Source organism: Leptosomus discolor, chromosome 3 (genome assembly GCF_034619465.1).
Source record: "Leptosomus discolor isolate bLepDis1 chromosome 3, bLepDis1.hap2, whole genome shotgun sequence".
Classification (NCBI taxonomy): Eukaryota; Metazoa; Chordata; class Aves; order Leptosomiformes; family Leptosomidae; genus Leptosomus; species Leptosomus discolor.
In genome coordinates, this window is record NC_141393.1 from 65,574,172 (window position 1) to 65,710,561 (window position 136,390).

General features: G+C 39.4%; 3 protein-coding genes across 5 annotated transcripts; 2 read left to right on the top strand and 1 right to left on the bottom strand.

The window, feature by feature from the left end:
• Positions 1-24,066: 24,066 nt before the first annotated feature.
• On the top strand, positions 24,067-27,264 carry PDC (phosducin). Its single transcript, XM_009951108.2, has 3 exons — positions 24,067-24,127; positions 25,883-26,043; positions 26,737-27,264. Exons 1-3 carry the CDS (start codon positions 24,067-24,069, stop codon positions 27,262-27,264), a joined length of 750 nt encoding a protein of 249 aa, XP_009949410.1.
• Positions 27,265-32,206: 4,942 nt separating this feature from the next.
• On the bottom strand, positions 32,207-49,726 carry ODR4 (odr-4 GPCR localization factor homolog). 2 transcript variants are annotated; one of them, XM_086463398.1, is made up of 14 exons: positions 49,375-49,726; positions 48,794-48,928; positions 48,226-48,357; positions 47,745-47,840; positions 46,494-46,600; positions 44,999-45,035; positions 44,732-44,872; positions 43,688-43,783; positions 43,101-43,166; positions 41,588-41,716; positions 40,835-40,925; positions 39,440-39,625; positions 34,090-34,182; positions 32,207-32,896 (listed from the first exon to the last, which is right to left on the bottom strand). In XM_086463398.1, the coding sequence occupies exons 1-14, from the start codon at positions 49,390-49,392 to the stop codon at positions 32,829-32,831; spliced, it is 1,395 nt and encodes a 464-aa protein (XP_086319524.1). In that variant the 5' UTR covers positions 49,393-49,726; the 3' UTR covers positions 32,207-32,828. The 2 variants fall into 2 exon arrangements, with proteins under 2 accessions (XP_086319524.1, XP_009960497.1); XM_009962195.2 differs by having other exon boundaries at positions 49,692-49,720.
• Positions 49,727-50,335: 609 nt separating this feature from the next.
• TPR (translocated promoter region, nuclear basket protein) lies at positions 50,336-92,207 on the top strand. Of its 2 annotated transcripts, none has more exons than XM_086463400.1 (51): positions 50,336-50,486; positions 52,186-52,290; positions 52,760-52,833; positions 54,203-54,299; positions 54,659-54,762; positions 55,308-55,472; positions 56,207-56,299; positions 56,418-56,498; positions 58,010-58,097; positions 58,603-58,743; positions 59,723-59,814; positions 60,663-60,860; positions 61,403-61,510; positions 62,029-62,255; positions 62,965-63,128; positions 63,558-63,697; positions 63,782-63,930; positions 64,226-64,388; positions 64,817-64,951; positions 65,738-65,878; positions 66,048-66,216; positions 66,701-66,867; positions 67,845-67,997; positions 68,637-68,753; positions 69,781-69,984; positions 70,075-70,259; positions 70,555-70,702; positions 71,095-71,232; positions 71,962-72,093; positions 72,361-72,491; positions 72,830-73,040; positions 73,419-73,565; positions 73,967-74,165; positions 74,824-75,029; positions 75,751-75,812; positions 76,845-77,053; positions 77,367-77,639; positions 78,459-78,607; positions 79,447-79,530; positions 81,570-81,770; positions 83,137-83,268; positions 83,799-83,889; positions 84,366-84,550; positions 85,364-85,432; positions 86,561-86,667; positions 87,351-87,457; positions 88,202-88,297; positions 88,482-88,638; positions 90,221-90,339; positions 90,892-90,990; positions 91,993-92,207. In XM_086463400.1, exons 1-51 carry the CDS (start codon positions 50,336-50,338, stop codon positions 92,046-92,048), a joined length of 7,119 nt encoding a protein of 2,372 aa, XP_086319526.1. In that variant the 3' UTR covers positions 92,049-92,207. The 2 variants fall into 2 exon arrangements, with proteins under 2 accessions (XP_086319526.1, XP_009960495.1); XM_009962193.2 differs by having other exon boundaries at positions 86,573-86,667.
• Positions 92,208-136,390: the final 44,183 nt, after the last annotated feature.

The window sequence follows — 136,390 nt, forward strand, 5'->3', positions numbered from 1 at the left end:
CAAGGTGTAATGGTTCTAAGCTGAAAGAGGGTAGATTTAGTTTAGATACTAGGAAGAAAATCTCAGCTGTGAGGGTGGTCAGACATTGGAACAGGTCACCCACAGAAGTTGTGGATGTCGCATCCCTGGAAGTGTTCAAGCTCACATTGGATGGAGCTTTGAGCAACCTGATCTAGTAAAAGATGTCCCTGCCCATGGCAGGAAGGGTGGAGCTAGATGATCTTTAAGGTCCCTTGCAACCCAAACCACACTATGATCATATTGAGGAGTGACAATTTGAGGGACATATATCACTGTTTTGGAAAAACATACACGGCATATCCCTGTGAGAAGACAATAGGAGAATTGCTTCATCTTGCTCTGGAGTGGCATTCAATTTTAGCAAGCAAAGGCTACCAGCAATAATGAAAGAGACAGAAAAATCTTATTATGTGGCAACAAATTAGTATAGAAACTGCAAGTGCATCGTTGAGCAGTTCCCAGCCTCACCCTTTACCCATTGTTCTGTTAAGAACAATGATCTGGAAAGAAATTTGCTGCCTATGTACGCCACACCAGCAGAAATTAAGGGGTGAGTGGAACATTACTATGCCTTAGGTAAGAGTGCTCCCTTCTGGCTGGCTACAGATCTAAAAAAAGAAAATCTGAAAAGAAGCAGTCCTTATTTGCCTAGATATAAATTGAGAGTGTCATGCATCATATTGCCCTATGCACTTAATTAAAAAAAAAAAGTTAGGACACACACCTGGGTGCAAACAGAGTATTTCAACACTATCAGAACCCCTCACCCCACTGCCAAAGACACTGAAGGAGGGAAAAAGAATATCAGAACAGATGTATAAGCACTTTCAGCTGAAAATTTCCACTAATATATTTCCAAAAGCACTAGTTGCAACATGTTTTCCACAAAAATTTCATTAATAACCTATCATTCCTATAAAATTCACAATGAATGGAATGCTAAGTACTATTGAATGAAATAAATTATTCTGATTTTTGTAGAAAAATTGTCACTCTTCAAAGAGGGATTAGGCCAATTTAATTAAAGGAACACACAGAACTATTAATGGTAGCTTTTCTTTTATCAACAGGTGTGAAACAAGAATTCGGACTATTTTGCAGCCAGGCATCCTGCTCAAAATCACTTCTAACTGTCACACCCAATGAAGCTAAGGAATGCTTATTTTAGTAAACAAAGTTTCTATGTCTTGATATGATGACCTAAGATTCTTATCCAACCAGTAAATTCATCTGACAGTTCTGCTTACAAAGCATTTAGACATTTAAGTAAACTGCAACGCATACAATCTAGTGGTAGTTTACAAATACAGTTGAGATGATAACCAAGAGTGTTGCAATCCACATGATTCTTACAGAATCACAGAATGGTAGGGGTTGGAAGGGACCTCTGGAGAACATCTAGTCCAAGCCCCCTGCTAAAGCAGGTTCTCCTAGAGCAGGTTGCACAGAACTGCATCCAAAAGGGTTTTGAATACCTCCAGGGAAGGAGACTCCAGAACCTCTCTGGGCCGCCTGTTCCAAGGCTCTGCCACCCTCAATGTAAAGAAGTTTTTCCTCGTGTTGAGGCGGAACTTCCAGTGCTCCAATTTGTGCATGCTGTCCCTTGTTCTGTCACTGGGCACCACTGAAAAAAGCCTGGCCCCATCCTCTTGACACCCACCCTTCAGTTATTTATAAGCATTGATAAGGTCCCCTCTCAGTCTTCTCTGCTCCAGGCTAAAGAGCCCCAGGTCTCTCAGCCTTTCCTCATACAAGAGATGCTCCAGTCCCCTAATCATCGTCACAGCCCTCTGCTGGACTCTTTAGCAGTTCCCTGTCCATTACCTCACTTTCCATGTGAAAGCATACAGAAACTAATTCAAAGTAATATTTTCTAAATATGTTTATGTAAAGAACATTTGAGAAGACAGTCCTTACAAAATACAACCTGCAGTCATTGTTTTTTGAGTGTCTGCTTTTATACTTTCCTCACCTAGCTCTCATAACCACTCTACAGACTTTATTTTCCAAAGTATCTTCTATCTCAAGCAACTAGTTCATATAATTACTCTCATACACCCACAACTGTTACTACCATTGACAAATACCAGTAGACAGGTCTCAGGATAAAGAGGGAGGGTTTCATTCTACAAGTACATCACTGAAAACATTTAATGTATTCAGCCAGTAAATGACTGCATAAAATACATGTATGATAATTACAGATATGGTCCTCACCCTGAATCATTCTCTATTCCTCTTTTAGATATGCAAATATTTTATGAAATATCAAATTGTCAGGGTTTTTTTAAACAACATGATCTTTTAAAATATGTTAAAGATAGCAAAACATAATGATGTACCAAAAAACATACTAGTATTTTCCTTCTCAGTCACATCTTTAGAACCTCAAGAGAGATCAGTGTAACGTTATTAACCCAGGGAAATGAGTGGAAGCAGATATGAAAGCCAGCCTCGTCATGTGACAGATACTACAGTACTTCACGTTTACAGCTCCCCTTTTCAAAGGCAAACATCGACCTCTATGGGTAACAGATAATGGTGCAAAACAGAGTGCTAAAGAAAGGACAAGCATGCATGTAGAAAATTTCAAAAATCTTTGTGCACCTTTCTGTAAGACAAAGTCACCAAACTGAGGTAGGGTATGGATGAGGATAAAGATAAGGATAAGGACCCTGTCTCTGAATGCAATGATGAACTTCAGAAGCAGTTACATCCTTCACCTAAATGGTTTTCATCAGCTATGTGTGTCCTTCAGTGGAACAGATTTTGCCTGTAAACAGACTTAAATCAACGTACAAATCACTACTAATACCAAGGGAATAACTCACAAAAGCATGCCCCCAATGCTTGAACCACTCTGAACCGAAATCTCAAGCACTGCAGGTGGTCTTGAGTACCCAGGCCAGAGTATCACGGACATCTGGACTGCATGCCCACTTTTGATATCCTCCTTGCCAAGGCTGAGACGGTGGCCCAGCCCCGGCCCCAGGGTTGCATATAGTATGTAAGGATGGGCAACCAGCATGAAGGAGCAGATGTCAAGGTGAGGGAGGATGGCCAGTTGGGAACAGGGCTTCTCCTTGTCCCTCTTCAAAGACAGGTGCAGAACCATCGCTCTCTGTGTGACAGAGATTCAGGCCACACCAGAAGAAAAAACAAGGCACAAACTATGACACAAAATGCAAAGACATGGAACAGTAGTGCATGGCTGGGCCGTGGGAAGACGGGACAAGTCTCACTCTGACAGTGTGAGGACAGACAGGCCTGGGCTATCCCCCAGCATCTTCAGCACTGTCATCCAGTTACAGGAGGCTGTTCTGACATCTTCAGTGAAAAAATAACTAAACAAACCAAAATTTTAAGGTCTGCTATGCCTCAGAACTGCAACAGGGCAAGACAGCGCAGCTTCGTGACAAACAGGACACGGGAAACACATTGCTCTTCTTCCTGCTCTTTATTTTAATCTTCCTTAAGTTAATGACAAGGATGCAAACAAACGGAGTTTTCCTAATTGGTTTAGGATCAGTTTCCACGACAAGATTTAATCCACCTTTTTGCAACAACGGGCTTTTTAAGCCAATGATGAACAACTGCAATTTTGTAAATATTCCTGCAAGTACAAATTCTTCATCATTAGATATAAAACTATAATGAAATAATACTAGTAATCAATTTCTTAAATGGATATTTTTCTGAAATCGTGGCACGTACACTACAGCTTGCTAGCAGAGAAAATGTAATTCTAAATTAAAGACATTAAGGACATGTTTTAACCTAAAACTGCAGAAGTGATTTCTTATCAAAAGTAAGGAGGACAGAAAAGAAAAGGAAAAAAACCAGAAAAAACCCTAAAAATTTAGGAAAGCTTACCAGTTGCAGAAGACTGTAAATTTTTTCAAAATGGTATTTTCAGGCCTCACAAATCTTTTTGGCCAAGCTAATTTAAAAGGCTACCTCTACAAGGCATATTGGGATTTTTGGGGTTTTTTTTGAGTTCCTGTGACTTGCAGAAGGGAAAAGCTAGAGGGTGATGGAATTAAGACCGAGTGATGGAGTTGTCACATCCAGGCCTTACACTAAAATAACACTGTCACAGAGAAGGAAATTAATGCCCACAGTCTGAAGTTTCGAAAATGGATGAAAGCGATAAAAGTAGAAGGTGGAACATTTAGAAACAACCATATTCAGTATCATACTCACATACAAAGCAGTCTTAAATCTAATGTGACCCTCTGTCTTCAAAGAACTGGAAGTTGACAAGTTTATATTTAGAAATCCACTGCTTGCCCTCTTTTCTATGCATATGTCCTCCTCCTGTTGGGTGCTGTAAAAGCTCCATCAGCTACTTCATTGCTAAATTGAATTCTGCCTACTGAATGATGCTGTCTGAAAACTGTGATATTATATGTTTTCATAGGGTGTGAAATTTCTTGTTTTGCCCTTTGGAACAGAGCTAAGTGAGCTTCCCAATTTGATGGTATCTTCCATTAAAAATTAACAACTATCTCATAAAAGACATTTAAATATTACATAAGGAAGTGAAAGAAATTAAGCACCTGAAATCTCTGAAGCTAGTCCACATCAGGTGGGAAATAGCTCAGGGCAGCCAGAGCAAATAGAGACATAATCAAGCAGGAAACAAAAATAGGCAAACAAAGAAAGAACAAATGTATATAAACTTCTACATAAATGCTAGAAGTTGGGGCGGAAAGAAAGTGTCACTGGACTGGAACGTTTGATTTTACAAAGAAATACTGTCTTTTCTCAAAATCAGGAATTTCTTAAAATCGGGGCACAGTACTTGAGAGCTGTGCCCCCTACTTCCAGCACTGCTGTTACCAGGATAATATCGCAACAAACCTAGATTAGGAGTCCCAGCATGAGGGCATCTCCTTGGGCAACATTCCTGCATTCTCCACTTGGCACCTACACCAGATACACAGCCACTGTGTCAGCTGTCTGCAACTTGAATTTTGAGACATAGAAAAACATACAATAATGCATAGCTTTGTCTTCCGTGGCAATAATCTCAGTGAAGAATTTTGGCAGGTCCCCAACACATCCACAATGCTATTTCTAAGGATGAACCAGCCTTTAATAGGAAATTGAATTTATTGATACAGAGGAAAACTTATTTCTGTTGCTCTTCTCTACAGTCATTTATAAGGAAACAGTGACACTGCTTTTCAATAATTTGCAACTGATCCTTAAACAGCTGTTACACTGTTATATAATTAATCCCAGAATAGCTGAGGTCGGAGGCACCTCTGGAGACGGTCCAAGTCCAAAGCCCCTGCTCAAGCAAGGTCAGCTAGAGCATGGTGCCCAGGTTTAAGTATCTCCAAGTATGGGGCTCCATATTTTCTCCTTTGCCAGTGTTCAACCACCTTCACACTGAAAAGCATTTTCTTACATTCATAGGATTTTCCTGTGTTTCAGTTTGCGTCCATTGCCTCTTGTCCTGTCACCAGGCACCACTGCCCAGAGTCTGTCTCTTCTTTATACCTACCCATCAGATATTCATAAATATTTATAAGATCCCCCTTGAGCCTTCTCCCTCCAAACTAAGCACACACAGCTCTTCTGGCCTCTCCATACAACAGATGCTCAAATCCCTTAATCTTCTTTATGCCCTCCACTGGACTCAGTCCAGTAAGCCCACATCTCTCCTGTATTGGGAAACTGGACACAGCACTCCAGTTGTGCCTCTCCAGTGCTAAGACAAGCAGCAGTGGCCTCACAATGACATGGGCCAGCTCCCTCTGCACTTCTGGGTGCGTCCCATGGACTTGATTACATTCAATTTGTTTAAATGTTCTCTAACCCAGTCCTCCACCATGAGTCTTCCTTTGGCAGACTTTCTGGGATCAGGAGGATGGGGCTTAATGAAGGCTGGTCTTATTCACAGAATCACAGAGTGTCAGGGGCTGGAAGAGACCTCAAAAGATCATCTAGTCCAACCCTTCTGCCAGAGCAGGACCACCCAGAGTAGGTCACACAGGAACACATCCAGGCAGCTTTTGAATGTCTCCACAGAAGGAGACTCCACAGCCTTTCTGGGCAGCCTGTTCCAGTGCTCTGTCACCCTCACAGTGAAAAAGTTTTTCCTTATGTTAATGTGGAACCTCCTACGCTCCAGCTTGCACCCGTTGCCCCTTGTCCTGTCATCTGCCATCACCGAGAAGAGCCTGGCTCCATCCTCCTGACACTCGCCCTTTACATATTTATAAACATTAATGAGGTCACCCCTCAGTCTCCTCTTCTCCAAGCTAAAGAGACCCAGCTCCCTCAGCCTTTCAGCATAAGGGAGATGTTCCACCCCCTTCATCATCTCTGTGGCTCTGCGCTGGACTCTTTCAAGCAGTTCCCTGTCCTTCTTGAACTGAGGGGCCCAGAACTGCACACAATATTCCAGATGCGGTCTCATCAGGGCAGAGGAGAGGGGAAGGAGAACTACTCTCGACCTACTCACCACAGCCCTTCTAATACATCCCAGGATGCCATTGGCCTTCTTGGCCACGAGGGCACATTGCTGGCTCATGGTCATCCTGCTGTCCACCAGGATCCCCAGGTCCCTTTCCTCTATGCTACTCTCTAACAGCTCAGTCCCCAACCGAGGCTGGTACATGGGGTTGTTCTTTCCCAGATGCAAGACTCTACACTTGCCCTTGTATTTCATTAAATTTCTCCCTGCCCAGCTCTCCAGCCTGTCCAGGTCTCGCTGAATGGCAGCACAGCCTTCTGGTGTGTCAGCCACTCCTCCCAGTTTTGTGTCATCAGCAAACTTGCTGACAGAGCACTCTGTTCCCTCATCCAGGTCACTGATGAATATATTGAATAGTACTGGTCCCAGTACCGACCCCTGAGGGACCCCACTAGATACAGGCCTCCAACTAGACTCTGTCCCATTCACCACAACTCTCTGACTTCTTTCCTTCAACCAATTCACAATCCACCTCACTACCCAATCATCCAGACCACACTTCCTCAGTTTAGCTGTGAGGATGCTGTGGGAGATGGCGTCAAATGCTTTACTGAAATCAAGATAAACCACATCCACTGCAGTACCATCATCTATCCACCTGGTTATGGCTTCATGAAAGGCTATCAGGTTGGTCAAAGACGACTTCCCCTTGGTGAAGCCATGTTGACTGCTCCTAATGACCCTTTTGTCCTTAATATGCTTAGACAGAGCACCGAGGATAAGTTGTTCCATTACTTTTCCAGCAATGGAGGTGAGACTGACTGGTCTGTAGTTACTCGGATCCTCCTTCTTGCCCTTTTTGAAAACTGGAGTGACATTTGCTTTCCTCCAGTCCTCAGGCACCTCTCCTGTTCCCTACGACTTACCAAAGCTGATGGAGAGTGGTCTAGCAATGACTTCCACCAGCTCCCTCAGCACCTGTGGGTGCATCCCATCAGGGCCCATTGATTTATGTATGTCCAGATTGCTTAACTGATCCCTAACCCAGTCCTCATCAACCAAGGCAAACTCCTTCTTTGTCCTGACTTCCTCTAGGGCCTCAGGGGTCTGGGGCTCCTGAGGACAGTCTCCAGCAGTACAGACAGAGACAAAGAAGGCATTCACTAACTCCGCCTTCTTTGTATCCTCTGTCACCAGGGCACCCGCCTCATTCAACAGTGGGCCTACGTTGCCTCTAGTGTTAGTTTGGTCTGCAATGTATTTGAAGAAGCCCTTTTTGTGGCCCTTGACCTCTCTTGCAAGGTTTACCTCCAAGGAGGCCTTAGCTTTCCCTACATCCTCTGACAGAAGTCTTATATTCCTCCCAAGTGGCCATCCCCTCCTTCCAAGATCTAATGAGGACTCAGACCTTTGGTGAGCTTTCAGTTTTATCAAGGGTCACTGCTGGGAGGATAAAAGTAATACTGATAGTTGACTGAAAGCTCATTATTACTGTCTCATCAATATTAGTCACAAATTACACAAAACCTCAGTTAACCTAAGCTACCAGACAGCCACTCCAGCAACCCCTTCAGAGCCAGGTTTCCAAAAGCTCTTGGTACCCTGCAAGTCTTGCTCGCTATACGCACAGGCCAGTAACCCTGTTGCACCTATGTAGCATGTTGTCTCTCTATGTAAGTTTGTTTTTTTTTTTTTGAACAGGATGACTCTGCACAGGGACAGCTCTATACGGGCACAACTCTATGCAGGTCAGCAGATTCTGCCAGTCCTCCCTGCCACACAGCAAGCTCTGCAAAGCCCTTGAACATCAGCAGGGACCCTGCACAGTGCCACAGGGAACCCTGAATGCCTGGCAGCAAGTGGTGTCTCATGGGAGGTGGAAATGGGACCACCTGTGAACTCGTTCCTGTAATGGCTGCAGTATGCATTACATTAGTGGGAGGACAAGGAGGTTGAGGTACCTCACTGCACTCAGGTCATTTCCACGCTGCCTCACCAGGAGATGAATGAGCATCAACACCAAAGCCAGAGTCCCTGTTCCTTACCCACCTCTGTTAGCCTTCATTACTTGTCAGCATTTCCACAGAGCCACCCTCCTTAAGCGTGTCTGAGCAACAGTGTGGGTGAGAGATGGGACCTTCATAGTTGCAAAGCATCCAACTAAGCGTAAAAGCCACAGCGGCAGATGTTTAAATACGAGTCTTCCATTTAAAGCTGCTCTGAATCTAATGTTTCTTAATGCCACATAAGACATTTATAGTTTTCCATAGAATAAAATTCTTTTTTCATTTACCCTCTGTAAGTACTTCATTTTTAAAATTAATGAGTATCTAGGTATTGCTGGGTGATTTATTTTAATATTAGCATAATTTCCACAAATAGCTTTATCTTTTCATAAACAAGAGTCCTATCACAATTCAGAAATACTTAAAAGGCCATCAGGGTTGAAGGGTAGCTTTCTTGCATACAGTAATGGGTTCTTACACTGTGCTTATAATCCACCTGTGTATCTTCAGCATTTTTAATACACCTTGCTCTGCAACACCAAGGTGCCACCTGTATCTCTTCTTCAGGCCCAGTTGTTTTTCTCCATTCCCAATTATATCTATGCACTAAATCCTTTAAACCTCTATCCAGTCTGCAACTTCATTGGCTCAAACTAATGAACAGAATTTTCTAATTCCCTTATCATAATCCTATTAACTGTCCAAAGCTATTTCTGCAACGGTCATCATTACACAGAGATGTAAATCTCAGACCAGGTCTATCTGTGGTCACTTGTAATCCAGCTCCTTTCCTGGAAACCACCAAGGACATTTGTCGGCACTTGGAAAAAGCGAAGTTGAGCAACTGAGCCTCTCAGGTAGAGTGATCTGTATGTCAATTGCCTTTCACATTTTATCTTAGTAGGGGAATAAAACACGGTGTTTCAAGATGGACACAGCTGGTAAAATTTATTAGCGGTGTATTAAATGTTTTAATAGATAAACTTAACTGATATGGTCTCTCAGAAGAACCTCAGCTTTGGCATCAGGCAGAAATGTAGCTGTTGAGATAAAAACTAATGCCAGATTCATTCATTAATTCCAGTTATGAATTTGGCAGGCTGTTTTGATTAAGCTGAGAATAACAAGCTACAAAAGCTGTTGTTATTCGTGCTTTATATAAATACAGGTTTTCTCTCTGTCTCAGCATGGACAGTAAGTGGTGCTTCACTTCAGATGGAGTCATTTTGGGGAAGAGGAAATATGTTAGAAATCTGACCCCTGAGCTGCTGACAGTGTGGGCCCAGACTATTGGAAGTGACACCTGTGTCTAATTTAACAGAGCTTTTATATACCTTGCATGGAAACCTCTCTCTCTTTATTTGATTTTGTCATTGATTTAATTCAAAATAGGATCTCTGCTCTTTTGTAACCTATCTTTGAATACTAATCTGTATATAAGAATCTGCAAGAGAATGTAAACAAGCCATTTCTTCTGCCTGTACTGCAATGGAGTTCCATGCTCTGGTGAAGGGTAAGTGAAGGTCTCAAATGTCTGGGATAACCCCCAGAAAATTTTCATATCTGGGCCCCTCATTTTCAGAGCCTCCAAGAAACTATAAATCCTATCTTTATAATATATCCTTCTTACCCAGATATCTAATTTCAGGCTCAGAAGTGTTTTCTTGCAAAAGAATGTTTTGGTAAGTACAAATACTGGTGTGAAAGAACAATAAAACATTTTGCTATGTAGGTAGTGTGACAGCATTAATTTTAGGCAGGCTACGAGTATGTAACTAAAGGTGTAAATGATGTGTTATGTGAAAAGATAAAGAAAATGTCCCTCTCTAGGTAGTGAGCCTGCCTACTTTGAGAGCAATCTGCCATTGACAGCAATGTAAAAAATTGTCAGGTCCAAAGTTCAGTGGAGATGCAGAGACTGCTTGACTTTCCTATTAGTATTTTGCTGTTGTCAGTGGCAGGTCTTCATCATTTGTACTCAGATTTGGATTTAACAGTGGGTATAAGAACAATCATATTTAAATATATATATGTCAATCCTTAGACAGTAACCATAACATGAGCAAACAAAGAAAATATATGTAACAGTCCACTAAACCCACGTTTTTTGATACTAAGAGATTACTTTCTACAGCTGAGATACCCAGAAGATGAGCATTTTGTGAATTGTACAGGTCTAAGTGGTCAAGAAACCTCAGGGCAAAAATCACATTTTGGATTCTTGCTTCCAACTTGCTCACACAAACACTATGATCTTCACAATCAATAGCTTTACAAGTTTTCTGCAAGTACTTCAAATTTTTTTTGCAGGAGGGAACAGCTTGAACATAAAGGCACTCTTCTGCAGCTGATATATACCAGATTGCTAGAATTATATGTGAATACTTTATCCTATTTCAGAATGGGATTTTAAGCTAATCTCCATTATAAATATTAATGTCTAATCCTAGCAATTTTAATTACAGAACAGCTAAAATCATGGGGAAATGCATTAGGGAATGAAAGATAATAATCAGAATAATACAACTTGAGAGCAAATTGCACAGCTAAAGATGATTGCTATACGCCAGTATATACAACTACTGGTTTCCAGTAATAAAGGGAATTCATCACTAACAGCAATGAATCTTGAAGGCATCACAGGGTTCCCTTATTCCTAACTTACAAAGTGCAAAAACCATACAGGTATTTTACATCTTCAAAATACTCACAATGCCATCTGGTCATATCCTCATCTCAACTGCAGTGTTTTTTCCTGGCTGAATTACATTATTAAGAGACAGCCCTGCCCCTTTAAAACACCAAAAACACACAGAGCAAAGAGAGCACCAATTCAGAAAAAAAAAAAAAAAAAGGGCCTGACTGATACAATCAGTAGCCCCATCTCAGTGGGGAAATAATTTCCAATAAATATAGCACGAGACTGGATTACAGGGATTAGTCAGCTCAGCTGTGAAACAAATTGCAGTCCCAAGAGGCTGCGATTGTCACTACATGCAAAAGCTGTGCAACTTCAGCATAATCTTAAATGCAGATGACGCAAGAACTTATGAAAAATCTATTCCACCCTTAAATTTCCACCCAGACTTTTAGACCTATTGCCTTCCTAGACCACTTTCAGATAGCCAGTGTTATAAAACCAGAATAACAAACCTGTATTCCACAAGCCACCTGTGGATGGAAAACCCTCTGGAGACAGTACAGCAGTCTGCTTAGACACTGGTGAGCAAGGAGAGGAAAGAAAAATCCAGCTGCCTCCATGATTTGATATGTTTAGCAGGGCAAAAGATGCAGTGAACTCAGCTGGAGGGTTCAGTAACTAGCTTTCAGTGCTAACCTATCTTAAACTACATAACAGGCTTCATTTTAAGGCATATGGCTAACCACAGTTAGGTTGAATATAACCTTCATTCTGAATTCCTTGAACAAGCACAAAGATTTAGTCCAAATGCAGTGAAATGTTTCTCACTGATTTAAGTGTAAGCTGGAACATGCTATAAATAAACACAAAGAACTCCATTATATCGCAACAAGCATACACCACAGTTTTTGTCTTTAATGTTCAATGCCTATAGAGTTCAACTGAAAGCTGTAGAGCAATTTTCACAATCAGTATCCAAGTACAGAGAAATTCCTACTCTGCTGCTTAAAGGAAGGAAGATAGCAAAGAACGATGAGTAGAAGAATATAAAATCAAAGACAGAAAGGGGGTCTATCCAATACCACATATGAGCAGACTTGGCCAAAATTAGGGGAACAGCACTTTCTTGGTAAAAGAACAAAAATCAAAACAAAACAAAAAAATACCTTCCAACGATTTCAAGTAAAAGACTGAATTCATGTCACCTCTTGTATTAATTCCTTTTTTTTAAGCTGAAGTGAAACATTTTAATTATTCATTGGCATTTTCATTTCAGACACAGATGCAAAATGAGGGCAACAAGTAGAGGAAGTATAAGACTGAAAAATAGTTTTGCATATTTGCCTGCCAAAACAAGAAACTGTATTGATGACCCAGAACCCTTTCCACTCTAGCAGACAGATAATAGAAGAGAAAGAAGGAAAATGCAAGAAATGCACTGAGCAAATGCCATATAGTTTTTCCCACTGCATTCAATCAGAAGAAGGGAGGCAGGAACGGTGATTCCTGCAGGGAGCACTAAGCTAGGATTCAATGATCTATCTCAGTTGCTCTGAGCAAAGTATGTGCTGCCTTACTTTTTGCCACATGGTCAAAGCCCTCCAAGAAACGTCCAAATTGTTGTTACCTAAGCCAGCCATTCGAATAAAGGCTCTGAAATGTAACAGCAGCAGTGACTTTAGCCTAAACTCAACCACACTGGCTGGCAGATTCAGTTCTTGGTCTTTCTCACCCTCATAGAAAACTGCTGGCTAACAGATCTTGCACAACAGCAAGTGAAAATGTGTTATCAAAGGTGTTCTTAAAAACTATTTCACTGGGTTTTTTTTGGTTTGGTTTTTTGGTTTTTTTTTTTGTTGTTGTTTTTTTGTGGGGTTGTTTTTTTTTTTAAGTTGTTTTAGTGTTGATGAGAACTTCCACAAAAGCAGTATCTTTGTTTTGAAACAGTAGAGGAATAAATTCAAATGTCAGCTTGAAATTAAACTTGTTTCTATTTGCATATCCTTGGCATTTCAGTAGTATAACAGTCATTCATAATATGACACCATAATTAAAATATTCTTAAATTATTCCATTTATGCAATATCTTAAGGAGTGTTGCTTTGCATGGTATTAAATATTTTATCTTACCTTGAGATGAAAGCCTGTTATAATAAAGTCTTGTCATTTTGACACAAAGGATCAAATAAAATAATTGCAGTGCTGAGTCCTATCTTTCATTATTGCTCCAATCCTATTAAAATAGCTGCCTCCAACAGTACCCAAAGATAACCACACATTTCCATTTCTCTTTATAGCAGGGATACAGTCTGGGCTTAAAGCAGTAAAGATACTAGCTATTCCTTTTCTCAGAGATCCCTTAAGGAAGGTCTTCAAAATTTTTAAATAAAGCAAACTTAGACTGTTTTGAAAAAAATTATGAGATAAAGGCCTTGGATCACACCTCTTTGAAAGCATACAATGATGAAATGTCCTCACTGACAATTTAAGTTAAATTCAAGCATATCAACACTGTTGACCATTATGTTCAGTGGTGTTGTCCTGTGAACCCTCAATGACATGCAAAGTTGGTCATCGGGAGACCTCAATTCTTTCTTGAGAAGAGATCTCAGAAGGCAGCATTTGGCAACTGCTCATCTTCCTTCTCTTGTATGTTGGATGCTGTCCAGGTTTATTTTGTTATATATTGCATTTGGTCACAGGCAAGAGGCACATTTGAAAATACAGCCTAGTTAAAAATAACCTTGCTAAGCCTTAAGCCAAACAGGATGAAGTAAAACCCTCAGAAAGAGTTAGGAGAAGTCAGGCTCTATCAGCTGAGGAAACATGCCAGCTGTTGACTATCTGAGATCTAAATATAGTGCCTTTAGACTTCGGGGACTTCCTCAGTGCCCACAATACAGCCACCAGCAGGCACTCTGTTTTTCAGGAGACCGTCTCTCCCAGTGAATGCAAATTTTTGTTCCCATTATCCATGCCTGAATCCTCTCAAGATTAGTTAAGTTCTGTAGTTTGTCCAAAAAGGGTTTCAGGCCACTGAACCAAGTTGTCTCAGAGACGTTAGTAACTCACATCCTATGGTAAACAACACACTAGAAGGCATTTATTCAGATCTTACTTAGATAACAAATTTTAGAAACTGGCTATTTATTTAAAATACAGGAGCAATCATTTTAGGACTTCAGAATTTTATTATACTTTTCTGTTTAGTATGAATATTGATGCATCATCCAAGACTCTCCTACAATATTTGAAATACAGGAAATACTATAGACTTGCTGTCATACAGACCAACCTAGTGTTTATCGACTGTTAAATAGTTAAATGAATTATCATTTGATTATTTTTTTTTTTAAATAGCTTGTTGGAACACATCAATAAATGAGGCTCTTACAAACTGACTCACATTTGAACTGTTCTATTGGGACAGTTAATGCTGTAACAGTCATTTATCATGTAAATCCAAATAACTGGCAGCATGGTAATCTGAAATAACATCTTTTTTCTCTGATTTATGATACTCTCTGGTTTTGTATCTGAGTCTAATTCACCCAAAGGGAAACTCAGTGCTCTCACATCTTATTCTTTAACAGTAGAGAATTAACAAATAGACCCCCTTTAAATGCTGAAGCCACAGCAAAAAGCTTTTAGACACCAAAATCATTAGAAAAAAATCCTAGAAAAAATTAGATTTCATTACTTCTAATCACAGAATGTTAGGGGTTGGAAGGGACCTTGAAAGATCATCTAGTCCAACCCCCCTGCCAGAGCAGGACCACCCAGAGTAGATCACACAGGAACGCGTCCAGGCGGGTACAGAACTCCTCTCCTTTCCTAAATACAGCGCACTGCATATGGCTGCTATGCCGTCCACCTCCCATGTCTGCTGCAGCTAATTCCACAGCTGCAGTCAGGTTTCTACAGCAGCTCAGGTTTGACCAAATACACCTCTGCTCTGCTGCATAAACAAATTCATAAGGAGGAGAAAAACCACCATTAGAACACCTTCTCTTGTTCTTACTACTTTTGATCCTATGGCCAGCTGCTGCAAACGGAAGAGGTCAGGACCTGGCTTATCTTATCACGTCAGCCATAATAGCAATGAGACAGTGCAGGTCTGGCAGAAGGTACCGAAATACTGCAACAACTTCCTACAGCACAAGGAACATCGTGTTCAGACACTTACCACTCATTTCCTATTTTATTCACTAGAAACTCATGTTGTTGAGTATATTTTCCATCTACCCTTAAGATTAGCACTGAGGAACCAAAGTAATTCAGGCTTCTTTGCCCATACACAGGACTGCAGTATCTGAGATACTGTTATTTCTTGGGTTTTGCATAAGCATTTTCACATCACACAGGTGATAGTAATGCTTCACCTGGGCTTTGCTCCAAATTTTGTCACTAGGAGGTAAATTGTCATTCACTGTATTGGTGTGCACATGGTGCTGGTGTGCACATACAAAGTGGATGATATGAATCAGAAGCATTTACATCTTTTCTGGTAAGATCATTTTGTTCCCTTCATTTTCCTTTTTCCCTTTCCATTCTTTTCCCCCACTCTCCCCTATGCAAACAAGCTTCCTGGTACGTCCTGCTGCTTATTACAAGAAGCCCTTTTCTGCTGATGCTCTTTTCTTGTGCTCAGATGAATGTTAGAAGCCTTCAAGAAAAGATTACTGGTAGATGGCTGCAACAAGGCTGGCTTCTTATGAGGTAATGCAACCATAGCCTGACCATGGGAAAGGCTAAAATACTTGGAATTAGTTTCAGGATAGGGCCATATCAGTCCCTATGAGGAAGTCTTAGAAACAACTAGCTGCACACAGGAAAAACTGGCCCAGAATTTGTGTTCCAGTTTCTACATAAATAAAAGCAAGTCCCATGGAAAGGATTTACTATGCTGTCTATCTGGGCTATGTTTTGGAGCTGGATAGGAAAAGCATGTTTTAAGCCATTGGCCTTTTCTCTAAATTGTGACATTTATTTATACATTCAGAGAAACTTGTGTAAATGCCTTAGTTGCTGCATAACTGCAACCCCAGTTTGCTTAGTTTTGGTCTGCAAAGGAAGCGAAAATGTTAATTCTAATTTTATGCAGTTTTATAAGCCACATGTAAAGCTGTTTACAGTTTAACTGGTGAAAGTTCACCGTTTATAATGAACAGTCAATCTTAGGATCCAAACAAAAACACAAAGCCTCTGGAATGACACCAATGGTATAAAACATCTGTGCGGGAAAGGGATAAACCAGGAAGCCATGGACCTGACATAACCACTGCAGGAGTTACAGCTCTCCGGGGCTCTCTGTGGTCACACAATATTGCCAGCTTCGGCTTTCATCTTCTGATTAACACCGGTAACATGAGGAATATATTCCTACTATTGCTTTCACTTCATGTAATTGTAGTTGCCACAGGGATAACAGAATCATATAGTGGAGATGATGTTATTTCTGATATTGCATGCAAGGGGGCCAGGCAACCCTGTAGCACACACTGTGAAGTTGCAGCTGCTTGGAACAGGACTTGGATGCCCATCATTTAATCAATTACTTTATAAATGGTTACTGCAATTTTTGGTAAATGGTCAAGCAAAAAAAAAAAAAAAATCTGTTTTAACACATCCAGCTAGCAACAGCTTTACAGTTCAACTGATCAAATTTTTTATGTTCTAATTTGCCTGCGCCCTCCTCAAAGTGTCTTTGCTGCCCTTTGACAAATACAGATATACCATTTTTATGGGTGGATCTTCCCATTTAAGATAAATAGGGGAATTAATCCTCCAAACTAGCAAGTTTTGCTTTCTGCTCTGTAAAGGGAAAACACTTTTGCATCCAATAGCTGCACATGTAGCTATTGTGTTAGTGTGTCAGGAAAGAAGAAAAATATTTTTTTATTCATATTTCTCCATGCGTAAGAAACATTCATGGATGGTTCAGAGGAGAGATCACTGAACCGTAGAACCATCCCACCTTTAGGTAGTGGCTCCTTCCATATTAATAGAATGTCTGAAAGCTATTAGTATGGAGTGAATATCCACTTGATAATGTAATGGCCAGGAGGCTGGGAGATTCACACCAGTCTAACCCAATCTCCTATGCTACACAGCTAGTCTCTCCAGCTGAAAAAGACATTACGGACTCATTTTCTGCAAAGCCACCTAGAGGGTTTATCCCCACACATGGACCAGGTAAAGTTAAGAAAAAGCAGATTCCAGATGTTGGTGCCTTAAATTAAATGCCTGTAACAAGATGATGTGAACAACTGACTGTCAACTCTTGTAAAACACGGAGATGTGCTTGGTGGAGTCTAATTCAGTGTTAGTGTCTCAGAATTGGAAGATAATATAACATTTCAAATGACGGGAAAGCAGCAAACAAAAATCTTCATGCATCTCAGAGGATGCATTTCAATGCTCAAAGAAATCCAGGAATGAAGAATACATGAATTTGAAAGCTGTCAGGAACAACTTTTTAAAATCGCTTAATTCTCTCAAACTTCAGAGGAAGGGTAGACCCCGCATTTTTTATGAAGCCTGTTGGCTAGGTCAAGCCTATCTTCCGCAGATAGTGATAACAAAGTGTAGATATTAATAAAGCAAAAGCAAGAATTCCTACTGATTTACAGTTACAAATACACATTTGAAAAAAACCTTTATCCAAGCTAAAAAAAAAAAAAAAAAAAAAAAAAAAAGGCAAAACACAAACCAAACAACCCACACCAGAATTAAATATTATCATTCCTGAGCCAAACATATTTTGCTGTTTTCTGTAGGCAGGTTTTGGCATATCCAGAACCTTAGGAGGCATTCTTGGTCAAGTCCCACCCCAAAACAGACAGTGGATCTTCTCCCAACTTTGATTCCTCCCAACCCTGCCCTGCAGGCACCCTTTTTTTTTTTTTTTTTTTTTCTTTTTTTGATGGAAAGGAGCAGTAGGATTCTGTTCAAAGTCCCTACAGGGTACTACTACTTCTAGATCTTTAATTAACCTCAAAATAAATTTAAGTTCCTTCCCTTTTCCATAAAATGCTGTCCACCAACCCCTCTAAACGCCTGTCTTCAATCACTGCTAGAGTTACAGCTCTGACATAAGTGATTTTTGACAAATTATAGGGATTATACACACTGCCATACATCTGCTGAGCTTGGGGGGGGGAAAAAAAAAATCTCTTCCCTAGGCTTCTGCCATTCATCATGCCTTTGCTAATTACAGCAATAAACTCCAAACAAAACTCTGAAGGATATGTCAATTCTAGCAGGCATACAGATGTTCATTTAGAGTTCAGAAATTAAATATGTACTTAAACATCAACTGAAAACTCTTTCCTGACTTTCAGAGTACCATGGTGAAATGCTCAATCCATCTGACAAATTAGGCCAGGTATTGAGGTTAAACATGGATTGAGGCTTGTGCCCTTAAATACCTACATTTGAAAATGTTGGCTGTTCTGCTTTCACTTTAGGTAGAAATTTTCTTAGCATCCTGCCATCCTCCTCTTCCACCCCACTTGATATATTCAAGTTTTTTTAAAAAATGATAAATTAACAACAGGTTTGAAAAAAAAAAAAAAAGATAAATTCATCACAATAGTAATAAATATGTAACCACTTCAACAAATACGTAACATGCTCCAAAAATTCAAATCCTGAGTTTCAAAAGACATTCGCAATTTAATATAGAAAATTAAGCTGTTTCAAATAAAAAACTTTGGTTAATGATAATTGAAATTTGATATTATTAATGTCAATTAATATTTTTCTGAAATAATAAAACAAGTCCTGTTTTAAAATATCTGCATTCTGCCTTTCCATACAAAACATAGTAGTACTGTGGTAGAAGTGAGGCTGATTGATGTGAAAGACATTGAGCTAGCTTTTTTTTTTTGTTCTCCAGAAATAAATGTGCAATCCACAAAATATTAATAATTTCTGATGCATAACTATAGACCAAATTTTTAAAGACTAAAAAAAAAAAATTAAAAAAAAAAGGAGGGAAAGAAAGGGATGCTATTTTTCATCCTATGATTTTTAAACTAACACGATGCTGAAGCCAGGAACAGTCACAGAGGGAATTTCCTAATTGGCAAAGTCTTAAGGGTAAACGAAACATTGGACTGCATCTATTTAAAAAGCTTCCATCTCACAAATAAAGAACAGCATAACTCTCCTAAAGCGGATAGAGCGAATAATCCAATCCCCTAACCCCCTCATCAGTCATAGTGATCTGCAGCAAAGCTGACAGCTTTCTACGTCAACCCATCCTGGTTTATATTTTCTTCCTAAAGTATGATCTCTTCTTTAAGCAAATAAAGTACCATTCTAGTGCTTCGAAATTGTGTTTTTTCCCCAAACACAGTGGTCTAATCACTACATGATACACCATATTTTTCCTTTAGGTAAGCCCAGGAAATTTCCATTTATCCATATAATAAGCCTGTCTTTGCACATCTGGGTAACACAGAGCCAGTGCAAGTGGTCAAAGCAGGCGACTGCGGCTCTGAAGGCTGGCTCTTAAATCTGTATTTACTGACCTCAATGTAAGAGATCTGATTGTCTCTGAATGCAACGGGAGCTGCAGGTACTCTGTGTTTTCGACTAGCAGCTATCTGGCTTGGTGCCTGACAGCCATCATCAGGAGCAGATCACTAAAGGTGCTTACGACTTTCAGCTCCCTGCTCAATGCTCTGGCAACAGGTGACCTCCAACCTTGACATTGATTTTGCTTACGTAATGATGCTAATGCCTCTTGCAAATCTAAATGCATACATGACCAAAGATGGATGGATAGCGCTCTTGCTTCCTGCCCCCCCCTTTTTCTTTTTTTTTGTTTTAAAAAGGGACCTGCTGAAAAGCACTTGGTTTATATGATACTGATATTCTCCAACCTCCTGCCCAGTTCCTTAGTCTGAAAACATGCATTTTGTCTAAGAGCAAGAACTACACAATATACAGAACATGGCATGAGAAAAGAATAGTCGGTTGGAAATGTAGCACTTTGTATAACAGCTACGAAACAGATAGTGGCCATGGCTGAAGAACCCAAGTCCTAATAGTCGTTTCTACCCTATAGCAAGGCTGGCCCATCTGGTCTATTGACAACAAGAGGATGAGCATCAGTATTAGGAGTTACAACAGAATCAAAGCTCAGAAATTAAATGGTAGCTTCAGACATATACTCAGGGTTTGGGCTTTTTTCTTGCTGAAAAACTGACGTTTGGGATACAGAAAGGTCTCAAATCTCCTCTATGATTGTAAATTTTGCTTTTTTTCCACTCAGAAAGGCTGACATAAAGACTGGAAAATACTGAAGTTATAGAATGATAATTCTCTTATAATACATATGTGAAGTCACCACTTGCATTACAAAATACGGTCAAATACATTAATGATCTGCAGACCTGATAAGAAAAATTTTGCTCCTCATTAGCACTTTCGAAATCCAAATGTCAGGAGCCACTTTCAGTTGTCAAAACCAATGATAAAAGCTAATGAAAATGCAACATACTTTCTAAATCAGCATATCCCCTCCCTCAAATGTTGCTGTGTATCTGGCATGTCACATGCTGTTAAAATGGTGCAAAGGTAAAACTTGAGATCAGCAGTGATGCAGCTGGTGTCCTGAAAGGTCTGTTGGTACTTCCTTAAAACTAACAGACACAAATAGCTTCAGTGATGACATTTATTATCACTTCACCACCACTGCACATCATCCTGCATTGCTGTTTGATTACCCTCTCAGGATATTCTGCTCTCATTGTGTGCTCTTACCCTAAACAAGTATTTAGCAGGATTGTGAGACTACGCATTTACATGAAAAAAAAAAAAAAAAATCAGATTTAAAGCAGCAAGGATTCTGTAAGAGATGGTTGCAATGGCCAGCAATGTACATTCTTCAACACACAAGCCCATCTATTGAATGCAACCATCCCCACACAGCCAAGTGCTGCCTCTGACCTCTGCACTCCACAACGCTCTCAGGCTGACTCAGGTTTAAGGGGGCTGTATTAACAGCTGACCTTAATGAATTTCTAAAAGACAGCACTGTCAGTCAGCTGATCAGGGCCCACTTGTAGCTGGGTGCATGAACATAAGTGCTGTGGTTTGTTCGTGGGGTTGCAAAGTACAGCTGCTCTCTGGCACAGAGGACAGCTTTAGCTGTCCCCACTGCGGGGCACACCGGATTTCAGTGCACCTGTAAAGCCAGGAAGGTGGCAACTTTAGATCTAAGATGCCTTGTGACGGTTAATTACAGACTACTCTGTGACACTATCTGCTTTGCTGTCTCAGCATTATGCATTGACATTTCCTCATGGAGGCACTTGCATAACATGCTCCAGAGCTGGTAACACTGACATTTCTCCAAATACTAGGAACCTAATTTTTCCTTTGGAAAATGCTGCTTGCCCAGCATATAAAAGAACTCTACTTCACCACCCAAAAAACCTCACAACCAGCCACAAAACAACTCCATCTAAACCCTTCACAAAGATGTGGGAGAATTTCCTACCCTGGTGATTGCCCATTTTTGCCCACACATTAAATGCAATAAATTACACCTTTTTCCACTGTGCTTTCTTGAAAGGAAGAGTATGTACTACAGTAGACTCAGCTCATCCCACAACTGAAGTTCCCACAGATCACCTTGCAGTTACATGTTCATATGCTTTTGTCCTCAGGTGTCTAATTGGGAAACACCTGGCTAGGATGGCCTAATTCTCACAGTGCCAAGATAAGAATGATAAATATCTATAACTCCACTGAGTGGAAAAGAGAACGTTTTGCATGACTTGCTCCAGGCTCACAGCCTGACTCAGTCTCAGGGCCAGGATCAAGTTTTAGGAGTTCCCCACTCCCAGGTCCAGGGTCAGCTTACCAGCCTGTGCATCGTCAGGATTGTCGCCTCCTGCCGCGAAACACTGCTTTCTGTGCTGTTATGATTCACCTAATCTTTTCAGATTTATTAGGTACAACAGATCAGTAACATAAACTTTATGGAGAGGTTTCATTTTTTAAGCAATCAGTTCCCATTTCTAATGTTTCATCAAAAGCATGGTTGGATTTTTGGTTTGAGGCTGCAACAGACTGCTTAAGTTTCATATCCTGTATTTTTAGTGCCTTTCACAGCTAAAAGCTATGAAACAGCAAAGCATAGAAAGAATCAAACCCTCTCCTTCCTCACAGACAGAAGAGCTTTTTGTAGCTGTCCTTGTAAGTCATGGGAATGACTCACAAGGCTTTGACCCAGCATATCCACAATGGCAAAGATTTTTAGTTTTGCCTATGTGAGAAGGGATTAGCTTCATATTTCTATTTCAGAATTCATTGAATAGCAATTGATCCAGTAATCTGAATCTATATGCTGACCACAATCTATCTACAGAAAGAATTTGTACGAATAAAGTATAATTCTACTTGCTTTTCTTCCAAACTTACCTGCAATGCTTCCCACAAGTTTTGATTCATTGCCGCAAGTACATGTATGGGACACCTCATCTGCACATTTATGAATCAGCACTAGACCCAATACACACAAGAATCTGATTCCTTCTGTCTTGGTCAGCTGTTATTCCACTTTATCCCTTGATACTGGTATGTAAAAATGAAGGTGCACTTCCTCCTGTGCACATATGCTACAACACTAACATCACTCTAGTCTAACACACCAGCAGCTTTTAAACACGGCATTCATGGCATGATAACTTCTTAGCGTTTGCTTCAAGACAGGATTAACATCTGAACAGCTAAACCTAGTCTAGACTAAATGGGAGCACTCAAATCATCTGCCTTAAGACTCCTGTAGACAGTAACACTTTCTCACTAGAATTACAGGTTTTGACTAAAAAGGAAACTTGACTGATGTGCAACACGACAAAAAACTCAATATTATGTGTGGCAGAGCTCGTGCAGAGGTCTAGGTAGACGTCTATCAGCTGTGTAGTAAAAATGCATATGAAGAATTGGTACTTTTCTCCTCTAGTATATCCTCCTGAAACAGACAATTGATCTTCTCTAGAAAGCTGCAGGACCCCAAGAATACTTACTGTGACTTTTGGCAACCAGCAGAACATCAGCCTGACCTTGAAAGCTCAATGCTTTGGCCAAACCCTGCTGCTCTGTAATGCTCTGGCACCACCCAACTGGGCTTATCTTGTCAGTGGGAATACAGGAAGGGAAACTTCTCCTCTTCCCTCAAAGAACAGTGGTTCTACTTCACCCCTCAAAAACTCCATTATAAAAGATAAAAAGGGTGTTGCTTGAATACCGCTGTATCGCAGTGCCCTGTGATTGCCATCTGGCTCCTTGGGTTGCCTTATTTATAGAACGGGTGGAACAAGAAAGTGATTTTGATTTATAACCCACATAATTTTTTCTGTTCTGTAACAAACACGGCCCAACCAGTATAAACAGTCTAGCTCCAGGATGTTCAGAGGTCTCTTGCCCAACAGGTTCAAATACTTGTCTCCATCTTCTGTATGACAAATGAGCAGTTCAGGCAACCCTCAAAAATAAATACTTACAGCACTTGGAAAAGTAATAGGTTCCCAATTCCAAGGGGGATTAAAAAAAAAAAAAAAAAAAAAAAAAAAAGAAAAAAAGGAAAAAAAGAAAATACTCACTACACATTCCCATTGGAGAAAGTTTTACAAGCAGTGTTTCACACTGTGTTCCCGATATTCTCCGATGACTGAAAAGGAGCAGTATAATGAAGAAACCCTTGCCTAGCCACTTTAAGTAAGAATCTGGCCAAACATCTTTTTAAGTAGACTGACACATATCCTAATTGCTGTCCTAATTGACGATGAGAAGCTCTACAATTATTATGTGTATTTTGATCTTCACTGATACCTGACAGCTGCAGGACATCACACACTGCACTGAACCTGCTGTACACTTATCCCTTTTGTATCCTGTTATTAACTGGTCTCCTTTTTGAACTTGCAGCATCTCCTACTCCAGCCACCAAAATGGAAGAAAATGCCAACACCAGCTTTGAAGAAGATTTTGAAGGGCAGGCAACACACACAGGCAAGGAAACTAATTGCACTTTTTTTTTCCCTAAAAATAAGCTAAACTGACCCTGTTCACTGGGGAAGCCCAGAATTCAAGTAGATCCAATTGGTTTGCCAAACCCCTTGCACAGAAACATAGGCTCCAATGCCAATGAGAATGTAGTTTGGAGTAAGCGACATCCCTCATGGAAGGGCAGCTAACACCAAACTGATATTTGTGCCAGTCCTCACATCTGAAGCAAATGGCAAATGCAGAATACACCTGAAGAAACCACCAACAGCAATGGCCCTATGCAGCTCTTGTTGGTTTACTGCTTCAGTCATTAACAACGGCTTTCTTCTTCTGGGGAAAAGAGAAGAAACCAAAATAGCAACAAAACCCACACTCACGTGCTAGAACTAGGTTATAAGGTTTCACTATAAAGGCTGAATTAGTTTTTCCTTCTTATAGAAGGAACTTTCAGAAAGATCTATATGTTTATAGATCCTTTTGGCAAACAGCATAGCATTTAAAAGTTTTAAAAGCATCCTTGCTCAGAATCACAATTCTTTTTAATCCAGCACTCAATCATGATTTTTATGAGTCCTGATGTTGTATTCAGCTCTACAGACAGGTATCGCTTCATCCCACCCCACCAACAGGTAACTATGTGACAATCGCTCCCTCCCTGTGCTCAGAAGACTTCTCTTTCTTTCTGCTATAATAAATTTAGTTCTTGTAATAACTCTTTCTGGAGTTCTTTCACAACCAGCCTCGCTGCTGTTGGCTGAGATTATTATACATATTTTTTTAAGGACCCAAGTGTAGAGCTCTACATCCACACCCACACTTCAAAATAGTTTTGGAAATCAGGTTATCGTACCACTACGTCAAGAGGTCCAGGCTAATTACCGCTTTTGGAATCTTGTCTGCAAAAGATCAGACCACCTTCCCTTTCCACTGAGGGGTGTAGTGCCTTTAGCCACCACTTCAGGATGTTGAAATTTAATCCAAAACAGAGTATTCGCACCTGGCAACACCACATCTCTCTCCTGAGAGGGAGAGCTGCTTACACAGCCTGTTCTAAATTTTCCATAGAAATCAACTTCACCTCTGAAAACAGTAAACTATTCCTTGGTTTTGCTTTAGAATAAGACACAGATAAAAATGTTTCGTTTTGAAAAACACCACTCCAATTTAAATTTTTTTTTTTTCCACCATTTCAAAATTTAACTGCTTTAATCAACCAGCCCCAACGGCTAAGATCTGCATTACAATCAGAATTATCATAGCATTTGCCTTACAATTTACTCTTCCAGTGGAACATGTATGGGTTTAAAATAAATTACAAAAAATCTCAAGTGTCCTGTATTCTTAGTTTCACTGTAAGTCCTTACGCATGTTATGTATTCAAAGACACTGTCTGTAGAGAAATGCAAATATACTTCTAAGAAACACTAGCTTTGGCCAACAAACCAGTTTTAACAGGTTTTGACATCCTCATCCTTGTTAACTACTTATGCAGTTCACCAAAATCATTTCAGGGAATCCTGATAGGAACCAGACCACTAAAGTGATCCAGGTTAAAAAAAACCCACCTCTTTCTTTCTTTTGGAGGCTAACAGAACACACTGGACCAAAGCTCTGGTTTTCAGTGCTCCTGGAGAGAGCTCTGGAAGGAAGAGGAGTGAACAGATAAACTGTGGCACAAGACAAACCAGCAAAGAGCAGAAACTTCTTAAGACAGCTTCTTGTTGCAGCCAGTTTCTCATCTAAGTTTATCTCTCTTAGGGCCCAAAGGTGTGATCAATGACTGGAGGAAGTTTAAATTAGAAAGTGAAGACAGAGACTCCTTATCCTTGAGCAAGAAAGAAATTCTCAGACAAATGTCTTCACCACATAGATGTTTCAGTAAAGACGACAAAGACACCAGAGAGAGGTTCTGCCGTAAGGTAAGAACAGCAAAATAAATTAATTTTTATTTTGTATAAAACATAGCAGTTATAAGCTAGGAAATCCTTAATTTGCCAGACTTAATTCCCTTGCAACTTAGCAGAACTCACACAATATAGACCAAACAAATGCACATACAACCCTCTATCTAGTCCTCTCTCAAGCAAAGTCTAACTTCAGTAAAATAAGCAGTATGCTTCACAACAACCTATCACAGAACACAGTTAGACCCTTCTTCCTCCCTTCCCTGCCTCAATGATCTATCCCTGGTTAAGGCAATGGAAAATTTGTAACATGTTTAAAAACCTACTAGTCAGGACAGGGCTCTGAGCCTGAACACTGCTCATCACCATTTACCAGTTCTGGAAGGGGGGGACCCAAGCCCCAAAAAAGCAAAGGAATTAAACTTTGTCCCCACTACAGTCACTGGCAAAATTCCCACCAACTCTGGAAGATACAGAAGTTTTTGCTAAATATGGCAACTGTCTTCAATACCATCAAGTTGACATGCAAGTGTTGAGACAGGATCTTCACCTGTCTCTTGAAGAGACCTTCCAGAGTCACTGTAGGAAGCGACTGCTTTTCTGGCTAAGCTTTTGATGCAATGTTCTTTAGACAACAACTTAGTCTCTTCCTGTTTCACTGCCAACAGATGACCGCTTATTAATATAACATTCTCTCAATATTCACAGATGAGCATGCAGGAATATGAATTAATTCATGATGAGCAAGAAGATGAAAGTTGCCTACAAAAATACCGCAAACGCTGTATGCAAGATATGCACCAGAGGCTGAGTTTTGGGCCGAAATATGGTTATCTGTGTGAGCTGCAGAATGGGGAACAGTTCCTGGAAGCCATCGAGAAAGAACGTAAAACTACCACCATCATTGTCCACATTTATGAAGACGGCATCAAGGGCTGCGATGCTCTCAACAATAGCTTGACCTGCCTGGCAGCCGAGTACACCACCGTGAAGTTCTGCAAGATCAAGGCCTCCAACACGGGGGCTGGAGACCGCTTCTCAAACGAAGTGCTTCCCACTCTACTTGTCTATAAGGGTGGGGAGCTTCTGAGCAATTTCATTAGCATTTCTGAACAATTCAATGAGGAGTTTTTTGCTGTGGATGTGGAGTCTTTCCTAAATGAGTACGGGCTGCTACCTGAAAGGGAGCTTCCAGCACTGGGAAATGGCAACACGGATGAGCAAGATGTTGAATAATTAGAAAGCCATAGTCCTCACTGCCTCCCTCTCCTCTTCAGTATGTTGTAAATCAATCTCAGTAACACCCACCTCATTTAGAGAAGGCTGTCGTTGCTAACTTATTTGTAAGACACCTACATAAAAATTGCTTAATTGTTAGTATGTGAATTTTACTTAAAAACACATACAACTGGCAGTCCTGTACATAATTATTTCTACACCAGCCACAAGTAATAGGAAGAACAGGAGGCGATACTGGTGACCTTTAAGACATTAAGGGAGAAAAAAAAAATAAAATATTTGAGGGCCCACACCTGTCTTCATGAAGCACAAGAAGAACTTCAATTTAATAGGAACAGGACTGATCCATCCATCTGTATACACAAAAAGCCATCTCCATGCTCTGGAATGATGGTGAGTCCTGGCTCATTAGATTCACTTCTACTGACTTCAGCAGGAAAAAGATCTCATCCAGAAATTTTAAGGACAAACAAACAGCCCAAAGTCCTAGCATTCCTAAATGGCTTAGGTGTCTAGGACATTATTTTACACACAGCATTTAACTTCAACATTCATGAAAACACAAAGTTATCTCAGCACTTCTGTAAGTTTGTCATCCAAACAGCTAACACAGATACATTATCAGCTAATTTCAGTTCATTGTTGCTCCATATTTTGAATAGTAATACTCAAAATGTCTGTGAGTTACTGAAAAAGTATATTGTTCTTATGTAATAACTCTGAATAAAGCTTAACAGCTTTCAAAACCTGCCACTGGAAGCATGCAATATATTGGTAGTATGCTACCTTACCCTTAAAAACACATGAAATATTAGTAAGCACACATTAGACATTTACGAAACTCAAAGTTTTAAGTTTTGCTAAAGGGATGCTGCTGAGAACTATAATTTAACAACCCGTTTGAGAGGAAGACACAGGGTAAACTCAGTATAAACCTTCCCCTCTCTCTCTCTGTAAGTCTAAAAAATCTACCTCCTCCAGCTCTGATACAAGACAACAAAACATTAGAAACATTTCAATGACTTCTTTTGCACACTGGCAAAGCCAAAGGCTGAATTTTACTCTAAGGATAGAAATATCTCTAATCTTACTCTGAGGACAGAAATATCTATATCTTAACCACACACAGTTTTGCTAATAACATATGAGATTATCAAAATGTTAGAAGATTATTTTTAGCACCCATATGACTCACCAGTTTTTATTTGATTTGATAGTTTCACGTTTTGCTCACTTTGAAGTGGGAGCTTTCATGTTTGCTTCAGGTCAGGACCCCATCATGGAAATGTCACCCTGTGAAATTCTGCTTACGGATCAGTAAGAATTCAGAACTGGGCAGCCAGGACCAAGGAACCGTTGCTGCAGTGATATAACCCACACATTAAAAGCAAGTTCTTATCACTCTTTTAAACACTTTTTTTTCTCCACTTTTCATTCACATGGAAAATTCACAGGAGTAGCTGAAAATTACACTACTTTCCAACAGGTCTGCACAACAAAATTCTACTCAAAAAGATTTGGGAAATAGAATTCTGCAAAACATTACTGAAAAAATTGTAAGACAGTCTTTCAAACAAAACAATTTAAATGCAACTTACACCTTATTTTAAATAATGGCCAAAAAAAGAGAAAATCTTTCTTTTTTGTTTGTCCAATTTTAGGGACCATCAAAATGCTACTGAATTTCTACTTTTAATATTGTTTTGCCGTGGATTAATATTTAAATGGAGCACTAAAAACCTCACCTCGTGTACACTAAGCAACATGAATGAAGCTCCTTATAATCTCTTAACAATGTACAATCTTCTTTAACCTGTAAAACAACTTGTGATTTTATTCCACCCAAACTGTTATGATTTTTGTGCTGTAAATTTCTCAATGCAAGACTGTCAAAACTTTTTCTGATGGAACTCCAGGTGGAATAAAGCTTTTCCCTTAGAGTAGCCTTTTTCCCCTTATTCAAGCATGATGTCTAACCCTCAGCTAAAATCACGTTCATCACAACATTTCATTTGTATCAGTAGGCTGGCTCCTCAGAAAGCTACCATTTGCAGATATACCTAACATTATGGAAATCTGATCATCTTATAACAGGTTATGTAGAAAACAATGAATTATCTTCTGTCTGTCACAAAAATAACCAGTTACCGGAGTAGCAGGACAATATTTACTTTAAGGAATAGGTATGAAAAATTTCTGTCCTCCACACACCAGAAAATCTCCACGTAACTGGTGGGAACTTAACATTCTTGAGAACTTTCCCTCTTTATCAAACTTGGTTCAAAAGTTATTAGGCTGCACATCAGCAGCCTGATCATGTAAGCTTCATTTCGTTGAGAAACCAGGCTGAAAGTAAAAAACCCCTAACAAACAATAACCACCACAGAAACTACATTTATAGCTAGTTATAAGAAATAAGAGACAGATTAAGCATGCTTAAGCAGGATTTCCTTCAACCTGTAATTTAAAAGAAAAAAAAACCACGAAACACATGTGCCGCCAAGCCTCAACAGAAGCTCATGACTAACGAAGTTGCAAATAAAGCTCCGATCACAGCAGTCACCCACATTTCTGCAGAAAAATCACCCACCCTTAAAAACAAAAAGCAAGACTTGACTCAAACATTGTACTACTTTACAAAGATTCTTGAATAACAAAAAGTAAATGCTTCAATAAGTCCATAGGAGCAGCCTTCCTGCTACCCTTGGCTATGGTTACTCCTACCCTTTTGACTCACAGAAACCCAGTGTCCTCAAATATTATGATGCAGACAAAAATGGAGGAGAGGGGGGAACTACTTATCAGTGGTGTCACTGCTGATCAGACTAAGAACAGAAACTCTAGCAGATGCATGTCTGTTATTGGCATGCCGAACGCTACCCCTCAGAAGCGAGGAATTATAAACCTCATTGTACAAGATCACTGAGGCTTTTTAAAACTACCTACCACAGAAAATAAGGTTTCTATAAAATTATTCTGTAACATCAATTCTAGAACTACACTTAGAAGAGCCAGATTTTCAGATGTGGAAGTCCCGACCATTCCTCTAGACTCTTACATATTAAAATAAAAATATATCTGCAGTCACAGATATGAGTTAACAAAGCTCAATTTCAATCACAGTGGAGTTTTTGCAAACTGAAAGTTTCAGAAGATTATATAGGCAGTAGCAGGAAAAGGATAAACACGTACAAAACCTGAGCAAAAGTGAAGCAGTAGTCAAGAAACAGACTGGCTTTCTTTTTTTCTTACACACACCTTTTTGTTTTTCTTAAAGAACAGCTTTTCTTATGTACTCAATGGCCAACAGTACAAAAAGGATGGGAAGCAAGGTGACAATGAAATCCCCTCTTGGTTAGTTCTATCATTCGTAGACAAGCAAGAACCTGCTCTCTTCTACATCCACTATTTCCTGGTGATGACTGGAAAGCTCAGTCTGTAGATACAAGTCAAATTACTCATTTTTAATTTGACATGGTTAAATTATTTTCTTATTGCACAGATGGTAGTTAAATAGTCTCCTGTATTAAAGCAGAAATCTCATCCAAAGCAACTTCTTTTTCTTCTTCCAATCTCAAATTGGAAAATTAGACTTCCGCAGATCCTTGATATCTACTTATTTATAATCTGAAGAATTAATTTGATGGTCTGTAATAACACCATAAAGAAAAGGATCATTTATTAAACACTGAATCAGCTTGGGGTGGGGGGAGGGGGGGTGGGGGGAGAGGTGTGGAGAAAAACAGAAAAACAGGATTCTTTGCTAGGGGATCCATGGAATAATACCTCCAAACAAGCTCTACTTTTGACACCACAGGTGCTAAACAAGAACTACTGGAAGAGAATTTCATGACAATTTTCTCCTGTTTTAAGATACTTAGTAACTCAAATGTTGTACTTCACTTCTACGTCTGAGTTTTGAGTAACAGGCAACTGCAGAATAATTGTTTTGCATTTTACCTCCAAAAGTATAACCCCCCCACCCCCCAAAATATAAAGAAAAAAGAAAAAGAGACAAAGAGAGACAAAAGACAAACTTCTGTCTTCTCATTACTCCCGTGCACCTCCTTCTACCAGACTTTAGCAGAGCAATTTTTAAACCAACCATATTTTGAAGCACGTTACAAAATTCACCTTATTTCCTAGATAGCACTCAATCTCCCCCGGAATTAACTGCTTCTGCATAGTGCCATCTGGCCTGTTGATTCCACCCATTTGCACAGAATAACATGCATCTATAAAACATGCAGCAGCTGAAAACACTGCCTCCGTTACAACATTCACTCTCCTCCGAGAAGCCCTACTTGAGCAGTACTGAGCACAAGAGATCAACGCTGCGTTCCAGAACATAGTTACAATACTAAAAGCACTCCTTTTCCAAACATGTGAAAACAGAGTACACAGATGAAGCAATAGTACTTAAAACACTTTCTCATAGTTGCCTTTTAACAAAAGCATTCCAGTATATCCTTGATCATGCTTTAGAACCAGTGTTCATATTTTTCTGTAGTGTTCCAGTCCCTTTATACAAAAAAAGAAATCTGCAGTGGTATTTAAAATGCCCTAAAATCTGGAATTCTTTTCTATTGTAGTTCAGATCCAAGTAAACACCACATTTCATATACAAATTATCTTTATTAACCTTAGTAGAGTTCTTCCCTCCTTCCGCTCTCCTCATGGCAAGTAAACCATAATGTTACTGCCTAATATATACAGGAGAATATCTCATAATGGAAAGCCATCTGTTTATAGCCTAAAAATTCCGAGTAGCAAACAATTTTGACAACTTGCATGTATCTACAAGACAATCCACAAGGGGTGCCTAGATGTAGCTGTTGTGGAAAAAGTTAAAATTTCGAGAGAATAATAACTGAATCACAGCTGGACAGGGCAATCTTCATCGAGAGTCACTGAGTAAAGGTGGCACACACACACCTCAAAAGCTTTATGCATTTTATTGATTTTTGAGTCGTCCAGGTCTTGAACTAATGTATTTACAGGCTGAATTAGTCTAGTCTTGAAACCACTCGAAGCTATTTGTATACCTATTATGCTAGTTAATAAATATTATCTAAAACAACGCACATGGTGAAATGCTGCCTTCATTAAATCTAATTTTTACCCAATTAACTTTAATGAGATGAGATTTCTCTTAGCAAAGGAACCCTTAAAGCAAGAATTGTTATACCAGGTAACTATGCTAGTCTGACCCATAGCCTGAAAAACATCAGTAGTAGCATTTTGCTTTAAAACAGCAAGTAAGAAGAAAATTATGCGTTTGCATTTGTTTAATGGATCTTTCTAGAAAATAATACTATCATTCATTTATACAGAGCAACAGGATTAGTTGATTCACCTTCTACTTGATACTGTAACTGCATGATTCTACTTGATACAGTAAGTGCATGCTGGAACAAGGTAACTGAACCTATCATTATGATTTATATTGCACATTTAACTGGTGATATTTAGGCAACAATTCTTAATTACTAATACATTAAACCCAGATGTTTCCATCTTGTAACTGGCCAATACTTCCATGAAGCTCCAGTTGCTCAAGTTTAATCACTGAAGTAATTGAAAGAGAAGATCGATGCAAAGACTGCAACAGCAGCTGCTATTACCACACCTAAAATAAGAAAGGAAATGCATTCAGTGAGTGGCAAGGGCAGCACAGTCATTAGCAGATAGGGTGTGGAGGGCAGGGTCAAGGTGAATGGCAAGCAAGAGAAGAAACAATAAGAGCCACCCCAAAAACTATCTACCACTGCTAAGCCTAAATCTAAAGCTACAATGTCAGGTAACTAAATCATAAAAGGTCCACATGACATTTCTGATCAGAGGAGGATCCTTCCACAAATCCAGTTAACTGCATACTTCTGTAGTACCTTGGGCATGTCCTGGCCCACAAAATAATGCACCTATTCTACACTATTGTTTAATTCTAGGAATCAGAGTAGGAAAAATATCAAAAATTTTAAGCTTTAAGAAACAAAAGCTATTAAGTTTTTTTCTTTTCTGTGTGGCACTACATCTACTCTAAGTCTCTTTCTACGGACATTTTCCTACATGCTTGTTACTGATGCAGTTGAGAAGACAACACACAAAAAGCCCAAAACACCTGAGTGATGATTCAAGAGAAAATATTTTTACATCCAAAGCAAACACATATTTACTGCTACTATTCTTTAATCTTCCAGTTACCAAGTTCTACTTCTAAGAATTAACAGAAAACTGAAGTTATTGTTCTGTTGACTAAAGTGTAATTGTATTTTAATATGAAAAGACAATCAAAACTCACAGCTAAGAGAACTGTACTAAGTGCAGATATATAAGAGCTGGACGAAGGAGTATCATGGAGAGTTTGTCTTTGAAAGAAGAGTTGTGTGGCTGGTGTCCCTGCATTATTGAGGCTCACAATTAGCACCCAAGCCCATCTATATTTGTCAGCTTCAGAAGATTAGTGAGACACTAGCCGATTTATGGATGCCTACTTCACAAAGCCATTCAATTGTGTGTGTTTGTTTTAAAGTATGGAATTATAGAAATGTTGGCTCTTCAAAAAAGAAATAAAGCTACATGAGACTTTAGTATTGACTTGTAGGCTGAATGAATGCAAACACTGGTTCTGTTCCTATAGTGGGCTGTGGCTCTTTCTTCCCCAGCAACACCCTGCACCTACAATACTGAAATGGGGACTCATTTCAGAAAAGTATTGTATTAATCTCACCAGTTTATTAATAATGCTCTGGAAGCCAAGAGTACTGAAAGCCCCATTACAGTTTCTGGATGGCCATAGCAAAAATCAGGGAAGGAACGTACCCATATTTTGTTGAAGTTTCAATAGCAACGTTGTTTTTGTCAGTTGTTTCTGTTGTGTGTCATTCATGTTGTTAGTAACTGGACAAATATTAACTGCATGGAAATCAAACAAAGAAGTAAATACCAGGTCGAAAGCTAACAGTTGCATTTTACAGCTGAATTAATGCAAAAGGCCCAGAACTTCATATCAACTTTATAAAGTAAATGTACTTTACATTTACTTCTACATTTATGGTAGAAAAAACAGTGTATTGCAGTAGAAATTGTACAGTAGCAACAGCATAGTACTAAAGTATTCTTTATGGCTGGAAGAGTAGAAATAAAGAAAAAAAAAAAAACAACAAACCAACACAACACATTTGGGAATAAGTTCCTCTTCCAAAACTCATTTTCCACACCCGGCTTTCACAGCAACATCTCCAACCCCTTTTACATAACCTGGGGAGAATTTGACTACTCCGAGAGGGAACCACCAAAACAAACCATTAACCACCTTCCAAGACCAAAGTTTCCATTTCAAAGCCTTCTGTCCTGAGTTCAGGCCACATGCAAAACCCACTGCCACTGAAAGAGTGAGCCCAACATCACTTCCCTACCGAACAGACATAAATGTGTTTGGGTTTTTTGGTGTGTTTTTTTTTTTTCTTTTTTGTTGTTGGTTTTTTTTGTTTGTTTTTTTGTTTGTTTTTTTCCCCAAAGCACAGAAATTCCTTTTTGAAGATCCCCTAAAAATACACTTCCAGAGCAGGCACAGAGGACACATTGCCCTTTGGTACAATTACTAAATCCTTAGACTGCTCAGCCAGGATGTGAGAGAGCTTGACTATTTCCAGACCCACGGGATCCAAACCTGTATCTTTTTCCTTTCCAAAGATTTCCTTGGATAATCACTTGGCTATATCCAGCTTGTTAGAGAGGGGGAGGAGAGAAAGAAGGGGATTAATCTTGAGTCCTCTAGCTGAACTTGTTCATTTGTCCCACACAGAGCAAGCATGCTTTGAACTACGCAGTTCAGTGACAAGGCTACTTGATGGGGGAGGGGGCAACGGTCTTCAGTTTGCATTCCTATCCCCTAGACAGTTTGCTAAGGCATCACTAGTTGAAAGTTCTCATTACAATCCAGTAGCTACTATTGCAGACACCTTCTGGACAAGCAAACAGTAAGAGAAAATGTTTGTGCTACTGCAGTGAGATCCGGATGTCTGCGGAAAGAACAGAATGGGCAAACTGAACTAAGAAAAAAAGCCTAACAGATTGTTCTTGTTCAGAAGATGAACAAGAAAACGTACAGCAGTACCAGATATCAAGTTTTAGTCATTCATGGAATACTGATCTAAATAAAAACAGATGTCCCATTTCCACAGTAGGGTTGTCAATCAGCTATAAATTACAGATTATATAGTTGAGTAATGAGGCACATCCCTTGTATGATTCATATGAAAATGATTCACGGAAAAGTACTTTTCCTATCATATCATTAGCTATGGGGGAAACGTGTAATCTAGAAAGGTTGTTTCTGTCATCCGAGTCATCTGCATGACTGTTCAAAATCTTCTGAAGTCAAATTTGCATAAGATTTGTTGTTACACAAAAGCACTCAAATTAGACATTTAGGACCTGTCTTTAGCCATTTTTATCCCCAAATCCACTGACTTTGCACAGGATGTACTACAGCAGAGCAATTAATAGCTGTCTGATACAAAACCTAAAAGGACAGCAAGATATATATGCACACATTAAGCATAAACACTGCTTTGAGACTTCTCTGCAAGGTGCATGTATACGTAAAATAAAAATAAGGACACACTATTTCAATGCAAGGGGCGCTCTTTTGAAGAGAAATTATCAAATGTCTCTGAAGTTCCTTGGTCCACAATGAGGCTGTAGTTTCATCATTCTCTTTTCTATGCAAAGGAAAACACAAGTTCATCTGCCTAACATATGAGCAGAAATCATCAACTAGAGTAAATGAATTATTACTTGTTGCAAGATAGCTTTTTATGTACTTTAATTAGCACAGCAGGAGCACCACATTCTCTCCAAACTACAATAAAGTTTTCAATTCCCTAAAATAACACATCACTTTTACAGAAGCAGACCACATTTCTGAGGTCACCTTTGAAGTCTAGATCCAGCAGGTTTCTTTCTGCTTCAGTTTTAATATGTAAGTAGGATATAATTTTTGCCCTCTAACTTTAGGTTTCTTTGCACCTTCACAAGAACTGTTGCACTTTTCTGAAGGTAATTTTTAAAGCTGCACATCAAGACAGCAATGCTTGCTTGCTCAGGAGGAAAAAAAAAGGAAAGCGGAAAAAAAAGAAAAAAAAGAAACAAACACCTTTGAGCTATTTAGTTACCAAAAGCATTTATGCCATTAAGTTACGGAAGGCTTGCATGTGAAGCAGCTGTAGTATAAATCACACAAAGAGTTTTCAAAAGCAGATGCTTTTTAGTACCGATTATATGAATCCTTAATTCATTATTAATTCTTAAATTTACAAACAAAGATGGGGAAGTTATTACCACTACTGAAGTCTTATTTATCCACTCAGGGTATTTAACTCACCACCCCCACCCCCTACACCAAGGAGGGGCAGGGATTTAGTAAAGCCAATAATAAATGCAGAGCTTTCAATTGCTTGTACTAAAGCACTAAATACTTGAAACTCAGTGTTAGAGCTACTTATATCTTTCAATTATGTCAGGTCAGGTTTTACTTTCTATCTTCCATGTAACAATTTTAAAGTATGACCCAGTAGTGACCTCACTGAAGAGCTGTACAAGGAGTCTAGAGAATAAAACTATAGGAAACAGCAACAGAGGCCTTACTAAGCAAGCACATAAAACTGATCTTCTCAAAATACCTTTATTTCATATGTTTTGACTAAAAGCTACTTATATAATAAATCTTTTGGTTATACTGATTAGATCTGCTTTTCAAGTGCATATTTTAAAGAGCAACAAAAAAAGTTATTTCAAAAGCCTGTTCTTGAATTTTAAACAAGTCTTATTATCAGCAAACTTTCCCCAGAACTTCACTATGGACAGCATTTCCAGTTAATTCAAGGTTGGTGCCTAAGACCACAGGAATCTTGACACAAACAGAAAGGCTGATGTCAAAATTCACTACAAACTAATTTTTACACCATTACTGAATATTGACCGTTATTAATAAGCGCTAAGCTTTGAGAAACAACAAATGCTACCCACATTGGAACAATGCATTGAAAAAGCCTTTACACAAGGGAAACCACAAACTCTCATTACATCACACAAACAAGTTTACAGTAATACTTAGACACTTTACACCAAAGTACCAATAAAAATCAAATTTCAAAATTAAAGCTTTTCTTTACAATGCAGAACACTTTTCTTACACAGTTAACAAGTCTAATTTCTGAAATAGCCTTCCCAGCATTAATAAAAGTGTGTAAATAAATCACAAGTTAATAATGCCGTAACAATAATTACCAGAATCGAACAGCGTTGTGCTGCTAGCATCATTACTATCACTGCTATTAACAGAGCCTATTCTACAGACAAACTTTATAGTGCTCACTGGGACAAGGCCACTCTCTCAGTTTTTTCCAAAATCCTCTTTGTATGTTTTATTCCTTTCCTCTGCTATTCACTTACTTCAATTCACTTTTTTCTATTAAAAAAAAAAAAGAAATCCCACTGACCTAACTCTACAACCAGCAAGATACAACAACACACAAACTCATTTTTGTGAGCTACCTGGACATCATTTTACACATATTAATGGCATCAAATCTTTATGAAGCACTGCTGTTAGTCTAATCATGTTTTCTTCCTACCTTCAGATCATACATCCTTACATATGCAATAAAGCTAAACTGAATCATCTTCTCTCTCCCTTCCACACCTATCTCCACTGCTACAACAACATTAATTTGCTTCCCTAAGTTATACTAATTCCTTAAAGCTCAGTAGCAACTAAGCTTTAAGATTATTAAAGTTACTCTTAAAATGCAAGAAAGATTTTTATTGGCTTTCCTGTTTTTCTTGAGGTTCTTGAGCTGTGTACATCTTTTACTTCTCGAGATAATGAATCAAATTCACTGCTAACAGGTTTAGTTAAAACCTGGGAAAACTGATTAATTTAGAAAGACATCGGAATTTATGGTCAGCTCTGAAATTAAGATGCAAGAATCTCTCCAAATAAACAAGTAGGTCAAGTAGAATACCAGTAATCACAGCTACCCTACACAGCAAGCTCGTAGCTACATTTTCCGTTTTTTGTCGCTAAATACCAACATCAGTAAGTGCCCTAAGTTCTTATCTGAGAACTAGTGTTGTGGGGTGTTTTTTTTTCTAAGTTTATATTATAAACTGTAACCTGCAGCTCACATTCACACTGATGGGGCAAAAAGGAAAGAAATCTCTTCCCTAAGATCGCAGGAAGTATTCTTAGATACATTTCAAATACAGATTTGTCTCCTACACTGAAATCAAAGTTGTGTATGAAAAAAAAACATGAACAGGAAACAATATAAACCAGAAATACTCAGGAAAAGAAAGTCAGTTACTATATTACAGCAAAGTATCTATATTAAAAGGAATATAACAGTCACATAACCAGATGTGACTCCCTACTTATAAGATATTCAGTAGAAAATTAAAAGCTCCCTCAATTTTCTTTCCATTTTGGGTAAATCACAAAATTTAAGTTTTAGGCACTGCATTTGATACATAAATTAGAACACTCAGAACAAATAAACGTGCTTTGTATTTTTAGAAGAGTCGGGTTTTAGCATAAGATCTTCCTGAAAGACACATTGGACTATACATGTATTTTTTAACATTCAGTGAAAAAACAGCATATTTGACTAAAGCTCTCAACTTCTCATTCTAACCTATTCTAAGTAGTATCAGAACTACTCAGCTCTTAAACCAGCAAAGTTGAGCTACTAAAAAAGTAACCAGAACAAAGTTTTACAGGTTTTTCCTCACAGCTTATTTGCCAGTACAGGATCAGCCTTAATTCATGTGCAGAGTAATGTATGCAAACCTTGCTCAACCATATATTTATGTATCTACCATAGTTCATGAGCTGCACCCACAGCTGCACAGATAATGCAGTGAAAGAAAAAAAATATTTGAGAGAAGAGAGGTGTGTTACAAGTCAAATACAAAAACTGCAAGAACCATTACCACTTTTCACAAATATATTTAAAATGTAATTAGATTGATACAAACCCTTAGCGCTTGATATGAAGTATGTCAACTTTAAGCATATCTATATCTGGACAAAACTGGCCTTTGGCATTAGTCAACATTTTCATAATCTGGGATGCAGTCTATCCTGGTTCTCAGATACTGTATTTACCTGTGCTAATTTCCTCTGCTATATGGATATCTTCAGCTTGCACAGATTGATCCAACATCTCAACAAAACGCTCCTGAATTTCTCCAGCAGCTTCATCACCAAACTTATAATCACTGAGCATCACACTGGATCCAGCAACAGGGACAAACAGTCTTTGAGGTAAGACATGATATTCCCTCTCAAAATCTAAAAGAAAAGGGGGGAAAAAATAACCATCCAAATAAAAGCCTTGCCAGTTTTGATAAGATTCCTCATTAATCCCTGACCATAAGATAAAGCTATTGCAAAAGAACTGCTCAAGGTTTCCATGTAAAAATCCTGTTTTCAGGCATGCTTGTTTAGTTGTCACTGCTTTATGAAAGTTTTGGCTGCTGTTATACTGATTTGTGTTTTTACATTAGTCTCTCCAGAAATACCCGAGATACCTCCAAAACAGACCATAAAATGTTTAACAGACCCTTTTTCATGTTTAGAATGACTAGCAAAAGAACTCTGGGAAAGACTGAAGATAAGAGCGTGCACAGAACAGCACACGATTTCAACACCACAAAGGATTGCAAACACTTGGCTGCTTTGTGCCCTAAAGCCACAAAGTAAGGATGCCACCTAAAGAGGAAACTTAAAACTGCATCGTGCTCCGTTAAATTCAAGCTAATGTAATCCAGCAATTACGCATGGTGCTCAAATAAGATCTACATCTTTAAAAGACACAAAGCCTGTAAAATAGTACTTGATGAAGAGAACGAAGTTCAGGAGGCAGAGACAACACAAATTACGTATTCGTATAGTTAGTTAAAAAAAAATAAAAAAATCAGGATGCTCTTCACATAGTAATCACCACATACAATGCCATTTTTAATTTAATGAACTACTGAACTTTAGAGATCTTGTCCAGTAGCATTTGTAACATAGGTGATAAGAACATGGAAGGCCATGTCCAGCTGGTTCTTTTAATTCTACCAAATTTTAGCATACTTCAATTTTACTAGGAACACCATGCACTGATTTAAAAAAAAAAAAGTGCCAGTTACAGTCAGAACTTCAATGGCAGGAATTTCAACTACAAAATTTTTTTAAAATTACAAAATTCCCTATCAATGAGAAAGAAGCTGAAATTGAATTTTGTGGATGAGAACCACGTACAAGCTTGGTGTGAAATCTGTGATGCCAAAAAACATAGCTGAAATTGAAAAAAATTCTCTGGATTTAAGAAAAACTCAAGGTTGCTAGACAGAAACTGTGCCATTTGCTTTTTATTCTGCTCTAACCATACTGGAACTTCAGTACACCAGCAGAATTTTCTACAACCACCAAAATTCACTGCAAATGTTTTGGTTTAGGTTGGTGGGGATTTTTGTTTGGTTTGGGTTTTGTTTTTGTTTTTTTAATTCCTACTTTTTTTGTGAGGTCCTTCATTTATAATCAGATCTTCAAATAGTATTTCACACCGATCACTCAATGTGTTTATTATGTCTCTCTTCAAAGCCTGCAAGGACAAAGCAAAAACATCAGTAATATAAAAGCCGTTTGCAAAGCTTTTGACTAGTAAGAAAGAACAAAAAAAAGTTCCTCATAGGTTTAATCCATCTTGAAAGAACAGTTTTTCCCAGAAAATAAAAACTCTAGAGAGAATTTTAAGAAGTCCATAAAGAGATGCTAACATCAAAAAGAGAAAGCAACAAAACGAAAGGAAAAGCTGAGGAAAATTTTAGTATTCTTAGAATAAGAACTGACAACTATACATTACCATTAAAAACAAACAAAAATAATCACAAGGCACTGACTCAATAAGGGGGGGGGGGGAAGAATCACTGAACAAATAAATCTGTATTTTCCCTCTACACATACAAAAATACAGTCTGTAACCTTTTCTTAACTATAAGAAAATTCTTCAAAGCCTAATCACTTGGACAAATTGTGCAAAGATTCACCAGAGAATAGCCTTAGCAACAGGAGACATACCTGCTACAAGTGAAAAAGGAACTGAATCCACCAAATATACACACAGATAGTTTCTAAAACAATCCCGATGTTCAAGGGGATGAACATTGTGAGCCCCGTTTAGACCATGTCATTTTGGCAAAGAAAAAAACAAGTCTCATGTATTTCAGAAAAATGTTTTTGATAAACTAACAACCTTTTTACTACCTTAACAGCTTCTTTAACTTTTGGCTTGTTGTTATGTATGTAGGCTCTGCATTTCACAGCACCTTTGAGATTTATGGAACCACTGCAGACCTGGACTGTAGCTGTTGATCTATGACTTGAACCCTGGGACTGAAAAATAAACATGTTTCAGTTTTATCTTGTTACCAAGGCACTTGCAGCATGAATAACAAAACACAGAGCTAGGAAATAAATGGCATACCTTAAGATATTTACATATAACCTGTTTTCCCTCAAAATTTAGAGCTCTAATTTTAGAGGGTTTTAGTATTGTTAGCTAAGACTGAAAATCTCTCTCCTTTTCCATTATGGAAAATGTATTTACTTCTCCAGACATTCCATTTCTTGCTATTTAAATACTTGTGTCTATAAGACTTCTATAAAACTTTCCAGGCAAGTGGCTTGTGGCTAATAGAAGTATTGCAATCTAGAAATATTTTTAAGATTTTAGGATTTTTTTTAAACAATTAAGTTTGTATTTTTACTATATGGACAGCATTAACCCACAGCGTCCTAAGGGTCATCTCATCAGCTAGTACTAAATTCTAAATGTAGTCACACTTAGAACTGTTTCAAACTGTTGCCTAGAAATATTCACCCTAATTACCAAAACAATGACCGTGTTGTATGAAGCACTCTGAGACAACACGCGGAAACACAGGGACGCATAACTTCCACATAAACTGCATAATCTACTTCTGCCAAAATAGAAAGCTTTCCTTTCTCTGATACAATTAACCACTGGAACAACGTAATAAGGAAAGAAGCAAAGATACCCGTGAAGGCTTCAAAATGACATTTTATACATTTCTAAAAGTTTTGCTGAACAGAACTTTATAGAATCCAGGAACTATCTGACAAAACGGTATGGCCTGTCCTATGCAAGAAGCCTACAAAACAATGCCTGGACACATTTGGACTTTAGGACTTAGACTGTGGCACCTAATTCAGGATTCAAGTCAGCATAACCTCTGGTAGAGATGAAACTCCTGATACAGACCAAACAGCTCCAGATTATGACTCAGCTCACAGAATCTGCCCCTTAACCCAGAACTAGTGAGAGCTTCTGACGAAAGCATTCAAGTAAATGTCCATAGCTAGCCATGGCAAGCTGAAGCATGGGGGCGATTCTGAACTTCAGAGTGATGCAAAGTCACCTTGAAATCAACGTATGCAGGTATGTACAGGTACCTTCCTATCAAATTAATTAGTTTGCAGGACTTCATTTCTGTAACAAGTTTTTCAAATTTTCCTTGCAGCTATACTGTGCAACTCTTAAACAATGTGGATATAACATCACAAGAATTTCTAAAGACACGAAATACACAGATCTGTCCACAATCAGTTTCACAGTCAAAATCCATGGGGGAAAAAAACGGTTTAGGATTAAGTAAACTGGATTTCTAGACAATAATTCAGAATGTTATTTTAGTTTTTTTATTTTATTTTATAAGATAACAGCAAGGCTATACTTTACAAACCACTGAATACTTACCAGCTGTGTCAGAACCTTGACATCAGAAAACTGAGTGCTGGACTGAGTACTTCCTCTTAACTTTTTCTGAGGGGAAAAAAATTCTTTGGGTCATGAAACAGGAAAAAAAAAAAAAAAAATCTCCCTGAATCAAAACCTCCTCACTATGGTATAAAATGTGTCCTAGTTTATAGATTTTAAGAGGAAAAAAATGGCATATAGAAAACAGCCATGAGAATATAATTACAAAACTAAAATGAGAGACGGCTGCATCAGCCAAACAAGGTGCTTCCACTCTTTGATAAACATTTAGACATACATAGGTCTTAGAAAGCTCATCACCTTACTCATGTTCTTTAATGAGAAGACAGCACTTAGAAAAAGTTTTACTCAGACTTCACATGTAATTATTGCATTCACATTGCCAGAGGAAGAGGCAATCTGCAGCAATGAAGAGGGGAACACAAGCAGTCCTGCATACTAGTTACCTGAAATAGGCCAATTAGATTGACAAATATTGTACAGATGTTTCAGTCAATGTTTTAATCACACCGGAGGTTCTAACTACACATCTATTAGAGTTCATTTCCTTATTGTTTGGTACTCACTTGCCCTTCCAGTAGTTCTGTATCATCATCTTTAACTTGTCCATTGATCAGAAAAACACTGTCTTCTATCTGTTTTGACCATCGGTTTAACCCATTCTTTTAAAAAAGTGAAAATACAAAAATCTCTTATAAGAAAGAGGAAAGAGAATTTCAGTAGAAAAGTTGGACATTATCATGCTGAAAATTATAGAAACACATGTTTCAACAGTTACTCCAAAAGAGTTTTAAAGTCTCTGAAAAATCTGTCTATGTTCTTCTGAAGCTAAATCTCAAAACCAACACACTCAGAATATATCCATTAAGAAATAAACATTTCAAAACTGAAGCACTAAGTGCTACTCCAGGGATTTTGATTTCTGTAGAGTGGGATGCAGCCTACTAAAAGTCAATTCATATTAAAAACATCCCATACCCTTGTTCTAATTGGATGTAACCTTTCACTAGGTGAAGCAGAAGAGACTTTAGTTGCAATACTGATGACAATTGCTAAATAATTTTGAGCAAAGGAAACTGCCAACACTAAGCACAACAGAAGAAAAGCTATCACATTGTTTATACTATGAATGCTTCATACTAACTTCAAATTACATTTAAAAGAGCAATAACTGCCAAACATTCTCCACTGATTAGTCCTACTCTACTCCTCTACTCGCACTATTCAAATTTTTCATAGCATCATAGAATGGTTTGGGTTGGAAGGGACCTTAAAGATCATCTAGCTCCAAACCCCCTGCCAAGGGCAGGGACACCTTCCACTAGACCAGGTTGCTCAAAGCCCCATCCAACCTGCCCTTGAACACTGCCAGGGAGGGGGCAGCCACAGCTTCTCTGGGCAACCTGTTCCAGTGCCTCACCACCTTCGCAGTAAAGAATTTCTGCCTAATATCTAACTTAAATCTACCCTCTTCCAGTTTAAAGCCATTACCCCTCATCCTATCACTACACACCCTGCTAAAGAGTCCCACCCCATCTTTCTCTCATTTAACTGGCAACAGAAAAAGCAGTGTAGATACCAACTACAAACTGGTGCAGCCAGTTAGTTACCTTGGTATTCTTCTCCAAGTCATGGTTTGATGAAGTAGCAAGAAGCGGAATGTGAATATTAACATTTACTGTGCAGTCCAAAGCTAACCAGGAAGCAGACAAAGCACTCTGATATTTCCAATCTGCCGGTTTGGCTGAACTCTGAGAGCAGAAAAAAGTAACAAAGCCTCTATACAAAACACTGTATAGCTCAAATAGCTACTTTTTTTGAATCATTACTTGTCATGCACTAAAAGCTGTATACGACACAGAGGATGACAAGCTTACCTTTGGATCCTGTACATCATAGGTTCGGCAAACTACTCTTTGCTACTTAAAGAAAAAGATCCAGTGAAAAGCAAAAAAGTAAGAACAATTCACAATTAACTTTGTCCTTTACTTAACTTCTTCGCTGAGCTAATTTATGCTCTGAAGAAAGTTCTCAACTTTCATTAGCTTAAAAAAGTGGAAAAACATTTGACTGTAAACTCCAACTACTATAGTGATGCTGTCCCACCTCTTACAAATATATTACGATCGATAGGTTTTCACAGGGAGAACCACCAATGCACCAATTTGCAATTTGTACTCATCTCTCTCACCTAAGGAAAAACCTTACTTTCTCTACTTGTATTATCTCACTATCAACAGATCCAGAATACTTCTGCAGCACTAGTACAGATCCCACGTGTCCACGACTTCCCCACTTCCATGTAAGTATCATTGGTAGCAGCAAGCTCAAGCAGCTATACAGTATTTTAGATGTTTTCTTCAATTTACAAAATTTACTGGGTGTGCAGAAATGCCAAGCTTGTAAGGTCATTATGCCCTGGACAGAGCAAGGACGAGAGCTGAGCAACTTGTTCATCTGGCAAAAAACAGCAAAAGGATAAGAGTGCTGGTATCTGCTTCTCCCTTCTACAAACCTTGTGAGGGCAGATAACAGCTGGGAGCCTTGCGGAGGCAAGACAGCTCTGTTTTGGCTAAAGAGTGCAGAAAAACTGTTTCAGCACAAAACTCTGAAGGCTACGCTGCCCTGGAGTGAAACTTTTGCTTAATTATCTAGGAAATTAGTATTACAGTTAACACCCCTGCTTAATTCTATATATACATGACTATGTCACTCAACTCTCCACCTAAATCATGCTATACATAACCCATGGGAGGGGAAACAGAGAATTAGAGAATAAAAAGAGGAGAATAAGGGGTAAAAATCAGGATAATGGGACTGAAGATCTAGAAGAGACCGTCGACAGGCTGTGCTCCTCTTCCTCCACCCGAGATAGGGACACCTTCTTGGTAGGAACTGCATCTTCGCCCCTGGCGAAGAATACCCAGGAAAACTTGGCCAGCATGATTACGGTACATCAGCGCTATTGCAGTAAGTGCATTTATCAACAGCAATTCCGCAGCTGTTGTATCTGTGGCCTTAATAAATTACCTGTATTTGCAACTTTGTGAAACTGTTTCAGTGAAAGTCCCCGAGAGGGCTCTGACAGGCAAAGTCACCTCCTTACTCGTAACGTGACACTGGGGAAGGCACAATTCGATGCCACCACACAGAAAAACCTAACAGTAAGAAACGATGGACACTTTGCAAGGATAAGAGGGTCAATAGTCTTACTCCTGGCTGATCAGAAAACTTCATGATTTCAACTTACTGAGCTATGCCTATCTGAACTCAAGCAAATTCCTCCTCCCAGTTTACCATTTATTCAGAAATAACTACAGAAGAGGTTGGCGGTAGCAGTCTCCATCAATTAAGCTTCCTCATAAAGGATACTTTTTTGTAGCAGAACAAATTTGCAGAGCTGCTCTGTCCAAGACCTCCTCCTCAGCAGGTTTCCAGAGCCTTCTTTTAGTCAAGGACTTTTCCACTGAGAAGATTAGCTGAAGATGAAAAAAGTATTTAATAATTTTTCCACAAAGTAATACATTGTAATTTACGGAAAACAGTCTTATACTAAAGTTCTAATTCCAAGTGATATCATAATTATGTATAAACAGGAAACATAGCTTACATGTCACTAATGTCAAGTTAAAAAGACATTCAATGAAGATTCATAGACAATTACTCCAAAACAAAAGTTGCTTGTGAAATCTTAATTCAGCTTCCTTATAAACCAAATGAAGCAACATACATTCACATATTCAACTTGTACGCTTTTCTCCTTACAAAAATATTAGAGCTTTATGCCTATCAGTTGAGGATCAGGAAAGACAGCTGTGCAAAATAGCTACTAATTAAAAAAACTAAACAAATTTTAATTCAGCAATCACTGATCATGTGGACACGGATCACCTTTTTTTGTTGGCTACTAGTTTCAGTAATCACAAGGGAGATGTGATTACATTGCACTGCCAAAACTGGATCTTGGACCTCATGCTTCAAACCCTACTTGTGTTTAAATCACTTATCATGCTTATCTTACGAAACACATGAAAGGAACATACATCTACAGAACAGAAACTAAATGTGGCACTAGATGCCCCAAAACTGTAACAAAAATGCATTTTAAATCTGTGAGACAGTAGCACGTTCTAAGTAGTTTTAAAATATAACCCTAGACACCTAAGTCAAACACCACTAGTTCTATACAGGATACTTCTTTTAAAGGAATCAGAGCTATAGAGCAGTCACTATTTTAAACACCTCTAATCTGAACAATTCATTCAGGCAAAAAAGCTAACATGCTACCATTACTAACGACTGTGCCAAAGTGATTTAGTTTAAGATAAGCCTTGAGGATGTTTTTCTTAAGCCAGAGTGTCCACCTTCAGTGAATACAGTAAGATATGCTATTGTAGTAACAAGCATCACGAGAAACAGAAAGTTGGCAAATACAACCTGTGGTACAGTCACACAGGACAGGATTTCTGAGGTTTCAGTCTCAAAACCATACACCAAACAAGAACATTTGTGCTTTTAGAAATAAATCAACAAAACAATCATATATACTCAAGTCAATGATAGAAAATCAATCACCTACACACCTAAAGACATTCCTGTCTTTCCACCAGAAAGTCTACTTACCTTGCGCAAAGCATCTTGACTATCTTTTGACAGTTCTGGAGTTGCAATAATAAATACACCAAGAACTAATAAGCCCCCAGGAAGCATTCTAGAAACCTTAAAAATAAAAATGAACACTTATTAATAGGAATCAGAGATCTAACAAACATGTAACTTGATACATAAGAAATTTCTAAGCAAGCAAGTATGCATCAAGTATGCAAATAAAATAAGCAAGAGTGTTCTTCACTTAGAGGTTCCTCTGAAATGTAGGAACACATCTCGCAAATATTCTCTGTTCAGTCTTATCAAGCCTCTGTTTCATCATAAAACTTTGAACACAATACAGATATTTTGGTTTAAAATATCTCTGCCTAGCATGGGTAGTACGGTTCTCTTACTTTGAGAAAAAGGCTTGAGATTACACAAGTCATGAGAGTTTTTGCCAACCTTATTTCTTTTCTGTTCCTCCCATCCCCTTCATCAACTCCTACTGTGCTACCTGACTGGCGTGCGTGGTTATCCATTCTTCATCAATGGATGCCAGTTTTGAAGGACTGATGCGGTCTTCCTTTTGCTCTTCCTTTGGAGGTGTTCGAACAGCCCGAATTACATAGTCTCTTTGAGGAGAACACTTTCAAAAACATCAATATAAGCAATTATACCATGCGGCTGATATCAAGTCTGAGAATATACTGCATAACATAGTAACTGTAAGGGCTGCTTTACACTAGGTATTGTTAAATACTATAGTAATCTGTTACAAGAAATAATTCATTCACAAATTACTTTTGCCTTTGCCTTAAAGGCTTGTTTAGTGGTAAGTTTTATCTTTATGATTTTAATTTCTTTTCTGTGCGTCGGATCTTTCACAAAACGATTTTAAAAGACTTGAGCAGTTGGTTGACACTGCAAACACTTTACAGAAGTCCCTGCTGGTCGTATTACCACCCTCCTGCATTATACAAACTCAACGTGATGTTAATAGACTTACCCCAGCTGACTAAAGCCAAGGGGTTTTTCCCCTTAACATGAATGAATGGAACAGACTTCAGATACTACACACTTACCTGCCCTATTAACAGGCCAGTAACATAAGGCTTTAACTTGGTGCTGAGGTCTGAAAGATACTGCCCAATAGCTTCCTCAACAAAGTACGTTCTACCCATTGCTGCAGGTTTAAGACTAAGTATTGTAGTTTCAACCTACAAAACAAATAAAGTATGAAGTCAAAGAAAGTATCTATACCACAGTGGTTACATGAAAATAAGTCTCTCAAAGATCCTGAAAAGATTAATACTTTATCTGCCAAAAAAGTAGCTTTACGATCTGCAAGTTTGTTTATTTAAATGAAAAACATAATTCTCTATACGAGAGGAAGAAGCATGTGACACTTATTTGACAGAAAACTATTTTAAATGCCTGCCACTGAAATGACATGGCAAGTCATGCAAGTAAATGCTAGGAAAAACATGTCTCCAAGCAACAATTACTTGCTGCCTCATGTTTCATCAGAGGCCAGGGCATAGAGTGCATTTTTCCATTCATACTCCTCTTTGAGGGACTTGCTGAACTTCACACTTAAAACGTGCCATGCACGACTTTTGTTCCAATTCTCAAGGCATTAGAAGTACAGCAACTGTGGACTAACCATCTTTACAGCTCCCATCAGCAGCCCTATAAATCCAGGACACGGGGACTGCAACAGACACTCCTCCCTTCCATGCAGACCTATTTTGAAAACTGCTTCATGCACTGAAAACTTTCACAATAATTAATTACGAAAAAGATGAAGCCAAAGAGCACACAGTGAGGAAGCAAACGGCATTCTGAGTCTGTGCAAAGGTGCCTGCTGGGGAAAGCTGCACAAGGATGGCAGACACAGCTCTGGACCAGGGCGAGGAGGAAGACTGTCACCCACCTCACCTCAACCTACTGAGCCGAGCCAACAACCACCTCTGCGCCCACCTGCACTGGAGCCCGGCCCACAGCTCGGCGGTCGCTCCCGCGCAGCTCCCCCACCGCCTCGGGGCGCGGGCCACCCCCAGCGCTCCCCGCACCAGCCTGACAGCCGCCGCCGTGTCCCCAAGCTCGGCCACCGCCACCGCCTCAGCCGAACGCTCAGGTGGCCAACGCCGCGTCACCAGCAGGCGCCGCTCCCACCCAGGCACAGGGGGATGACGCACACCAACCCAGATCCGAGCGCGGGAAAAAGGCGCGCAGAAGGAGAGTGCAGCCCCCGCGCCGCCATGCTTTGAGTGGCGGAAGCGGTAGCGCCTCCTCCTGCATCTCGTGGGCGCGCAGATCGCCTTAAAAGGGCGATGGGCCTCATGGCGAGCTGCGAGACGACGCCTGTAGGACTCCTGTCTCGGTTTGAGCGGCTTTCGCCCATCAACCAGCACCTCTGGTCTCACTCAAAATGGCGGAAAGCGTTGTCCTACCGGAAACGGAAGTGCGTATAAGCCCTCTGCTTTCTGCCTGAAAAACTACACTTCCCATGGTTCCGCAGGGCCCGGCCGCCTCCTTGCGCACGCGACGCTGTAGCGCCTAAGCTGTTGGACGCGTCGCGGCCGGTGGCGGGTAGGCCGGAAAGCGCAGCGGCTGCTTCCAAGATGGCGGCCGTGCTGCAGCAGGTCCTGGAGCGGGCCGAGCTCTCCAAGCTGCCCAAGCCGGTGCAAGGGAAGCTCGAGCGATTCCTGGCCGATCAGCAGAGTGAGATCGACGGCCTCCGAGCCAGGCATGAGCGCTTCAAGGTGGACAGTGGTGAGTCCGGGGCGGGGGAAGCTGGGAGAACGGGAGGGGGCAGCGGGAACGGGCCAGGCCCCGGGCTGCACCGTCTAGAGGGGGCTGCGCTGCCCAAGGTACCCACTCGTCCCCGTGCTCGGGCAGAGGCAGCGGCCCGGCAGGTCGGCTGCGGACGGGTGGGCTGGCGTCGGGCCGGGTGCCCCTTGCTTCGATGGGCTTTTAGCGAGTAGCAGTGTGGTGGTGGCCTCTGATGAGAGGAGTGAGGGCGGTAGGGCTAGGCCTGACGGGTCGGTTTTGTCTTCGAAACGCTTTCAGGCGGTGACCTGGGGCCTGTGAGGTGGGTGTGTGCGTCTTTTGGCTGGGAAGGGACCCTGAGTGGGGGGCGTGTCCGTTGGCTGGGAAGGGGCCCTTCAGTTGAGGCCTGATGGGTTTTTTTCTCTCACTTTCGCTTAGCAAAAGCAGTCTGATTTTTAATTTTTTAAAATTTATTTTGCAAAGGACTGTTTAGGGGTAAAACTGCATTCAAAATGGGCTAAAAGAACAGCTTTTCGTAGGATTTTTAACAAGCACTGATATACTTTCATCTGCTTTGATGCTTGTTGTGGAAAAGAAATAATGATTTCTTTGCCCGACTTTCGAACAGCCTTAGGTTTATACTATTTCTATTAAATTCCGTGTTGAAGATCATAATCTTTCCATAATATGCTCCTGATAAAATGCAACGGTTTTGTATTGATTTGGAAGTTACTTGATCACAGAAAAATAATACGAGTAGAGAACTGGAGTAGAAATGAGGGAATAGTGTAGATGAGTGTATGTGCTGGGCAGAGTTGCGAATATGAGTTAATCGGGAAGGTGACGTACTGCTGATATAAACTTTACTCCACTTTTGCTTCAACTTTTCTGTTTCTTTCATGAAAAAAGTCTTGCTGAAGTAGCTTAAGAAAGTGTAGTGTAAATTAAGGTAACCCACAGATTTTAGCATTTCCTTCAGGTCCATTCTTCTCGTTTGGGGCCGGAGGGGCAGCATAGCTTGAAATTGTAAGGTAGGATAGGAAGCATGAGAAAATAAAAATCCCTCAGTACTTTCTTAGAAGCCCACTGCACCTGAGAGTGAGATTAGTTCTGCCTTTACTAAGTATTTTACAGTTAAGCCCTATGACATAACTATGGTTTCAAATAACCAAAATCTAGATCTAATTTTTTTTTTTTCAGTGCTATGGGATATGCAGCATAGAGCACAAGAGTTCCTTTTAAAACGTATTCATTAAAAATTTTTCTAAATCGTATCCCTTGGTACCTAGGGTTATGTGGATTTTATTGTATACATACAGAAATACACTACAGGAAGAAGAAACTTTAAGTTTATGAGACCACACTGCATAATTGTGCTGATACGACATTCTCTAGCTACATGAAAAATGTTAAAGAACTATTAAAGTTAATTAGGCTGTTATTTTATGGATCATTTCTGGAAACCTATCACTTCCCATGCTAACAAAGTATTTTAAACAACATTAATTCAGTGTGGAAGTGCGTCTTTTTGCCTTCAAAAATACTTTTTTCTTCAAATTCTACTGTAGTCTTATTTTTAGGTTGTTTTTTTGTAAATACCATTCTTTAATAAAGATATCCATTAGTAAGGATCCTTCATAAAAGCAAGAAAGAAAAGGAAATGTTTGTTAAGTGAAATTGAGATAACATTGTTATTTTGCAGAACAACAGTACTTTGAAGTAGAAAAGCGTCTGGCTCAAAGTCAGGAGAGACTTGTAAATGAGACGCAAGAATGTCAAACTCTCCGTGAGGAGCTTAAAAAACTTCGTAAGTATAACTGTACATTCTTAAGATTGGACAAGATACTTGTTCTTTAGTCCAATGTTATGCTGAAATGCTGTATGTTTTAAATAGGAGTTGAAAATCCATCCATCAACTACGTTTGTTATTTCTGCAAGTAGAGAAATTTTTTGCTTTTGTGTTTATCAGCTTTTTCTTTAACAGAATTTTTGTTCTAATGGAAAAAAAAACTTGCTTTCTGATTTTTGTACTAATAGTAGTACAGTGGGTTATGTGTTGATCTTCACAATAAATGCCGCTGCTCTAAGGATAGCTTTAGTTTGCCACAATACTACCTAGTCAATCCATAGTGAAATCTTGAAATTTTTTTTTTTTTTTTCTCCCCCTTGTTCTTTTATGTTATTAAGGGAAATTTTGGCTTAATTATATTTGGGGAGTGAATGCATCATTTTGTAACAGTGGAGATCCCTCACTATTATTTCTTTTTATCCAACAGATGAACAGTTGAAGTCACTGAATGAGAAAAATAAAGAACTTGAAGCTGCTCAGGATCGTAATGCAGCCATTCAGGTACTAGGAGAACTTGACGATAAGTTGAAAGACTGCTTCACCTGTCTCATTGTGGCAAGGAACGCAGTTAGTTTCCAAACTGGACTGTATCAATGTCAGTACGCATATGTACTGGTGTACATATTTACATGTCCGTATGGCTGTGTGTACAGGAAAATTGTGTGGGGTTTTTAAGTAAATGCTGGTGTTTTAGCAAACTGAGTTACAGCTGAATGTACGTCTGAGCAGATGCTTTTATTTCAGTTCGCCCAGGTTGTTTCATTCTAGCTGAAATGTGTTGTGAAGTGACTTTAAACTGAACCTCAAAAATTGGACAAAGGTGTAAAGAACAGTGCTGGTTTTTTCCCCCATCCTTTCCCACATTCTGGCAGTTTCCTTGCATTATGCTCAAAAGTCGTAGGGTTGCAGGTTGAGTCACTTCAGCTGACTGATGCAACAGAACACTAATTTTGGAGCAGGAAGTGAGAACAATATTATTAGATGGATTTGTCCACAATGAGAAGGAGGATGTGGTTGTTTTCTCCACGAGGCTTACCTGGGCCTAACTGAAGTGGTTTGTATTGACACCTTAGAAGGCAGAGGCAGTACTATAGCTTATAAATGATCCAAGACTATTGACTTTTATTTGATTTTTATATTGATTTTTTTGCATGTGTTCATTTCTTGGTTATTCTGTTACCTCTTTTATTTGACCAAATAAAACTGTTTCAGTGAAGTCTTAACTATCAAAGCTGCCTTTCAAAGTTTATTAAAATTGGATGCAGTTTTGAATGCTTCGTGTTGCTTGTTTTGGATTTCTCTTAGTCCTTCGGTTCATTTCGTCTGCTCCAAGTTCAATGATTCTCGTTTTAATCTTCATTCAAATACAGCTAGAAATAGAGGGAGTCTTGTGGCAGTCTGGACCTCTCTATGCCAACTGAAAAGCAAAGGCAGTATTCAGTATGCTGGTTTTGAAAGCTGTGTGATACTTGTCTCATCTTCGCTGTCTAATTTTATGTGATAGTGGCATTTTGCATTTAAGCACAAAGGGCCAGATGGACATTAGTATCAGTGATTTAAGCGAGGGGGGGGAAATTAATTGAAAAGTGTTGGCTGTCAGGCACTAGAAGAGAAAGTTACATTAACCTGCATTTGATTGAATTGTATACCCCAAATGACAGACGAAATGGAAGCCGCCATGCTTTTATACTATGCAGTTTAGACTGGTTCAGCAGCCCACTATAAAAGCTTCTTATCCCAGTTTTCACTTGGCTAGGGTAAGTTATTGTGGTTTAGCCTGTTCTCTGTGATGGTAAGTGTAAATAGTGACTATAAACTGTTACAGAAAGCTGATCACATTTCTTTATTGCTCTTCTGCAATTTTTTTCAGAGCCATTTAAGTAGAGAAAAAGAAGAACTGGAAGCTGAAAAGAGAGATTTGGTTCGAACAAGTGAAAGACGATCTCAGGAAGTTGAGCACTTAAATGGTACAGCCAAGAACATAACAAAATACTTCACATAATTTTGCTGAATTAAAGAGATGCTTGTACAATTGAACTGGTATGGAGTATCCAGTTTGTATAGGTAGCAATAATTAATGGATTAGCAGGAAACAGTATTTAGAGAAAAGGAAACAAGACAGGAAATCAGATGGTAATTGCAGAAAAACAGAGCAATTTGCTTGGTTTTGTAGGTATAAAAACTACATTATACAATATTATTGCACAATATACAATTGCATACATTACAGTTTTCCTGTTCTCGTTCCTTACAATTTAGTTAAGCTGAGTAATTAAAACTGTTATACAATTAGCTTTAACACCGATTTCCCTTGTCCCTCCTCCAGAGGATGTTAAACGCTTAAATGAAAAGCTTACAGAAGCAAACACAGAAAAGGTGAAGCTTCAGTTAAAGTTGGATGAACTTCAAACATCAGATGTTTCCATGAAGGCGAGTAGTACTTTATATGCATAATACATGTTAATGTTCTAGTAAGTAGTTGTTTACATGTGATGTAATCATCATCTTGTCATTATTGACTGTAGAAGTAGGTCGAGTGTACTCCTGTTATTTATAACATTTTATTCTAAAATTGGTAGCTGTGACTGGAAGTGAGACACATTTGCAGAAGGCAAGGGGGCATCAAGTTGGGCAAGCATTTGTGAACCTGCACAATTTCTCTGTGGGCAGATAAACTACATAAAGAGCTGAAAACTTTGATACCTTAGTTTATTTCCTTTAACTAGGTATTAATCTAGTTAATGTTCTCAGCTAATGTAAACTTTGAGGAAGGTAACTCAAGTTGCAAGAAGTTCCTGTAGTTTGAGACTGGGAAGTTAGTGTTACCAATGCAGTAAGGAACACTATCTGTCATTTGGTGCTATTTACCAAATTACAGTACGTTTTTGCCACTCCTTCTCCCATCATAGTACTTTGATTAGCTTCTTTATTTTCTGTGGAACCAGTACAATTACACTGTGCAATTTTCTTTTTAGTACCGTGAGAAAAGGTTGGAGCAAGAAAAAGAACTGCTACAGAATCAGAACACATGGCTGAACACAGAGTTGAAAGCCAAAACAGATGAACTTCTACATACTGCCAGGGAGAAAGGCAATGAAATCTTGGAGCTTAAATGTAATTTGGAGAACAAGAAGGAGGAGGTAGTGTAATTACTGACTGCTTTTGCTATTTCTTATAAATTGTACTTACTGTTTAGCTGTATTACACAAAACCAAGTACTTTAATAACTGCATTCAAGTAAAAAGAAAGTATGTTTAGCAATTAGGAAGGAGTTGTTCTTTCTTTTAACTTGTGATCTTTAAGGAGTATGTATAGTGACCATTATCCGGAATAGAAAAGTCAAAGATTTTAATAAAAGCTAGAAATTTTGGAGTCACTGATAACAAAACTATGTCATAGTATAATGCTATTAAAATATATGGAAATACAGTTATTAATAAGCAGAAGGGGCATAAGGATCTGAGTTAACGTTCTTTGTGGAGAGGGGTGAGGATATTTTTGTTTTCCTGAAACAAAGTACGTGGCAGAATCGATGGTTATATTTTGAAAATACACAGCTTCAATGAGCTTCTGTTTGGGTACCTGAGCAGTTTCTTTAACAACTATGACAATTGGTTAGGATTTCTGTGGCATTTATCTCCACGGAGGCTTGCGGGTTTATTTGGTTATGTGTAATTGGAGCAATTTGGGGAAGTTCACTTTTTCATTTAGCTGAGTGCACGAGAGCAAAGACTGTTAGAAAATGTAACCATTATGCTCTTTATGGAACTTTTGGGCTCTTTTTAATGTAAAAACCAGTGAGATGTATATTTTCCAAAATAAACTGGACTGGAAAGAAATTTACCCATGGTGTTCTCATTTATTCTTTGAATAGGTTTCCAGAATGGAGGAACAGGTAAACAGCTTAAAACAGTCAAGTGAAAATCTTCAGAAGCATGTGGAAGAACTCTTGAGTAAACTGAAGGAGGTAAGACAACTTGAAGTATATGTGAAACAGTATTACAGTTGGTTCTGCAAATTGAAAAACAGAATGTATGAAATAGAAATAGTGGAATGCTCCTGCACCCTTGTCTTTATTTTACTAGGCAAAAGAACAGCAAGCTAGTATGGAGGAAAGATTCCATAATGAACTGAATGCCCACATAAAATTATCCAATTTGTATAAGGTGAGTTTATTGATTCTGTTATAAGTATGTATTAGTATTACTTGGGGCTGAATCTTAGTATTAAATGTAATGCAGGCCGGTTTGGGGTTTTTTTTCCCCACGAAGTGTGGATGTGGGGAAGACTAACTTCTGTTGCAAAACATTGTGAAACATCCAAAACATTTTCTTTGCTGCTGTCTCGGGCAACATTTGAAGTCTTACATTGCTTGGATTAAGCAAAACTGGGGTTAAAATAGTTATTTTATGCTCACTGTTTTGGGGCTTCATGTTGTATGAATTTGGTTATGTCTTATGATGTTGTATTGGGAGGTAAAGGTTTGGATGTAAACTGTATGCAAGAGATTTTTCTGAGTTTTATTAGAAGTTCATTTCAAATAACACTGCAAGTGTTAGTGATCTGATTAAGACACAGCTGAATGTCCTGTATTGTGTCAAATAAGCACCGTCTTAAACAAGTAGTTTTTGTTTGTTTTGTCAGCTCAAAGAGTGAAAAATATCCTGTAGAGTATTGACTAAGACAGTCAGCTAAAGAGGACAACTGATTGCTCTTTAGTTTACATGTATTAGATTCACAGGTTAACGAGTTCTGTTTCCTGAGTTTTCTTGCACAGCTACCCCCATAAACATTCTACCCTGCTTAATTCTGTGTCTGATTAGATGTAAACTGGTGTCCCTTCATTGAACAGCAAGTCAGTAGCTAACTTTCCCAGAGGACAATGCATTACTGTTTACCTTTTAATTTGGTTTTGTTTTGGTTGAGTTTTGGGGTTGGGGTTTGGTTTTTTTACTCCTATTCTTTCAAGCTTTTGTTATAGAATCATTGACTTGAAGGGGCTTAAATCTTTGTCTTCTGCCTAACATGGGGTTTGCTATGTACTTGGAACTGCTGACATGTTTGTGTGACCCGATATTAAAGGCATCGAGATTGAGTGCCCTCTCATGGGAGCCTATTCTGAAACTTGGCTGGTTAGCACAAGTTGAATCAACTTTGCTTCGGTTATCTCTAACAGACTTGCAGACTTACTAAAGTATTCTACAGTCTTGCACTTGTGAGATCTCTAACTGGAAGCAAAGAAACGTGAACTGTAAACAGATAGATTCCCTAAAAATACCGAATTTTTTAGATCAAAATTGAGTACTCAAAATTTCTCCAAATTTGCTTTAGTGAAGAGAACAAACAAAGCCAGCACCAGCTATAAAGCAGCTAAAGGGCATACATTTTATTTGGATTTGTCATATCAAATCAGTATCTGACGCTTCTTACTCTCAGATGGGCAGTTTGCATCAAAGTGAGACTTAATCCAAGTGGAAAGAGAATTATCCGGTTCAGGTGAATCTCTCAGTGTTTTACTCAAAAAAAACCAAACAAAAAAAAAAAAACCAAACAAAAAAAACACCAACCAAAAAAAACCCCCAAAACCTGTGCGTTCATAGTTTTGGCTCAGTTTGAGCTTTGTTATAAAAATATAGTTGCTATGTACTGAAAGGTTAAATGAAATGCTCTTATTTAGAGTGCTGCTGATGATTCAGAGGCAAAGAGCAATGAACTGACAGGAGCAGTAGAAGAGCTGCACAAGCTCCTGAAGGAAGCGGGTGAAGGTAAGCTGTGAGTGAAAAATCGCAAGAGGAACGCAACAGTTGCGCTCCTTCGTAACTCCCTTGATGCACTGAATTGAGTATTGAGTGTTGATGAAAGGGACTTCATTAGGCTTTTGGGATGGTGGAAACATCAGTCGTTTTGTAAGAAAAATGTTATGTGACTAGCTGAATGACTTAAGGGGCGGCACAACTATGTCAAATATAAGTGGAATTCTACTTTGGATTTTGATGAAAGGATCTAATTTAGCAAGATAGATCTTCATTTTAGTTTCTCGTTTGAGATTCCTTTTCACTGATAAAAGGACAGTACATATTTTAGTCATCTTCTAAGCAAAGGTGTTAGGCAGCAGTTCGTGCTTCTGTCATGTTTTCTTATCAGCATGAGCTTTGCAGATCATATGAAGTTAAAGTAAAATTTAAGGTACATATGCAAATTTTTGATGTTTTTAAAAGAAAAAATAAAACCAACCACAACACAGCAAACTGCTGTTTGATTTAATTTTAGCTAATAAAGCAACCCAGGAGCATTTGGCTGAGGTGGAAGAGTCAAAATCTGCAATGGAAAAAGAACTGAGAGAGAAGATCAGTAAACTGGAAAAGGAACTGGAGAATGCTAATGATTTACTGTCCGCTACAAAGCGCAAAGGTAGGAATGACACTGGGAACTAAAATACATAAAGCCTCAGGCTTTCTAACATCTTGTATGAAGATACTGTGCTGAATTTCTGTAGGAAGTAAGTGCATTAATCTTAATTTATCTTTGATAATTTCTAATCACGAATTTTACAAGCTTTTTCATGTGTGTATATGTATGAAAATACATACTTTTTTTTCCCCACCAGGAAATGCATTTCTATGAAAAAGTTTTTCAGCTTCTTTTTTTAATCTGACTTACCTTTTCAAAGAAAAGAGAGAGGAAACATTTCCTTAAGGCTGAATCATCTCATGCTTTTAATGGCTTTCTGGAGAGGGGACTGGGGTTGATAAACTATTCTTATTTTTACTCTTGGGAAAAAAAAGGGGCAACAGAAACCAAACCTTTGTCCTTAAATTTCTGTTTAACATTAAATGTTGCTCAATATTCACTGTTCTAGTTCTGTCTTTGTTGAAAAGAATAGTTCGTATGCTACGTATAAGTAATTTCTAAAGGAAAGAGAGAGCAGAGCAGGAAGGAACAGAGGCATGGAGCATATTTGCTATATCCCCATGTTAATGTAATAAAAGTAAACCAGTGGTCTGCCACTCTAAACCTCCAGCAGTTTGCTAAGAAATCTGATGTTAAGCTTTGCTCCGACTATTTCACTTGCTCACGTTCAGAAATTATCTAAATTTAAAGATTCTAATAGCAAAAGCTTTTAATCATTTCAAATTAAACTAGTCAGAGACATTGATAATGTATGACATGGAATATTGTGTATAACACCAGTCACTTGCGTATGTATGTGTATAATATAGATTACAGAAAACTCTTAAACCAGTAACACTAAGGGCTTAAAATATTAATTTAAAATATAGTAGTTACAAAGCACAAAGGTGTGTGAAGACATTCTTTATGTTAATAAAGAATATTTGTGGTGGGAATTATTGCAGCTATTTAATGGTAATTGGTGGGATTATGTCTTCAGGAGCCATATTGTCTGAGGAGGAACTGGCAGCTATGTCTCCCACTGCTGCAGCAGTAGCTAAAGTAGTCAAGCCTGGAATGAAATTAACTGAGGTAAGTTAATTAAAGGAGAAGAAACTTCAGTTTCAAGGCCCTTGAAATGCCAACAGAGATACACTAATAATATAAGGGTGCGGGCTTCATTCACTGTTTTGGATTTAGTGTAATGCCTGTCCGAAGTTGCATGAAAAGATTTCAACATTTGAGGCAGGCCTTACTAGTTAAATTGTTGGGATTTTTTTCAACACAGCTTTCTTTAGTAGATCAAAGATTTGTAGGGTCTTTAAGTTCTTTTTATGAAATACATGGTGGGTTTTTTTGTGCACATAAACATATTTTCTGTATGCACTTTTGGCAGGAGCTTTTTTTTATGCTTATTTACGTAATTTTTTAATCTGTACTGCTGTGCATTTGGATTACACTTGCAGAAAAGATTAACATAATGATTGGTCATATATATATTGTAGAGTTTTTTGCGCTTTTATTTATGCAATTTGTATTTTGATTTTATTTGTTATTGGTCATTCTGTCCAGCCATTAAATTACTTTCTGCTGTGCTTGCTGCTTTCTTTTGTGATACTAGTTTTGATATTTCCGTTGTCTTAAACTTGCTTTAGACTTGTCCTTTTTACATGGAATTATTTTATTGCATACAGTTGTACAATAAAAGTTTGCCATTTTTAAATTAATAGGGTTAACTGCTCTGCCATGGTATGAGTCCTAAAAACACACTGTTTTGAAAGTCTAACTTGTTTCTCTGAATTAACTAGTTTAGAGTTGTCTAAAATTATACTGCTTTAAGGTATGCATTGTTTAATTACCAGTGGCTCTTTTTTAAGAGCTCTGTTCAGGTGTATCAAAAGCAAACAAACAAAAAAACCCCAAAAAATCTTTTGTTGCAGCTGTACAATGCATATGTAGAAACTCAGGATCAGTTGCTTTTGGAAAAGCTGGAGAATAAGAGAATCAATAAATATTTGGATGAAATAGTGCAGGAAGTAGAAGCCAAAGCACCAATCTTAAAACGCCAGCGTGAAGAATTTGAACGTTCCCAAAAAGCTGTTGCTAGTCTGTCTGCAAAGCTTGAACAAGCTATGAAGGTCAGTATAAAATAAAAGGGCATGATGGAAAAAACTGATTTTTTTTTTTTTTTTTTTTTAAATTTTGTATTCTAGTGTCTGTTAGTGAATGTATAAAATGGATCTTTTAGTCAGCTTTTATTGGGGGACAATACCTGTTGAACTTTCTAGCTTGTGATTTATTGTACTGTACAAAATATTTTACAGAACCAACATTTTTAAAGTGTTTTTTTTTATAATGAAGGCTTAGATGTTGTGATTTAGTCTCTGATTTTCTGAGACAGAGTAGAATTCTTTATAAACAAAGATTAGTATTTGTCCAAAGAAATAAAATTGGACTTTGGTGCTCACTTCCCACTAATTTTAATACATACACTAATACAGCATGAAAGCGTGTGGCTCTTGATTCCTAAATATGTAGATTTTAACCTTTGAAGTGTAACTTTAAAATAGTGAAGCGCAGTTTGATTCGCAAGGAATATCTCTACATCACATTATCTCTCTGGAAAAGAATGTGTCTGAACTGAATTGCTATGTGTTTCTTAATGTTTTTATGCTTGCAGGAAATCCAGCGATTGCAGGAGGATGCTGATAAAGCCAATAAGCATTCTTCTCTGCTTGAAAGAGAAAACCAGAGACTGGAAATACAAGTGAAGGATCTTTCACAACAGGTAGAACAAATGTTGCTGTGGTTAAAATGTGCTATTTGCAATTTATTTAATATGGTGCTGTATCTCTGAAGTTTACATGGAAGTTGTACACAGTCACGTACACTTTGGTTGTCTTAGTGATTTTTAAAAGCTTCTCCTTAGGACAACATGGTATTTACACTTCTGATTCCAGTTTTATAAGGAGTATAGCTGGATAGAAGTGATGCTACTTTAGGATAATAGTATTAAACGTCTGACATGGAAAACTCATAGATGTATAGATATACCTTCTTTGTTTGATTGGAATGTCCTGCAATCTGTTCGCAGAACTGAACATAGACTGTTTCTCATCTCGATGTGGTTTCCTTTTGTCAAACTGTTTTTTTTTCTGTAATGTAATTATCTTAGAAGGATTTATTAATTGTAATAACTTGTATATTGTAGGAAAACAATACTTCATTTTCAACTACTTCTTTTCTAATATTTTTTCTTCAGAGTGAATTTTTGAGTCTTAATGCACTGGAACATTGTCTTTTCAGATTCGTGTGCTTTTAATGGAACTTGAAGAAGCTAGAGGCAATCATGTGATTCGTGATGAAGAAGTGAGCTCTGCTGACATCAGTAGCTCTTCTGAAGTGATCTCTCAACATCTAGTCTCTTACAGAAATATTGAAGAACTTCAGCAACAGAATCAGCGTCTCTTGGTGGCTCTTCGAGAGTTGGGAGAGGCTAGAGAAAAAGAGGAGCAAGAAGCAACATCATCTAAGTAAGTTATCTGTTTCTTCTAGTAAACTGTTTATACTAAGCAGTAGCAGGGATTTATTCAAACACTTTTCAGTTTTTTGCTTCTGACTTACTCATTGCATGCATATGCATATGTGAGTGTGCATATACTCATGAGCAGCTATGTAATTCATAAAGACAAATAGTTATTAAGCAATATTTGTCTTCAGGTTTAGATTAAAATGGCTTTATAGCTATGTATCTTGTAATAGGTCCTCACATCAAAATCCAAAGTAGAAATAATTGTTGGTCTTTTAGTGAATGTGATTTCACACAACAGAGCTGTTTCTCAAAAAAGAAAGCTAAGTTTTCATTCCCATTAGCTCTACAAACAATTGAATATATGCCTATCTAATTCACTAGCTGTAAAGCCCACAGATAATGTAATTCTGTATTAAAAGTTCTTAGCCTGATTCTCTGCTCATGATACTGGCTGTTGTTTGAAGTTGTTCACATGAATAGAATTGCCTTTATTCTGCTTTTCATGGAAGAGGCCTACTTTCTTTGTCATCTTCAAAATGGGAAGCCCAAAGGCCAATCTTCCTATATATTTGCTCAAAAATCTCAGTGGTGCTTAGCTTTTACAGATGTGGTACATTTACACTGAAGGACTTGTGACAGAATGTAAGGGTTGTTTCATCTTGGTATGCCTCACTGTGTATGTTACTGAAAACAGCTGTTGTTGGTTTCAGAATTTCTGAGCTTCAGAGTCAGCTTGAGGAAGCTCTCAATGAGCTGGAAAAACTGCGTGAATCACGTCATCATCAGTTGCAGCTTGTTGAGTCTATAGTTCGTCAGCGTGATATGTTCCGCATATTGTTGGCACAGACCACAGGAGCCATCATTCCTTTGCAAGGTGAGCTTCATATTTCTGCACCATTGGGGGGAAAAAAAAAAAACCCAACCAGCCAAAACAAAACAGAACAAAATTGTTATTTGTTACGAGTTTTCAGTAATGGTGCTGTAATGGTACTAGTAACTTCTGTTAATCTGGTGATCAACTTCTACCTTTACTCACTGGAAAACCCTTTAATTTGGATTTAGAAAAAAGATTTTATGTTTACGGTGTAATAATTTGCTACATAATGACTGATGTGTAGTGATGACTGTGTGTGTGCTGATGGCATTTTGGTAGGTATAAAGTATGAGTTGCTCAGGGAAGCCCAAGCCTTTCCTGTCAATACAATATTGGTTTTAGCCATATTTCAGTGTGGTTATATGATCTTCTGCTTTGGCAAGCATTCATTGAATTGTTGCCTTTAAAGTCACCTTTATCTTTTTTTAGCCTCGGGTATATTACCAGAGGAAGTTTCTCTTACATCTACTCCAAAGCGCCCAAATTTATCTCAAGCCATTTCAACTCCTGCTCCAGTGTCAATAACTGAATCAGTGGAGACTGTGGAGGCTAAGGCTGCACTTAAGCAGGTATATGTTTCAATAAACACTGTAAAAGCTATCACTACTTTCTTTTACTCTTGTAAGCACTTTAATGTCTGTTCCATGATGTAGTTGCAGGAAGTTTTCGAGAACTATAAAAAGGAAAAGGCAGAGAATGACAAGTTGCTGAATGAACAAAATGAAAAACTTCAGGAACAGGTCACAGACTTGAGGTCACAAAATGCAAAGATATCCACACAGCTGGAGTTTGCCTCCAAACGGTAAATCAACTGTTTAATTTCATTGCCTTATGTATGTGTTCTCTGTCAATAGAATCATGTTGACTGCTTGATATCATTTGCTCAGGAAAAGTTGCCAGTTAAATATTAATATTGCTATTCTGTTAAAGAACACAAAGAAATTGGTGGAGATCAAGAATAAACCTTCTAGTTGAGTCAGCCACATATGTGAAAACTGACATACAAGAACATGAAACATAGAGCTGTGTACATAGACCTCTTGCAATTAAGCAACTTAATGTGGCGAACATACTTTGCTTTCTTGTTCCATGTGAAGTTATGAAATGCTGCAGGATAACGTTGAAGGCTATCGTCGAGAAATAACATCTCTGCACGAAAGAACCCAGAAACTCACAGCAACAACTCAGAAGCAAGAGCAGATAATTAACACTATGACTCAAGACCTGAGGGGAGCTAATGAAAAACTGGCAGTGGCAGAGGTTAGTCCCAGAGTGTATTATACTGCTAGATATTCCAAGTTAGCACAAGGTATTTTCTCATTATTATCTTGAAAGCTGTCAGAACTTCATTTTGTGGCTTTTTAAGTGCATCAGGTATTAAATTTGTAATAACTTGTGTGTATGTATATTTGGTAGCAGTATAATTTGTAACATTCCACAAAATATCTCAAGTACAGTGTGAAGATGGAACAACTTTCTGAAGGTATTTCAGTTTTCAGAGAAAACGATGTGATTAGTCAAACACTTGTGTTCTTGCTGTTCTTGGCTTAATTTGCATGAATTTTAGTTTACAATCTATAACCTTAAAAGCTCTTTTTTAAAAATAGTATTAACTGACAATAAAAACATAAAATTTATGCACAGATTTGGGATTGATAACAAAGCTCTTGTTATTTGTTGTCTTAAAGGTGAGAGCAGAAAACTTAAAAAAAGAGAAAGATATTCTGAAGTTGTCAGATGTGCGTTTGACTCAGCAACGTGAGTCTCTGTTAGTTGAACAAAGAGGACAGAACTTGCTGCTTACTAATTTGCGAACTATTCAGGTATGTGGTATTATTCTTATGTCCAAGTTTGGTCTGTCTTTCAGAGTTTCAATAGATACCCATCAAAATCGAAAAAAACAGTCATGAGATTCGGTCTTAAAGTGGATGTTAATTTTTTTTTTGTTACAAATTGACACTGAACATAAAATACTTGAGCAACTTGTTTAAGCAAGTTTGTTATTCGTATCCTAATATGATACCGTTATCTGCCTGGGCAAAGTCCTGAGGATTTTGAGTTGATGAGAAGTGTTTTTGCAATAAAATTGAAACAAAACAGATGAAGCAAAGTGAAAGGAAAAAAATCTGTACGTTAGTTTTTGATAGCAGAATTTACCAGTGCCTGCCTTGGTAGTTTATTTTCCTATTGTTTTAAGGTATATTTACTTTTATACTATTATATCTTCTATGATGTTGACTCTTGGAGTATAAATATTTAAGGTTGCTCATTTTATCATGTGGCTGAGTTCTGTTTCTGCAGTAGATCTTTTGGGTTGTTTTAATCCCTGGAATTAGACTGTATGGATAACAGTTTTGTGTATTGGGTTTTTTTTCCTCTAATAATACCTATGGTATCAATATTATTAAAAAATCTTTCAAAACTAAGTCATACATTCTAAGTGCTACTTTTCATAGTTTTCTGTATCTACCTATTATTCCTTGGTCCCTGCAGTAATTATTTTGTGGATGGGAGAAGTGTTGTGACAGCTTCGTATGAAGTGCTGCAGTAATTCAGAAGAAAATCATTAAAGTGTATTGTAAGCCTAATGCATTACCCTCTTTTGTCAGGGAATACTGGAGAGGTCTGAGACAGAAACAAAACAAAGACTCAATAATCAGATAGAAAAGCTAGAGCGTGAGATATCTCAGCTGAAGAAGAAACTAGAAAGTGAGGTGGAACAAAGACATTCCCTTACCAAAAATCAAGAGGTGAGTGTAATTATAAGTGTGCTAAACCTGTTTTGGTGAAAATAAAGCCACAGTTGCATGACTTCGGCCAGTTTACAGCGCATTGTTTTTCATACGTGGAATTTACAAACATACTTGGGTTTTGTGCCTTTTGTGAGTAATTACAAGTTTAAGAACCTTGTGTTTTCAGGTTCATATCCTGGATCTTAAGAGGCAACTTGAGACTGAGACAAACCGTCACATTAACACAAAAGAACTTTTAAAGAATGCCCAGAAAGAAACTGCAATGTTGAAACAGCAACTTAACAATACGGAGGCTCAGCTAGCATCTCAGTCATCGCAGAGGGCTCCAGGGAAAGGCAAGATGTTTTTCTACATTGAATTTCTCTTTACGTTAAACATTGCTGTCTGCAGAATGGTAAAATTTATAATAATTTAGAATTAGGAGGACAGTACACTAGATAATAAATCTCTTCCTTTTTACAATCATGTATTTAAAGAAATGATAACCAGGAAGATTTGTGAAAGTCAAATTAGCGTCCAAGCAGTCTTTGACAAAGTGGAAAAATAAAGCAGAACTTTAATAAAGGTTCCCTTTTACTTTTATATGAAGGTACATAAGAATGTTAGGTTACTTATTTTTAAATAGCCATTTTTTTTTGTCTGAATCGATAATGTGTGTTGTAAGCCACTGTTTTCATTAGGGCTGAAAGTTTTATTTGGGGAAGCTTTGTGAGGGTGATTGGTTTTTCCATGTTATTATCCTAAAAAGACTTCAGTTTTCAACAGAACAGAAAAATTAATTAGACTTCATTGGTTAATGAATATGTTCTAATATTATAGGTCAACCTAGTACAAATGAAGATGTGGATGATCTTGTAAGTCGACTAAGACAAGCTGATGAACAAGTTAATGACCTGAGAGAAAGACTCAAGACTAGTTCTAGTAATGTGGAACAGTACAGGGCCATGGTTCTTAGTCTAGAGGAATCCCTTAATAAGGAAAAAGAAGTAAGTAGTTACCATTGTTTATTAAAGAAAAAAAAAAAAACAAAACAAAATGAAAGGGTTTTTTTTGTATCACAGTACAGTCTGTAAGATTATGGGAGAAATTAAAAAAAGCCCTAAAGTTAGTTTAGAAGGCATTAGAATATAATGTAGTAAGACCATATTTCAGACAATTTTATTAAAAACACTTTTAATCATGAAAAAACTAAACCTTTTTGTGGCATATTTTTAAAATGTTGAGTTGTATATTTGACTCAAAGCTGTATTCTGCCAGCGTCTTCCTTTGAAAGGGGGGAATTGACTTTTTAAAACTCTTAGTTATAACTTTGTGATCAATGATTAAAAATATTAATTAGCTCTCAATGGAATGCAGTTAAATTCACACCTTCTGCATCAGTAAGGTCTTCAGTGGTGCAAAAGAACACTCTATATGTGGTATTCATGGGAAAAGCTTAAGAACAACCTGCCAGTCTGTCATACAGTCCACCATGTTAATAGCAAATGAAGCCTGTTCTTCCAAGCTGTTCAGCATATCAAAATAATATAGGTGAGGGAAACAGAATTCTCATTTTCTACTGAAGTTACAACATCAGTAGATGAGTGCTGTTTGTCTACTATCCAAGTTCTCTGCGTGTCTTTGTTCTGTTACTGTAAAAATTTCATCACGGCTTGATATGCTGTAACAATATTGTGTATTGTAGTGTGTAATAAAAAGATGTGCTGGCTACTGCACATCTGAGTGCAGTCACATCAAGCTTTTCTTAGCTGTACTTCATGAGGTATTGCAGCTTTGACAGAAAAAAGATTTTAAAAGTTTCAATGCTATTTGTGATTCTCCACATTTTCAGTGTTGTTGTTCTATATGAGATGCTGAGAATACCTATTCTGCCTTTACATTTTTAATGAAATACTGGTTTCACATCAGAATACCATATTTAAAGGAAAAAAAATTGATCTCTTAATGATGGATTTTAATGAAGGTGACAGAGGAAGTTCGTGCAACAGTTGAAGCTCGTCTGAAGGAGTCTTCAGAGTATCAAGCACAACTAGAAAAGAAGCTAATGGAGTCAGAGAAAGAGAAGCAAGAACTGCAAGAGGAGAAGCGTAAAGCTGTGGAGAATATGGAACAACAGGTATGCACCAAATGCTTCCTCCCTTAAACTCCTTGTAGAGAATCCACAAGAATGTACATAACTCCCTAAACTTCAGTTTGTTTTCACAGTATAGTAGCATGCAAAACTAAATCTTTTAGGATGTACAAAAGGCTAGTTAAATTTGTGAGAGGTTTCCAAACATGACTAGTACGTTAACATTATCACTTCGTTAGGGTGATTGTGTGTTTAAAGCTGTCACTGTCTTCCTGAACTTTAAGCACAGTTTGCAGAAAAAACATGAGTAAAAGCTTTTGAGAAAGGTTTCAGAAAACCCTTTGTGGAACATGAGCCAAAACCAGATTTGTAGCATGCACATCTTTTAAAACCAGTGGTCTTATTTGTCTGGTTTATATTTGGGCTTTTATTTGGGTTCAAAGAAATGAGATGACTGTGACTAGAATTACTGCAGGCCCACCTCAGTAATGTATTTTTATCAGGAAAGAGCTCTGTATATTAAGTCAAAATCTTGAAAGAATTTGTCTTTGCTTCTACGTTATTCATGACTGTTTACACTGAAAGCCTTGCTGTGTTCAATACTCTGTAAAATACTTTGCCACTTAGTCTTGGTTTTTGTTTTGTTTCGTTTTTTTGTTGTTCCCCCCTTCCTCATCACTGTAGCTGTCAGAACTAAAGAAGAGTCTGTCAACCGTGCAATCAGAAGTTCAGGAAGCTCTTCAGAGAGCCAGCACAGCTCTGAATAATGAACAACAAGCCAGACGTGACTGCCAGGAACAAGTATGTTTGTAGTATTTGCCTATTTTAGCCAGAGTCATAAACTTAATGATAGTTTTTCATTGGTTTTCAGTTGAACTCAAAATGGTTTTTAAAGGTAGTGCTGCTAATCAGAGACTTGTAGAGTGTTGTGAGAGCACTTTCTCTATTTTGTGAACAGCTGCTTGTTTAATACTTCATTTTTCTTACCTGATCAAACATTGTGGTAATATCAGCTAAGTTGACTGAATATAAAGTTTGTGTCAGGTTTAAGAAAACAATTATGTTTCATTATGTAAAAAAATTGGTTGGGGAATGTAATTAACTGTTTTCAATGAATTGCTACCTCAGTCTCCTGAGGGGGGGAGCAAAAAATAAGACTGAACTCTCACAACAAGACAATGGGGAAAATAATTTTGAACCCAAAACATAATTGTCATCTTTTAAAACTGTGGAGCACTATGGTCTTTAGCAGCATCTGGTAAGATTTTGTTACCCACTGTTTTTTTAAAGGGAATCTACTTTTCTGCAGGTGAGAATTCCAGCAATGCTGATTGGTGTAAAGGATGCAGAAAAACTTTTGGCTGTTGTTCAGTCCAACCCAAAAATTAGTAGAGAGGCATTTCCATTTTTTTCCAGCTAATACTATGACCATAGTCTGTCCTTTGCTTTTTAGTCTCATGCAGTAAATATCTTTGCCCATTCAGATGTAGAAGTAACCAGTGAATGTTCTTGGACTAATACCTCCCTGTTATCCATGCAGACTCTACAGCAAGAGGTTTGATTGTAGAGTAGCTATAGAGAGTGCGTATCCTCCTGCTAGCCACTTAGAGAAAATTATTTCAAATTCTAATTTTTCTTAATAATTTCTTTAAGGGAACTGTTCTAAGCTTATCCCTTGTTTTTATACTTGAGAATGACAGGGGGTTTGGCCAGTGGTTTTCTTTTTGATTAGCGGTTACTGATTTTTGTCTAGAATTTGAGAATCTCTTTGTACGTTCCAAACATCTAAGATTAAAGGTAACAGTCTGTTTCTGATATTTTTCTGCAGGCAAAGATGGCTTCTGAAGCTCAAAATAAATACGAGCGGGAATTAATGCTTCACGCTGCCGATGTTGAAGCATTACAGGCTATTAAAGACCAAGTTGCCAAGAATACAACGGTAAGGCAGCAGCTAGAGGAAGCTGCTCAGAAAGCTGAGTCTGAGTTATTAGAGTGCAAAGCCTCCTGGGAAGAGAGAGAGAGAATGATCAAGGTATGATTGGTTTTACGGTTCCCGTGTGGTTTTGTCAGTTAACAGAAATTCAGCCACAGAATTTACAGCCATTGAACAATTTTGTTGTAGGATGAAGCTTCAAAACTTGCAACCCGCTGTGAAGATTTGGAAAAACAAAATCGATTATTACATGAACAGCTGGAAAGTCTGAGTGATAAGGTGGTGACTTCTATGAAAGAAGCCATGCCAACTGCAGTGAATGTTTCTCTTAATGAGGAAGGCAAATCCCAGGAACAAATCTTAGAAATTCTTAGGTAAATTTAGCTCCAGGCTCCTTCTCTCAGTGGTTATAAATCAGTTGCCTAATTAAATAGTTCTGTATTACTTTATATTTGAAGGATAATGTATAAAATTTAGGAGCTTTTTTGCTGGATTGTGGTTTTTAGGGGGTTATGTAGATTTTCAAGAATTTTTGTCTAGCATTTTCTTTTTGATCTCTCTGAACTTATTTCTATACTCAGTAGACCTTCAGATGTAATATGCATCAACTTAAAATGCTGCGTCATGCATTTTCATTGACGTGATGTGTTGTACATTTTCTTACTGCAGATTTATACGTCGAGAAAAGGAGATTGCAGAAACTAGATTTGAGGTGGCCCAGGTGGAGAGTTTGCGTTACCGTCAAAGAGTGGAGCACCTGGAAAGGGAACTCCAGGAACTGCAGGACAGTCTCAATGCTGAGAGAGAGAAGGTGCAGGTATGGGTGGATGTTACTGCCTATGTTTTCAATAAGTAGAGAGGGGTGTTCTTTATGTTCTAGTCTGTCTTTGCTGCCTGTGCCCAAAAATTAAGTTTTGGAAGAATCGGAAGCTTTTAAACTGAGGTTGCTATATAGCCAAATCGAGGATCTTGTTCGGAGTCCTGTGAAGCACTATGGCAATTCCAGAATCACATAAATAGGGAAAATAAAGATAATTTATCTCATTTTTTTCCCATCTCCCATTTCTTAAGCAATATTTACTTGTTTTGAATGTATGCATGAGATAATGAACGCCATGATAGCTTTCCAGAATGGTGTTATGCCAGATCCAGGTAAGTATATATGCATGTGCAAGCAGAACAAATGACTGAGTTATATCTTTTCAAAAGGTAACAGCAAAAACCATTGCCCAGCATGAAGAATTAATGAAAAAAACTGAGACCATGAATGTACTGATAGAAACCAACAAGATGCTAAGAGAAGAGAAGGAGAGGCTAGAACAAGAGCTACAACAAATTCAAGCAAAGGTTAGTACTGAGGTTCATGTAAATTTTTCAGATATTCAAGCTGATGAGTTAGTGTCTGGATATACCGTTGCTAATTACAACAAATACATAATTTAGGTAGTGATTATTCCTTTACATCAAACACAAATGAGGAAACTTTCAATTTAGAATTTTAGGAGACGTGGGTCCATGTAGGACATTGGAAAGTTTAAATTTCAGTTTCGTCTAAATGAAACTGAAAATCAGCAATTATCCTTGGCTAGAGGTATACCAGTAACAAGGATATTACAAGCAGATAAAGGAAGAATGGCACAGGAATACATATAAGGCAGACTACAGCTTTACTAAGAGTTTAAAAGGGAGATACTACCTCTTCCCATTTCCACACACCAGTTATTTTAATAATCCAGTGCAGTGTTGCTTAGCTTTGGACATGTAATTAATAATCTGTTTCCTGTACCAAAGCACAAAGAGTGAGAATCTAAAATTGTGATGTCTTTTTTTTTTTTTTTTTTTTTTTTTTTTAATTGTCTGTAGGAGCTTTTACTGCTCTTGCACCTCATCCTTCTCCCTGCCCCCAGCTGGCCACTGAAAGGCAGAGAGTTGAAAAAGAAGCTATGTCATAACTTCTTGAGGGTGTGGATTTTGCACTCTCTGTCCCTCTTACTATCCTTGGTCAAGGCCTACCATATTGCATTTCTTTCAGTCTCGTAAGATCCAGAGAGTTTAATGCTCAGTTGTGTTTTTAAGGTACGCAAGCTTGAGGCAGACATTCTACCTCTACAAGAGTCTAATGCTGAACTGAGTGAGAAAAGTGGAATGTTGCAGGCAGAGAAAAAGCTGTTGGAAGAAGATGTTAAACGCTGGAAAGCCCGGACTCAGGTGGGGAGTGTATGTTTTCAAAGAAGATGTTGGGGGAGGCGCGGAGGAGAACCTGAAAAAATTTCTGAATTTTCTTAAAAACAACAACAAAGTAAGAAATGTATTTGAATTATAAAGCATTATTTATGCAGCTTCAAAATAGGGTATTCTGTTTCATAGGCATTCCAAATCAAAATGCAAAAGCAGTAGCTCTAATTCAACGAGATTTTCTGGATATAACTGTGTAATCATCTCATGAAAATGGAAACTATTTTCTCAACCTTTCAGCATTTATTGAGTCAACAGAAGGACACTGACCTCGAAGAGTATCGGAAGCTCCTTTCAGAGAAGGAGGCAAACACCAAACGAATACAACAAATGAGTGAAGAAACAGGCAGGCTTAAAGCAGAAATAGCCAGGTGTGGTATAAGTCAATTGGTAAAAAGTTTGGTGCAAAGCAAAATATTTTAAATAAAGCTGTATCTGGAAGTGTAATTTCTTAACTGTCTCCATGTAACTGTGAAACCTTTGCTATTCTTACTGTAGCTTGATATGTGATTAAAATGAAGTGAGAATTGTTTTGGAAGCTGTCTTTTGGCTAAACATTCTAAACTATTGTAGAATAATTTGTATTCTAGAAAACAATTCACTATAGATAATGCCTGTGATATTACATAAATGAGCAATATTGAAATATATTGATTAAACGTCTGAACACTAAACCATCTGCATTTTCCTCTAATCTCCTGTTATTTAGAACTAATGCATCCTTGACTACAAGCCAGAATCTTGTTCAGAGCCTGAAGGATGAAGTAACTAAAATAAGAACAGAAAAGGATACTTTACAAAAAGAACTAGATGCTAAAGTGGCTGACATACAAGAAAAAGTGAAAACTATAACACAGGTCAAGAAAATTGGGCGCAGGTACAAGACTCAATATGAGGAGCTGAAAGCACAGCATGATAAGGTAGGTAGAATTTCTTTGCAAACAAAGAAAAAACATATTAAAAAAAAAAAGTTTGTTTTCATCTTGAGTCATATATAAGCTAGCTAATGATCTTCATGTTCCCTTAGTATAATACTGTATGAATACTTACCTGTGAAGAGAAAAGCAGAAAATTATTTATTTGTTTGTTCTGCTGTCAGCTCAACCTGCCACAAAACATGAGCTGCCTATCACTTAATATTTTGCGGTATTCTTAACAGAACTTGAGCATTCATTGTAATTCCTGGGTTTTGCCAGAACTTTTTAAACAGTTGGTTTGCATGCAAAAGTAACTTTTGAAACTAGTGACATTCTTATCGGATAGTATTCTTTAGCCTGATACCACTTGACGTATTTCAGATGGTTGCCGAAGCATCAACTCAGTCTTTTGTCGAACAACAAGAAGAACAAGTTTCTGTCCAGGAAGTACAAGAGCTGAAGGACACACTCAGTCAAGCTGAGGTGAAGACAAAGGCTTTGGAGACTCAGGTTGAAAGTTTACAAAAGGTAAGAACAGTGAACAATTTCAGAGTACTGTACTACAATCTTAAATGCGTAACTGTGAAGACTGTGAGGGTGTTTTTCTGTGTATGTGCACATATATGCACAGAAATATGGGAAGTGACCTGTTTGTGCCTGTACCTTGCTGGGAAAGAGGGACCTTAAACCTGGTTTAAATCCTGTGTCTAGTGTGTCTCAAATTGTTTCTTGGAATAAATTAATTGGGAAAGAGAATGCTATTCTCTGAACTATTGCAGTCAGAGAGGACTGGACTTCCCTGTTATAAATTAGAAGCCTTTTAACCTTAATACCATGGCCAGCTAATACTAGGTCGTTGGAGCTCATTAGGCTATTTATTTGCCAAAGTAACGTTGTGGCCAGCAGTTGCAATGTCTCGTTTTCTCTAGACTATAGCAGAAAAGGAAACAGAAGTTAGAAATCTTCAGGAGCAGATAACTCAGCTACAATCAGAACTTGCTCGTTTTCATCAAGATCTGCAAGAGAAGACTACGCAGGAAGAACAGCTCAGACAACAGATCACTGAGAAGGAAGAGAAAACTAGGAAGACCTTGCTTGCAGCGAAGCAGAAAATTGCACAGTTAGCTGGTATTACAGTATTTTTTTCTGTCCTTAAGGTGTCCTATTCTGTTTGGGGTTTTGATTTTATTCCTGTGGAAAAGTGTGTAGACAGGATGCTTGGGAAAATATGTCCTACTTGATAGTTTTTTCTAGATTAGCTATTACAGGAATTCTTCTAAAACTTAAATTTTAATTCCTTCAGGAGGTGATAAAAGTATATAGTTAGCCATACACTGGAGGTAAAAAAAGTTTTGGCCAGCCAACATGACAACACCCATTATTTATCCTTCTGTTGATTATAGCAGGTTGACCCTACTTAACAGCCCAAGTAACTCCTCTTGCCTTCCTTAAGTGTGCAGGTGCAAAATGTACTGCCTCCTCTATTTTTAATTCCTGTTGAGAGGAATGAGAGCTTGCTGAAAACTTCTTGCTCTTTTGTGACTACTTCTTTATTTAATTTTTTAATTTTTATATATTTATTATATGTTTTAATTTATTTGATTGCAATTAAATAGAAAAATGGCACGTGAAAGTTAAAATTACCTCCAAGATCTCCTTTGACTGCTTAATGTTTTCAAGATTCAAAATACTTCAGTAACCTATTAAAACAGCCAGGTATCCAGCATGCAGAGGCTTAGTGGGAAGCTTTACAGTGGCAAGACTGAATTCTTTCTTACTCAATTAGGTACGAAAGAACAGCTAACCAAAGAAAATGAAGAGTGGAAACAAAAGAGCAGCACGTTAGAAGAGCAGAAGACTGAATTGGAGGTGCGAATGAGTGCACTCAAATCACAGTATGAAGGTCGAATCTGCCGTCTGGAAAGAGAGCTTAGAGAGCAGCAAGAGCGACACCATGAACAGCGAGATGAGCCACCAGAGTCTACAAACAAGGTACAAAACCCTTTTAGCTATCTGTGTGAGAGGAAATAAACAACTTGCATGTCTCATGACTGAACAAGAACAACAGCTGTCAGTATGAGCACCATTGTCCAACTTGGTTTGTGTAGACAGTATGTAATATTTAGGACTAGTTTACATTAAGATGCTTTCTCTAAACATCTTAAATAGCAGATGGACATTCTTGTCATGACATCTACACTTTTTTAAAAAAAAAAAAAAGGGAAAATTAAAAAGTATCAATGAGCCCAAGAAACTGCGTTCTGTTCAAGTTCCACTGTCCTCTGGTTTCGGAAATACACAGTTTGGCTTTAGGAAGGATTCGGAACTTAATTTAAAACTTATTTCCTGCCATAGTCAGAATTCCCAGTGCTAACAAGCATACAGTTGTATCATTCAGTGTGAATTAGCCAATGAGCTGTTTGCACTCTGCTCTCTATTATTGTATTTTTATCCATGCATTTAGTATAATGGGTTCTACCTGCTGTTGTCTCAGAAATATGTCTCAGAAAATACCTGAGAAATTACTGAATTGTTTTGCATCCTTGGTACGACTGGTAAGATTTGTTTTGGAGAATTTGCAATAATCATGGATTCTCTGTTAGAGAAACAATTGTTAGTAAGCAGATCTGTCTGCTGAAGTGAAGTATTTTACCAAATTACTCACTCTGCTTCCTATTTAAATGGCGTGATACTTCTGTTTCTTACTTAATAGGTCCCAGAACAGCAGAGGCAAATCTCGCTCAAGCCTACTCCAGCTTCAGGTGAAAGAGGAATGTGAGTTGAAGGGTTTGGGGTTTTTGCAGAGTTTCTATGATTGGTGGGTTTTGGTTTTGTCTTCAGTTGCTCTTTATTAGTAAACCACAGGCTTTTCACAATTTTTGTTAAGCAACTTTGAAGTTATTAATTGACATAGCATATTCCTCCTATTTTCTCAGCTAAGCTGTTAAATTGTCGTATTAACCACCAGGAACGTGGTATCTGGGAAACATAAAAGATTTTTTAAATGTTTTCAGACTTCAAGATTCTTGGAATTTGTACAGTTCTGATTGTTATCTTTAACGTTTTTTGTTTTGGTGAGGATCTTCCTTGTGTAAGAATCTCAGACGTGAGGAACAGACTAAATAGATGGTAACTCTAACAACAGATAAAATAGTCAAATGACTAAGCTCTAAAATAGGAAATATTACTAAGTTTGGGTAACAAACTCCCTTTCAGTTTTTATGACAGCATCCTTTTGAAAGCAAGACTTTCAGAAATTTTAAATTTAAATTAAAAGGCTTTTAAATTTTAAACCTTTAAAAATCAGTATTTCTGGTTATGATAATATGTTTACATTTGGTATTTTTAAAATCTTTTGAAAGCAAGGCTTTCAAAAATACCTTAAAATTTGGCTGATCATTGTCTCAACCAAGAGATGATGATTTTTTTGTATTGAGTGAATCAGTTAGTTTTAATATAAGATGTATTACTCACTGTGATAAAGACCCGGCACAGCTAACAACATGAGCCACGCAGTGCTCCTTTTGATCAGCTGCTTACAGATTTCTAGTTGATTACCTTTGAAGAAACTTGTCAAATCTCTGAGCTGCTGACAGAATGCTACTGATGGCATAGTGGGCCTGTCTTTTTTTTCTAACTATAAAATTACGTTAAATTTTGGAAGACAATTCATTATGCCCTTGTTAGGCTTTTAAATTTTAAACCTTTAAAAATTAGTATTTCTGGATATGATAATTTGGTTACATTTGGTGTTTTTAAAATCTGCTTTCTGCACTACCATTATGAAAGCAATATCCTGTTTTTCAGTGCTAGCACTTCAGATCCCCCAACAGCAAATATTAAGCCAACTCCTGTTGTGTCAACTCCAAGTAAAGTGACTGCTGCAGCAATAGCTGGGAATAAGTCTACTCCAAGAGCCAGTATCCGTCCAATGGTTACTCCTGCTACAGTCACTAATCCTACCACTACTCCAACAGCCACAGTTATGCCTACAACACAAGTGGAGACTCAGGAAGGTGAGCATTTTAGTATAGTATAAGGATCTACAGTAACCATAAATGCTACCTTTGCCTTGAAATCTTGGTAATTATTTGTTTGAAAGTACCTCAAATAGTTTTATTGTCCCTGCATATTTTTAAATATTGCACCTTTATGACCACTTCTATTGCAGCTCAACAGTTGAGATTCCTCAACTGAGGATGGATTTAGGCAATGTTAACTCAATCTGCAAAACATTGAATCTGCTTATTTAGGACATTCTGAAGTGGAGAATGTGAACTGTGCTAGATAATATGAAAACAGTTGAATGTGCTACTGTTTGCCTTTCAGCTATGCAATCAGAAGGACCTGTGGAGCATGTTCCAGTCTTTGGAAGCACTAGTGGGTCTGTGCGCTCCACCAGTCCTAATGTTCAGACATCTCTGTCTCAGCCCATCTTGACTGTTCAGCAGCAGACTCAAGCAACTGCTTTTGTGCAGCCCACTCAGCAAAGTCATCCTCAGATTGAGCCTGCTAATCAGGAGCCATCCCCTACCATTGTAGAAGTTGTACAGAGCTCTCAAATAGAGAGGCCCTCCACTTCCACAGCAGTGTTTGGCACAGGTTGGTTTTATTTTATAGGCCTACTTTTTGAATAGTTCCTTTTAAGTAGCTCCATTTGAACCCTTGTCAAAGCAGGCCTAACTTCAGCAATATGATTTGTGTTTCTCCTCTCCCTCACCCCCCGCCCCCCCACAGTTTATTGCACATTTTGCAAACTTCTGAGATTAGGCTTGTTTCCTGAACCTTCAGAAATGGTACCTCTGAAATGCTGTTGTCACTGCATTCCTTAAAGTAGAAAATAAAAACTCATGTGTTTCTATATTCAGAGCGCCATTGGGGTTTAATGCATTAGACCTTGCTGCCTCTTTTTTCCATGGTACTGTTGGAGCAAGGTTAATTTTAGGAGTCATGAGAAAGCTACTTAGGCTAGAATAGAAAATATAGAGAAGAACACTAAAGCTACTCAGTGTGATACACTGTTGTACATCTGTTTGCCCTACGTAGTATAGATTTGGGGTAGAATGTTTATTCCCTAAAATACACTTTTGTGAACTGCTTGTTTTGTTTCCTAGCTGATACTCTGTTAAATTTGTTGGTAAACTTGTCAGAAGCAAAGATGTTGGAAAAAATATTTTAGTTGTACCCTGAAGCTTACATTTGGGTTCCATCAGGTCATGAATGTAGGTCCAAGAGCATAAGACTTGTAACTGAAGGGGCTGATGATTTCATATCCTAGGAAACAGCCCAAAGTGATTCTGTCTGATTCTACTTGTTATCATTCAATGCAGAAAAAGAGGCGATCATCCAGAGTAAAATACCAAACTTTTGATTTTCCGTGTTGTACATTTGTTCTGAAAGTAACAGAGAGGCTCTTCTAAGTTTCAGCTACCCCAAGTTCTTCACTGTCCAAACGTCCACGAGAGGAAGAGGAGGATAACACTGTGGAAAACTCGGACCAAATTTCAGAGGAAACAGTGGATGTACCTCTTCCAAAGAAACTGAGAAGCATACAGAGAGTTGGACCTGAGGTTTTTGAGAATATACTACTTAATCTATCTCTCTGGAAGATTTTAATGGGAAGAGGGAGTATGTTACTTCAGAGCAAGTCAGTTAATTCTTAACATGACAATCTATTGCAGAGGAAGCAATTATGTTTGGGTATTGTAAAAGGCAGAGGTTAGAGGAGTTGTAATGAATGATGCAAATCTTAGTGAACTGTAGGAGGAAAGAGAGAGGGCCATATCCTAGCATTGAGGAGGAAGAAGTTAAAGAGCATTGAGGAGGAAGAAATTAAAGCATTTTTCAATGTGGTCTGGCAGGTCATTATCTACAGTTATTCTGGAATCAAGTGCAATGTACTTTAGGAGATGCCAGGTGAGCAAAGAGGGGTTCCATGGAAAAGCTTACAGGAGATGCATGTGAAATATTGGTGTGAGGGAATTGGGATGTCCTGCAAAAAAAAGGAACGAACTTGAGACAACCTCGCAGCAGGCAACTTGCGAAAAACGTTAAGAAAGTCAAAGATGTCTTATTAACTCTGTATGAGAGGGATGTTGCATAACAGAAAAGGGCAAAATTGTGTAAGAACATTATCTCTTAATTAGCTGAGAGGATGGAGGTGGAATGGGAAACCTTGAGGGTTCTTTTTTGGTCCTGAAAAGATTAAGAGACACTGAGGTTCAGTGGACTGGAATGGGGAAATTGTATTTCTGCAGGGCAGAGAAATCTGGGGTGCTAGATAAAAGCAGAGTTAAGGAATGATAGTAAAAGGGAAACAAAATGTTTCCCATGATCTTTATGGGAAAAGGTAATTTTTTTTTAAAAAATAAAAATCTCAAACATCTTGAAGAACCAAACTTTTTTTCAGGAGGAAGTGACAGCAGAGGAGAGCACTGATGGTGAGGTAGAAGCTCAAACATACAATCAAGATTCACAAGACTCAATTGGAGAAGTAAGCATATTTGAAAAGAAAAAGTCTTAATTTCAGCAGAAATAGCGATTCTTTTTTTTATTTCAAACTCTCAATGTTTTTAGAAATGACATCTCAAGTCAGATCTTGCAGATTTCCAGTGGAAGCCACTTATAACCATTTAAAGTTCAGACTTGCTATGTTCAAGGATAGATACTCAATTTTTATTGCACTCTGCACATACCTATATAAGTAAAATTAGCAATGTTAGTGTAGCTTTGCGATTTTGAATTTTAATTCAATGTGTTGTTTTAGAAATCCTAGTGTCCTTAACCCCAATTTTATGTAGTGAAAATCTGTTTTATATAGAGGTTAAATGAGTCACAGTCTTAAAATGGAACTTGAGTATTCAGTTCATAGAGTCATTCAGGTTGGAAAAGACCTTTGAGATCATCAAGTCCAACCATCAACCCTACTCTGCCAAGTACACCCCTAAGCCATATTTCCAAGCATGACATCTAAACGACCTTTAAACACATTAAGGGATGATGACTCAACCACCTCCCTGGGCAGCTTATTCCAATGCCTGACAGCTCTTTCAGTGAAAAAAAATTTTCCTAATGTCTAGTTCTTCGCTTACTCCTTTGGAGTACTTCTCTTTGGTTTCTGGCTTTTCTTTTACAGAAAGATTTGACAAGTCCTTGGGCACGCTTAGTGTTAGATGGGTCATGATGTTATAAACAAAGAAAAAAGTTGGTTTTGTTCTAATTCTGTAAGATGCCCATTGTAGCTGTGTTAGGAAAGCCAAATGTAAGTGAAAACTGTGAATCTCCTTGCACGTCAGAAACGAGCAAAAGTGTTATGGTAATTCTGCCTTGGCAAAACTTCTTGTTGAGGTGTGGAATCTATTTTCTTTAAGCAGCAGTGGCTACTGAATCTTTTGTCAGTCATTCCATGGTTTTACAGTTTTTCCCTTTGTATCCTTCACATGTTTAAAAGGTATGATAAATGTTTACCTCCCCATTAAATCCCAGCTGTGTGCTTTCTATTCCACAGGTATCTTTAAACCTTCTTTAATTAACAGGTTTAGTACTCAGTGTGATTATTTGAATTCTGCCACCAGACAGCTGTTAGCAACGTTAAAGTAACATGTTCAGAAGATAGCAGAACCTAGTTATTATACCTAAACCAAAATTCTTGAATGCTACAAAATGTATGTGGTAGTTGCGATTTTTTTCTTTTTTGTTATTTTAAAAAGAGGTTGTGGGGCACTCTCTCTGATGTGTTTTTTTTCTGAACACATCTAGTCACACTTGTCAGACTTGGTTCAGATGTTTTGAATATACATATGTGCTGAATGGAAGGAGAACTTTTTGCTAGCTCTGTGTCTGGCTATCATCTGAGTTGCATGACTGTTCCTTGAGACCAAAAGAACTCTAAAACAGCAGCTTAGAAGAGAGATGGTTGTTCCTTGATCCTGGGCAGACTTCTAATTGTCTGTAGTCGATTGGTGACAATCAACTGTAGCATTCTCTTTTGTCCTCTCCTATCTCGGTTAGTTACTAAGAAACAGCGATAACTAGTGTTTCTCTTGTGAGTATCAGTTTGTTTCTGTTCTTTTTGACCCATCACCAGCCTCATGCACTGATGGTAACTGCAGTGTTGGTGGAGTGCTCAGAGTGCCCCTCTAAGTAACCAGGCAATTGTTGGTTGGGTGTGAAATAAGGGCAGAGAGTTGCCTTAGCTGTCAACAATGCTCCGTGTATCTGTATTTGCTTGTTGTGCAGCTGTTGGTGATAGCTCCTCAGTTATCCAAAGTAGATGGCCAAACATTCAAGACAGCAGAATGGATATGCCTTCAAATACATCATATGTGATACAGTGTCCCCAGTGATGGCACCCATCCCAAATCAGATTTGTTAGTGAAGGATAAAATACTTGTGTTGTAGAGCAGGCCTCCATTTGATTGAGGTTGAGAGCTGGGAGCCCTTAGAAGTACAATGGACACGTTCCTGATGAACATTTAAAAATCGTATATGCCACATTCAATTTTGTTTCCTCTGGTAATTCATGCTTTACAGGGTGTTACACAGGGAGAGTACACTCCCATGGAGGATAGTGAAGAAACTTCTCAGTCTATCCCAATAGATCTTGGACCACTTCAGTCAGATCAACAAAATACTTCTTCATCTCAGGATGGTCAGTCAAAGAGAGATGATGTCATTGTAATTGATAGTGATGATGAAGATGATGATGATGAAGAAAATGAAGGCGAGCAGGAAGTATGTATATCATGGAATTACTTTATTTATTAACTACTTCACGTATGATTTTATCTTTGACCTGATTTAAAGCTCACTGTGCAGAGCTAATTTAATCAATTTCTTTATTTTATTTTGGTTTTACTGTATAAATAGTCTCTATTTTTATAGTCTGTATTTCTAGTGTTTTACAGATACTTGCTAATTCAGCTTGAATTTTTTTTTGAGTCATAAAATTTCACAGTGCATCTAGACTATCTCTGCCTATTTAACATAGGAGTTTTTCAACATATGAAGCTGGTATCTGTGAGGAGAGGCTGGGGTCTGCCCTATGCCAGACACAGCTAGTTCCAGCTGGCTCCTCAGTGGCCCCACTGCAGGACACAGCTGAGCCCATCAGCTGGTGGAAACATATGTAAGAAAGGGCAGAAATGCTGCATGGCAGTGTTAGTGTGAGGAGAGGGGGGGCAGAAATGTGAGAAACAATCCTGTGAATACCGAGGTTGGAGAAGAATGAGGGGGAGGTGGTGCTCCAGGCATCGGAGCAGATATTCCATGTAGTGCATGAAAGGGATGGCAGCGGAGTGGGTATTTCCATGTAGCCTGTGGAGAGGACCTTGGTGCTGCAGGTAGATATTTCTTGAAATAAACTGCAGCCCGTGGAAGAGTAGGCTCTACTGCCAGGAACTGTGAGCCATGGAGAGGAGCCAGTGCAGGAGCAGGTTTATCCTGAAAGATGGCAGCCCTTCAGTGGGAATGACCCACTGCTGGAGTACTTCTTGAAGGACTGCAGTCTGTGGAGAGGGCCCACACTGAAGCAGGGAGAAAAGCGTGAGGAGGAAGGATAGCAGAAAGAAATTGTTAGGACTGACCACAGCCTCCCATTCCTTGTCACTTCTGCCCTGCTCTGGGTGGGGGAGGAGGAAAAGGAGTTGAGAACGAGGGAATGAAGTTGAGCCTAGGAAGAGGGAAGAGGGTGGGGGAAAGGTATTCTAGTTCTTCTGTTTCTCACCATCCAACTGTTTTTTAACTGGCAACAAATTAAATTAGTTTTCCCCAAGTTGAGTCTGTTTTGCCCATAATGGTAATTGACAAGTGATCTGGCTACCTTTATTAAGCTTTTGCCTCTTGTTTTCTACCCTTATCCTGTTGGAGAGAGTGAGGGAGTGACTGGGTGGGTGTCTGGCTTCCAGGCAAGGTCAACTTACCACAGCAATCAAAAAAATACATACAGCTACTCTGTGGGTAATAAGTGCTGAACGTCTTCAGAAAGAGATCCACAGACAGGCGTGGTCTATGTAGCGCAAAGCAAAGTTTACACTTCAACATGTGAAATCATTCCACTACCCTTTCTGCACTTCCTTAAGGTTTTTTGGTGGTCTTACAGGACTATGAGGATGAGGAAGAGGAAGATGAGGATGATGATGAAGACACAGGGATGGGAGATGAAGGTGATGACAGTAATGAAGGAACAGGTAGTGCTGATGGTAATGATGGGTATGAAGCAGATGATGCTGAGGTGAGATTTGTACATTTTTTAATAGCCTGTTAAATTTCTTGGAATAAATCAGTGTTGTAATGCTTCTGCACAGATTTGAGTACTTGAAAGAAGAAAAACCTTAGTATGAATTTATCCCAGAAAACACTAGTAGGTGATAGTAATTTCTGTGTTTTCACAAGAAAAATGAACTTTGAATGTTTAAGGGGGCTGAATGAAAATGCAAAGTACAGGAGCCAGCAACAAATACTGTAGCTGCAAAGCTAGTAAGCAATTTCTTTGAAAGCTGGATATTTTGTTGTCTGTTATTATTAAGCAATGATGGCTACATTGTTCACATTTGTGTATGTACAGGGATGCAAAACTTCTGAAATTTCATACAGTTGTATACATATACCTGATTTGTAGATATTTACAGAAATATTTTAAGATTTTCATGTGTTTTTATTTTGTTTACTTTCTGGACACTTCTGTAGTGCTTTTATATTCTCTTTACAATCTATAAGTTGTTTAATGCTAAGTGATATTATGTTTATCTGGGTGTTTTTTAGGGTGCTGACGGTACAGATCCTGGAACAGAAACTGAGGAAAGCATGGGAGGAGGTGAAAGCAACCAGAGAGCAGCAGATTCTCAAAACAGTGGTATGGTTATTCCAAGTTTCTTGAAAGTTTGTGTCTGTAAGGGGGGGGGAAATGTAGAAGCTGTTTTGCCTGTGTTAAAGTGTGCACTTAAAAGTAGGAATATAAGGTGAAATGCTGAAGACCATTTTAACCTGAAATGTATCTTCTTCTGAAATGTTCTTTTCTGGATTTATTCTATGTTCCTTTGAAAACCCTGCAAGCTCAGGTTGCTGTGGAAACTGCTGTTGTTGGATCAGTAGATTAATCTCTCAAGAATCAGCACTTGTATCGTCAATAGTTTGTTTTGGTGCTAGTGTTGATGTAGCTGGCACAAGGCCTCTTTTAAGTGATTTTAAATAACAGTAATGAACTGTCTCCACTCTTGCAAAGGTACAAATGTCTGTGTTCATGTGGTAGCAGAATTTGAAGACTTGCCTTCATGTTTTCAACCCGGTTTGGAAGGCGTGTTTACTCCTCTATACGTCTGTATGTTTTAGGAGAAGGGAGTACAAGTGCTGCAGAGTCCACTTTTCCTCATGAAAGTTCAAGAGAACAACAGCCATCTTCTGCCTCAGAGAGACAGGCCCCTCGGCCTCCACAGTCACCGCGCAGACCACCACATCCACTGCCCCCACGCCTAACTATTCATGCTCCTCCTCAAGAGCTGGGTCCCCCAGTACAGGTATAAACTATCTCTAGCAGGTCAGAAGACTTTTAAAAAATACCTGTATGATTTCTTCTAAATAAAGCCTAAGTACTCTGACTATTGTAAAAAAGATGACATGTATTTAGCATCCTACAAATGGTAGCTGAGGAGGCTGACATGTCTCGTTCTGCAGATTATGGTTGGACAGGGAATGTTAAAAGCAGTAGAGCACTCATGATGGATTTGTGTCCTGAAATTATTATACCAGTGTTGTTTCGGTCAGTGACTGCTCGTATTTCCACTACAAAAGCTGTTCTTGAACAACTTGTAGCTAAGACAGATTGATGGGGATTTTTATTGCTCTCTGACCCAACGCAGATTGGGAAAAGGAATGTTGCCATTCATTTTCTAAGTTAAATGTTTCACAGTCGGTGCCTGACCCATGATTATGCTTTGATGTAGATTTTCTAAATGAAAACTTCGCAACCTGAATTTTGCAAAAATATCCTGTCTGGAATTATCCTTTACGATTAACTTGTTCTGAGGCTTGGGGCCACAATATTTCTGTGTTCAGGTTTTCTGTCCTCAGAAAGTTGAGTGAAATAGTAGTGTCACTTACCCAGAATTTAAACCTATATTATTCTTTTTTGTGGTTAGACCAGGCAGCATATATGAGATGTGGAATAGCTGCTGCTGTGGTCTATTCTTTAAGGAGGTATGATGCCTGTATTGAGCAGTGTGGTACACTGACATCTAATTGTTAGACTTACTCTTGAGCCCCTGTCCTTGGATGTGATATTAAAATTCCAGGAAAATATTCATGCTACTTCATTTTTCTTTACTATAAAGAGAATCCAGATGACTCGAAGACAGTCGGTGGGGCGTGGACTTCAGTTAACTCCTGGTATAGGTGGGATGGTAAGTATACAAAAGTCTAGTATTAAAAACCTGCATTGAAGGAACATTCATAACTCTTGGATTTTGTTTTGGTTTTTTTAAAGAAGTCTAGCTACAGACATGGGATGGTTTCTGTAGCCTTGCAGGTAATATCTTAGTCCTGTTAACTTCTGTATTAATGGAAGGCAAATACTAGAAAAGTCCCAGGAAGCTAAAGCTCTTCAAAAGAGGTTGAATTGGTTTTGTCCAAGGTAGTTTTAATTACTTGGTTTTGTAATCAATCTTTAAAGTGGATATATTACTGGGAAAAAAAGAAAAAAAATCTTTTCAGCCTTATCCTAAGGGAACAAGGCTAATTCATTTATGCTTTCTGTCTCCTTTGGCTAATTTTGAACCGTTTATCCAACTTCAACTGTATTTGTCAGAATGAATGCAAGTTCAGCGAGGGAGGGGAGGAAGGCTGACTGACTACATGTACGTTTTCTGAGATCAAAGGCATTGGCTCAGTTTTTAATTCTGCTTGTCTTGCATGTACCTGTCGTTCAATTTCTGCTTGGAACTGGCCTCCGGTTTTTGCCTGAACAGTGACTGAGCACATGGGAGGGAGCTTAGGGGTATTTTGGAGAGAAAGGTTTGAAAGATATGGGAGAAAGACAGGGAGACGAAGAGAATGCCCTATGAAGGATGAGGGAAGAGGGAGCTGAGGTGTCTGGCTTTGTAGGCAATGCGGGAACAAAGGACACAAATCTATAAGGATCAAGTGATTTGATATGTGGAAAATCCCATATGGTAGGTAGGTTACAGCAATCCAGATTAAGACAGATGATTTCTATCTATTTATGAATGAGTCATCCTAAGATTTCTTTGTAGTCAACAGGGAGATATGGCACTTTGATCTCATGGAGTAGATATCTGAAAATCCTTTCAAAGATGGGTGCCCTTCAAATGTATGGTTTTTATTTTGTCTTGCTTTGGTATTTTTATCGTCGGTAAGGGCGATCTATATTGCTAGCTCAGATTTAGATGTCTGAAATTAGAGAAGAATTTTGTTAGACCTAAGTCTGTTTTGCTGGACGATGTGCAAAAAGCAAACCAACCTTTAACTTGGCTTGGTAGAAACTGTAAATATGTTGTAGGCTCTCATATCAGTCTTTTTTCCAGCAGCAACACTTCTTTGATGATGAGGACAGAACAGTTCCAAGCACACCCACTCTTGTAGTTCCACATCGTACAGATGGGTTTGCAGAAGCCATTCAGTAAGTAAATGTAAAGGGCCGGGGGGGAGGCATCTCTTTCTTTCTGTTTTTCAGTGGAATGAAAATAAATTCAAATGCAATGAACTTGTGATTGGAGTAATGTGCTAAAATATACTAACTAATGTGAAGGATGATCTACATCTACAAATAAGTAATTGTTATTTGAACGGTGTATCATGAAACTTATCAGCAAATTAGGAGGCAGATAATCTCCAATATATCGTAACTTACTGACTTAGGAAGAGATAAAGCAAAAAAAAGAGGTGGTTCTTTTTCATTTCCTTCTCCTCTCTTTCCCCCCTGCCCTGCCCCCTAATATTACCATTGAAGATAATTACCTCAGTTTTTGGGTTTGCGAAGGTTCTGGACATTTTGAGCAGTCTGCTTAAAATTATGAGAACTTATAGGATCAATAAGCAAAGAATATTCTCTTCAGGAGTGTTGTACTGAATTTGCATGCAGTCCAAATAAGTTTGAGAAACTAATTGCTATTTAATTAACAGTAGTTTAGCTGATTTTTATGGTCAGTATTAATTAATTTTGTGTCATACATAATTTGTTCTCTCATTTGGGTCAGAAAGTTACCTTTTATTATTATTATTATTTTGGGGTTTTTTCCTTCTTTCCCCTCCTCCCCAGTCATTGGAAAAATTGGAGATTTCCTTAAATCTTTATTTTGATAGTTCCCCCCAGGTAGCTGGAGTTCCTAGATTTAGATTCGGACCCCCTGAAGATATGCCACAAACTAGCTCAAGTCACTCTGATCTTGGTCAGCTTGCGTCACAAGGAGGTAAACCATTTCTGTACTTCTGCATGGTTGATAGAGTGAAAAAACAAGTAACACAGCTGTTGAAAGGCAATCCTACTTCAGCTACTGGTTGAAGTGTGGAAACCTGCAACTCTTAAATAATTGTTAGCAGAGAGAGACTTAACAAAGTAAAAAGGTGTTTCCTTCAAGCTGCTGCACTTGTATTTGTAATATGGTTTAAAGAGTAGAGTGCTTCTGTGGGTGGGAACAACAGGCTTGTGAACCAGAGAAGCTGAAATTTTATGTAGGACAAATTGCCTGCTGGACACAAGAAACTTCATTAAGGAGAAATGAAATACTGAAGGAATAGCTTCTAACCTTAATTTTACTGTTGATTGTAGTTTCCATGTAGTAAAATAATAGGGGAAGACAGCAAATGCAAAGAAGTCTTTAGGTTATATCCTTACCTGCTAAGAGATGGCTAGGCAATTTGTCTGTATTGTTTCCCCGTCAGCATGGAACAGTATGCTGTTCTTTGAAGAAAGCGCACAGTCAAATAATGGCGTAAGAAAAGGATGAAAGTAAAACAAATAGAAATATTTTTATCAAGGTTTTACCTTTCAATAAATTATAATTAGCTCTGGCAGTAGGTCAGAACAGCTTAAAATAACAAAAATCTCCTTATTTAAGTACAAATCACTGGATTTCATCAAGTGTACAGAGAGAAGACAGTTAATCTGTTTTTTAGCTGGCGATTTTAACTGTCACTAAAATTTTGTGTTGCAGGTTTAGGAATGTATGAAACCCCATTATTCCTTGCTCATGAGGAAGAATCAGGTGGTCGTAGTGTTCCCACAACACCATTACAAGTAGCAGCACCAGGTAAGTGGCAAGAAATTTGCAGGCTTGACTTCCCAGAAAAGAATTGGATTATGATTGGTATAGTGCTTATTGCTGTGTCAGGTGTATTCAGTAACCCTTTCCCCAACACACCAAAGATTTCCATAGCTTTTCTGTAGGAAATTCAAACTAACTTGATGTTTATTAAACTGCTTTTCCTGCACAGTGACGGTTTTTACTGAAAGTGCATCAGCTGACGCTTCAGAGCATGCTTCTCAGTCTGTTCCAATGGTTACGACATCCACGGGCAATCTGTCCACCACTACAGAGGCTGGAGCGGGTGATGATGGGGATGAAGTTTTTGCAGAGGCAGAATCTGAAGGGTAAACTATGACTTCTTTCATTCACTGAGACTTGCTGTCGTGTTAGTTTTAATGATTTGTTTTCATCCAAGTGTACCTGTGATTCGTTTTCAATTTAACCTGTTCTGGTAGGAAGGACAGCTCAAACAGGATTTATTAATTTTGTGAAGCATTAGACAATCTGACCTTTTCGTCTAAACCCAAAGATTTTTTTCCTGATTTTCTTCTTCTGATTTAACGTAGCTAATAGAAAAGTCACCAAAAAAATCAGCTTTCTGTATTTTTTGGAATGCAGAGGGCTCTGTAGTAGTCAAATACCGATGGTAAAGGCCCTGCTTTGAAGGACTGGAGTTTGTAGAATAAAGGCTAAAGCATTCCTGTTTTTTAATAGAGAAAATCACTTATCCTTACAAAGCAAGCATGTATAACGAAGTCATTCAGTTAAGGCTGTGCAAGTACAAAAGATGTAGCACAGGGGAGGGGAATAAGCAGTTCTTAAAAATTTGGTAGACAAATGATTTTGTCTTCCACTTTGCAAGTGTGATTTTTAATATTTATAATAATTGCTGTATTTTGTATTATGATCAAATACATTACAAATCTAAAAGGGGATAGCTTATCATTTATTGCTGTGGTTTACTTTTGTTTTTTATTGATTGCATAATAATAAAAGATGTAGTTCAGAATTTACCTAAACTTTCATCTACTAATTGCAGGTGGTAAGAGGTTTGATCATAAGAAAATGAAATGTTACTGCTGCAGGTTAAATATGCCACTCGGTTTTCTTGATGCAGGACCAACTTGGACTGCAATCGTCTGCCTACAAGTAGATAGAGCATAGGATGGCTATTCAAATGTTAAGGTCTCAAATTTGTTTCTTACAAAACCATCTAATCTTTAGTGAATGAGAAGTACACTCACAGAGGAAGGAAGTGGTTCACAGAACAATCTGTAGTTCAGACCAGGCCTTGAGCTTGATAGGAGAGCAAGTCAATCTGTTGCTAGTAGAGAACTGATATTTACCACAGTTTATGAGTTTTAGTTAGCATCTTCTGACGGGTTTTTATATACTAATCAAGATAAATAAAATTATATACCAAAAAGTGAGCTGCGTTTAAACTACATTGAATGTTTAATTTTTTATCCAGGCCTATAATGCATTTTGGGTTTTGTCATTTGAAGACAGAGCCCAAATAACTTGGGTATTGCACCAGTGAGTGATCTTTATGCATAACTGGTCCGTGTGGTCCCTCCACTTCATTATTCCCCTGTCTAAACACACACCACCGTCACGTTAGATTTATTTTTTTTTTAGTTATTACATAGCTTTTACGATCTTCTCTGAAAGACAATCAGTATGTTGAATATGCAGCTGGAGTTGGGCTGCACATCAAGGAAATTACACTGTTGTTTTTCTAAAAGCCAGATAAATCTCTTTTGATTGGAGCAGGAGGGAATACGACAAAACAGAATAAAACAAATGAAAATTTCTGGGGAAATACATTTGCATAGGAATCTTTCTGCTCCAAGATGATGCCTTTTTTCCCTGAGCTTTTTGAAACTATGCGAATACACGTTTTTCCTCCCTCTCCTCCTCTTCTAGAGTTACTTCAGAAGCAGGCCTAGAAATTGATAGCCAGCAAGAAGAAGAATCTGTTCAAGCATCTGATGAGTCAGATCTTCCTTCGACTAGTCAAGATCCTCCTTCTAGTTCATCTGCAGGTACAGGTTAATTGCTGGAAGCGGTTCTTTCATACCATTTCATTAAGCGTGGGAACTTTTTGGATTAGCCTCGTGCACTGCTGTTAACCAAGGTACACAAAAAAAGATAGAACTCAGAGCAAGATCACATTTTGGTGCCTCTAGTCTTTAGGGCAAACAATTTTTACGTGGACTGCGGTAACTAGAGGAGGCTGTAGTAATAATAATGCTTCAAGGAGCAAAAGTTATTGATGCTTTGGTGATTCTGTCCACTGGTATGTTTGATGTCAGGTTTAAAAATACTCTTTCATTCAATTAAATCATCAAAGAACAGTAAGTAAATCACTGTTGATTTACTAATTTACCACCTAGCATAGGTGATGAAACAAGTCCCAAACTTCCTTGTTTTGAGGCTTTTATTTGTATGAGAGAAGATGTTAATGAAACAAATATGTGCCTTCATAATTTTAAACTAAATTCAGGAGCATAAAGCATATCAAATCATGTAAATATTAACAGTGGGAACCTGTACTAGACACAGACGTTCTTTCCTGCATTTCCGTTTCTTCACAGACACAAGCAGTAATCAGCCTAAGCCATTTCGACGTGTCAGACTTCAGCCACCGACATTAAGAACTGGTGTTCGTGGTCGTCAGTTCAACAGACAGAGGGGTAAGTGTTCGTGGTTGCCAAAATTCAGACTTTTTCAAACAAGGTTTTAGCACTTTCTTCCTGAGGGGACCATGTATGAACCACTACATTATATGCCTGTGTTAGATAGTAAGACATTGAATAATACAGCATCCTTGCCCTAGCTTTCAGGATGTTACCCTGAGAACTCTGTAGTTCCATTTTAGTATGCTAGTCTGAGCATTTTTTAGATAGGCAAACTTTCTTATGTGGCATTTGGTTCTTATCAGTGGAGAGACAGTAAATGGCACTAGATCTTAAACTTCGTAAAGTTTTAGAAGAACACTTTTTAAAAGAAGACTTTTAAGAATAATGTTAGGACATAAGTTTAGAAATCTTTGGTTTTAGCATTACATACCAGTTTCCAATTTGGTACATTAAGGATTCCAGTTTATTACTGTGTCTTACACTGATTTAAAAAAAAGACAATAAAACTTTATGAAATTGTTACAGATTTTTGTAATGCAATATAGAATTAAACCGCAATATAGAATTAAACCACAACAATAAGTTATTGTTTGCAACTTCTGTATTAAGAAGAATCCTTAGATGATTTATATTCAGTTTGGCATTGTTTTAACAGTGTAGAAGATTTGATACTAGCATTGAAATACAGGTATCTGGTATTTTGAAGAAAAAAGAAAAGTGAGGAGGTGGACCTATGATGGGTTTTCTTTCTAGTCTGTCACCATTTCTTTAACAATAAAATGGAGGGTCTAACTGGTTTCAGATATGGCAAGAGTGCTATAGTGGTTCTTTTGGCACAGGGCCTGAGCCACCCTTTTAAATGACAGAAGTGTGTTGTATCCATATCAACAGGCTGTAGGGGAGGAAGGGGGAGCTTGAATTTTATCAGAAAGGAAGTCCTCCACTGCAGTAGCAATTCCTTACAGAAGGATGAAGTATCACCTGTATCAATGCAGTGATTAATTAAAAGGATGAAAAGGATTTATATTAATGTATTTGTTTTCTTCCCCAACACAGGTGTGACTCATGCAATGGGAGGCAGAGGAGGCCTGAACAGAGGAAATATTAATTAAATGATCTGTAAAGTAATTACAGCTGTGTATACAAAAGTGCCAGTTTGCCTGTGGTTGCTTTAGTGTAATGAAGCCAGAGTTTAAAGCAGCGTTTTATACTTAGATCTGTGTGCACACAATTCAATGTCTTTATTAATAAAATTAGACAATATGTCAACATTCAAATGGCATCTTTTTTTAAAATCCTCTGCTCTGCATCACTTGCTAGGACAGTTGTACCAGTCTTTGGATACAGTCTTTCCTGTGAGAGCAGTAACAGGTCTTGCTATTCTTTTGTCAATGTCCAAACTGTAGTACCGATCTGAAATGAAGATATGGCAGAATTAAATTCCAGAAACTACATTTAGTACATGGAAAGAATCTTGAAGTTAAAGCCTTCTTTTTAATTTCATTTAGGCATGCATAGCAGATTTTTCATTCCACGTACATATATGGAGTTGAAAGGCTATAACCATGAATTTTTGTCACTGACTTTTTTTTTTACATGTCCTTCTTTGCGTTTAGCTAAGTTTTACAGTACTGCTAATAATTAAATCTGTCCCAAGAACAGGGAGTAGGGAACAATAGTCTTATACTGCTAGAACACAGAAATAGTCTTAAGAATTTGGAAATCAGATAAACTAGAAACAAAATAGTCCTGCGCTGAATACAAAACTGGGAACTCTGTGGTCCCTAGGTATGAGCTGGCCTATGTTAAGGTTAGGAATTAGATTATACTGGCAGACTTACTTTAGTATCCTGTATTTGGATATGGCTAGTTCTTAGAGTCTTTTTTCCCTGAATAATCCAGAAAATTCTGAGGACTGCTTTTACATGATCCTGGATAGAGGGAAAAGATCTACCTAATCTGGTATCATAATTTTTTTCCCTGTGAAGCAGAATGGGTCATGTCCGTCCCTTTTTTGTTTTGTCAGAAACAGTTCCATGGAAGCCAGTGAAAAAACTATTGATGTGTAGTGGTCCAAGGATTTCAGGCTATCATTAACATAATTCTGCATTTAAGTGTCAGGGGTTTTGTCACTTTCTAAGTCTGAACCCTTACAGCAATGCATTCTGCAACTGGCTGGTTTGAATCGTTGTACCTCATTGCTGTTAGCTGTCCTGTAACTCTTCATGTTTTAATAGAAACATCTCTCGATTACAGGCAACACTATTAATTCTCAGGACTTTTTAGTAGTGCTTGACATGAGTGTTGCAGAACTGCAATTGGTAGCCTCATGCATTGGAAAGCTGAGGGGCTCCTTTCTTCCCCATCCCCTAGTCTTTTGAGATATATTGTAACTTGCATTAGCTTTAACGTACTGTAAGAGAAGGCATAATAATCATAGCCATCTGGCTTATTGTAGTTGGGTAGCGATATAGTTGAATGAATAACTTTTGGGAGCCCTCTCCAGTAGGCAGTCATTTTTATTTCCTTATGCAAAACTCCTGCAAGCAAAAGAAAACATAAGTTAGCAGGTCTCACAGTGTGTCTACTGTAAGCTATCATTTGCTTGTATATTCTACAGCAAGCAAGATTATTGGATTAAAACTTCAAAAGTACTCTATTTCAAAAAATGGAACAGAATGTTGTGTTTCAGAAACTACTAAGATGAAAACAGTTGTACAAAAGAAACTTAATAAACGTAAGTTACCAGATGGATATGGGCTGATTCTGACAGTCTGAATAACAGTTGGCATTCTTACTGCACGTTGAAAGCGTCTCCTTATTATAAGTCTTGGGACATAAGCTGGGTATCTTAAGGTAACCTGGGTTCTTCTTTGGCACCTCTTGGCTGGTTCTTGTCTGTACACATACTGTTGCATATTGCCATCTAAAATAGACATGGGTTTTATTTGGTTAAAAAAAAAAAAAAAATTACAAGAAAAAGCCCCAGCAGGTAGACTTACAAAAATGTCCTTGAGATCTGTGTTATGCACAGGAAATCAAGAGCATCATTTTAATGTAGCTACAGCTGTGGCAGCCTTCAGGTTTTTTATACCCATTCCTACATTTTAAGATAAAGCCTTGCTCTCTAAATCCAACATGTGCTTCTAGATGTAGTGATACCTCCTGCAGGCTCATTACGGTGCAGGAAGTACAATTCCATGGGCACTTCTTTTGCTGCCATCATTCCTATTCATCAAGAGGGTAAGACCGTCATTTTAGGCTGCATGAGAGGAGGGCTTGAGTCCAGAAAATGATTTACATTTTGTTAACCTCTGCTTTTTAAGTTCAGATAACAACACACAGTTTTCTTCTGTTGTCAGTACGTCATTCATGTAAGGAAATCACATTCATTTAAAATACGAAATAAGAAATAGGGAGGGAGACTTTCATACATAGTTACAAACTAGTAAGATTAAAGCCTTCCCTTCTGTAATTAACTTGAGACTAAAATAATTTTACCACCAGATAAAACTTATTTTAATGTTTGTCCACTACAATGATGGATTCTGTCCCTTAAAGTCCTGTCTATTTTAAAATATACTTAAAGAATTGTACTAATACAGCTTTTTAAAGCTTCAGGCTATTTTTTGACCACTTACCATAGCGCATTTTGACATCACTTTTGTTTCTGTTTTTGAAAGAAATAAGTCTTTCAGTCAAGAGAAATGGTGTTTTATTCCCGATGAAGGCAATTCAGCACCATTTGATCATCTGCGAACTTACGAAAAATGAAACATACCTTTTTTGATAAAATAGACAGATTCTGGTCTGTTGTTGTATCTTGCTACGGGGAGGGTTGCTACTATTTTCCCACTTAGCCCTGCAAATCCATTCACAAGAGGTTTGGGATAGCCTTTATCCATAACACCATTAGTGAAACGCCAGTATAGGGGACCCTAACGATTTAAGGAAAAAAGGAGCTTTAGAGGAAATTCATTCTTGGTAATTGAATTTCAACACAGACATGAAAAATAATCATAGCACTAGCATTCTGGTAACTACATTATAAAACTGACTGGAACCACTCCTGCATCCATTAAATGTTACAGCTTCATAAAATACTTTCTCCAGTCTTTTACCACTGCCTTTGAGTAGGAATTGAGTAGAAATGAACTGTTAAGAGTGATTACTGAACAAAGCAGTTTGCTTTCTAAATTTTCATGGATAGAAAAAGCTGCTTGAATTCCAGGACTGAATGATTAATTGGTAAATAACTGTATATAATGTCTTTAATGAAGTGTGTGCATGGGAAGCCTTGGCTGCAGTGACCATGAAATTAGAATTCAAGATCCTCAGGGCAACAATGAGAGTGAGCAGCAAGCTCGCTACCCTGGACTTCAAGAAAGGAGATTTTGACATCTTCAGGGATCTGCTTCATGGAGTACCATGGGATAAAGCCCTGAAGGGGAGAGGGGCCCAAGAAAGCTGATCCACATTCAAAGACCACCTCCTCTGAGCCCAGGAGCAATATGTTCCGAAAAAGAAAGGCAAGCAAGAATGCCAGGAGGCCTGCATGGATGAACAGGGAACTCCTGGACACACTTAAAGACAAAAAGAGAAGTTACAGAAAGTAGAAGGAAGGACAGGTAGGCTGGGAAGAATACAAAGAGGTTGTCCGAGCAGCCAAGGATCAAGTAAGAAAAGCTAAAGCCCAGGTAGAGTTAAATATGGCCAGGTACATCAAGGGTAACAAGAAAAACTTATAGGTATGTCAGTGATAAAAGGAAGAGTGGGGAAGCTGTGGGCACTCTCTGGAAGGAAACAGAATTGGTCATGAGGGATATGGAGAAAGCTGAGGTTCTCAATGACTTCTTTGCCTCAGTCTTCAGTGTCAAGGGCTCTAGCCACACTGTCCAAGTTGCAGAAGCTGAAGGCAGCGACTGGGAGAAGGAAGATCTGCCCACTGTAAGTGAAGAGCAGGTTCATGACTATCTAAAGAACCTGAAGTTGTACAAGTCCGTGGGACCCGATGAGATCCATCCGTGGGTCTGAGAGAACTAGCAGACCAAATTGCTAGGCCAGTTTCCATCATGTCAGAAGGCATGGCGGCCTGGTGAAGTGCTCACTGACTGAAAAAGGGGAAACATCACACCCATCTTCAAAAAGGGAAAAAAGGAAGACCTAGGTAACTACAGGCCGGTCAGTCTCACCTCTGCGCCTGGCCAGATCATGGAGCAGATCCTCCTGAAGGCTCTGCTTTGGCATGTGGAAAGGAAAATGTGGTGGTGATTGTTGACCACTGACATGGCTTCACCAAGGGAAAATCCTGCCTGACGAATCTGGTGGCCTTTTACAATAAAGTAACAGCATCAATTGACAAGGGAAGAGCAACTGATGTAATTTATTTGGACTTGTACAAATCCTTCGACACTGTCCTGCATGACATCCTGGTCTCCAAATTGTAAAGACATGGATTTGACGAATGGACCACTTGGTGGATAAGAAATTGGCTGGAAGGTTGCACTCAAAGAGTTGCGATCAATGGCTTGATGTCTGAGTGGAGACCGTTGACAATCGGTGTTCCTCAGGGATCGGTACTGGGACCGATGCTATTTCCCATGTTTGTTGGTGACATGGACAGTGGCATCAAATGCACCCTCAGCAAGTTTGACGAAGACACCAAGCTGTGTGGTGAGGTCGACACGCTAGAGGGAAGGGATACCATCCAGAGGGACCTGGACAGGCTGGAGAGGTGGACTGCGCCAACCTCATAAAGTTTAACAAAGCTAAGTGTAAGGTCCTGCACTTAGCTTGGGGCAAGCCCGAGCACAGATAGAGGTTGGGCAACGAGTGGATTGAGAGCAGTCCTGAGGAGAAGGACTTGAGCATGCTGGTGGATGGTAAGATGAACATGAGCCAGGAATGTGTGCTCGCAGCTCAGAAAGCCAACTGTATCCTGGGCTGCATCAAAAGATACGTGGCCAGCAGGTCAAGGGAGGTGATTCTGCCTCTCTACTCTGCCCCACCTGGAATGCTGCATCCAGGTCTGGAGTCCCCAACACAAGAAAGACATGGAGCTGTTGGAGAGAGTCCAGAGGAGGGCTACCAAGATGGTCAGAGGGTTGGAACACTTTTCCCATGAGGACAGGCTGAGGGAATTGGGCTTGTTCAGCCTGGAAAAGAGAAGGCTCCAGGGAGACCTAGCAGCCTTCCAGTACCTGAAGGGGGCCTACAAGAAGGCTGGGGACGGACTTTTTACAAGGGCCTGCAGTGACAGGACGAGGGGTGATGGTTGGAAGCTGGGAGAGGGCAGATTTAGACTAGATACAAGGAAGAAGTTCTTCACCCTGAGAGTGGTAAGACACTGGAGAAAGTTGCCTAAGGAAGTTGTAGATGCTCCATCCCTGGATGTGGTCAAGAGCTGGTTGGATAGGGCTTTGAGCAACCTGGTCTAGTGGGAGGTGTCCCTGCCATGGCAGGGGTTTGGAACTAGGTGATCTTTGAGGTCCCTTCCAACCCAAACAATCCTCTGATTCCATAATATTATTTCAGGAACAGAAATGTATTAGGAGCAAATGCAGGCCATATTTGGGCAAGGTAAAGACATGATACAATTCCTGTATTTAAAAGAGTTGGATTTTTTTGAAGTGTGGCTTATATGTAAATATAACTCGATTATCAGTTATTTTGTCAATGCTTTTTCTCCTAGCCAATTACAGGGGGAAAACCACTGAATTAAGGTTTTTCCTGGTAACTACCATCTCAAGGCAGATGGAGAGGGGCTGGGTAAGAGACACTCAACTTCACTCACAGATTTTGGACCCACCACACTGTTTGAAAACACCATTTTTTCTATAAAATGAGCAATTGAGCCCCGGAGCGGCACAAGGCTCTGCTTCTGCCACGCTGCATTTGAAAAGCTGCACCTTTTTTTTAAGCTGATCTGCCCCACACACCCTCTCGCCTGCCTCCCGTGCCCCATACGCTTGCTCAGCGGAGGGAGGGCTCCCCACCTTGATGAAGAAGGTCTTGCCATCGCAGTTGCACCTGGAGAAGACAGCGTCGATGGGGGACGGGATGCCCCAGCCATCACTGATCCGTCGGGGGCTGGTCGTCGGTGGGCTCCTGCCGTTGAGCAGCCAGTAGTAGTGACCTGCACGGTGGGGGGAGACATGGTGAAATGTGTGTGGACTGAGGGACAAACAGTGAAAAGCAGGGAGAAAGGCACTGGCAACAAGGATCCCCCTTCCCATCTTCCCTCACTCCTGCCCAGGCAGTGCAGCCATGGGGTAAGGCCGCTTGGGCCCCAGGGGCACCCTTGAGGTGTGGCTGGGCTGGGCCGGGCAAGGGGAACCCAGGTGTCACTTTGTGAAGGCCTCGGAGCACTGAAGGAGCTTGGGGGGCAGGGGCCGGGCCAGGGTGGGTGAGGACGGAGGGGCTGGCCTACCTCGGAAGACGGCCAGGGTGCCGTTCGGCAGGGCCACCATACCGTCTGCCGGCTTCCCGCTGCACAGGTCCTTCTCCGCTGCAAAACACAGCGACTTGGGTTTGTTTAGCATTTAACAGAAATTGCATCACCTCCCCAGCCCACCGCCAATAGCACTACAGCTCTTAAATGCGATTGCTGGTGTCAGCGGATGTTTGGGTCTCTCTGCCGTTCAGGCCTCTGCCTGGCACTTGTTGCACAAAGGGTTTAATTGCTCATTTGAGATATATTGTTGGCAAGTTCGGCTCTCAAGTTTTGGTCCCAGCAGTGCAAGACCAGCTGTTTACATGACTAGGTATGGGTAGTATTGCTTATTGCTTAATTAAGTAATTAATTAATTCAGAAAAAGACTTACAAATGCATCATATGCTACATCCTTCATTTAATTTCTTCATGCTCTGGGTTTTTTACTTGATGTTTCTTCAAGCTGCTCTAGTGCGTTCTCTTCCCTTCCTTATTTGTTAAAAAATAATTTACATTTACTTTTAGTTAGATATAAAGGAAGGATGAATCTATTTTGGGCAAAAAAAATTTTGTCCTTTTTTTTCCCTCCAAAATATCTGTCAATATATGTTTGAAAAAAAATGCCCTGTTGGCTATACCTGATTAAATGAAATAGTGAGGAAATGAAAAATGTTGTGGCAAAAAGCACAGAGGAAAGAGAATACAAAGAAAAGGCTTCTTGTCTGTCTTATCTGACATTTTTTGTACATGACTACAAAATGCCAGATTAGGTACCATGGGTAATGGTGGATATTCAGCCTGATTCCCTAGCAGTGTTTTCATGGAACTTAGAAATTTACCTTCTTTTTCCTTGATTTTTTTCTGTTTACATCTTTACAGAACTTCCAGAAAATGTTTTTCAGCAGGACTAATTACCAAAACCAATTACTGAAACAAGATCATGCTCTAAACTACATGGAGAATTTCATTAACACCACAATTGAAAACTGAGGTACCAGTATTCAGGATGCTGGTAATATATATGAAAATATTTATAAATATATAAAAATATATATTTTTATATATATAAACTGTTACTTATATCCATGGAGCGTGACAGTCCCCAAAGTCTGGAAAAATATAGAAATGGGAGATTGGGAGTATATGCAAATTACACCTTGGTGTGTTACTTGGAATGAAATTGTTAGGAAGCACCCCAGATGGAATTGTAGTTTGATCTATAACTGTTCCACGTCAAATAAGCCCATTGAAATTCAACATGACCCAAGTATTGAAATGACGATGTAAATGTTCAAATCAAACTAGTTCCCTTCTAGATGCATGGACTAATCAAACAGAAAGGTTTTGTTCCATTGATTGCAGCCGGAATACAATCCCATCCATGGGTCATACTGTTTGGGTCAGTAGTGATGAAACTTGCACCACTCAGTTACCCTTAAATAAAAAGAGAGGGACAACATACCCCAGGTATCTTAACTTTGTGTCCACTTCTTGAATAAGAACTAAAAGACTAATAGGAAGCGGAACATCATGCCCCGAAAGGTGCCAAAAGATAGAGGAGTGTCCCAGAGGCTTAAAGTCAGTAACTTTCCACAGAAACGAGAACAAGGGGAGAGAGGTACTTTCCTCACACCTGCAAGGAGTATGAGTGCTAATTTACATGGAAATGAGGCTAATTTAAATGTGACTAACCAATAGCAGAAGAGATGTTAATTACTAATCAATTAGCATGAATTTAGGCAGGGTTTTACTAATTACATAAAAAGACAAGTACTTTGAAACTCCTATGTCATGGTGTGCTAGCTTTCTGGAATTAGCACCTAGCAGCCATCTTTGGGCAAACATGAAATAAAATGCCTCTGCCCTGCGTGTATATCAGCATACCACACACTAGGTGTTGGACCCCATTTTGGGGATAACACTGACAGCTGTAGCATCATGGTTACAGTTAACAACCGGGACAGAAGTGCCATGTTCTTGTGGCACTGGATAGAAAGGTCTTGCATGTCTTTTACTCACATGTTTTGTTGTGCTCTCTGGTAGAGTTATTGGTGCTTTTATACCTACTGGAATGCAATTACCTTGTGTTTCTCCAGTTAAAATTGGCAAGTCTGCAGTTTGTATTAAAGGCTTATTGTTTATTTCAGGCTCTTCTTTCACTAGCGGAGTTTCAGGGTCAGCTGGTTGAGGCTCATCTCTGGTGTCACTAACCTCCTGGAAATGTATAGTTGGCTTGGATGTCCCGTTAGAAACAATAAACATTTCTTCTATTGTGTCTTTTTTGTCCCTTGTAGTGGTCTCTTTGGTAACTGTAATTTCCTCTCCTTTGTCAATACTAGGGGCATTTTCAGCAGTATCTTCTATTTGTTTTTCAAGTCTGACACTACTTTCTTTGTTGGTTGTTAGCTCTTTCTTACCAGCTGTTGTTGTCTCTACAACAACACAAGTAGTACTTGTGCTCTCTTTAGCTGCTGCTGCTGTTACAGTCTGCTTAGTTGCCATAGTTGTGTCTCTTTTATTTGTTGTTACAATCTCCCTGGGTTTAGGAGTTGAATCTGTTTTGGCAGTTATTGTCAACACAGTGGGCTTGGGCAAGGGAGTTGTTGCTGCTGCGGCAGCTGCTGTTAGAGTTGCTGTTCCCACAGGGCTTTCTTCTTTTTTAGCAGTTGAAGTTTCTTTTGGTATGGGAGTCCTGTCTTGTTTAGATGGAGTTGCTTCTTTTTCTGCAGCCACTGTTGCAGTCTTTTTGTCTACAGTAGTTTCTTCTGATTCAGCTGCTATAGTGACAGCTTGCTTGGCTGCAGGAGTTGTATTTGGAATATCATCCTTACCTTTAGGAGAGTCATCTGGTTTAGCTGTTATTACCATAGTTAGAGTAGTTGTGTCTTTCCTATTTGTTAAAATGTCTGTAAGCACGGTAGTTTTGTGTTTCTTGGGTGTTGTTATCTCTTTCTTCACTGTGGTTGTTTCTGTTTTAGTTGTTGTCCCTTTGGTTATAGGAGTAGTAACAGTTTTAGCTGTCGTTTTGTCCTTTTCGTCAGTTATTGTTACAATCTCAGTAGTCCTAGCTGCAGTCACCACTATCCTTTCTACTGCTGTAGTCATGTCTTTTGCTGTTGTGCTCATTGCTACTTTGGGTGCAGGGGCTGTAATTGTCTTCTCTGCTGTTTTTTCTGAAACAGTTGTGTCTGCTTCAGGTATGGTTGCTTCCTTCCTAGTTGGTATAACCACATCACTGCTTTGAGAGGTTATGTCTTTTTTAGCAAGTGTCACTAATCCAGGGACAGTAGTTGTCAACTGAATAGGTGTTGTTTTCTGTATGACAGTCGTGTCAGCCTCAGTAGCTGTAGTAGTAGTCCCCTTGACCTTAGGAGTGTTGTGAGAGTCTGGCTCTGCCTCCTCCAATTTGCGTGTGGTCGGAGAGTCAGCCTTGGTGGTTGGTGCCTCTGCGGTTGTGTCTTCAGGTTTGGGGGTGGTGGGAGAGTCAGCCTCGGTGCTCCGTGCCTCTGTGACTTCTGGGGTTGTGTCTTCAGGTTTGGAGGTAGTGGTGGGAGAGTCAGCCTCGGTGGTTGGTGCCTCTGTGGATTCTGGGGTTGTGTCTTCTGATTTGGGGGTGGTGGGAGAGTCAGCCTCGGTGCTGGGTGCCTCTGTGGTCTCTGGGGTTGTATCTTCAGGTTTGGGGGTGGTGGGAGAGTCTGCTGCAGTTGTTGGTGCCTCTGTAGCCTCTGGGGTTGTGTCTTCAGGTTTGGGCGTGGTGGGAGAGTCTGCTGCAGTTGTTGGTGCCTCTGTGGCTTCTGGGGTTGTGTCTTCAGTTTCAGGGGTGGTGGGAGAGTCAGCCTCGGTGCTGGGTGCCTCTGTGGCTTCTGGGGTTGCGTCTTCTGATTTGGGGGTGGTGGGAGAGTCAGCCTCGGTGGTTGGTGCCTCTGTGTCCTCTGGGGTTGTGTCTTCAGGTTTGGGGGTGGTGGGAGAGTCAGCCTTGGTGGTTGGTGCCTCTGTAGCCTCTGGGGTTGTGTCTTCAGGTTTGGGGGTGGTGGGAGAGTCAGCCGTGGTGGTTGGTGCCTCTGTGTCCTCTGGGGTTGGGTCTTCAGGTTTGGGGGTGGTGGGAGAGTCAGCCTCGGTGGTTGGTGCCTCTGTGACCTCTGGGGTTGAGTCTTCAGGTTTGGGCGTGGTGGGAGAGTCAGCCGTGGTGGTTGGTGCCTCTGTAGCCTCTGGGGTTGTGTCTTCAGGTTTGGGTGTGGTGGGAGAGTCTGCTGCAGTTGTTGGTGCCTCTGTGGCTTCTGGGGTTGTGTCTTCAGGTTCAGGGGTGGTGGGAGAGTCAGCCTCAGTGCTGGGTGCCTCTGTGGCTTCTGGGGTTGCGTCTTCTGATTTGGGGGTGGTGGGAGAGTCAGCCGTGGTGGTTGGTGCCTCTGTGTCCTCTGGGGTTGTGTCTTCAGGTTTGGGGGTGGTGGGAGAGTCAGCCTCGGTGGTTGGTGCCTCTGTGACCTCTGGGGTTGAGTCTTCAGGTTTGGGCGTGGTGGGAGAGTCAGCCTCAGTGGTTGGTGCCTCTGTAGCCTCTGGGGTTGTGTCTTCAGGTTTGGGCGTGGTGGGAGAGTCTGCTGCAGTTGTTGGTGCCTCTGTGGCTTCTGGGGTTGTGTCTTCAGGTTCAGGGGTGGTGGGAGAGTCAGCCTCAGTGCTGGGTGCCTCTGTGGCTTCTGGGGTTGCGTCTTCTGATTTGGGGGTGGTGGGAGAGTCAGCCGTGGTGGTTGGTGCCTCTGTGTCCTCTGGGGTTGTGTCTTCAGGTTTGGGGGTGGTGGGAGAGTCAGCCTCAGTGGTTGGTGCTTCTGTAGCCTCTGGGGTTGTGTCTTCACGTTTGGGGGTGGTGGGAGAGTCAGCCTCGGTGGTTGGTGCCTCTGTGGTCTCTGGGGTTGTGTCTTCAGGTTTGGGGGTGGTGGGAGAGTCAGCCGTGGTGGTTGGTGCCTCTGTGACCTCTGGGGTTGTGTCTTCAGGTTTGGGCGTGGTGGGAGAGTCAGCCGTGGTGGTTGGTGCCTCTGTGTCCTCTGGGGTTGTGTCTTCAGGTTTGGGGGTGGTGGGAGAGTCTGCTGCAGTTGTTGGTGCCTCTGTGGCTTCTGGGGTTGTGTCTTCAGGTTCGGGGGTGGTGGGAGAGTCAGCCTCGGTGGTTGGTGCCTCTGTGGGTTCTGGGGTTGTGTCTTCAGGTTCGGGGGTAGTGGGAGAGTCAGCCTCGGTGGTTGGTGCCTCTGTGTCCTCTGGGGTTGTGTCTTCACGTTTGGGGGTGGTGGGAGAGTCTGCTGCAGTTCTTGGTGCCTCTGTGGCTTCTGGGGTTGTGTCTTCAGGTTTGGAGGTGGTGGGAGAGTCAGCCTCAGTTATTGGCTCCTCAGGGGTTGTGTCTTCTGATTTGGGGGTGGTGGGAGAGTCAGCCTCGGTGGTTGGTGCCTCTGTGGTCTCTGGGGTTGTGTCTTCAGGTTTGGGGGTGGTGGGAGAGTCAGCCTTGGTGGTTGGTGCCTCTGTGTCCTCTGGGGTTGTGTCTTCAGGTTTGGGCGTGGTGGGAGAGTCAGCCTCAGTGGTTGGTGCCTCTGTGGGTTCTGGGGTTGTGTCTTCAGGTTCGGGGGTAGTGGGAGAGTCAGCCTCGGTGGTTGGTGCCTCTGTGTCCTCTGGGGTTGGGTCTTCAGGTTTGCGGGTGGTGGGAGAGTCAGCCGTGGTGGTTGGTGCCTCTGTGTCCTCTGGGGTTGTGTCTTCAGGTTTGGGGGTGGTGGGAGAGTCTGCTGCAGTTGTTGGTGCCTCTGTGGCTTCTGGGGTTGTGTCTTCAGGTTCGGGGGTAGTGGGAGAGTCAGCCATGGTGGTTGGTGCCTCTGTGTCCTCTGGGGTTGTGTCTTCAGGTTTGGGGGTGGTGGGAGAGTCTGCTGCAGTTGTTGATGCCTCTGTGGCTTCTGGGGTTGTGTCTTCAGTTTCAGGGGTGGTGGGGGAGTCAGCCTCGGTGGTTGGTGCCTCTGTGGGTTCTGGGGTTGTGTCTTCAGGTTTGGGGGTGGTGGGAGAGTCAGCCTTGGTGGTTGGTGCCTCTGTAGCCTCTGGGGTTGTGTCTTCAGGTTCGGGGGTGGTGAGAGATTCTGCTGCAGTTGTTGGTGCCTCTGTTGTTGCAGGGGTATCTTTTTCAGCTGTACTCGTCTCTCTGGTGTTTGCTTTTGTGGTAGTACCTGTAGTAGGTGGTAAAGTGGATTTTGGTTCAGATGTACTTGGTTTGATTTTTGTGGTTGTACCGGGGTATTTTGTAGTTGGAAGAGGACTGGTCACTTTATTTTCCAGTCCACTGCCAGTGGCTGTGAGAACAAATATATTAAGTTAAGATGTTGGAACTGTAATATATGCACCTATTGCATATTAATTTATTATACTAATTAGAAATAGCTGCTTATCTTTTGAATAACAATAGTGCTTTTTTATGGTCTTTGCTCTAAAACGTTTCTGTATAAAATTGTTCTTAATTCAATTTGTTTGAAACATTTATTTAAACTGCCAAAAAAAAAAAAAATGTGGAAACCTAAGTTAAATCGATACATGCCATTTTATTAAATTACGTAACTGTCAAAAGATAAATAATTTAGAAGAGCAAAACTAACCTGAACTGGGTTAAATATGAATTCCTTTTGTCTGCATAGGACTTTGCAGCAGCTTAGCTAAGTTTTCAGCAACCTTTTTGGCTAACCTGTCACAACTGTGAGTGCAGTATGGCAGATTTTAGGTTTTTTGTAGATGTGGCCACCTGGTGTTTCCATTCTTTCTCATGGAAGGGGAACCACACTATAAATATAGTCCTTCTAATAAGACACTTCCCTTCTCAGTCTGTTCTTTTGATTTATTCCTGTGACCTTAATTATAACAGAGCCTGCACCAATGACCTGGATTTGAAAGAGAGAGGTAGGGAAATGGGAGGAAAACAAACTTTCTGAATACAGACATCTGACTGCATGTCCTGCTGTATCTTTATATCTTGGACAGTTTTCCTCTTTGTGATTTATGGCTTTAAGACTGTATTTGTATATGCAGTTGTATTGACTTGTCAAGTTATTAATATAGCTATATTTAGTAAAATGTAACAGTAAATGCTTCTGCATTTTAATCTGTCACTAAGTGTTATCTCTCTGAAGTGTGCCGTTTAGTTCTGTTTTCACATAGGTTTTATGGTGGTGTCTTGCGGGGTTTTTTTTCTCTATGATTCCTGCTGTGTTGCTATCTACCATTACAGCTGAATTGGTATTTGTTTCTTAAAAACCTGAAAAAAACAAGTGCAACATCATGTGATTTGGGGCCATGTTGTTCAGCTTTTGAACAAATCTAAAAATACAAAAGATCTGAGCTATTGCTGATGGTCACAGCCTGATGACTGTTAGCAGCACTGATACAGTGTCTCTCCAAGCAGTCTGGAAGAATTTATAATACTGCAGTATGAGCAATAGTCCCTGCGTAAATGTATTGTAGAAACAGTGCAGCATGAGCAAAGTGTTATGGAATAGGTTTTCCTCCCACCTCATGTGTCTGAAATAGCACAAGCAAAGTGGTATCCTGTTAATGGTTATTTGCATTGCCTTAATTTTGTTTCATTTAACCCACTATATTGATTTTTTTTTTTTTTTTTGTAATAGGAAACTGACACAGCAGAAAGGTAAGCACTCCAAATTTATTTTTTTTTTTTTAAAAAAAAAGGGTTAAAATATTTGCCAAAATTAACTTCTAGTCTCATTTCACTCTTGTTACTTCAGGGTTCAAGTTCAAACTGATCTCCTGAGTTATCTCTTAAAGTGCTGGAAAAGAACATCAAAGAACACAGGGAAGCAACATATTTTCCCTTCAAAAAAATAAATTACATGTTTTCTGAAGCTGCATGAGGCCTCGCTTGATTAAAGCTGAAGACACCTGCTAGGAGACTTTCCTGTCTTGGTCCTGCCATTTCATCACTGTCCCAAAATACAACACCCTTCCTGTTCCATCCGTGGACTTTGTCCAAAACTGACAACAGTGCATAACATATTTTTAGAAGATGTGTGTGAACATTCAATAGAGACGTAGGAGACATCACCACACTCCAACATCTGTGCTAAGTGAACTCTCCAAAGACAGTATCCTGAAGTTTAGGTGAGGTAATTAGTTTATAAACTGAGTGGTTCCAAGCTTGGTAACGGTCTGGTAATGTCTCGCACCAGCTTTCTATTTCCAGAGCAGGAAAATGGTCTTTAATGTTTCTTCAGGTAACACCCATCCTGTTTCATTCGTATACTTCCCTACCTTCCATAACTTCATGGGGCTGCGTTACTTCCTCTGGCTTCTTTTCCTCATTTTTGGATGACCTTTTAGATGTTGATTTGTTTGCTGGAGGAGTCTTCGGTGATGGCTTTACTGTGGGTGCTGAAAGAAATAAAATAATCTGTTAATAGGAACTTTTTTCTTTATGGGTGTCTGGTGTCAACTGTATAAGAAGAATGTGATTACAAAATTTCAGTGACCATCTTCCATATAAGTCTAAGTTTCTTCCTATCTACAGGATCCTTTACAGTATTATTCAGGGGAAAAAGAGCAAAAACACCCTTTGGATCCCTAAGTGTTTCATCACAGACAGGAGAAATGTTTTTCACAGAAGTCTGAGGTGAGGCATTCTTTGCTAACAGTGATTTTGAGGTGGGAAAAAGATGAATTCCGAGCGGAGATCTCTGTTCTGAAAATTCATCTGATTTTTTTGTCAGCTTATTTTTTTGGCTACAGATGACTTGGGACTAACTCACTATAGTGGATCTCTGAGAGCTATCATATTAGCCAAGCATTTACTTTGATAATCCCCTGCAGATTTAGTTATATTGTAGTTCTTCAGACGTGATAATTCTACACAAATGATCATTTTGGAGAGACACCTTAAAAGCAATAGTTTTAAGCACCTTAAAATGCAACGCAGGCATGGATCAAAGAAACTATGCAAGGTCTAAGTATTAAGCTGACTTCTAGTAGGCTGAGTTTTAGGAGAAACTGGAGGTTTGTGTTCAGAACTTTAAAGATTGCATGGAATTTCACTTGCATCCAGTAAGAGCCAGAAACAATTTTTTAATTCATTGTTGGGACAAATGAAGTGAGTCCATTTCTTCCCACTAGCACAGCCTTGTAGAAGGGTCTTGTTAGTTGTGAAAAGAGCGTGATGGAGCTCAGGGGAACAGGCATAATTTTTTTGATCCAGTTGAAGGAGGTGGTAACTGCCATAGGTATGTGTAATCAACTTTTTACAAAGGAGAGGGGTTTTTGTCTCAAAGTGATGACCATGATATCAAAGGATTTACTTTCATAGCAAAGTAGTATTCAAGGCAGATAAGGTTGGGTGCTGGACTATATCCTGAAGCTTTTATTGAGAAAGAGAAGGAAATTGTAATTGTTGAATAAAATAACTTTGGGAGAAGAATTGGCTTCCAGAGGAGTCAGTATTGGGGGGAAAAACGTGTGATCAGTCCTTAACTGTGCTGCATGTGTATTCAGGGGAAACAGGGCTTCTGGAGGATAGGAAAGATAAAAATGATCCCTAGATATACATCGTAAACTTAGCTTCATTGTACAGAACAGAATGTGCAGAAGATGCAGAAACAGCAATATTCCAAGAGGATTAACAGGTTTCTCAGTTCCTCACACATAGCAAAAATACTAAAATGCTGAGTACAATGGTAGGATGGGTTTTGGGGATTTTGTGGGGGAGCTTGTTTTTTTTGGACAAGCATTAATAGCTCAGCTAAGTAACTAAAATACTAGAAGAAGCTCTTTAAGGTTAGGAGCAGTGGTTAACTTTTCATTGTATTTGAATTGAACAAGTAGAATGGCTATCTTTTATGAGTGTTCATGCATGTTAAACTCAGCAGAAAGAGGGAGACGTTAACCAACCTCAAAGGCAGCAAATTCACCTCAATACACTTCCAAGACATTAATCCTCCTCTAGGTATCCAGTCAAAAAATGCTGAATATAGAGTCTATTTCAATATAAATTACTGTGCAACTGAGTGGCAAAACTAAGATCCCCTCTAGCACCTGGGGACTAGAAGTGGTTGGTAAAGTGAACCAAATGATAATCTGTAACTCATCTTGTTTGTTAAACGGCACGCTTTTGAAATTGACTGCCTTGGAGGTTTTCTGGTCTGTGAATGCAGCAATCCTGTGCCAAGACATATTTGCCAAGTGTGTTCACAGAAATGAATTTAGGGCCATAAGTAGCAGAAAAATTAAGGAAATTAAGCATATTCTGTTGGTGTTGTCTAGACTAGAATTCCATTGCTAGTGTCATTAAAGCTACATGAAGGTGAAACTGCACCTCCTCTGTGCCTTTATGCTCAACTAACAAAAACCCATCAGATTCTGCAGTGAAGGACAGAATAAATAAAAGTGACTGTGGGTCAGTGTAATTATTCCCTGAACTGAATTTGCAGCCTAAAGGTTAAATGTACATTTTTCGTAAATTCCTCTTGCTGCAGAGTGAATGTGTAACCACTTCTAACCAGGCAGGTCTGCAGTTCCTCCTTCTTGCCCCAGAGAACGGGTTTCTGTGTTGGGCTGCTCTTCCCGTTTTGGATTAATGGTGGGGAGGATCTAGGATATGTCTTTCTATATGCTGCCAGTGACTGCAGTAACCTGAAGCAAGTGGTCTGGAAGTTCAAGTAGTGCTATCCCAATGCGCAGAGTAGGTATTCTCCACTTTCAGATGGGTGGAAAGTGTAAGGGAGTTGGACCTTACTTCATTACTACATTTTTCGTAAGATGAACTAGACTTTTTACTGCAATGTATCATTCATTCCCCCAAGCTTCTGTCCTTGAATTCTATTATTGATGTAACTTAAGTAGCATGAGTGGAAGTGCACATGCAAAACCTGTCCTTACATGTATTATTCTGGGTGACAGTTCTGACAGTAAATTAGAGTATGGCTAGTGCTTGAAAAGGTTAACACAAAATAAAACTTTGGCCTCAGAATTCGTATCTTGGTGACAACTTCCGGTATATCTACTGGTATGCATTCATGAGGTGTTCATGCTCCAGAAAATGGCCAATTCATTTTTGAAATTAGATTTTGTTATTTTGTCTTTATTTTTGTTCAGTAGTTAAATGCTTATGTCATAAGAAGCCTGAACAGTTAATGTTTTATGATAGTGCAAATGTATGCAGGAAAAATATAGTGGTAAAGAGATTTCTTACCCTGTTTACAGTGTTCTGTGTAGTCTGGGCAACATTTGCCATATCTTTCACAGTCTGCGTCACAGTCGCACTCTCTTCCTCTTTCAAAGGCTTCAAAGCAACGTCCTCTGCAGGAAGCTGCTGCATGAGGCAGAAAAAGGGAGTTGGTATTTTCGTCTAGCTCACATTTAACGCGGGGACCTTTCTATAGTGAAGTCATTTGCTTAAGCTGATGTAAAGAACAGCTTCATAAAATCAGGCGGTTAGTTTGGTCTCATCCAGAACATTTTTGTGTAATTATGGAGTTTGGATCAGGCCATACAACCGGAATTGCACTTTGCCATTGCAGTATATTGAGACCATTTAGAATTTATAGTGCAATAATATGTGACTTCAGCGTTCCACTTTAGCTAGGTCCCATCATAGAAGGTTTTCATTTCCCTAATCAAATAGCGGTTATCTCAACAACAGTATTTTAATTCTCAATTGGGCTTTTGTAAAACGTATTCAGCACTTTGAACCAAGAGTGATGTGTCTATCAGAGCATTTCTGAAAAACAATTTGCATAAGTAGGTCATGACTAAGTGTACCTGGTGTCTCTGGGCAAAACTGCAACTTAATTGTGTGAAGGAGTTAACAAAGTTACAAAGTTACACAGAGTGACTGTTTTTTAAATGTTACCACAGTCTATTTAATACAGTTCTTAAATTATTAATACTAAAGAAATATCTACCATGTTTTGTCATGATTAATAACCACACGCTTTTAATATTTCATTATTGGTTAACTTCTGACAACTTCATTCACTATAGTACTTCTGTTTCCTGTCAAATAATGACCAGATTGTTTGGAAAATGTGTGCACAGCTATCATAGACTTAAGCAAAACATGCTTGCTCTGTTTTTCAAGGACAAAATTTGACCCTAATTATTTACATCACATTATAATATAATATTTGTTAACATTCAGTAGTATCTTTAATAGGTGCTTAGTTAACTGTTAAATTGAAATGATTGTGTTAGACCTGAAGCAGATATTTTTTGAGGATGCTTAGAATCTCACAGAATTGAGCCAACAATCAGCTATCACTTCATATTTCCAGAATTTACAATATGATCTGTTATTCTTGCCTGTATCTTTTCTGTACAAAAGTCTCAACCAGAGTCGCTGCCTTTGTGGCATGCAAGGCATAAAATCATACTTTACAATTAGATCACTGTCTAGCAAAATTAGGATTACTGTATAGGCAGATTTTGAATGTCTTTTGACCAGTGTATATACAGAGTGAGTTTGTTGATGCCAGTAAGTTCATTCCATGTGCACAGGTGAGAATTGGTTTTATTTTATGATGTTAGGGCAGTTTTGATTCATAAACAATGTCTGGCATTTCTCTAATTTAGTCAGCATTAATCACACACTAACTGGGCAACAGTTCTTAGGCTGCCTGCATCCTTTAAGGATGGTGTCTACTGTGCCTGCCTGAATTCAGTGATTTAGGGTAGAACAAAGAAGACTTCCTTTAGCCTTAAACATGTTATTTAATATTACGTAGGTGCCAGAATATCTTTAGAATCTGGCCCACAATAAATAGCCTACATAATTAAAATGCCTCAGTATGTACTTTCAGTTATGAAAAATGCTGATGTCCTCTCGCAAATCAAAATCAGGATGGGGAAGACTGAAGTGCAAGTGTTTCTAGTGTGCATGTCAGAGCAGCATAACTAGCATTTTAGGGAGTGTTGTATCTGCATTTTGAATAACACTCAGCCTGCATTGCTGGATCTAAGAAGTCTTACACCTGTAATCTTAGTAGAACCACAGTGTAGCATAACAAACTGCAGTTATCTAAATCACTGATACTTTTCACGTTGGTGATTCATAAGAAAATATTTTTTAACCCTCAGTAAAACAGTTTGAAATACCTGTATTTATTTACACTCTACAATTTTGCATATAAACAAGGCATACAGAGTAATACCCATCCAACCATCATTTCCATCAAACTCTGGACATGGTTCTGATATGAAGCCATTTTCTATCCATGGAAGGACACCCTCTGACTTTGGATTAGACCCTACAGCCTCCACACTTCTTAAATTTGAGTTGGAATGTCCTGGAATTTCTTCCTGGAAATCCCTAAATTTGCTTTTACCATTTTTTTAATTATTTTTTTTTTTTTTTTTTTTTTTTTTTTTTTTTGTATGAGAGATGAACAGATAGAGTACAAATGCATTAAGGGGAAGAAAACAAGCAGCAGGTAAACTGTTCCCCCCTCTTGTCTAGCTCTGCTCTTCTGAAAAGCAAAATCCTTTTCTTGGTGATAACCTGTGGATACACAGTTTTCTTTGAATGGATTGTGAGATGTTATCACTGAGTCTTTGAGGGGAGAACAGTACATGTATGAGAGGAGAACAAAGACATAGCAAACTAAAAGCAACATTTGAGCATTCAGAGGAGAGACACTGGTGTGGTGGGGAACTGGAGCAAACAGGAGGGGAAGTCTTGCTGATAGGAACTGGCTGTGTTCGGGAACTTACCCACTGTGCAGACTTTCTTGAAGTCAGGGCAGCACTCCATGTAGTGTTGACAGTTAAAATCACAGTGGCAGTCATGATCTCTAGAATACCCTTCCCCACATCTCCCTGTACAGCTTGATAAATCTAAAATCACACAACATTGGTGTAAACATTTCCAAACCAAAACGGTACATAAGGAAATGCTGAACAGTGAAGTAGTAAGAGTTATCTTTTTTTTTTTTTTTTCCTACAGAATGCTATCTTTTCACTCGATATTGCAGAAACTGTGGGCTCGATGCAACCCCTCCTGAAGGCTCTGAGATTTGCTCTGAGCCAGCCTGAGGACCAGCAGAAATGCATGCTCAGGTTAGAGGGGTGTTGTGTTGAGGGTAACAATCTGATTTCTCCTGAAAATTAGTGGATCCCTGAGGACAGTTTCAGTAGTATGACCACAGCAGTTCCGGCATCCAAACTAGCCCGTGCAGACTCATCTTAGGCAGTATACCAGCCAGGCACTATATTGTTTGGCAGATTTATTCTCCATCTTAATTGACCCTACATATGGTTATAGATGTGCATCTATACCTGTACCTGACAGACCCGTTAGGTCTGTCTGACATTTTACTTTTGGTAATGCTCTTCACAATAACCAAATTAAAATCAGTTTAGATTGCAAACTGGTGAACACTGTCATCATAATAAATACAGGTCCCTGGAGGCATTTTTTATTGGAAGTTTTCAAAATCTGACTGCCCTCTATTATTTTTTTTGTCCCTGAGGTCAGAAAGCGATTTGGTACCAACTTGAGGTTAAGAAGTTGGAATCTAGTCCTGCAATGATCTATAAAGTACTGTTTGTTAGTTAGGAGCTTACTTATTAGCAGGCTAAAATAAAAGATCACCCCACAATGGCTTTACTGCTAGACTACTGTGGTGTTGGAAAATGCTAGATAATAATAAATGGTGCAGATTACAGCTGGTAAGCAAGATGTCAGGAGGTCTGCTTTCAAACTGCAAGCATTCAAGCTTGGCAGTGGTTTATTACCTTCTACTGACAGATCAGATATTCACCCTGCAACAACTCCCCTTCCCATGTGACATCTCTACTAACAACATGCTAACAGCTTCTTCTGGAAATGAAATATGCAGGACTGCAAGTGAGGCGCCCCTAAATACAAACAAAGAAGCTGAACAATCAGCAAGCTAAAACAGTTAAGATAATCAGCTGAAACATTGAGGAACAACAAGAAAATAACAAGAAATAACATGTAACGCAACACAACACCAAAGACAGTTTCTAACAGCACACACTCCACATTCGTGTGTATGAAGGAAGAGCATGGGATAACAAATAATTATATATATTGTGATTTTTAGCAGTTAGGTATAATGCTTGTTACCACTTCTTTACAAATACTGAAGCAGGACCAGAGAATAAAGAGAGAAGTAATGGGCTTTTAATACAGGAATTAAAATGAGAAGCTAGACCTCTTCCTTTATGGACATGTGCCAAATATATTGCACCCTTATTCCCTTATGGGAAGAAACTAAATCCGAAAAGTAACACCTTTTCATTCATTTATTTGTTTTAAGTTTATGACTTGTAAATTGTGAAGTTACTTCTAAGGAAAATGCTGAAATGGTTCTAGTTGCTGCTGGCAAGGGTCTTGATTTTTTGCTGAAAATAGTCGGAAGGCTCCCATCAAATGTAGAGGGTGCAGTGTCAAACTGCTCTGCCCTGCAGGTCAAACCTGACATCTGCTGTGCCCTGGTGGGCTGCTCAGATACAAAATGTTACATCTTCTACTATCAAGTAGTAACAAATTATTTTCTACAAGCAAGTAATACACAATGTTATCACTGTAACAATTTGATAGCTGCTTGAGAATTGTGACAGCACAGGACTTGCCAGGCTGCAAGTTATTCTGTTTCTTCATAATGGTGTTACTTTAGTTAGAAATCAATTACAGAGATTCAAGAGTAAATAAAAATCTGTAGTATTAGACAAATAATTGCCAAAATTGGCCTCAGTGGGGGTAAAAACAGTGCATTTAATGGCAAAGCACTTAGCATGGTATAGAAATTCCTTTCCCTGATCTTATTGTATTTAAATATTTCTAGACAAATTACGTGGATATTGTAATTTTAGATTCTCCGTTGAATCATACTGCAAATCACTTGAGCTAAATAGGTCATTTTGAGGGCAATAGGATCTGTAGAATATGTCTACAGAAAAAGAAGTGGGTTCACATATATTTTGCATGACATTCATATTTGTACATTATTCCTCAAAAAAAAGGACATGCTATATTTATGAAAATATTCAATGATGATTATAAAACTGAATCATAATTCCTGTCTGAATAAATATAAAGTTCTAGAACTTAGTATTTTTATGAAGGTGCTTTTGAAGCATTCTTAATATTTGTCAGATATGCTAGACATATCTGATATCCTCTCTTCAACTTTGCATGTTACAGTACCTTCAGAAGACACTTCTTGAATCAAGGACAGTGAAAGGATCACCAGGAATATGCAAAGTGTGTTCCATATGATCGTTACTTTCAGGTACGACATCATTCCTAAAAAGAAAGAATCTTACATCACTGCATACAGTTCAATTTATCAGTTCATAATTAAAAAAAAAAAAAAATGCACTGCATGTCTGTATACATTTAATACTAATTAACTAATTTATTATACTTTATATTATAATATAATGCTAATACTAATTTAATAACATCATAAAATTAATACTAAAATTATTCAAGGAGAAATTGTTAATTTATAATTACTTCACAAATTCTCTCAGTTATTAGTCAATTAGCTGTTAAATTTTGTAGTAAGACTAAGAAAATTCATTACTAACAATTAACAGAATCTTTTGCAGAATTCTATTACATGAAGACTACGGTCACAGTCTTCTAACAAGTATGCACTTCAGCATAACGGTTTCTAAGGTTATAATACTGCTAAATAGAAGTTTAAAGTAAAAAAAAAAATAGTCAAAACCTTGGTTATTAATTAACATAATTTTACAAACCATAACCTGTCATTGAAATATTAGTGTTTAAATATGTCAAATGGAAATGTAGGATAAAAGTAAATCTTCTTGCAAAAAGAACTTGTCTGGTTTTTCTGTTCCAGTTCATTATTTTCCTTTTGAAGAAGAGCACTTTGATTGAAACTCTCTGAGTAGAGGTAGATGTATCACTTACCTAACAAAGAATATGTCTGCTCTCAGTGGTGTTTCAGATGCCTTATATATTGCTTTGGAACTATGCTGGGGTTAACTAATTAGGCAGCTTGTTAAACAAAACCACCAATGACAGCTTATGACAGCAAACTTTCCACATGAGTTGGAAGAGGTCCCGGATGACTAGACTAACACAACATCTGGAAAATACTCCCATTAAGAAAAATTATTACAGAAAAAACTAAATAGGGACTTACTAGTCAAAACACATTTTGATTACTGAGTGAAATGAACAAATTGTCCTGAATACATCTGGAAGGCATTAGATATTATTGCATAGCAATAAAAATCATTATAGGAAAATGGTAAGTATATTTTCTTTCCTGTCAAATGTAATTTGCATGACAGTAGCCTAAAATTATGCAGTTACTGAAGGTGCATCTCCTCCAAAAATTTTTGATATCTAATTCATACAGTCAAGTAATTCTTCAGTTCTGCACTGAATATATAGTACTTTTCCCTGAACTGAATGGAAATTTTGCTGATGTATTGGCTAGAAATCAAAGGATTTAGTCAAATCTCAAATTTATTAAATCTATTATATGTAAAGCATCAAAACCAAATGAAGGACATTATTTCTATGGTCTTTTGTGTTTATTGGTTCCAGATTCAAGATGCTGGAAATGGTTATTTCTCAGAGCTGAAAGAGGTTTCCATTGAAACTTTGAATGGTCCTGACTCTCAGGGTTTGGGAGGGATTTTTTATTCAAAAAGTATCCTAAAGGCCAGGGAACTTTGATACTTCTGTCTTGTGATACTGCTTGAATCCCAAAATAATTCTGTTATCCCAAAATAATAAATATGGTATAATACACATTGATCCCACTTGAGGAAAGCACTTAAAATGAGCTTGAGTCTCTTAAGGAAATTAACGTAGACGCCTCTGAAAAGGAGTGGGGTTTGGACATATGCTTGAATGTTTTCCTCACTTGGACCAATGATCATGCAGTTTTAGTATTTTTATGCTAGAATTTCTTTCTAATTTCTGTATTATCACAATAGAGGCAGTTTCATTTAACCCTTCTGCATTGTGGATGCTTCTACTTGCTTTTGTATTACAGCCATGCTCCAATTAATTGATTCCAGTCAATAAAAGAGTGCTTTTTTCATTGCTCTAGGAACACACATAACCTTTGTAAAAGTTTCTAGAGTTATTTAGACAAGTGGGAGCACTTACATGGTGTTGATTTGCTATTCAAGGTTCTCTGCTCACTGCCAACCTGCTTATGAAGTAACTATTATGCTACTTTGTGGAACAGGGAACCCAAGGCTCTAAGATTTTATGGAGTTTATTCAAGGCAATACACAGAAGGAAATACTTTTTTCTGTCTTACAACAAGAACTTCAGTGCTGTCTTTCTTCAGTGGTGCTGACTCTAAGCCTGATAAAGATACTGTGGTTTGAGAAGAAAGGTGCCTGGCTATGGATATTTAAAGCCTAGGGAAGAAGTAGTTCTTAGGTTAGCTAAATAGGATCAGCATGATGAGACAGTTTTTTTCCATAAAAGTACTAAAATCCTCATAACTTAAATGATTCATAATTTGATCAAGCAAAACTTTGAATACTGTATTATTGAGTATATCCTTACTTTGATATCCATGATAGGGAGCAGAGTTGTTGACTATTCCATCATTTCACAGCCACTACAGCTGTGAGTCCCAGTTAATACTGGCTTGCGACCTGAGGTCAAAAAAATATATATAAAGTAGTAAATAGAAAGTAACAGAAGATCAAAATTATTATTCTTCTCCGAACACACCAGTATTCAATTAAGTCATATGAAGACAATTAGGTACATATCAACTTGAAAATATGGGTAGTCGTGATTGACTGCTACATTTATGTGTTACGGATATGTTCATTTTGGTGGGGTTGTATTATTTCATTTGTTTTACAGATTAAGATTTCGGATCATCAGAAGTGACATGGGATTGCAAGGCTTGAGTGATGAAAAGACATTAATTCCATAAGTGGATTAACAGGATGTGAAAAGCACTTAAGACACCTTTAAATTGTAGTGTCACAATGTAATGGGCTCACGTGGCAAGGTTTTGGTAGCAAGGGAATTACAGTGGTGCCTTCTGTGAGAACCTGCTAGAAGTTTGCCCTATGTCCAATACAGCCAATGCCAGCCAGCTCTAAGACGGACCCGCCACTGGCCAAGGCAGAGCCAATCAGCAATGGTGGTAGTGCGTCTATGATAACGTGTTTGAGAAAGGGAAAAGTTGTTGCACAGCAGTAATTGCAGCGAGTGAGAGGAACGAGAATATGTGAGACTAACTTTTTCTGCAGACACCAAGGTCAGTGAAGAAGCGGGGGGAGGAGATGCTCCAGGTGCTGGAGCAGTGATTCCCCTGCAGCCTGTGGTGAAGACCATGGTGAAGCAGGCTGTCCCCCTGCAGTGCATGGGCAGTGGAGCAGATGACTGCCTACACCCCATGGAAGACTCCACACAAGAGCAGGTGGATGCCTGAAGGAAGCTGTGACCTTGTGGGAAGCCTGCACCAGAGCAGGCTCCGGGCAGGACCTGTGGAGCCGTGGAGAGAGAGAGAAGCCCACGCTGGAGCAGGTTTGCTGCTAGTGACTCCATGGGGGGACCCACACTGGAGCAGTCTGTTCCTGAAGGACTACACTCCAAGAAGAAGACTCACACTGGAGCAGTTCGTGAAGAACTGTAGCCCATGGGAAGGACTCACCCTGGAGAAGTCATGGAGGACTGTATCCCATGAGAGGGACCCCATGTTGGAGCAGGGGAAGCGTGTGAGGAGTCCTCCCCCTGAGGGGGAAGGAGCGGCAGAAACAACAGTGTGATGAACTGACTGCAACCCCCATTCCCTGTCCCCCTGAGCCCCACAGGGGAAGGAGGGAGAGAAATCAGGAATAAAGTTAAGCCTGGGAAAGAAGGGAGGGGGAGGGTGTTTAAAGATTTGGTTTTATTTCTCATTACTCCTCTCTGAGTTGATTGGTAGTAAATTATATTTTTTGGCAAAGTCAAGTCTGTTTTGCCTGTGACGGTAAATGCTGAGTGATCTCCCTGTCCTTATCTCAACCTGCAAGCCTGTTATATTTTTCTCTCTCCTGTCCAGTTGCGGAAGGGGAGTGATAGAATGGCTTTGATGAGCACTTGGCATCCAACCAGGGTAAAACCCACCAGTCTTTTTGACACTCAATGTGGGGCTCGAACCCACGACCCTGGGATTAAGAATCTCATGCTTCTCCTGTCCTGAACACTTATCTTGACAAATGGGAGCCAAGTTATAGACCTGGGACAGTGGAAGAAGACTATCTATATCAGCTAAAGGACAAGGGATAGCAGTTAATGAGAATGTATAAATCTCTATGTTGGGAATAAAGATGGTTTTTAAGCATGTAGCTTAAGTTGTAAGTGTTGGTAAGAAGGAATTTCAGTAATGAGAATTAAATACAATGGAATGGTTAAGAGATGTACATTAAATTATGTGGTACTTAAGCATGGCACAAATGATATGGAATAAGGGGTGGAGATTGTAGTAGGTCTGTCTGAGATGGAAACCTCATCGTGCTGTGCTGTGTAGTGGTAGCTAGAAAGGTGTTGATAACACACCAGTGTTCTGACTACTGCTGAGCAGGGCTTGCACAGCAGCAAGGCTGTCTCCCCAACATTTCCCCAGTAGGCTGGGGGTGAGCAAAAAACTTGGGCAGGGATATAGCCAGGAGAGCTGACCCAAACTGACCAAAGGGTTATTCCATACCACATGACGTCTGCTCAGCAGTATATGCTAGGGAAAGGAGGAAGAAGGCGGGGGGACTTTCATTTTATGTTTGTCATCCAGATCAACTGCTACGTGTACTGGAGCCCTACTTCCCAGGAAGTGGCTGGACATTGCCTGCTGATGGGAAGTAGAGAATAAGAACTTTTGGTTTGCTTTGCTTCTGCACACGGCCTTTGCTTTTGCTTTATTGAACTGTCTTATCTTGACCCACGTGCCTGTTGTTATATTTTCTCTCCTCTGTCCAACTGAGGTGGGGGGGAGAGTGATATAGAGCGGCTTTGGTGGGCACCTGGCATCCAGCCAGGGTCAGCCCACAACACGCAGTTGTGTTGAAATGGTGTCTATGGAGGCGCTTGACAGCATGTGATCAGAAAACAGCAAGGTGGACAAGCATCCTGACCAGCTTCTGCTGGTCTTCCCTTTATTTTCAGGGATGGACTTCAAAATCCTGCTTTAAATTATTGCTATGGTTTTTGGGAAGTGGTAAGAAATACGCTCAAAGACAGACACTGTTAGGGCACTCATGATGGACAGCTTATTTGCTGCTGTTGTGCAAAGGTTTGTGCGCCAGCAAAAATGGCCATAAGAGTAACAATGAAACAGAAAGCAGGGAGCTGCAAGGGTGGGGGGGTCAGGTGGGGACACATCTCAACCATTTTTGGGTTGAGCTCCATCTGAAATGGACTTGGAGCTATAAAAAAGTGGGAAGTACAAAATGTTCCATTTCCTTATTTTTATTTCTGCTGCATTTAGGGAAACAGGACTCGTTGCATTCCTGGTGAATAGACATATGGCTTCACCACCTTTTTTTTTTTTTTTCATTTTGGAGCAGCATATGGGACCTAATATTGTGGTTAGCCACTCTAATCGGAAAGAGAGAATATTATTTTTTAGCTGGTATTTTGTTGCTTCAGTTAGATATCAACTGACTAGTCATATATTTTGGCAAGGGTTTCAGGCAACGTCAGCTCTTCATTAAATCTTCTCATGTGTATCCAAAATCTTATCTTTATTTCCCAACTTCATTAGTTGATTGAGTTTTTTTAGAGAAAACCTGCTTTGCTCATATACTGATATCATCACAGTTACAGTACTATTATTGTTGTATTTTATTTCTGGATTAGTGGATTCCTTACATTGATGTCTATGACTCAGCTGTATTCTTATGCCTTTTCAGGCCTTGGCTTTTTCAGAAGCTCATCAATCAGTCACATTTATGATAATTGTTTTGGTATGTGTTCATATCCACTGGGGGTCACATGGAAAATGTAAACCAGTGAAATCCCAGCAAACTGTTGTGTTAGTTTGGATATGATCTGGCAGATGCCTTACTGGTTTTTTCAATCCCATCGTTGATCCACATTGTTAACTCATCACTATCCTCAAATTATTGTGTAATTTTAATACACAAACTGAGTTACATTTGGAATGATCTGAATCCCTGTGAGAACTCGGTTGGCTGGAAGAGCAGCTGGGGTGTCCCAGCAGAAGTTATATAGACAAATAGCTGAATAAGAGTGAAGAAAGTGAAAAAAACCCCCGAAAGAGCATGTATTTAGAGTAGTGTTGGTCTGTTAAATATTCACTAATTAGTGTACCTTTTTTTCATCCTTAACCTAGAAGGAATTGTAGAAAGAATTTAATTGAAAGTTAAGTGATGGTGCTGGAAGTCTCATTAAATGAGTTACTAAAATTATGAAGAATCACAGAAAACTTTTGCTTACGGTCTTGGAGGGGCATGGAAAGAGAATGATGTAGAGGAGGTAGAAGCTCTAATGTGGGAAGGGCATGGGATTACAATTAATTCTGCTAGGACATCTGATAATTGATTGAAGGATGCTTCCATGTATTGTCTCCTACAGTCACTTTCTTCCATGCCAGAACTGGCTACATTTTATTGGCATATTTGATTATAGCCAAAAAAAGTTCATTTTGAAGAGAAATGACTTTTAAGACAGAGGAATATTAATATCATTGCTTTTCTGTGATTTATGAGTAGTATGAGTAGCAGTACTGTTGCAATGAATTCTGCTGTAGCACATAGCTGTAATAAGGGTCAGATGGTCACATGCATCATCCAGTTGATGTAAATATAGACTTCTTGCATTTCCAATTCCTAAAAAGTTGAGAGAATTGTTTAAAAGTAAGAAGTAGAGAGAAAAATATGACTTGGAAATTATATTTGTCCTCACAGAGATAACAGATGAGCCCGTAATGATAGATGGAAGATGAAGGATGGAATCTGCATGTTTGTGTTATTTTTATAGTACTAACAACATCAGTAAGAGAAATCTTTTTATTCCAGAAGAGCCTTTAAACTCAGTACAGCTGCAGACATTAGTGAATACCTTGAAGAGCAGGAGGAGGAGGAGCAGATTTGCTGCCTTTTTACATCTATAGATGTACATAACTTGACTTCCTCTGGACCTTTGTCCCTAAGATCATAATTTTATAGCTATCATAATATTTCTTAGTGGGTCCTAATGATTTACTCTAAAAGAATTTTAAAGGTTTTTATCCCAAAGCTATAGCATGTGTTTATTTGAACTAGGCTGGAATCACATTTTGTGTGGAATGCATGCTCTGGTTTATACAACAGGGCAGACTTTTAGTGACAGAAAATTACAGGGAAAAATCTTTCAGAGAGTGTCTGGCAGAACAGGACCTTACTAAATCAGAAATATTTAACTTTTCTTTCTTTCCCAGTACAAGAATTATTCCCCTCCTAGTGTGGGTCTAGTGAAATGGTTATTGATTTGAATTCAGATAGCCTGATTAAAAAGTGACTACTGCCTCCTAAAAATGTCTCACAAAATGAATTATATTCCATATTGTTTGTTCTTTTTTAATCATATATTGTATGGACTAATTCTACTTAATAACAGCTGGAAGAAAACAAGAGATTCAACTATAGGAAGAAAAAACATTCCGTGCAAGACTGTTTTAATATGAAGGATGGCACATGATAAGAAGAATAAGAAAAATCATCATGAGAAAGACAAGATGCTTCAGGTGGGAGAAAGAGGTAAACCTAGGAAAGCAAGAAGTTATACATGTCTGTTTATAACATAAGAAATCATATTTATCAGTTAAGGCATTCTCAGTTAAACGGTAGTAGCTGAATTAGCACTGGCTCCTGGTTAATTTGTGAATGGAAGATGCAGAAAAGTCTTTCAGACCACAGTTATTCCATTACCACCTACAGGACTGTTAACAAAGACTCCCAGAAACGGTCACCACTTTTTATATGACTGAAGAAAAACACCCTTGCTTTGGCAAAATAGCAGTGAAAGGCATCAGACAAGTTTTTTTCAGACTTGGTATGAAGTAATTTTCTTGTAACATAAAGAATCATCTTTCTTAGACATCATACTCAGGCTACTATAAATAATCCTTTTAACACATTCTTAAGCTTTTACCTTTTATGTATTCAAGCAAAAATGGTCTGTCTGTGTATAGTCAAGGGGGAAAGACTTGCTGGATCAGCATAATTCTACATAAGAGCGACAAGTAGTTTTTAACCTTCTCAGAGAAGTATAAATTTATTTTTTTTGGTTTTGGAACTTCTCTGCTGTTGCTTGACTTCAGCATGAGAAATTAATAGTAACACTTCTGATGTGTATTCAACAGGAAGGTCTTGAAGGTCAAATAAGTTCACGTACAAAAAAGCTCTCTTGGCAGTATTGAATACTGTGTATTAATGCTAGTACAGAAAGCTTTAGGTAAAGCTGCCAGAGGCTTGTGGAAGCTGCCTTTTTTTCATCTTATTGTAAACACCTTGTTTTGATCATTCATAGTTTTGCAAGAATCTGATTTATTCATTTGAAATGTTCAGTACTTTGCTTCTGCCTATTAGGATTCTGTTGTGTAAAAGACACCTATAGTGAACAGAAGTTGACCGAGCATTTGGCAGAGTGGATTGTCTCAGCATGATAAATCCCTTTTTCCTTGTCAAAGGTAAAGATAGAAAAAAAAAAAAAGGAAAAATACTCATTTTCCCTTCAGCTTCAATGACCTTTGAAATAGTTGTATTCTCTTACAAGTGCTTTCAAAATGAACTCTGCCTCTGAGAAATCAGTTTTCTTCTCAACCCTCCTGCAAGAGTTGCACACACAGAGCTTGATTGCAGCAGCTTAAAACAGGGCACTGAGAACACAGCAGCCCGTTTGCAGTTTAAATGTAACAGGAAGATTCTTCCAACAACTAAAATTATTGCAATAATGTAAATTATTCAGCGAGGCTATGGTACATCCCAGGTGCAGTGCTGATCTAACTCTGAAAAAGGAATAATCTGAAGTGAAGGCAAGATTCTTAAAATGATCTGCTGAAGCAATAATGAGGCAAAATGAAGAAAATAACCAGCTTTAGTTTTTTATCATCCAAATATCTTTCTGCTGTATCAGGAAATTTGTAGGCGCTGGTCTCTATTTGCCTATAATTAAGTCCAAGGCTAGAACTGAAATAAGTATTATCTTTTAGAAATCTAAAACTGAAAGTCCACTTAATTACCTGTTTCTGAAGGGCACAGGTAGCTGGGAGCATGAATAGTAGGAGCTCCCTTCTGGTAGGAAGTTAAGTTCTTTACCTCCCCTAAACAATCCTCTTTCACAGCATGGACTACCATAATTAAAAGCTACTGTTAGGGTTGAGGATCTGAATTAGTGTTGATATCCTTCCTCAGGTATGACTATGCTCAAGGTCAAGCTTTGGAAAGATGAGTGTTGTGGTTTAAGTCCACCCAGCTAGCAACAAAGCACCCACACAGCCGCTTGCTCACCCCTAGCCCCTCTTCAGTGGGATGGGGAGGAGAAATGTAACAAAAGGCTCAAGGGTTGAGACAAAGGACAGGGAGGGCTCACTCATCAGTTATGGGCACAGGCAAAAGACAGACTCAGCTTGAGGAAAACAACATCAATTTAATTTAAACAACCACCACCAAGGACAATGAGAAATACAAGCAGGTCTTAAGAACGCCTTCCCACCACCCCTCCCTTCTTCCCGGCCTCAGCTCTACTACCTCTTCCCCCTTCCCCAGCAGTGCAGGGAGACAGGGAGTGGGGGGTTACAGTCAGTGCATCACAAGGTGTCTCTGCTGCTCCTTTCTCCTCAAGGAAATGGGCCCTCACAGCCATCCCCTGCTCCAGCGTGGTGTCCCTCTCATGGGAGACAGTCCTCCACAAACTTCTCCAGCATGAGTCCTTCCCATGGGGCTGCAGCTCTTCACTGACTGCTCCAGCGTGGGTCCCCCCGTGGGCTGCAGTTCTACCAGCAACAGGCTGCTCCAACACAGACTTCCTCAGGAGTCATGACCTTCTTCAGGTGCAGCCACCTGCTTGAGTGTGGGGTCCTCCACAGGCTGCAGATGAGCATCTGCTCCACTGCTGATCTCCATGGACTGCAGGGGGTCAGCCCACCCTCTAACCACGGGTTGTAGGGAATGTCTGGTCTGATGTAACTCCATCCCTCCTTCCTTACTGACTGGAGTGTCTGCATGGTTGTTTCTCTCACAACTTACTCTTCTCTGCTCACAAACGAAAACTCACAAACAAAGAACTTGCCCAACAGGTTTTTCCCATCTTAAACAGGGTTATTTGCAGAGATGCTGATTGGCCTGGCCTTGGCCAGAGTTGGGTCTGAATACGAACCAGGGGAGCCTCGTATAGGAGCCACCTCTGTAGCCCCTTCCCCAGCTACCAAAACCCTGCCAGACACAAACGGAACACAAAGAGTCTTCAAGAACTCTGTGGATTTCAAAAGCTCTAAGTGTTAAAAGAGGACTGGCAATAGTAGGGTTGGGGTTTTTCTGTTTAAATGATTCATCCTCCTTCTAGACTTCAAATTAAGTTTATGGTTTCAATTAAAGCTAGATTATTAGACTCTAGTGATTCAACTTTGTGGCTTTCAGTTTTAGGTAAATGTCTGGAAAGGCCCGTTTACTCCCATGTACTGTATTGCTAGTACTAAGCATACATTTGGGCTCAGTTAGGACTTCTTGTTTTGAAGCTCAGATACTAAGAGGTTAAAAGGAGGGCTGAGGATTCATGAAGATCTTATCTTCTGTGTTATCGTAGGAATTAATCTCCAAAGTAAAATTTTGTTTTGGGGGTTCATGCTATTAAGATCCTCATTTATGGCTATGTTCGGTATTTGCTTAGTAATAGCATGTCAGTGTATTTCATTAATGTTCAATTTATATGTTTCAGTTTCAGTCTACATTTTCAGATGTGTGTTTCAGTTGCTTCCCGTGTCACTTACTGTAAAGATTGGCCTCATTCTTATAATTGAGGTTAGCATTAGGATGTGGGCTGGAGCTAATATTTACACATCTGCAGCTTTAAGAACCAGTAAACATGGGCAGACATGAATTACAGCCGTGTATTTTACTTTTATAAAGGGATTAATCTCTGGCTATAAAGAAGATTTGGGTTAAGTTTCAAGGATTTATCAATTCAACACATCAATTTATATGTTATGTGGGGACTTCAGAAATAGGGTTAAAGTTAGGAGAAATCTGGGAAGTAAAAATCTGATGTCCTTCTGGAATCTGTGGGCAATGGGTACTGAAAAAAGGTTTTAGAAAACTTTGATTGTTATTATTAGTATTACTTATCCTACCCAATGCTTAGCCTAAACCCATCACAAAGTGTAGCCTTAACAGCCAGGGAGCAAATCCCCACAGTGATCCTAGGAAGAGAAAACAGAGGCATCTTTCCATCCCAACTAACTCGCACCTTTGTAGAATATATGAACATGGTGCATATCCAGGCAGTAGAATCATAGAATCACAGAATGGTTTGGGTGGGAAGGGACCTAAAGATCATCTAGCTCCAACCCCACTGCCATGGGCAGGGACACCTTCCACAAGAACAGGTTGCTCAAAGCCACATCCAACCTGCCCTTGAACACTTCCAGGGAGGGGGCAGCCACAGCTTCTCTGGGTAACCTGTGCCAGTGTCTCACCACCCTCACAGTAAAGAATTTCTTCCTAATCTAAACCTACCCTCTTCTAGTTTGAAACCATTACCTCTCATCCTATCACTACACTCCCTAATAAAGACACCCTCCCCACCTTTCCTGTGGGCTCCCTTTAAGTACTGGAAGGTCACTATAAGGTGTCCCTGGAGCCTTCTCTTCTCCAGGCTGAACAACCCCAACTCTCTCAGCCTGTCCTCACAGGGGAGGTGCTCCAGCCCCCTGATCATCTTTGTCGCCCTCCTCTGGACCTGCTCCAGCAGGTCCAAGTCTTACTAGGGGGGCCCCAGAGCTGGATGCAGTACTTGAGGTGGGGTTTCACCAGAGCAGAGTAGAGGGGGAGAAGCACCACCCTCAACCTGCTGGCCATGCTTCTTTTGATGCAGCCCAGGATATGGTTGGCTTTCTGGGCAGTGAGTGCACATTGCTGGCTCATATCCAGTTTTTCATCCACCAGCACCCCTAAGTTCTTCTCTGCAGGGCAGTTCTCTATTCACTCATGGCCCAGCCTGTATCTGTGCTTGGGATTGCTCCAACCCAGGTGCAGGACCTTGCACTTGGCACTGTTGAACTTCATGAGGTTGGCCCAGGCCCACCTTTCAAGCCTGCCAAGGTCCCCCTGGATGGCATACCTTCCCTCCAGCATGTCAACCGCACCACACATCTTGGTGTTGTTGGCAAACTTGCTGAGGGTGCACTCTGTCCATGTCACCAACAAAGATGTTAAACAGCACCGGTCTCAATACTGACCCTTGAGGAATGCCGCTTGTCACTGGTCTCCACTCAGACATCGAGCCATTGACCATGAATCTTTGAGTGCAACCATTCAGCCAATTCCTTATCCATCAAGTGGTCTGACAAATCCATATCCCTCCAATTTATAAAAAAAGGATGTCATGTGGGACAGCGTTGAATGCTTTGCACAAGTCCAGGTAGATGACGTCTGTTGCTCTTGCCTCATCCACCAATGCTGTAACCCCATCAAAGAAGACCACCAAATTTGTCAGGCACGACTTTTCCTTAGTGAAGCCATGCTGGCTGTCACCAATAACCTCCTTATTTTCTATGTGCCCTAGCACAGTTTCCAGGAGGATTGGCTCCAGGATCTTGCTGGGCACAGAGGTAAAGCTGACTGGCCTGTAATTCCCCTGGTCTTCCTTTTTCCCTTTTTTAAATATGGGGTTATGTTTCCTCTTTTCCAGCCAATGGGAATTTCGCCAGACTGACACAACTTCTCAAATATGATGGATAGTGTCTTAGCCGCTTCATCTGCCAGTTCCTTCAGGACCTGCAGATGTATTTTATTAGGTCTTTGTGCACCTTCAGGTTCCTTAGATGGTCTCAAACCTGATCCTCTCCTACAGTGGGTGGTTCTCCGTTCTGCCAGCCCCTGCCTTTGCCTTCTGCATCTTGGGCTGTGTGGCTGGAGCACTTGCTGGTGAAAAGAAGTTGTTAAGTACCTCAGCCTTCTCCATATCCTGGGTAATCACTTCTCCTGTTTCCTTCCAGAACAGGCCCACATTTTCCCTGGTCTCCCTTTTATCACTGATGTACCTATAGAAGCTTTTCTTGTTGCCCTTGATGTCCCCAGCCAGATTTAATTCTATCATGACCTTGTCTTTCCTAACTAGGTCCCTGGATGCCCAGGAACTTTCTCTGTATTCCTCCCAGGCTACCTGTCCTTGCTTCCACCCTGTGTAGGCTTCCTTTCTTCGTTTCAGTTTGTCCAGGAGTTCCTTGTTCATTCACTCAGGCCTCCTGGTGTTTTTGCCTGCCTTCCTTTTCATTGGGATGCATTTCTCCTGAACTTGGAGGAGATGATCCTTGAATATTAACCAGCTTCCCTGGGCCCCACTTTCCTCCAGGGCTGTATCCCATGGTACCCTACCAAGAAGGTCCCTGAAGAGGCTGAAGTCTGCTCCCTTGAAGACCAGGCTAGTGAGTTTGCTGTGTGCCCTCCTTGCTTCCCTAAGGTTCTTGAACTCCATTGTCCATGGTCACTGCAGCCAAGGCTGCCCCTGAGCTTCACATTCTCCACCAGTCCCTCCTTCATTGGCTTCTCTATCACTTGAAGAAGGACATTATCACCAACACATTGCAGGAGCTTCCTGGATTGTTTGTGCCCTTCTGTGTTGTCCCTCCAATAGATACTGGGGTGGTTGAAGTCCCCCAGGAGGACCAGGGCTTGTCATCATGAGGCTGCCCCTATCTGCCTATAGAAGGACTTGTCTATCTGGTCTTCCTTGTCGGGCAGCCTGTAGCAGACCTCCACTATAATGTCTTCTGTCCCTGCCCTCCCTTTAGTTCTGACCCGTAAGCTCTCTGTCAGTTCTTCATCCATCCCCAGGCTCCATGCACTCCAGCTGGTTATTGACATAGAGGGCGACATCCCCTCTTTGCCTCCCCTGCCTGTCCGTCCTGAAGAGACTGTATCCTTCCATTCTGACACTCCAGTCACAGCAGTCATCCCACCATGTTTCTGTGATCCCAGTAAGATCATAGCCCTGCAGGCATGCATATATCTCTAACTCCTCTTGTTTATTGTCCATGCTATGTGCATTTATATAGATGCATTTAAGCTTTGTCCTCAATGAACCTGACTTACTGGCTGGAATTCCTTTTTGCTGCCCTTCAGGTGCTACCCTGCTTACCTGAGGTCCCTCTCCAGGCTCTGGGTATCTGTTGCTGTTATTGGCATCAGACTGGTAGGAGTGGGATGGATTGAGGTTCCCCTTCTCACTGACTTTAGTTTCGAGACCTCTTCACCAGCTTGGCAAGCCTATGACCAAAGGCGCTCTTACCTTTCTCTGACAGATGGACCCCATCAGCCCCCAATAGACCAGGTTTCTCAAAGTGAGTCCCATGGTCTAAGTAGCCAAACCCGTGCTGTGGTACCAGTCCTGTAGCCAATTGTTGACATGCCAGATTCGACTGGCTCTTTCAAACCCCTTCCCTTTGACCATAAGAATTGATGAAAAAACTACCTGCAATCCAGAGGCCTCTGCCACTGCTCCCAGCATTCTTGATACTCCCCAGATGGCTCTTGGCTGTATCAGTAGTGACCACATGAAACAACAGCAGGAGATAATAGTCAGTGGACTCTATGAAGCTTATAGAAGTATAAGGGCTATCAATTTCTGTGCTCTGGGACATTATTAATCTACAGTTAGCAACAGGAAAAGATATCTTTCTGTTTCCTAAGGCATAGCATTGAAGTGTGGGTGCATCTGACAGGTTTCTGCACCTCATTTGTGAGAGGAAGGGACAGGACACTGAATTCTGGCAACGGATTCCTACATTTTCTGTAACTAACATCTGAGAATGAATCGGTAGCTTAGTGTCACTAAACATAGTCTGCTGTGTTTCTGTTACAGTATTCTCTTTTCTGATGGCTCTTTAACTCAACTTTTTGAGGGACTCTGAGTTGTAATGAGGACTGCAAGTAGAAGAAAATCTCTCCAGTGGGTAGAGAATTCATGAGTTTGCATCACTCTCTGAATGGGGTGCCAGGTTTACAGATAATACCTGTCTGCAATAAAAGCTTAGTTTTAAAAATGACTTATTTTCCTTGGCTGGGCTGTGAAGATTCCCTTTCTAGTGTAGACTGTGGGAAGGAATCTCCTTTTTTTCCCCAAAAAAATTAGAACAGGTTTTGAATGTTAGATTCTGAAGTGAGGAAAGAGGTGCATTTGTAACTGGGACACCACGGGAAGGTGTTTAAGGGAAGCAGCAGGTCATCCTTATAAGCTTCTGTTCTTCCAAATAGAATCTCATCCTTGGCTTTTATACCTCTGCTAGCATATGCCCTTACAGGCTGTCCTCTGCTGAGCACTCTTAAATTGGCAACCAATATCTTCTTTTTGTATGTGGCTGTGTCAGCCAGTGTTCCTGATTACATCAGTTTTTTTTAAGTACTGTTGTTTTGCAGTAATATTTTCGTAATGCTCAGAATCTATTAGATGCTTTTCAGAACAAACAAGAAAAAGTCCTCACCCTGTGTATCTAACAATCTACTTTTAGAACGTCATCAGAGATGTATCTGGAGGATGGGACTTCTTACAGGCAGCTTTTTTTTTATACTTTTCAGAGAATGAGTCACATGTTTTTGTGAGCAAAGCAGTTGGTTTAAAGATTAAAATTATAAATAATGCTCCACCACCCTTAAGAGAGTACTATTCCAGAAAGATTAGGCTCAATTTTCAACATCCTTTGCTCAATGTTAGTTTTCAGAAAGTAAGAGAAAATTGTAGGGGGGCTGATAAAGAATATGTGTTGACATAAGAATACTCTTATAAGAAATCTTTTATCCATTGTTAATGGATGGTATGCCTGAGAAACTAATCTATAAATATTTAATCAGACTGCAAGTCAAAGAATTTACGTAACCAAAATAACATACAATAATCATAGAATCATAGAATGGTTTGGGTTGGAAGGGACCTCGAAGATCACCTAGTTCCAAACCCCCTGCAATAGCAGGGACATCTCCCACTAGACCAGGTTGCTCAAGTCTCCATCCAACCTGTTTTTGAACACGTCCAGTGATGGAGCATCCACAATTTCCTTCAGCAACCTGTTTCAGTGTCTCACCACCCTCAGGGTGAAGGTCTTCTTCCTTGTATCTAGTCTAAACCTGCCCTCTCCCAGCTCCCAACCATTACCCCTTGTCCTGTCACTGCAGGCTTTGTAAAAAGTCCCTCCCCACCCTTCTTGTAGGCTCCCTTCAGGTACTGGAAGGCTGCTAGAAGGTCTCCCCGGAGCCTTCTCTTTTCCAGGCTGAACAAGCCCAACTCTCTCAGCCTGTCCTCGTTGGAAAATTGTTCCAACCCTCTGACCATCTTGGTAGCCCTCCTCTGGACTCTCTCCAACAGCTCCATGTCTTTCTTGTGCTGGGGACTCCAGAGCTGTACACAGCACTGCAGGTGGGGTCTCACAAGGGCAGAGTAGAGAGGCAGAATCACCTCCCTCGACCTGCTGGCCACAATTCTCTTGATGCAGCCCAGGATGCGATTAGCTTTCTGGGCTGCGAGCACACATTCCTGGCTCATGTTCATCTTATCATCCACCAGCATGCTCAAGTCCTTCTCCCTAGGACTGCTCTCAATCCGTTCATTGCCCAGCCTTTATTTGTGCTTGGGATTGCTTCAGCCCAGGTGCAGGACCTTACACTTGGCCTTGTAAGCATAACTATGCTACTTAAAAGCATGGCCTTTCAGAAATCATGTCATTAATAAAATGAGATTTTTAATTCTTTCCTTTCCTGCTGAGGAGTGGAAACCTTGAGAGTGAAGTGTAGGTGTATGTGCTGAAGTATTGACAACGGACATTACAGTCATTGCTCCACCTATACTTCAGTAAATGATTCAAACCAATTATTGCTGCTGTTAAGCCTAGAACATGAGGAATAGACAGGATGGACAGATAAATTTTATGGGAAAGCTTAATCTAACAGCATGCCAAAACCAGCTCTTACTTGAGCTTAGTGAGTATACAACGATGTGAAATAACAGTGAAAACTAACTCTGAGATGAATGTGGGGGCCACATGAGGAAGAACGGCCCAAAGAAAGATGCTACAGTGGTCATCTCTTGGGGACTTGATCATCATTTCCTGGTTGTCCCGAATCCACTGAAAACAAAATGAGTTGAAAAGGGAAGCAGCTTGCTTAGCCTTTAATGCCAAGCTCAATGGAAATTCAGATATCTTGATGTTGTAACTAATCTTTTTTTCCTTCATTATTCTTTAAGTATGCTGAGTAGGCATCTCTAGTATCTAAGAATATAGCACATGTTTCAATTAAGGATACGCTTCAAATTCACCAGTCTTTTCAGAAGAACAGCAATTCATTCTAAATGTTTAGCTTAATTTTTGGATTAAAGTAATTTTACGTAAATGTGGTATGAACTACACGATTTCAAAATGCTGTATAGAATCCTTAAATTTAACATCTACTAATAGGAAGAATTATTTAAAAAGTGTAAGGATGGAGAAGCTAAAGCAAGTGGACTACAGGCAGTTTGTCAAATTCTAGGAAATCAGTTTCAGAATGCCCAACAACATGTAACTTGTATTTGCAGATAAAGAAAGAGCTCCTGTGAAGATAGTGTATTTAAAATAAATAAACCTGTTCTCATGTGAAATTATAAGATGAGTTTAAACCAGCAAGATCCAAACTGTAAATAGAGATAAGGTACTGCTCCTAACTTTTTAGGTGTAATTTTGTGACCTTTTCATTTGGGTGTATGTCCTATTATCTATTTCTGTGAAGAGGTTTTTTTAGCTCCATTGAGACCAGAGAAGGGTAAACTTGTGAATTTGGCTTGAGTAAAAATTGTTTTATAAGCAAAGTGTTTCAGGCATAAGTATTTAAATTCCAAATCTAGTTGATGCTTACTTTTACTGCTTTAAGGTGATTTTTATATCCAAATACCAGAGTTGTGAGAATAGGATAGATTAAAGGGTTTGTTTCTGAAAATAATCAGAGTATTAAATAGGATATTTTTTCCAAGCTTATGTCATCCAAGGTGCAGATCACAAACCACAAGCGCAAGACTATTCCAAAACAGTAACACACTAGCTTGAACTGTCTCAGGCACAGCAGAACGGCAGGAAAATAGACAGATGGGCTGATGTAGCATTACTCCAGTATGAGCAATACAGAATATAGGCATTGCATTGCAACACAGCTTCTAGTGTGTTGTCCTTTTTATTTGAGATAAGACTTTCTAATCATGAAATTATCTCAAACACTTTAGTAAGGAGTTGAGACTTCTGGTGTTTTCAGTATAGCTAGCAGCAAAGTAAATTGTTCTGCAACTTAATAAAGAACTAGCATAAATTCAAACCTGTAGACTGACATAATGCAAACCTGAGCTTCATTCAGGTTGCTTTCTATAAGGAAGACAGAACAAATTTGCACATTATTCAACTTGTAATGAAGCTTGAACACTTATTCCTAAACGTACATTGAAAAACAGTGTGTAAATGTTTTGCCTAATTTTCACAGAATGAAGAACAAACAGAAAAACTCAGTTATTTGCAGTACTTTATAAATGTGATGACAAATATTTCATTTAGGATCTTGCTACGAGTAATCACTAAATCATCTTAGGAAGACATTGTGTAGGAAAATTCCCTAAAATTGTTACTTACATCAGTAAAATATAAGCCTAAAATAATAGATGATATTGTAATGTATTCCAGCCTACTACCTCTTAGTGAAAAACCACAAAAGATCCAAGCCTTTTCTTTTCCTCAGTGTATAACAAATTTTAAACTGTACAATGCCTATAAATTCCCAGGAGTTATGCAGAAGGTAAGTAGTTTCCCATTCTAAAAGAGTTTCAGAATATGTACAAATCCTGCATATTTTTTTGAGGCTTTATTGAAATTGTTGTGGTGTTTCTTTCCAGTGTTTTTGATGAGGAAAACATGAAGGACAGACTGGCACTGTTATCTGACTGTCCTCTTTTGTAGGTGGTGTAGATATGTGATGAGCCCTTTTATTGCATCTCAAATCTACTGAAACACACAGTGACTAGAGGGTATACAGTGTTGGTAGTTGCCTTCTGTTTTGAGCATTTGCATTATTAAATTCAGCGACAAATTGGGCCAATTAAGGTAACCTTTAAATATCATATGTTAATAAGAAGCTTAGCAGCAGTGTTACAGGCAAGCTTGAACCTGGAGCAGTAAAGTCCAAGGAGATCTTAGAGGACATAACTAGAGACTGAGAGGCACTGAAAGCATAAATGAATCCCTCAGTACTGGTGGAGATGATGTATTGGTTTGTTTAGCCAACGGGGCGTTGATGGTAATGGGTTGGGCTGCAGACACAGGACGTAGAGTTCGGCGTCAGTGACCAGCTACCAAATTGTAGGCAGTGGGGACTAACTGGAATATACAGTCATGAAGGAAACGGGAACAGTCCTTGCTGCCAGCAGATAGGTTTATGTGTTTTTGTCTTTGGGGGTTGGGTGAGATGCCTGTGGAATTTGCAAAGGTTGCAGAAGTTTGGCATGATTTTAGAGCTGATGTTATATTCATAACATTCTGTTCCAAGGCTCTGGCTTGGGCTGATGAATCTGCGTTACTTAACGGTAACGCCCTAGCGTTCTTCTCCTGAGGGCTCGGGTTACTCAGCGAAGTTAATTATGTGGCCACATAAAACTTTGCAGTTATTGTAACGTGTTGTTGAGATTTTTCTGGTGACATTTAGATCAGCACACTTCAGAAATTCAGGATCCTAAACTCAATGAAAGTAGAGAAAATAGTCAAAAAATATCAACCAAACCCCACGGTCTGATATGGACTACTGTGAGCATTTTTGGCTGCCCATGCACAAGTTACTGAAACTAAGAGAGGTGAAAAGAGAGGCTGTGATATTAAATAAAGTAATGGAAAGATGCAAGTGGAAACCATAGAAGAGTTTATTTTGTTAATTCTAGCAAAGAAGGGCTTTGAATTCTGTGTGTAAATACCTCCAAGTCATAAGGATGCAGGGCACCGAGAGAGAGCTATTTAAGCTAAAGAGCAATAGCAGCCAAAAGTCAAGTAGTTTTAAGCAGTTTGTAAGTAGGATTATGCAGGAATAAGGTTCTTAAGCATTGTGTCACTGAGTTTTGAAACAGCCTTCTGATGAAATGAGTTTTAAGAAGGAACTAGATGCATTTCTGAAAGAGGTGAAATGCTGTAGGAAGGACCTCAGTGATGCAGGAATTCCTTCCTGGTGTCCCTCCTTTGCTGTCCTCTCTGCATCACTAAAAGAGAATAGTGAAATTGAGGTTGTATTATTAACCTGTTGTGGTTTTGTAAGCATGTTACTGTAAGACAGCAGAGCGGTGACATTTTAGAGCCATTACTTCACTGTAATGGATCCGATTAGTTTCCGTTTACTAAGTCATGTATCATGGCCATCTGTCAGAGAGTCTTATATGGGCAGCCAGTAAAACTTTGCCATTACATAGTTATACGGAGAGGCAAGAACAGTAATTTCCCAGCCTTCTGATGCTGGAGTGCAAATGCTGATGGCCCTAACATTTTGCTTTAATCCCTTTCCTGCTGGGGGTAGCTTTCTTAGTGGCTCAGAGTAGCTGGGGCAAGGAGGGGGGGACTCCTCAGTCATTCCTCTGAACGTTGTCCTTCCACTTCTGTGAGCTATATGCATCACTTACTGCTTTCCTCTTGTTAACCATGAAATTTAAGCAAATTTTTATGAGAATAAAAGTAAGAAGAACCATGGGTACCACAGTATTCATAAAAGATAAGGCATGTAGCATCTGGAGCTTTCTGCAGCTTTCTGGCAGCCAGAAATAACAAGCGGTGTTCCCCAGGGCTTAGTGTCGGGGCCAGTCTTGTTTAATAACTTTATCAATGATCTGGGTGAGGGGACTGAGTCCTCCCTCAGTAAGTTTGCAGATGACACTAAATTGGATGGGAATGTTGATCTGCTTGAGGATAGGAAAGCTCTGCAGAGGGACCTGGACAGGCTGGATCAATGGGCCAAGGTCAATTGTATGAAGTTTAACCAGGTGAAGTGCCAGGTCCAGCACTTGGGTCACAACAACCCCATGCAGCGCTACAGGCTTGGGGATGAGTGGCTGGAAAGGTGCCTGGTGGTAAAGGACCTGGGGGTGATGGTCGACAGCCGGCTGAACATGAGCCGGCAGTGTGCCCAGGTGGCCAAGAAGGCCAACAGCATCCTGGCCTGTATCAGAAATGGTGTGGCCAGCAGGAGTAGGGAGGTGATCGTGCCCCTGTACTCAGCACTGGTGAGGCCACACCTCGAATGGTGTGTGCAGTTTTGGGCCCCTCACTGCAAGAAGGACATTGAGGTGCTGGAGCGTGGCCAGAGAAGGGCAATGAAGCTGGTGAAGGGTCTGGAGAACGGGTCTTAGGAGAAGCAGCTGAAGGAACTGGGGTTATTTAGTCTGGAGAAGAGAAGGCTGAGGGGAGACCTTATCGCTCTCTACAACTACCTGAAAGGAGGTTGTAGTGAGGTGGGGGTCGGTCTCTTCTCCCAAGTAACAAGTGATAGGACAAGAGGAAATGGCTTTAGGTTGTGGCAGGGGAGGTTTAGATTGGATACTAGGAAAAATTTCTTTACTGAAGAAGTGGCCAAACATTGGAACAGGGAGATGGTGAAGTCACCATCCCCGGAGGTATTCAAAAAATGTGTAGACTTGGCACTTCAGGATGTGGTTTAGTGGGCACGGTGGTGTTGGGTTGATGGTTAGACTTGATGATCTCAGAGGTCTGTTCCAACTTTAACAATTCTATGAGTCTATAAAATTTTATAAAACATTCATTCTTTTTTCTTCAACTTGTTCCCCACCCAGTTGGGTTTTTT

What these genes read in the sequence shown, in the direction of transcription:
- PDC (XM_009951108.2), top strand. Translation starts at nt 24,067, where the DNA reads ATGGAAGAAAATGCCAACACCAGCTTTGAAGAAGATTTTGAAGGGCAG. An exon ending in AGGGCAGGCAACACACACAG is followed by an intron (nt 24,128 to 25,882) that starts GCAAGGAAACTA and finishes TATCTCTCTTAG; the next exon opens with GGCCCAAAGGTGTGATCAAT. An exon ending in GAGAGAGGTTCTGCCGTAAG is followed by an intron (nt 26,044 to 26,736) that starts GTAAGAACAGCA and finishes CAATATTCACAG; the next exon opens with ATGAGCATGCAGGAATATGA.
- ODR4 (XM_086463398.1), bottom strand. An exon ending in ATTTGTTCTGCTACAAAAAA is followed by an intron (nt 45,036 to 46,493) that starts GTATCCTTTATG and finishes TAAGTAGCAAAG; the next exon opens with AGTAGTTTGCCGAACCTATG. An exon ending in TGAAGGACCTCACAAAAAAA is followed by an intron (nt 39,626 to 40,834) that starts GTAGGAATTAAA and finishes CTTTTCTTTTAG; the next exon opens with ATTTTGAGAGGGAATATCAT.
- TPR (XM_086463400.1), top strand. Translation starts at nt 50,336, where the DNA reads ATGGCGGCCGTGCTGCAGCAGGTCCTGGAGCGGGCCGAGCTCTCCAAG. An exon ending in GCAGAGGGCTCCAGGGAAAG is followed by an intron (nt 66,217 to 66,700) that starts GCAAGATGTTTT and finishes CTAATATTATAG; the next exon opens with GTCAACCTAGTACAAATGAA. An exon ending in TACAACAAATTCAAGCAAAG is followed by an intron (nt 71,233 to 71,961) that starts GTTAGTACTGAG and finishes TGTGTTTTTAAG; the next exon opens with GTACGCAAGCTTGAGGCAGA.